General features: G+C 39.7%; 4 protein-coding genes across 5 annotated transcripts; 1 reads left to right on the top strand and 3 right to left on the bottom strand.

Annotated features, from left to right (window-relative positions):
* Positions 1-28,518: 28,518 nt before the first annotated feature.
* On the bottom strand, positions 28,519-39,043 carry LOC130930466 (transcription factor BTF3 homolog 4). 2 transcript variants are annotated; one of them, XM_057858439.1, is made up of 6 exons: positions 38,462-38,608; positions 38,308-38,370; positions 33,865-33,978; positions 33,572-33,773; positions 28,931-28,990; positions 28,519-28,849 (listed from the first exon to the last, which is right to left on the bottom strand). In XM_057858439.1, the coding sequence occupies exons 2-6, from the start codon at positions 38,359-38,361 to the stop codon at positions 28,803-28,805; spliced, it is 477 nt and encodes a 158-aa protein (XP_057714422.1). In that variant the 5' UTR covers positions 38,362-38,370; positions 38,462-38,608; the 3' UTR covers positions 28,519-28,802. The 2 variants fall into 2 exon arrangements, with proteins under 2 accessions (XP_057714422.1, XP_057714421.1); XM_057858438.1 differs by lacking the exon at positions 38,462-38,608 and adding an exon at positions 38,746-39,043 and having other exon boundaries at positions 28,522-28,849.
* Positions 39,044-39,332: 289 nt separating this feature from the next.
* Positions 39,333-44,676, top strand: txndc12 (thioredoxin domain containing 12 (endoplasmic reticulum)). The gene is made up of 7 exons (XM_057857777.1): positions 39,333-39,509; positions 39,938-39,998; positions 43,056-43,108; positions 43,184-43,257; positions 43,330-43,399; positions 43,468-43,551; positions 44,009-44,676. Exons 1-7 carry the CDS (start codon positions 39,410-39,412, stop codon positions 44,086-44,088), a joined length of 522 nt encoding a protein of 173 aa, XP_057713760.1. The 5' UTR covers positions 39,333-39,409; the 3' UTR covers positions 44,089-44,676.
* gipc2 (GIPC PDZ domain containing family, member 2) lies at positions 42,875-94,656 on the bottom strand. Its single transcript, XM_057857775.1, has 6 exons — positions 94,100-94,656; positions 55,642-55,827; positions 49,232-49,412; positions 48,045-48,157; positions 45,294-45,375; positions 42,875-45,178 (listed from the first exon to the last, which is right to left on the bottom strand). Exons 1-6 carry the CDS (start codon positions 94,397-94,399, stop codon positions 45,027-45,029), a joined length of 1,014 nt encoding a protein of 337 aa, XP_057713758.1. The 5' UTR covers positions 94,400-94,656; the 3' UTR covers positions 42,875-45,026.
* Positions 94,657-100,595: 5,939 nt separating this feature from the next.
* Positions 100,596-114,393, bottom strand: dnajb4 (DnaJ heat shock protein family (Hsp40) member B4). Its single transcript, XM_057857468.1, has 3 exons — positions 113,908-114,393; positions 108,230-108,825; positions 100,596-104,283 (listed from the first exon to the last, which is right to left on the bottom strand). Exons 1-3 carry the CDS (start codon positions 114,116-114,118, stop codon positions 104,053-104,055), a joined length of 1,038 nt encoding a protein of 345 aa, XP_057713451.1. The 5' UTR covers positions 114,119-114,393; the 3' UTR covers positions 100,596-104,052.
* Between the last annotated feature and the right edge of the window lie 2,561 nt (positions 114,394-116,954).

The raw sequence follows: 116,954 nt of genomic DNA, 5'->3' as shown, positions 1-116,954 counted from the left end.
GTGTTAAAGTCAAAGTTGTTTGAAATGTATACTTTCACAAAAAGCTCAATTTCTGTTTTCCATCAGAAATTGGAAAATTGCTCAAACTAAGCTATTTTCTAATGCTGATTTCTAAAGAATGGAAAAAGATATGAACTTACTTTTTTTCCTGATGAAAGAAGAGAGTCTAATCTTTCTTTTGGCTGGTTTCATGTTTATATAGCAATAGAACAGAATTTTCTGTGGGCTTTGCAAAATCAGTCAAAATCCTGTAGCGCCGTTGAAAATGGCTGGGAGTGAATGAGTTAAAGTGCGTATGACACCAAAAAGCATGTTTATTTCATATTTCACGCGGTGTTTTATGCTCCTGAATGAAATGGACCGGTTGGACGTGTGTGGAAGCGATCGTTTTATATATTTAGGGCCCGAGCACTAGGCGTGCGAAGGCCCTATTGTAATGCAAAGGATTATTATTATTATTAGGGCCCGAGCACTAGGCGTGCGAAGGCCCTATTGTAATGCAAAGGATTATTATTAGGGCCCGAGCACTAGACGTGCGAAGGCCCTATTGTAATGCAAAGGATTATTATTATTATTAGGGCCCGAGCACTAGACGTGCGAAGGCCCTATTGTAATGCAAAGGATTATTATTATTATTATTAGGGCCCGAGCACTAGACGTGCGAAGGCCCTATTGTTTTGCAAAGGATTATTTTTTTTTTTTTTATTTTTTTTTTTTTTCAGGGCAAATGAAAACGGCCAATTTGGAGGCCTGAACATGCACGAAAAGTCACCAAAATTTGCACATACGTCCGGAAAATTGTAAATTTCGATAATTTTGCAACGTTGCAAAAAAATATAACAAAATGGCTCAGTGGCGCCCCCTTGAAATTTTAAAATTGGCCTATAACATTAGGGTATGTCAGCGTAGAGCAATGAAATTTGGGGGGTCTATACCTTGTCCAAAACCGCTCCAAAAAAGCATTTACACGCATATTCCAAACCCAACAGGAAATCGGTTATTTTGGATCAAATATGAAATTTTTATCGATTCACAGGGTGCACATTTGAGACCTTTTCGCCGAGGGAGTTAGTTGGATCATCTTCAAAATTGGTGAGACTGTTCAGGAGACATATGAAATCTTAAGTTTTGAAAATGGTGCGTTTTCATTCACGGGTCTGACCTGGGCGTGGTGCCAAAGTCGACCATTTTTTCGGCAAAATGACAAATTCAGTAAATGACTAATAGTTCCTTGACACAACGTTCAATCTTTTTCATATTTGGCATGTATGTGTGGTATCCCACCCTTAACACGAGTGCATTGAAATATTACCCATTAGGTCTAGCGCCCCCTAGTGAGAACAGGAAATGCCTTTTTTTACGAGACAGGTTCCTCCTCCAAGGGAAAAAAATCTGTTGACCTCAAACCTGCATCAGGGGAGCCTTAAGACCTGTGTTCAGGTGCCTGATGAAAAATATTGAGGTTTCGTTGAGGCGGAGGGGTCCAAACAGGAAAGTGAAAATGAACGTCAACAATTTGTCACGCAAAAAACTTTGAACAGTAATAACTCGGCAGATATACAACATATGTGCGCCAAACTTTCCGTGTTTGTTGAGAGTCATACCCTGAAGGTTCTTGTAGGGGTCATTTGCATCAACTCTACAGTGCCAACTAGTGGCGACAGAAAGAAGTTTTAAAAAAGGCCTTTCCTATTGGGTTTTTTCAACATAGAGCAAGGAAATTTGGGGAGTAGATACCTTATGCAAAACTGCTCCAAAAAGTCTCTTGCACCCGTATTCCAAATCCAACAGGAAATCGGGTATTTTGGATCGAATGTGAAATTTTCATGGGTTCACAGTAGGAGTTTACATTTGGAGGCTTGAATATGCACAAAAACTCGTAAAAATTTGCACATACATGCGGCTTTGGATAACGTTCGATAATCTTGCAATGTTACGAAAAAATGTAACAAAATGCCTCAGTGGCGCCCCCTTGAATTTTTCAAAAAGGCGTTTCCTATTAGGTTTTTTTAACATAGAGTGATGAAATTTGGGGAGTCGATACCTTGTGCAAAACTGCTCCAAAAAGTCTCTTGCACCCGTATTCCAAATCCAACAGGAAATCCGGTATTTTGGATCGAATGTGAAATTTTTATCGGTTCACAGTAGGAGTTTACATTTGGAGGCTTGAACATGCACGAAAACTCACAAAAATTTGGACATACATGTGGCTTTGCATAACGTTCAATAATCTTGCAACGTTACGAAAACATGTAACAAAATGGCTCAGTGGCGCCCCCTTGAAATTTTCAAAAAGGCCTCTCCATTTAGGTTTTTTCAACGTAAAGGGATGAAATTCGGAGAGTCGATACCTTGTACAAAACTGCTCCAAAAAGTCTCTTGCATGCATATTCCAAACCCAACAGGAAATCGGGTATTTTGGATTGAATGTGAAATTTTTATCGATTTACAGTGTGCACATTTTACACCTTGGCACCTAGGGAATTAGTTTGATCATTCTCAAAATTGGCGAGACTGTTCATGAGGCATATGAAATCTTAAGTTATCAAAATGGTGTGTTTTCATTCACGGGCCTGACCTGGGCGGGGTGCCAAAGTCGGCCATTTTTTCGGCAAAATGACAAATTCAGTAAATGACTAATAGTTCCTTCACACAACGTTCCATCTTTTTCATATCTGGCATGTATGTGCGACATCCCACCCTTAACACGAGTGCATTGAAATATTACCCATTAGGCCTAGCGCCCCCTAGTGAGAACAGGAAATGCCTTTTTTTACGAGACAGGTTCCTCCTCCAAGGAAAAAAAATCTGTTGACCTCAAACCTGCATAAGGGAAGGCTTAAGACCTGTCTTCAGGTGCCTGATGAAAAATATTGAAGTTTCGTTGAAGCGGAGGGGTCCAAACAGGAAAGTGAAAATGACTGTCAACAATTTTTCTCTCCAAAAACTTTGAACAGTCATAACTCGGCAGATATACAACATATCTGCGCCAAACTTCCCGTGCTTGTTGAGAGTCATACCCTGAAGGGCCTTGTAGAGATCATTTGCATCAACCCTACAGCGCCAACTAGTGGCAATAGAAAGTCACTCGTTTTTCCAATACATGTCCAGTTCTTTTCAGGTTGGTCATTGTAATTTGAAGACCTATTGTAATACTTATTTACGGCCCATGTCCACGTGTCTCTGTCTGTTGCCGTGACGACCCTTTATCCGCCATTTAAAGGAAATATTTTTTTTCAAAGACTCAGGCAGCTTATATAGCCACAATATTTGGCACACTTCGTCGAATTGGCCCAGTTAGAAGATTAATTTTGGTTTTGAATAAGGGCTTGGCTGCACAGCTCAGTAGTGGCTCCTTTTTTGTAGTACTCTCTCCAATAGGGGTTTTTATCTCTTGGGTGTGGGAATGTAAATAGGCGACTTTCGAGCATGTTATGTTCTAATGAGATGATTAGAGAGGAGCATCTGCCACCACCCTGACCTGCACACAGTCCGAGTTGCGTGACGTCCGAGTTGCGCTAGATTGCGAGGGCCCGTTCAGTCCTGCTTGCAGGCCTAGTTATTATTATTATTCTTCTTTCTTCATGGCAAATGAAAATGGCCAATTTGGAGGCCTGAACATGCACGAAAAGTCACCAAAATTTGCACATACGTGCAGATTCGCGTAAATTTCGATAATCTTGCGTCGTTTTGAAAAAATGTCAAAAAATGGCTCAGTGGCGCCCCCTTGACCCTTAAAATTTTCAAAAAGGCCTCTCCTCTCAGGTTTTCAACGTAGAGCAATGAAATTTGGGGAGTAGATACCTTATGCCTAACTGTTCAAAAAAGCCTCTTGCACCCATATTCCAAATCCAACAGGAAATCGGGTATTTTGGATCGAATGTGAAATTTTTTCGGTTCACAGTTGGAGTTTACGTTTGGAGGCTTGAACATGCACGAAAACTCACCAAAATTTGCACATACATTCAACTTTGCGTAAATTTTGATAATCTACAAAAAAATTTAACAAAATGGCTCAGTGGCGCCCCCTTGAAATTTTCAAAAAGGCCTTTCCTATTAGGTTTTTTCAACGTAGAACGATGAAATTTGGCGAGTCGATACATTGTGCAAAACTGCTCCAAAAAGTCTCTTGCACCCATATTCCAAACCCAACAGGAAGCCGGAAATTTTGGATCAAATGTGAAATTTTATCGATTTACATTTGAGACCTTGTCGCTGAAGAAAATAGTTGGATCGTCTTCAAAATTGGCCAGACTATTCAGGAGACATATGAGATCTTAAGTTTTCAAAATGGTGTGTTTTCATTCAAGGGTCTGGCCTGGGCGTGGTCCCAAAGTCGGCCATTTTTGGGCAAAATACCAAATTCAGAAAATGATTAAAAACTCCGTGATACAACGTTCAATCTTTTTCATTTCTAGCATGTATATGAGATATCCCAGCCTGAACACGACTGCATTGAAATATTACCCATTAGGCCTGGCGCCCCCTAGTGGGAACAGGAAATGGCCTTCTTTACGAGACAGGCTCCTCCTCCAAGGGAAAAAAATCTATTGACCTCAAACCTGTTTCAGGGGAGCCTCAAGACATGTGTTCAGGTCCCTGATGAAAAATATTGAGGTTTCGTTGAAGCGGAGAGGTCCAAACTGGAAGTGAAAATGACCGTCAACAATTTGTCTCGCCAAAAATTTTGAACAGTCATAACTCGGCAGATATGCAACATATCTGCGCCAAACTTTCCGTGTTTGTTGAGAGTCATACCCTGAAGGTTCTTGTAGGGGTCATTTGCATCAACTCTACAGTGCCAACTAGTGGCGACAGAAAGAAGTTTTAAAAAAGGCCTTTCCTATTGGGTTTTTTCAACATAGAGCGAGGAAATTTGGGGAGTAGATACCTTATGCAAAACTGCTCCAAAAAGTCTCTTGCACCCGTATTCCAAATCCAACAGGAAATCGGGTATTTTGAATCGAATGTGAAATTTTTATCGGTTCACAGTAGGAGTTTACATTTGGAAGCTTCAACATGCACGAAAACTCACAAAAATTTGGACATAAATGCGGCTTTCCATAACGTTCAATAATCTTGCAACGTTACGAAAACATGTAACAAAATGGCTCAGTGGCGCCCCCTTGAAATTTTCAAAAAGGCCTCTCCATTTAGGTTTTTTCTACGTAGAGGGATGAAATTCGGTGAGTCGATACCTTGTACAAAACTGCTCCAAAAAGTCTCTTGCATGCGTATTCCAAACCCAACAGGAAATCGGGTATTTTGGTTTGAATGCGAATTTTTTATCGATTTACAGTGTGCACATTTTACACCTTGGCACCTAGGGAATTAGTTTGATCATTCTCAAAATTGGCGAGACTGTTCATGAGGCATATGAAATCTTAAGTTATCAAAATGGTGTGTTTTCATTCACGGGCCTGACCTGGGCGGGGTGCCAAAGTCGGCCATTTTTTCGGCAAAATGACAAATTCAGTAAATGACTAATAGTTCCTTCACACAACGTTCAATCTTTTTCATATCTGGCATGTATGTGCGACATCCCACCCTTAACACGAGTGCATTGAAATATTACCCATTAGGCCTAGCGCCCCCTAGTGAGAACAGGAAATGCCTTTTTTTACGAGACAGGTTCGTCCTCCAAGGAAAAAAAATCTGTTGACCTCAAACCTGCATAAGGGTAGCCTTAAGACCTGTCTTCAGGTGCCTGATGAAAAATATTGAAGTTTCGTTGAAGCGGAGGGGTCCAAACAGGAAAGTGAAAATGACTGTCAACAATTTTTCTCTCCAAAAACTTTGAACAGTCATAACTCGGCAGATATACAACATATCTGCGCCAAACTTCCCGTGCTTGTTGAGAGTCATGCCCTGAAGGGCCTTGTAGGGGTCATTTGCATCAACCCTACAGCGCCAACTAGTGGCAATAGAAAGTCACTCGTTTTTCCAATACATGTCCAGTTCTTTTCAGGTTGGTCATTGTAGTTTGAAGACCTATTGTAATACTTATTTACGGCCCATGTCCACGTGTCTCTGTCTGTTGCCGTGACAACCCTTTATTCGCCATTTAAAGGAAATATTTTTTTTCAAAGACTCAGGCAGCTTATATAGCCACAATATTTGGCACACTTGGTCGAATTGGCCCAGTTAGAAGATTAATTTTGGTTTTGAATAAGGGCTTGGCTGCACAGCTCAGTAGTGGCTCCTTTTTTGTAGTACTCTCTCCAATAGGGGTTTTTATCTCTTGGGTGTGGGAATGTAAATAGGCGACTTTCGAGCATGTTAGGTTCTAATGAGATGATGAGAGAGGAGGATCTGCCACCACCCTGACCTGCACACAGTCCGAGTTGCGTGACGTCCGAGTTGCGCTAGATTGCGAGGGCCCGTTCAGTCCTGCTTGCAGGCCTAGTTATTATTAGGGCCCGAGCACTAAGCGTGCGAAGGCCCTATTGTTTTGCAAAGGATTATTTTTTTTTTTATTTTTTTTTTTTTTTTTTTTTTTCAGGGCAAATGAAAACGGCCAATTTGGAGGCCTGAACATGCACGAAAAGTCACCAAAATTTGCACATACGTCCGGAAAATTGTAAATTTCGATAATTTTGCAACGTTGCAAAAAAATATAACAAAATGGCTCAGTGGCGCCCCCTTGAAATTTTAAAATTGGCCTATAACATTAGGGTCTGTCAGCGTAGAGCAATGAAATTTGGGGGGTCTATACCTTGTCCAAAACCGCTCCAAAAAAGCATTTACACGCATATTCCAAACCCAACAGGAAATCGGTTATTTTGGATCAAATATGAAATTTTTATCGATTTACAGGGTGCACATTTGAGACCTTTTCGCCGAGGGAGTTAGTTGGATCATCTTCAAAATTGGTGAGACTGTTCAGGAGACATATGAAATCTTAAGTTTTGAAAATGGTGCGTTTTCATTCACGGGTCTGACCTGGGCGTGGTGCCAAAGTCGACCATTTTTTCGGCAAAATGACAAATTCAGTAAATGACTTATAGTTCCTTGACACAACGTTCAATCTTTTTCATATTTGGCATGTATGTGTGGTATCCCACCCTTAACACGAGTGCATTGAAATATTACCCATTAGGTCTAGCGCCCCCTAGTGAGAACAGGAAATGCCTTTTTTTACGAGACAGGTTCCTCCTCCAAGGGAAAAAAATCTGTTGACCTCAAACCTGCATCAGGGGAGCCTTAAGACCTGTGTTCAGGTGCCTGATGAAAAATATTGAGGTTTCGTTGAGGCGGAGGGGTCCAAACAGGAAAGTGAAAATGAACGTCAACAATTTGTCACGCAAAAAACTTTGAACAGTCATAACTCGGCAGATATACAACATATCTGCGCCAAACTTCCCGTGTTTGTTGAGAGTCATACCCTGAAGGTTCTTGTAGGGGTCATTTGCATCAACTCTACAGTGCCAACTAGTGGCGACAGAAAGAAGTTTTAAAAAAGGCCTTTCCTATTGGGTTTTTTCAACATAGAGCAAGGAAATTTGGGGAGTAGATACCTTATGCAAAACTGATCCAAAAAGTCTCTTGCACCCATATTCCAAATCCAACAGGAAATCGGGTATTTTGGATCGAATGTGAAATTTTCATGGGTTCACAGTAGGAGTTTACATTTGGAGGCTTGAATATGCACAAAAACTTGTACAAATTTGCACATACATGCGGCTTTAGATAACGTTCGATAATCTTGCAATGTTACGAAAAAATGTAGCAAAATGCCTCAGTGGCGCCCCCTTGAATTTTTCAAAAAGGCGTTTCCTATTAGGTTTTTTTAACAGAGAGTGATGAAATTTGGGGAGTCGATACCTTGTGCAAAACTGCTCCAAAAAGTCTCTTGCACCCGTATTCCAAATCCAACAGGAAATCGGGTATTTTGGATCGAATGTGAAATTTTTATCGGTTCACAGTAGGAGTTTACATTTGGAGGCTTGAACATGCACGAAAACTCACAAAAATTTGGACATACATGTGGCTTTGCATAACGTTCAATAATCTTGCAACGTTACGAAAACATGTAACAAAATGGCTCAGTGGCGCCCCCTTGAAATTTTCAAAAAGGCCTCTCCATTTAGGTTTTTTCAACGTAGAGGGATGAAATTCGGAGAGTCGATACCTTGTACAAAACTGCTCCAAAAAGTCTCTTGCATGCATATTCCAAACCCAACAGGAAATCGGGTATTTTGGATTGAATGTGAAATTTTTATCGATTTACAGTGTGCACATTTTACACCTTGGCACCTAGGGAATTAGTTTGATCATTCTCAAAATTGGCGAGACTGTTCATGAGGCATATGAAATCTTAAGTTATCAAAATGGTGTGTTTTCATTCACGGGCCTGACCTGGGCGGGGTGCCAAAGTCGGCCATTTTTTCGGCAAAATGACAAATTCAGTAAATGACTAATAGTTCCTTCACACAACGTTCCATCTTTTTCATATCTGGCATGTATGTGCGACATCCCACCCTTAACACGAGTGCATTGAAATATTACCCATTAGGCCTAGCGCCCCCTAGTGAGAACAGGAAATGCCTTTTTTTACGAGACAGGTTCCTCCTCCAAGGAAAAAAAATCTGTTGACCTCAAACCTGCATAAGGGAAGGCTTAAGACCTGTCTTCAGGTGCCTGATGAAAAATATTGAAGTTTCGTTGAAGCGGAGGGGTCCAAACAGGAAAGTGAAAATGACTGTCAACAATTTTTCTCTCCAAAAACTTTGAACAGTCATAACTCGGCAGATATACAACATATCTGCGCCAAACTTCCCGTGCTTGTTGAGAGTCATACCCTGAAGGGCCTTGTAGAGATCATTTGCATCAACCCTACAGCGCCAACTAGTGGCAATAGAAAGTCACTCGTTTTTCCAATACATGTCCAGTTCTTTTCAGGTTGGTCATTGTAATTTGAAGACCTATTGTAATACTTATTTACAGCCCATGTCCACGTGTCTCTGTCTGTTGCCGTGACGACCCTTTATTCGCCATTTAAAGGAAATATTTTTTTTCAAAGACTCAGGCAGCTTATATAGCCACAATATTTGGCACACTTCGTCGAATTGGCCCAGTTAGAAGATTAATTTTGGTTTTGAATAAGGGCTTGGCTGCACAGCTCAGTAGTGGCTCCTTTTTTGTAGTACTCTCTCCAATAGGGGTTTTTATCTCTTGGGTGTGGGAATGTAAATAGGCGACTTTCGAGCATGTTATGTTCTAATGAGATGATTAGAGAGGAGCATCTGCCAACACCCTGACCTGCACACAGTCCGAGTTGCGTGACGTCCGAGTTGCGCTAGATTGCGAGGGCCCGTTCAGTCCTGCTTGCAGGCCTAGTTATTATTCTTCTTTCTTCATGGCAAATGAAAATGGCCAATTTGGAGGCCTGAACATGCACGAAAAGTCACCAAAATTTGCACATACGTGCAGATTCGCGTAAATTTCGATAATCTTGCGTCGTTTTGAAAAAATGTCAAAAAATGGCTCAGTGGCGCCCCCTTGACCCTTAAAATTTTCAAAAAGGCCTCTCCTCTCAGGTTTTCAACGTAGAGCAATGAAATTTGGGGAGTAGATACCTTATGCCTAACTGTTCAAAAAAGCCTCTTGCACCCATATTCCAAATCCAACAGGAAATCGGGTATTTTGGATCGAATGTGAAATTTTTTCGGTTCACAGTTGGAGTTTACGTTTGGAGGCTTGAACATGCACGAAAACTCACCAAAATTTGCACATACATTCAACTTTGCGTAAATTTTGATAATCTACAAAAAAATTTAACAAAATGGCTCAGTGGCGCCCCCTTGAAATTTTCAAAAAGGCCTCTCCTATTAGGTTTTTTCAACGTAGAACAATGAAATTTAGTGAGTCGATACATTGTACAAAACTGCTCCAAAAAGTCTCTTGCACCCATATTCCAAACCCAACAGGAAGCTGGAAATTTTGGGTCAAATGCGAAATTTTATCGATTTACATTTGAGACCTTGTCGCTGAAGGATAAAGTTGGATTGTCTTCAAAATTGGTCAGACTATTCAGGAGACCTATGAGATCTTAAGTTTTCAAAATGGTGTGTTTTCATTCAAGGGTCTGGCCTGGGCGTGGTCCCAAAGTCGGCCATTTTTAGGCAAAATACCAAATTCAGAAAATGATTAAAAACTCCGTGATCCAACGTTCAATCTTTTTCATTTTTAGCATGTTTATGAGATATCCCAGCCTGAACACGACTGCATTGAAATATTACCCATTAGGCCTGGCGCCCCTAGTGGAAACAGGAAATGGCCTTCTTTACGAGACAGGCTCCTCCTCCAAGGGAAAAAAATCTATTGACCTCAAACCTGTTTCAGGGGAGCCTCAAGACATGTGTTCAGGTGCCTGATGAAAAATATTGAGGTTTCGTTGAAGCGGAGAGGTCCAAACTGGAAGTGAAAATGACCGTCAACAATTTGTCTCGCCAAAAACTTTGAACAGTCATAACTCGGCAGATATGCAACATATCTGCGCCAAACTTTCCGTGTTTGTTGAGAGTCATACCCTGAAGGTTCTTGTAGGGGTCATTTGCATCAACTCTACAGTGCCAACTAGTGGCGACAGAAAGAAGTTTTAAAAAAGGCCTTTCCTGTTGGGTTTTTTCAACGTAGAGCAATGAAATTTGGGGAGTAGATACCTTATGCCTAACTGCTCAAAAAAGCCTCTTGCACCCATATTCCAAATCCAACAGAAAATCGGGTATTTTGGATCAAATGTGAAATTTCTGTCCATTTCTAGTACAGTTTACATTTGGAGGCCTGGACATGCACGAAAACTCACCAAATTTTGCACATACATGCGGCTTTGTGTGGATTTCGATAATCTTGCAACGTTACAAAAAAATGTAACAAAATGGCTCAGTGGCGCCCCCTTGAATTTTTCAAAAAGGCGTTTCCTATTAGGTTTTTTTAACGTAGAGCAATGAAATTTGGGGAGTCGATACCTTGTGCAAAACTGCTCCAAAAAGTCTCTTGCACCCATATTCCAAACCCAACAGGAAATCGGGTATTTTGGATCGAATGTGAAATTTTTATCAATTAACAGGGTGCACATTTGAGACCTTGTCACAGAGGGAATCAATTGGATCATCTTCAAAATTGGTTAGACAATTCAGGAGACCTATGAAATCTAAACTTTTCAAAATGGTGTGTTTTCATTCATGGGTCTGACCTGGGCGTGGTGCCAAAGTCGGCCATTTTTTCGGCAAAATGACAAATTCAGTAAAGGACTAATAGCTCCTTGAAACAACGTTCAATCTTTTTCATATCTGGCATGTATGTGCGGGATCCCACCCTGAACACGAGTGCATTGAAATATTACTCATTAGGCCTAGCGCCCCCTAGTGGGAACAGGAAATGCCTTTTTTACGAAACAGGCTCCTCCTCCAAGGAAAAAAAAATCTATTCACCTCAAACCTGCATCAGGGGAGCCTGAAGACATGTGTTCAGGTGCCTGATGAAAAATACTGAGGTTTGGTTGAAGCAGAAGGGTCCAACAGGAGAAGTAAAAATGACTGAAGCCATTTCGTCTCACCACAAGTTTTGAACAGTCATAACTTCTACAACATATCTGCGCCAAACATATCGTGCTTGTTGAGTCATAGTCTGAAGGGTCCTGTAGGGGTCATTTGCATCAACCCTACAGCGCCAACTAGTGGCAATAGAAAGTCACTCATTTTTTTAAATATATGTCCAGTTCTTTTCAGGTTGGTCATTGTAGTTTCAAGACCTTTTAAAATACTTATTTTACGGCCCATGTCCACATGTCTCTGTCTGTTGCTGTGATGACCCTTTATTCGCTCCTTTTTTGTAGTCCTCTGTCCAATAGGGGTTTTTATCTCTTAGGTGTGTGAATGTAAAGAGGCAACTTTCGTGCATGTTAGGTTCTAATGAGATGATTAGAGAGGACGATCTGCCACCACCCTGACCTGCACACTGTCCGAGTTGCATGACGTCCGAGTTGCGCTAGATTGCGAGGGCCCGTTCAGTCCTGCTTGCAGGCCTAGTTATTATTATTATTAGGGCCCGAGCACTAAGCGTGCGAAGGCCCTATTGTTTTGCAAAGGATTATTATTATTATTATTATTATTATTATTATTATTATTAGGGCCCGAGCACTAAGCGTGCGAAGGCCCTATTGTTTTGCAAAGGATTATTTTTTTTTTTATTTTTTTTTTTTTTTTTTTTTTTCAGGGCAAATGAAAACGGCCAATTTGGAGGCCTGAACATGCACGAAAAGTCACCAAAATTTGCACATACGTCCGGAAAATTGTAAATTTCGATAATTTTGCAACGTTGCAAAAAAATATAACAAAATGGCTCAGTGGCGCCCCCTTGAAATTTTAAAATTGGCCTATAACATTAGGGTCTGTCAGCGTAGAGCAATGAAATTTGGGGGGTCTATACCTTGTCCAAAACCGCTCCAAAAAAGCATTTACACGCATATTCCAAACCCAACAGGAAATCGGTTATTTTGGATCAAATATGAAATTTTTATCGATTTACAGGGTGCACATTTGAGACCTTTTCGCCGAGGGAGTTAGTTGGATCATCTTCAAAATTGGTGAGACTGTTCAGGAGACATATGAAATCTTAAGTTTTGAAAATGGTGCGTTTTCATTCACGGGTCTGACCTGGGCGTGGTGCCAAAGTCGACCATTTTTTCGGCAAAATGACAAATTCAGTAAATGACTTATAGTTCCTTGACACAACGTTCAATCTTTTTCATATTTGGCATGTATGTGTGGTATCCCACCCTTAACACGAGTGCATTGAAATATTACCCATTAGGTCTAGCGCCCCCTAGTGAGAACAGGAAATGCCTTTTTTTACGAGACAGGTTCCTCCTCCAAGGGAAAAAAATCTGTTGACCTCAAACCTGCATCAGGGGAGCCTTAAGACCTGTGTTCAGGTGCCTGATGAAAAATATTGAGGTTTTGTTGAGGCGGAGGGGTCCAAACAGGAAAGTGAAAATGAACGTCAACAATTTGTCACGCAAAAAACTTTGAACAGTCATAACTCGGCAGATATACAACATATCTGCGCCAAACTTCCCGTGTTTGTTGAGAGTCATACCCTGAAGGTTCTTGTAGGGGTCATTTGCATCAACTCTACAGTGCCAACTAGTGGCGACAGAAAGAAGTTTTAAAAAAGGCCTTTCCTATTGGGTTTTTTCAACATAGAGCAAGGAAATTTGGGGAGTAGATACCTTATGCAAAACTGCTCCAAAAAGTCTCTTGCACCCATTTTCCAAATCCAACAGGAAATCGGGTATTTTGGATCGAATGTGAAATTTTCATGGGTTCACAGTAGGAGTTTACATTTGGAGGCTTGAATATGCACAAAAACTCGTAAAAATTTGCACATACATGCGGCTTTAGATAACGTTCGATAATCTTGCAATGTTACGAAAAAATGTAGCAAAATGCCTCAGTGGCGCCCCCTTGAATTTTTCAAAAAGGCGTTTCCTATTAGGTTTTTTTGACAGAGAGTGATGAAATTTGGGGAGTCGATACCTTGTGCAAAACTGCTCCAAAAAGTCTCTTGCACCCGTATTCCAAATCCAACAGGAAATCGGGTATTTTGGATCGAATGTGAAATTTTTATCGGTTCACAGTAGGAGTTTACATTTGGAGGCTTGAACATGCACGAAAACTCACAAAAATTTGGACATACATGTGGCTTTGCATAACGTTCAATAATCTTGCAACGTTACGAAAACATGTAACAAAATGGCTCAGTGGCGCCCCCTTGAAATTTTCAAAAAGGCCTCTCCATTTAGGTTTTTTCAACGTAGAGGGATGAAATTCGGAGAGTCGATACCTTGTACAAAACTGCTCCAAAAAGTCTCTTGCATGCATATTCCAAACCCAACAGGAAATCGGGTATTTTGGATTGAATGTGAAATTTTTATCGATTTACAGTGTGCACATTTTACACCTTGGCACCTAGGGAATTAGTTTGATCATTCTCAAAATTGGCGAGACTGTTCATGAGGCATATGAAATCTTAAGTTATCAAAATGGTGTGTTTTCATTCACGGGCCTGACCTGGGCGGGGTGCCAAAGTCGGCCATTTTTTCGCCAAAACACCGAATTCGGAAAATGACTGATAACTCCCTCATACAACGTTCAATCTATTTTAAATCTGGCATGTGTGTGAGGTATACCAGCCTGAGCAGGACTGGATTGAAAATTTACCATTTGTGCTTGGCGCCTCCTAGTGGGAACAGGAAATGCCCTTTTTTTACGGGACACACTCCTCCTCTAAAGGGAAAAAATCAATCTACCTCAAAGCTGCATAAGGGAAGCCTTAAGACCTGTCTTCAGGTGCCTGATGAAAAATATTGAAGTTTCGTTGAAGCGGAGGGGTCCAAACAGGAAAGTGAAAATGACTGTCAACAATTTTTCTCTCCAAAAACTTTGAACAGTCATAACTCGGCAGATATACAACATATCTGCGCCAAACTTCCCGTGCTTGTTGAGAGTCATACCCTGAAGGGCCTTGTAGGGGTCATTTGCATCAAACCTACAGCGCCAACTAGTGGCGATAGAAAGTCACTCGTTTTTCCAATACATGTTCAGTTCTTTTCAGGTTGGTCATTGTAGTTTCAAGACCTATTAAAATACTTATTTACGGCCCATGTCCACGTGTCTCTGTCTGTTGCCGTGACGACCCTTTGTTCGCCATTTAAAGGAAATATTTTTTTTCAGAGACTCAGGCAGCTTATAGAGCCACAATATTTGGCACACTTGGTCGAATTGGCCCACTTAGAAGATTAATTTTGGGTTTTGAATAAGGGCTTGGCTACACAGCTCAGTAGTGGCTCCTTTTTTGTAGTACTCTCTCCAATAGGGGTTTTTGCTACTTTCGAGCATCTTAGGTTCTAATGAGATGATTAGAGAGGAGGATCTGCCACCACCCTGACCTGCACACAGTCCGAGTTGCGTGACGTCCGAGTTGCGCTAGATTGCGAGGGCCCGTTCAGTCCTGCTTGCAGGCCTAGTTATTATTATTATTATTCTTCTTTTTTCAGGGCAAATGAAAATGGCCAATTTGGAGGCCTGAACATGCACGAAAAGTCACCAAAATTTGCACAAACGTGCGGCTTTGCGTAAATTTCGATAATCTTGTGTCGTTTTGAAAAAATGTCAAAAAATGGCTCAGTGGCGCCCCCTTGACCCTTAAAATTTTCAAAAAGGCCTCTCCTCTCAGGTTTTCAACGTAGAGCAATGAAATTTGGGGAGTAGATACCTTATGCCTAACTGTTCAAAAAAGCCTCTTGCACCCATATTCCAAATCCAACAGGAAATCGGATATTTTGGATCAAATGTGAAATTTTTATCGGTTCACAGTTTGAGTTTACATTTGGAGGCCTGAACATGCACGAAAACTCACCAAAATTTGCACATACATGCAACTTTGCGTAAATTTTGATAATCTACAAAAAAATTTAACAAAATGGCTCAGTGGCGCCCCCTTGAAATTTTCAAAAAGGCCTTTCCTATTAGGTTTTTTCAACGTAGAACGATGAAATTTGGCGAGTCGATACATTGTGCAAAACTGCTCCAAAAAGTCTCTTGCACCCATATTCCAAACCCAACTGGAAGCCAGAAATTTTGGATCAAATGTGAAATTTTATCGATTTACATTTGAGACCTTGTCGCTGAAGAAAATAGTTGGATCGTCTTCAAAATTGGTCAGACTATTCAGGAGACATATGAGATCTTAAGTTTTCAAAATGGTGAGTTTTCACTCAAAGGTCTGACCTGGGCGTGGTCCCAAAGTTGGCCATTTTTGGGCAAAATACCAAATTCAGAAAATGATTAAAAACTCCGTGATACAACGTTCAATCTTTTTCATTTCTAGCATGTATATGAGATATCCCAGCCTGAACACGACTGCATTGAAATATTACCCATTAGGCCTGGCGCCCCCTAGTGGGAACAGGAAATGGCCTTCTTTACGAGACAGGCTCCTCCTCCAAGGGAAAAAAATCTATTGACCTCAAACCTGTTTCAGGGGAGCCTCAAGACATGTGTTCAGGTCCCTGATGAAAAATATTGAGGTTTCGTTGAAGCGGAGAGGTCCAAACTGGAAGTGAAAATGACCGTCAACAATTTGTCTCGCCAAAAATTTTGAACAGTCATAACTCGGCAGATATGCAACATATCTGCGCCAAACTTTCCGTGTTTGTTGAGAGTCATACCCTGAAGGTTCTTGTAGGGGTCATTTGCATCAACTCTACAGTGCCAACTAGTGGCGACAGAAAGAAGTTTTAAAAAAGGCCTTTCCTATTGGGTTTTTTCAACATAGAGCAAGGAAATTTGGGGAGTAGATACCTTATGCAAAACTGCTCCAAAAAGTCTCTTGCACCCATATTCCAAATCCAACAGGAAATCGGGTATTTTGGGTCGAATGTGAAATTTTCATGGGTTCACAGTAAGAGTTTACATTTGGAGGCTTGAATATGCATAAAAACTCACCAAAATTTGCACATACATGCGGCTTTGGATAACGTTCGATAATCTTGCAACGTTACGAAACAATTTAACAAAATGGCTCAGTGGCGCCCCCTTGAAATTTTCAAAAAGGCCTCTCCATTTAGGTTTTTCTAACATAGAGTGATGAAATTTGGAGAGTCAAAACTTTGTGCAAAACTGCTCCAAAAAGTCTCTTGCACACACATTCCAAATCCTACAGGAAATCGGGTATTTTGGATTGAATGTGAACTTTTTATCGATTTACAGTGTGCACATTTTACACCTTGGCACCTAGGGAATTAGTTTGATCATTCTCAAAATTGGTGAGACTGTTCATGAGGCATATGAAATCTTAAGTTATAAAAATGGTGTGTTTTCATTCACGGGCCTGACCTGGGCGGGGCGCCAAATTCTTCCATTTTTTCGCCAAAACACCGAATTTGGAAAATGACTGATAACTCCCTCATACAACGTTCAATCTATTTTAAATCTGGCATGTGTGTGAGGTATACCAGCCTGAGCAGGACTGGATTGAAAATTTACCATTTGTGCCTGGCGCCTCCTAGTGGGAACAGGAAATGCCCTTTTTTACGGGACACACTCCTCCTCTAAAGGGAAAAAATCAATCTACTTCAAACCTGCATAAGGGAAACCTTAAGACCTGTCTTCAGGTGCCTGATGAAAAATATTGAAGTTTCGTTGAAGCGGAGGGGTCCAAACAGGAAAGTGAAAATGACTGTCAACAATTTTTCTCTCCAAAAACTTTGAACAGTCATAACTCGGCAGATATACAAGATATCTGCGCCAAACTTCCCGTGCTTGTTGAGAGTCATACCCTGAAGGGCCTTGTAGGGGTCATTTGCATCAACCCGACAGCGCCAACTAGTGGCGATATAAAGTCACTCGTTTTTCCAAAACATGTCCAGTTCTTTTCATGTTGGTCATTGTAGTTTCAAGACCTATTAAAATACTTTTTTACGGCCCATGTCCACGTGTCTCTGTCTGTTGCCGTGACGACCCTTTGTTCGCCATTTAAAGGAAATATTTTTTTTCAGAGACTCAGGGAGCTTATAGAGCCACAATAGTTGGCACACTTGGTCGAATTGGCCCAGTTAGAAGATTAATTTAGGTTTTGAATAAGGGCTTGGCTGCACAGCTCAGTAGTGGCTCCTTTTTTGTAGTACTCTCTCCAATAGGGGTTTTTATCTCTTGGGTGTGGGAATGTAAATAGGCGACTTTCGAGCATGTTAGGTTCTAATGAGATGATTAGAGAGGAGGATCTGCCACCACCCTGACCTGCACACAGTCCGAGTTGCGTGACGTCCGAGTTGCGCTAGTTATTATTATTATTCTTCTTTTTTCAGGGCAAATGAAAATGGCCAATTTGGAGGCCTGAACATGCACGAAAAGTCACCAAAATTTGCACAAACGTGCGGCTTTGCGTAAATTTCGATAATCTTGTGTCGTTTTGAAAAAATGTCAAAAAATGGCTCAGTGGCGCCCCCTTGACCCTTAAAATTTTCAAAAAGGCCTCTCCTCTCAGGTTTTCAACGTATAGCAATGAAATTTGGGGAGTAGATACCTTATGCCTAACTGTTCAAAAAAGCCTCTTGCACCCATATTCCAAATCCAACAGGAAATCGGATATTTTGGATCAAATGTGAAATTTTTATCGGTTCACAGTTTGAGTTTACATTTGGAGGCCTGAACATGCACGAAAACTCACCAAAATTTGCACATACATGCAACTTTGCGTAAATTTTGATAATCTACAAAAAAATTTAACAAAATGGCTCAGTGGCGCCCCCTTGAAATTTTCAAAAAGGCCTTTCCTATTAGGTTTTTTCAACGTAGAACGATGAAATTTGGCAAGTCGATACATTGTGCAAAACTGCTCCAAAAAGTCTCTTGCACCCATATTCCAAACCCAACAGGAAGCCGGAAATTTTGGATCAAATGTGAAATTTTATCGATTTACATTTGAGACCTTGTCGCTGAAGAAAATAGTTGGATAGTCTTCAAAATTGGTCAGACTATTCAGGAGACATATGAGATCTTAAGTTTTCAAAATGGGGAATTTTCACTCAAGGGTCTGACCTGGGCGTGGTCCCAAAGTCGGCCATTTTTGGGCAAAATACCAAATTCAGAAAATGATTAAAAACTCCGTGATACAACGTTCAATCTTTTTCATTTCTAGCATGTATATGAGATATCCCAGCCTGAACACGACTGCATTGAAATATTACCCATTAGGCCTGGCGCCCCCTAGTGGGAACAGGAAATGGCCTTCTTTACGAGACAGGCTCCTCCTCCAAGGGAAAAAAATCTATTGACCTCAAACCTGTTTCAGGGGAGCCTCAAGACATGTGTTCAGGTCCCTGATGAAAAATATTGAGGTTTCGTTGAAGCGGAGAGGTCCAAACTGGAAGTGAAAATGACCGTCAACAATTTGTCTCGCCAAAAATTTTGAACAGTCATAACTCGGCAGATATGCAACATATCTGCGCCAAACTTTCCGTGTTTGTTGAGAGTCATACCCTGAAGGTTCTTGTAGGGGTCATTTGCATCAACTCTACAGTGCCAACTAGTGGCGACAGAAAGAAGTTTTAAAAAAGGCCTTTCCTATTGGGTTTTTTCAACATAGAGCAAGGAAATTTGGGGAGTAGATACCTTATGCAAAACTGCTCCAAAAAGTCTCTTGCACCCATATTCCAGATCCAACAGGAAATCGGGTATTTTGGATCGAATGTGAAATTTTCATGGGTTCACAGTAAGAGTTTACATTTGGAGGCTTGAATATGCATAAAAACTCACCAAAATTTGCACATACATGCGGCTTTGGATAACGTTCGATAATCTTGCAACGTTACGAAACAATTTAAGAAAATGGCTCAGTGGCGCCCCCTTGAAATTTTCAAAAAGGCCTCTCCATTTAGGTTTTTCTAACATAGAGTGATGAAATTTGGAGAGTCAAAACTTTGTGCAAAACTGCTCCAAAAAGTCTCTTGCACACACATTCCAAATCCTACAGGAAATCGGGTATTTTGGATTGAATGTGAACTTTTTATCGATTTACAGTGTGCACATTTTACACCTTGACACCTAGGGAATTAGTTTGATCATTCTCAAAATTGGCGAGACTGTTCATGAGGCATATGAAATCTTAAGTTATAAAAATGGTGTGTTTTCATTCACGGGCCTGACCTGGGCGGGGCGCCAAATTCTTCCATTTTTTCGCCAAAACACCAAATTCGGAAAATGACTGATAACACCCTCATACAATGTTAAATCTATTTTAAATCTGGCATGTGTGTGAGGTATACCAGCCTGAGCAGGACTGGATTGAAAATTTACCATTTGTGCCTGGCGCCTCCTAGTGGAAACAGGAAATGCCCTTTTTTACGGGACACACTCCTCCTCTAAAGGGAAAAAACCAATCTACCTCAAACCTGCATAAGGGAAGCCTTAAGACCTGTCTTCAGGTGCCTGATGAAAAATATTGAAGTTTCGTTGAAGCGGAGGGGTCCAAACAGGAAAGTGAAAATGACTGTCAACAATTTTTCTCTCCAAAAACTTTGAACAATCATAACTCGGCAGATATAGAACATATCTGCGCCAAACTTCCCGTGCTTGTTGAGAGTCATACCCTGAAGGAACTTGTAGGGGTCATTTGCATCAACCCTACAGCGCCAACTAGTGGCGATAGGAAGTCACTCGTTTTTCCAAAACATGTCCAGTTCTTTTCATGTTGGTCATTGTAGTTTCAAGACCTATTAAAATACTTTTTTACGGCCCATGTCCACGTGTCTCTGTCTGTTGCCGTGACGACCCTTTGTTCGCCATTTAAAGGAAATATTTTTTTTCAGAGACTCAGGCAGCTTATAGAGCCACAATATTTGGCACACTTGGTCGAATTGGCCAAGTTAGAAGATTAATTTTGGTTTTGAATAAGGGCTTGGCTGCACAGCTCAGTAGTGGCTCCTTTTTTGTAGTACTCTCTCCAATAGGGGTTTTTATCTCTTGGGTGTGGGAATGTAATTAGGCGACTTTCGAGCATGTTAGGTTCTAATGAGATGATTAGAGAGGAGGATCTGCCACCACCCTGACCTGCACACAGTCCGACTTGCGTGACGTCCGAGTTGCGCTAGATTGCGAGGGCCCGTTCAGTCCTGCTTGCAGGCCTAGTTATTATTCTTCTTTCTTCATGGCAAATGAAAATGGCCAATTTGGAGGCCTGAACATGCACGAAAAGTCACCAAAATTTGCACATACGTGCAGATTCGCGTAAATTTCGATAATCTTGCGTCGTTTTGAAAAAATGTCAAAAAATGGCTCAGTGGCGCCCCCTTGACCCTTAAAATTTTCAAAAAGGCCTCTCCTCTCAGGTTTTCAACGTAGAGCAATGAAATTTGGGGAGTAGATACCTTATGCCTAACTGCTCAAAAAAGCCTCTTGCACCCATATTCCAAATCCAACAGGAAATCGGTTATTTTGGATCGAATCTGAAATTTTTTCGGTTCACAGTTGGAGTTCACATTTGGAGGCCTGAACATGCACGAAAACTCACCAAAATGTGCACATATGTTCAACTTTGCGTAAATTTTGATAATCTTTGAAAAAAATTAACAAAAAGGCTCAGTGGCGCCCCCTTGAAATTTTCAAAAAGGCCTGTCCTATTAGGTTTTTTCAACGTAGAATGATGAAATTTGGTGAGTCGATACATTGTGTAAAACTGCTCCAAAAAGTCTCTTGCACCTATATTCCAAATCCAACAGGAAGTCGGAAATTTTGGATCAAATGCGAAATTTTATTGATTTACATTTGAGACCTTGTCGCTGAAGAAAATAGTTGGATCGTCTTCAAAATTGGTCAGACTATTCAGGAGACATATGAGATCTTAAGTTTTCAAAATGGTGAGTTTTCATCCAAGGGTCTGGCCTGGGCGTAGTCCCAAAGTTGGCCATTTTTAGGCAAAATACCAAATTCAGAAAATGATTAAAAACTCCGTGATACAACGTTCAATCTTTTTCATTTCTAGCATGTATATGAGATATCCCAGCCTGAACACGACTGCATTGAAATATTACTCATTAGGCCTGGCGCCCCCTAGTGGGAACAGGAAATGGCATTCTTTACGAGAGAGGATCCTCCTCCAAGGGAAAAAAATCTATTGACCTCAAACCTGTTTCAGGGGAGCCTCAAGACATGTGTTCAGGTGCCTGATGAAAAATATTTAGGTTTCGTTGAAGCGGAGAGGTCCAAACTGGAAGTGAAAATGACCGTCAACAATTTGTCTCGCCAAAAACTTTGAACAGTCATAACTCGGCAGATATGCAACATATCTGCGCCAAACTTTCCGTGTTTGTTGAGAGTCATACCCTGAAGGTTCTTGTAGGGGTCATTTGCATCAACTCTACAGTGCCAACTAGTGGCGACAGAAAGAAGTTTTAAAAAAGGCCTTTCCTATTGGTTTTTTTCAACATAGAGCGAGGAAATTTGGGGAGTAGATACCTTATGCAAAACTGCTCCAAAAAGTCTCTTGCACCCGTATTCCAAATCCAACAGGAAATCGGGTATTTTGGATCAAATGTGAAATTTTTATCGGTTCACAGTAGGAGTTTACATTTGGAGGCTTGAACATGCACGAAAACTCACAAAAATTTCGACATACATGCGGCTTTGCATAACGTTCAATAATCTTGCAACGTTACGAAAAAATGTAACAAAATGGCTCAGTGGCGCCCCCTTGAAATTTTCAAAAAGATCTCTCCATTTAGGTTTTTTCAACGTAGATGGATGAAATTCGGAGAGTCAATACCTTGTACAAAACTGCTCCAAAAAGTCTCTTGCATGCGTATTCCAAACCCAACAGGAAATCGGGTATTTTGGATTGAATGTGAATTTTTTATCGATTTACAGTGTGCACATTTTACACCTTGGCACCTAGGGAATTAGTTTGATCATTCTCAAAATTGGCGAGACTGTTCATGAGGCATATGAAATCTTAAGTTATCAAAATGGTGTGTTTTCATTCACGGGCCTGACCTGGGCGGGGTGCCAAAGTCGGCCATTTTTTCGCCAAAACACCGAATTCGGAAAATGACTGATAACTCCCTCATACAACGTTCAATCTATTTTAAATCTGCCATGTGTGTGAGGTATACCAGCCTGAGCACGACTGGATTGAAAATTTACCATTTGTGCCTGGCGCCTCCTAGTGGGAACAGGAAATGCCCTTTTTTACGGTGACACACTCCTCCTCCAAGGGAAAAAATTAATCGACCTCAAACCTGCATAAGGGAAGCCTTAAGACCTGTCTTCAGGTGCCTGATGAAAAATATTGAAGTTTCGTTGAAGCGGAGGGGTCCAAACAGGAAAGTGAAAATGACTGTCAATAATTTTTCTCTCCAAAAATTTTGAACAGTCATAACTCGGCAGATATACAACATATCTGCGGCAAACTTCCCGTGCTTGTTGAGAGTCATACCCTGAAGGGCCTTGTAGGGGTCATTTGCATCAAACCTACAGCGCCAACTAGTGGCAATAGAAAGTCACTCGTTTTTCCAATACATGTTCAGTTCTTTTCAGGTTGGTCATTGTAGTTTCAAGACCTATTAAAATACTTATTTACGGCCCATGTCCACGTGTCTCTGTCTGTTGCCGTGACGACCCTTTGTTCGCCATTTAAAGGAAATATTTTTTTTCAGAGACTCAGGCAGCTTATAGAGCCACAGTATTTGGCACACTTGGTCGAATTGGCCGAGTTAGAAGATTAATTTTGGGTTTTGAATAAGGGCTTGGCTGCACAGCTCAGTAGTGGCTCCTTTTTTGTAGTACTCTCTCCAATAGGGGTTTTTATCTCTTGGGTGTGGGAATGTAAATAGGCGACTTTCGAGCATGTTAGGTTCTAATGAGATAATTAGAGAGGAGGATCTGCCACCAGCCTGACCTGCACACAGTCCGAGTTGCGTGACGTCCGAGTTGCGCTAGATTGCGAGGGCCCGTTCAGTCCTGCTTGCAGGCCTAGTTATTATTATTATTCTTCTTTCTTCATGGCAAATGAAAATGGCCAATTTGGAGGCCTGAACATGCACGAAAAGTCACCAAAATTTGCACATACGTGCAGATTCGCGTAAAATTTGATAATCTAGCGTCGTTTTGAAAAAATTTCAAAAAATGGCTCAGTGGCGCCCCCTTGACCCTTAAAATTTTCAAAAAGGCCTCTCCTCTCAGGTTTTCAACGTAGAGCGATGAAATTTGGGGAGTAGATACCTTATGCCTAACTGTTCAAAAAAGCCTCTTGCACCCATATTCCAAATCCGACAGGAAATCGGATATTTTGGATCAAATGTGAAATTTTTTCGGTTCACAGTTGGAGTTTACGTTTGGAGGCCTGAACATGCACGAAAACTCACCAAAATTTGCACATACATGCAACTTTGCGTAAATTTTGATAATCTACAAAAAAATTTAACAAAATCGCTCAGTGGCGCCCCCTTGAAATTTTCAAAAAGGCCTGTCCTATTAGGTTTTTTCAACGTAGAATGATGAAATTTGGTGAGTCGATACATTGTGTAAAACTGCTCCAAAAAGTCTCTTGCACCCATATTCCAAACCCAACAGGAAGCCGGAAATTTTGGATCAAATGTGAAATTTTATCGATTTACATTTGAGACCTTGTCGCTGAAGAAAATAGTTGGATCGTCTTCAAAATTGGTCAGACTATTCAGGAGACATATGAGATCTTAAGTTTTCAAAATGGTGAGTTTTCACTCAAGGGTCTGACCTGGGCGTGGTCCCAAAGTCGGCCATTTTTGGGCAAAATACCAAATTCAGAATATGATTAAAAACTCGGTGATACAACGTTCAATCTTTTTCATTTCTAGCATGTATATGAGATATCCCAGCCTGAACACGACTGCATTGAAATATTACCCATTAGGCCTGGCGCCCCCTAGTGGAAACAGGAAATGGCCTTCTTTACGAGACAGGCTCCTCCTCCAAGGGAAAAAAATCTATTGACCTCAAACCTGTTTCAGGGGAGCCTCAAGACATGTGTTCAGGTCCCTGATGAAAAATATTGAGGTTTCGTTGAAGCGGAGAGGTCCAAACTGGAAGTGAAAATGACCGTCAACAATTTGTCTCGCCAAAAATTTTGAACAGTCATAACTCGGCAGATATGCAACATATCTGCGCCAAACTTTCCGTGTTTGTTGAGAGTCATACCCTGAAGGTTTTTGTAGGGGTCATTTGCATCAACTCTACAGTGCCCACTAGTGGCGACAGAAAGAAGTTTTAAAAAAGGCCTTTCCTATTGGGTTTTTTCAACATAGAGCAAGGAAATTTGGGGAGTAGATACCTTATGCAAAACTGCTCCAAAAAGTCTCTTGCACCCATATTCCAAATCCAACAGGAAATCGGGTATTTTGGCTCGAATGTGAAATTTTCATGGGTTCACAGTAAGAGTTTACATTTGGAGGCTTGAATATGCATAAAAACTCACCAAAATTTGCACATACATGCGGCTTTGGATAACGTTCGATAATCTTGCAACGTTACGAAACAATTTAACAAAATGGCTCAGTGGCGCCCCCTTGAAATTTTCAAAAAGGCCTCTCCATTTAGGTTTTTCTAACATAGAGTGATGAAATTTGGAGAGTCAAAACTTTGTGCAAAACTGCTCCAAAAAGTCTCTTGCACACACATTCCAAATCCTACAGGAAATCGGGTATTTTGGATTGAATGTGAACTTTTTATCGATTTACAGTGTGCACATTTTACACCTTGGCACCTAGGGAATTAGTTTGATCATTCTCAAAATTGGTGAGACTGTTCATGAGGCATATGAAATCTTAAGTTATAAAAATGGTGTGTTTTCATTCACGGGCCTGACCTGGGCGGGGCGCCAAATTCTTCCATTTTTTCGCCAAAACACCGAATTCGGAAAATGACTGATAACTCCCTCATACAACGTTCAATCTATTTTAAATCTGGCATGTGTGTGAGGTATACCAGCCTGAGCAGGACTGGATTGAAAATTTACCATTTGTGCCTGGCGCCTCCTAGTGGGAACAGGAAATGCCCTTTTTTATGGGACACACTCCTCCTCTAAAGGGAAAAAATCAATCTACCTCAAACCTGCATAAGGGAAACCTTAAGACCTGTGTTCAGGTGCCTGATGAAAAATATTGAAGTTTCGTTGAAGCGGAGGGGTCCAAACAGGAAAGTGAAAATGACTGTCAACAATTTTTCTCTCCAAAAACTTTGAACAGTCATAACTCGGCAGATATACAAGATATCTGCGCCAAACTTCCCGTGCTTGTTGAGAGTCATACCCTGAAGGGCCTTGTAGGGGTCATTTGCATCAACCCTACAGCGCCAACTAGTGGCGATAGAAAGTCACTCGTTTTTCCAAAACATGTCCAGTTCTTTTCATGTTGGTCATTGTAGTTTCAAGACCTATTAAAATACTTTTTTACGGCCCATGTCCACGTGTCTCTGTCTGTTGCCGTGACGACCCTTTGTTCGCCATTTAAAGGAAATATTTTTTTTCAGAGACTCAGGGAGCTTATGGAGCCACAATAGTTGGCACACTTGGTCGAATTGGCCCAGTTAGAAGATTAATTTTGGTTTTGAATAAGGGCTTGGCTGCACAGCTCAGTAGTGGCTCCTTTTTTGTAGTACTCTTTCCAATAGTGGTTTTTATCTCTTGGGTGTGGGAATGTAAATAGGCGACTTTCGAGCATGTTAGGTTCTAATGAGATGATTAGAGAGGAGGATCTGCCACCACCCTGACCTGCACACAGTCCGAGTTGCGTGACGTCCGAGTTGCGCTAGATTGCGAGGGCCCGTTCAGTCCTGCTTGCAGGCCTAGTCAATTTTTGAATCCCGTGCCATTAAAATGAGTGACTTCCGGCTTCAGTCTCGGGTTCAGGACGAATGCGAATGTGACGTCACACGGGTCAGCATTGCATTGCTTTATAGCATGCGGATGGACTGCGGATTCAGCTGATTTTGCAGATTAATTTGCTTATTTTTCGCATCACGCTAGGCAAACGGCTGCAGAAAATTGTTGCTGCATCAGAGAGGCGTGTGAGCTTTTTTGGGTTTTATAAGGTTCCCGTTCACCGCAGATATTGGCCAAAACAAGCCCTACTGCTGTGGGACCATTGGACTTACGAGGAAGTGAGTAAACATCGCATTTTGCATTATGTCAAATACGGGAATCATTTTAATACGTAAGTGGCTTGCATTTTGTGGCTGATTGTCCACCGAGAGTATCACTCGGCCGACGACCAGTGGCTTGTTTGCACCCCCTCCCCATACTTATTGCCCTCTTCGTGTGCCCGGTGTTCTGTCAAATTTTCAACCCCATCAGAAATTGCAACTTTGTGTTAAAAATGGCCGTGAGTTCGGCGATTACAAGGAAAACACTACAAACTTTCTTTAAATAAAGGACTATTTACTTACGTTTGATCATGGACCGACATGTAGAAAAGTTCTCCTCAGACACATCCTGCCATGTTAGCTGCACAACAACTGCACGCACCGTTTACGTCTTCGCCGTGTAGTAAAGCATTATTTTACGCCATATTCGTGTTTACCATGTGTCGAATCGTCTTAAAATATGATTCTAATTCACATAATATTGGTATTTAAGACTTTATCCTGTCGTATGCACTTCGAGTGCGATTAATCACATTGTTATACACACAATTCCAAAGTACAGTGGTACCTCTACATATGAAGTTAATTCGTTCCTTGACTTTGTAAGTCGAAATGGTCGTATGTAGAGCAGGATTTTCCCACAAGTATACATTACAATTTCATTAATTTTTTCCACAGCCCAAAAACCTACACTAATTTCTTAGTAAATGCTGCTGGCACTATTGCAAATAGCAATTACACAGAGCAAAACCAATAAATTATTAATAAAAATCATAATAATAATAGTAATGATAATGATACCTGTAATCAGGGCTGTCAAAAGACTTGCAGGGGACCGGGGACAAGAGACCATTATAGGGGGCCCCCCACCCCACCCCTGCCACCGGCTTGTCACGACAACATACATAGGCTACAATACAACTGAGAGTGCTATGCCTGCCTTGTTTCCAAAAAAAAAAAAAAAGGAAAACATATATTTCAAATATTTAATGTTAAAATTTTAAGTATATATTGAGTAGAACATAACATTTAATCAGACAATGATTTAAATAAAAAAAGAAATAAGTGAATGTAAAGTAAAATATAAATGGTCATTGAGGGGCCCCTATAGTGGGGAGAACAAGTATTTGATACACTGCCAATGGCAAACAAATCGGGTTCTAACGTAGGGGATGTGTTTTGCGTGGTTTACTTTCACTTTGTTCAGCTCCGGCGGACAGTAGGCATGTTGTGTTGCACAAGTTCTGAAATAAATGATTAAAAACCTGATATAGCTGGCTATTTTTTGGCAATAATATCTGTCACCTTAACTTAAAAAGACTGGCAAACAGAGGTCGGAGGAGGACCGTCGAAATCGTAGACATTCTCCGGCCGTATTGTTGAGCGAGTTCACGGACGGCACACTCATAATTTTCTATCATTTGCATCTTCATTTAAATGGTAAGCCTTACCTTTTTTCGCCACCTGCACTATGTTGATTTGTCTCACAAGAAAATCCGCGGTGCGTCCGTCTTGCGGGAAAACAAACTGCGGCGCTGTCATAAATTGTCGTATTTCGAGCATGTTGTCGGATATAGAAACAAATGGCGAGTCAAATTTTACATCGGATGTCAAAAAGATCGTGTGTTGAGGCGATCGTATGTCAAGGTTGGACGTATATCGCCGTCAATGGCGTTTTCTTTTTTACTGCCCGTAACCTATTTTTACACATGCATATCCGTTAAAATGTTGAAAAGTTCAATAAATCACTATACAGTTGGAAGAAGCTGCCTATTAATGTACAGTAATTGTACCTTCTCCCCTGGGAAATAAAAAGCAGAAAACAGCAATGTTCCCCTCAAAAGTTATATTAAATCTTTTCCAGCCACATTACGTAAAATCATTTTTTATTGCCATCCTCTCATAAAGCATCTCTTAAATACAAGCCATGTGGAAAGCACCTTTTTAAATCCGATAAGAGTCCTTTGGGTGCCGACTTGGGGATCCCGCATTCAAAACCACTTTTCACGGTGATGACAATGAGGATGCACTCCACCTGTAACAACCGTCTCCACGCACCAGGGAAGCCTCTGAACGAGCGAGCGTGCGACAGATTAAATAACAAAAAAGTTGGCAGCGAACGAGAGATCAGTTGGCTTCGTTCTTTGAGGCTTCATCAAAGTTCTCCACAAGATCTGCCAGAACAAAAACAAGAGAGTTCTCGTTTAGAAGCGATCAAAAGATTTACTGAGGAGTCTCCAGGGAGGGTTGCTTACCTGGGACTGCGTCGTCATCCTCCTCTGCAATTTCTTCCTTTACAGTTTTCATGTCCATCGCTGCAACCAAAACAAGGCATGTCACACAACAACACGTGCATTTTACAGACAACTAATCCAACTGGACAAATGATCGCAGTTTGAATGGAATGGATATGAGATTCGATTTAATGATCGAGATGGTAACTCGAGAAAAAAAAATTAGGTCGATTTCGGTGACCACAAGTCATTTTTGTTTCCAAAAACCTGTTAGCTTAATTCTAATATACAATTGAAGATGCCATCCAAACTCAAGGGCGTATGTTTGCATATCGACGGCAGGGACATAACACTACCAAATTTTCAGGATGCTCAAAGTGTCCCCACCAACTTTTTGTAATGGGTTCAGTTATATAAGTAATTTAGATTGTCTTCCCATATCTTGTAAGAATAGAACTGACCCTACTATTATTAAGTGAATTATTTTCATTATGTTCAGACTTACATTTAACCCTTTTCACCTGCTGAGTGTGCCAGTCAATTTTTTCCTCACTTAAAGACACGTTTGATTGGCTGATGAATTCAACCCCCCCCCCCCCGCCCCCCACACATACACACACACATTACATATTAGACATTGGGGATATTCAAAGTTTTTTTGGGCCAGCAGCAGCCACTGCAAGTAATGTAAAAAGATGTCAATGTTGTGGAGGTTGGGAACACACCAGTAATTTTGCTACAGAAAGTCCGACCTGCGTCAGAGTTAGCATAACATTAATATGTGTGAATTTGCTTACCTGCAGAACTTGAGTAGCAAGCTGCTTAGAGAGAAGTGTCTTCCTGCATGTGTTTTCTATAGTTAACATTAATTAAACTGCGAAAAATGTAGTGAACCGAAGTTTACCCCTTTCTCCCAATTTTCACTTTTATTTTATTTATGTGGTCTGAAAGCAGCCCAAAGGAGCTTTCATTTTTTTGTTGAGTTTGGCAGTGCTTGTGGACAAAAGCAGTCGTGTTTTACCTGAAGGAAGGCTCCATTTTAATTTATTTTTGTTATTCATTAAGAGTTTTTTTTTCCCAGTTATATATATATATTTTTTTTTTTCTGACAATGTTAAGTGGTGTCAATAAGACAAATGTTTATTTTTTGCATTCCTGGATATTTAAGAGATTATTAACAAGTTTGTGTTCATTGTGTAAGACAATTTAAATTATGTACAAATATTGCAATTTAAATTTACTAATAAATTCAGACATTTATTCTGGATGTTTTTCAAAATGTTTCTTTAGTAGTTTTTCAATCGAACGGTCCACCACCTGAACCAATACTGTACACATGAAAGTTCGTGTAAGTCAATACAGATTTATTTTGCATGAATCATTTAACATATCAATTAATTAGGTTCATACACGTGAGAAATGTAGCCCTGACCCCCTTTCACCCAATGTGTTTGGTCTTATTAATGTCGCGTCCCCTGAAAAAGTGTACATACAGGTTATCCTGTTATATTGTCCCTACCAATGTTAAGAACAAACCTACGCCCTTGTCCAAGCTAGACTGAAAATTAGCATTACATTGTGTGATTTAACTCTTAAAGCAATAAATATTCACAAATGCCTCAGGAAAATTCTTTGACAAGAAAAAGAACAACACTAACGCCAAAAAACAGGTTATTACTTCTATTGTCTGCGACTGTCAGTGTTTATCTGCGGCGCAACACTGCCACCATGTGACCAAGGTGCGCACGCAATCAGGACCAGGAAAATTTCAACAATCCAGGTTGTAGTTGTCATCCCTAAAGGAGCAGTTTACATTTCTTGCATTGGTGAATAAACTTTATAAATAAATGATTACATGTTCATATTTTTTTCCATTTATTGAATTTGTATGTCATATTACATGGTTTCCCTCATTGCTTTATAACAGAAGTGTCGCGTCAATAAGATGAGCATTTAAAATCAGTCCTTCCAGTTGAAGTGAACTGGACATCTATCGCTGTCAATGGCAGACAGAGTTCATTTGATGTACTACAGGTACTTACGGGTAACTTCCTGTAAATTTTGCATCATTTCCTGTTCATTTTTCGAGCATTTCCAAGTAGGGTTGCCACCTGTCCCTCAAAATAAGGAACGATCCATAATTGGGAATCAAATGTTGCGTTTCGTATTGAACTAATACGGAATATATATAGATAGATACATTTCTATGTATTTTAGGATTTTTGGGGATGTCCTTTTTTCTGACTGTACAGCTTTGGGTGCGTCCCGTATTTCCTATTACTGAAAGGTGGCAACCCTATTTCCAAGCTGCATCCTGACGATTTTGGGGCATTTTCAGGTTACTTCTGGTTAATTTGGAGTCATTTTCTTTTGGTTTTGGGTCACTTCCTGGGGAACTCATTGCCTGCCATTGACGTCCAATCCGTTTTGACTGGGAGGAGGCGAATGCGCGAATGTAACAGCGGACACAAAAGTGAGGAAAGTGCAGTTAAGTGCACACACTTGTTCACGCAAATCACAAATCCACAATTTTACGGCGCCGATGTCAAAATAAAAGTGTTTGATTCTGTATGTACAGTATGAATGAGCTACAAGGTGCCTGTCAGCCCCTGCTTCGTAAGCCTGGCGGGTCAACAGGCTACTCCTACCCTGCCAGGCTAAAACAGTGATAAAAAGAATGCATACAAAGTATACAGTAAATATACAGTATTATCCACATTCTAACGGCATCTGCTGATACGTTTGAAAGCGCAATTACGACATCTTATGGTCGGTATGGCAACAAACCTGTCCCAGCTCTCAGATTTGTATTGTATTTTTTGTCTGTTAAAACTATTTCAAAACTGTGCCTTTTTTTAAGACTAAATACGTGCGATAAGGGAAAAATCCTCTATCACGATATGGCTGATTTAAATCACGTTAGCAAAATGCCACGATTTAATAAAAAATACAACATATTATGACATAATATGACAGCATTCGCCCCCTCACTTCTCCCATTCTTATTTGCCACTTTTAGAGATGATTTTGAATCCTTTCCCAGCTTTATACAAATCAACAATCCTTGATCACAGGTCTTCAGACAGCTCTTTTGACCGAGCCATGATGCACATCAGACAATGCTTCTCATCAGCATAATTCTTACCAGATGTGTGTTTTATAGTGGGCAGAGCAGCTTTAAACCACTCATCAATGATTGGGCACACACCTGACTTAAATTGTTTGGCAAAACATGGTTTCAATTGCTCTTTAAGTCTCCTTAGGCGGAGGGTTCACTTACTTATTTCCCCCTTTCTGTCATTGTTTGCATGCAATCCTCATTAAAATATGAAAACCTATAAATGTTTGGATGGTTTTGGTTAAAGCAGACACTGTTTTTTTCATCTGTGTGATTTTGATAAAGATCAGATCACATTTGATGGGGATTTTATGCAGAAATGTAAGAAATTCCAAAAGGTTCAGATACATTTTCAGACCACTGTACAAGCACATTCATGTTATTCTTTGAAACCAATTTCCATTGAATTTTCAACATTGTTGACATCTTTGGCTTCAAGACCACTTGTCGGCACCATACAGCAAATGAACCACCGTGACGCTTTAACCCAATTGGCTACAAAGCAAAATATGTAAACAATATTGTAAAATGTAGCCTTCAAAATTCATGTTCTGTGATAATTATTTCTTCAGTTACTGTTCCAGATGTTTCATGACTTGCTTGTTATGTTAGTTTGTTATTATGTGATCATTTTAGTTTCGTTTTAAAACCATGACTTTGAATGACGTATGTTTGACTTGCTATTATTTTTGACTGTTTGTTTTAGGGATGTTCCCGATCCGATCACGTGATTGGAAATCGGGGAATTTTTTAGCGGATCGGAATCAGGTGAAAGGGATCGAGTTATTTATTTATTTATTGTGATACTCCCGGAAGAGGCGGAAGAGGAATTCCGTAACATGTTTGGAACCTTTGTTAAAAAACAAAAAAAAACAAAAACAAAAAAAACAAAAAAAAAAAACATTTTTTCCCCCCGGGATCGGATTGGGATTCGGTATCGGCAGATTCTCAAAATCAGGTGACCCAGACTCGGTGCAAAAATATGCGTTCGGGAGATCCCTAGTCTGTTATGAGGTGAATGCAACTTTCTGTATTTGTGAACACAATGTAAGTGCAATTTGAGTCATCACAGACTGATGTACTTGGATCATATACAGCACAGATCCACCACTAATTCATATTGATTAAACATTTCTGCTAGCCTAGCATGTTTGTTTGCAGACATCCAGAGGTCATTGTTAGCATAGTTTATATGCTATGCTTTCTTTGACCAGTAAGTGCATAAGGGCAGCAGGCCTGTCCATTTGCTTTCTACCCAACATATCGAGGTATAGGCAACATGCCATTTTATAACGTTTTGATGCTATATATTGTCATTTCATACATAACTACATTTAAGTATCATTAATAAGTGGCTTATAATAGCACATAAGTCAGAATTTCAAAATTCCTGTCAAATTTTTGATTTTCATGGATTCTTTCTTAAAAACATGCTGGGTCACTAGTGGGCTTCTTTACCACCAGGGTTTGCAACAACATTAATTTAAAATTAAATATTCCTAAGAACTGTGCATTGTGTGTGTTTGTTTTTTTAATATACATACTTTGTCGCGGGAATTGCTCGGCTAGCTTGCGCAGGCTGCTGAGGCTGTCGGCGCCCAACTGGCTGAGGATGCCGGGGAGCATCTCGGACAGCTGCTTGGTCTCAGCGTGGCCCGTGATGGCGAAGGTGTTGGCCGAAAGCGACGCCTGCACCTTGGGGTTGTTGAAGTGGATCACCGTGCCGTCATCTTTGATCATGTTCACCTACGGGACGAAATTGGTATAATAACGACGTCAATGGACAGAATGTAACATGAACTAATGAAGGATGAAAAAAATGCTTAAAATGCTTCACCTCCTCTATTCCAGCAATGTTGTTCACGGAGAGCTTCTTCAGAGAGCCTTGTAGCTTTTTGTCGTCGGCCGTTGCAGTTTTGTGAACCACCTTTTTCTTCCTGCGAGCTGTTCCCTTAGAAACAAGACTCAAAGTGAGCTACACATAGGCCTGTTGCGATAAAAATTTTTAGGAGGCGATATATCGTCTCATAAATTATTGCCGATATGCGATAATATTGTCAATTTTTAAACCAATTCCATCACTAATGTAGTGACAATACATCAATAAATCACCCATTCAAATGCAATAAACTGTTTTTCTTAAATAAAACAAACTATATTAGAAATCATAAATATTAAAATGCAAGGCATAATGAGTCATTTGAAAGCTAGCTAAGTGCAGAATATGAAATAGGTGAGAAAACCAATGCTATTTTTATTCTCTGCCAATTAGAGCCCATCAAAACTCTTTATATACATGTTGAACATGACGTGCCTTTATTTTTTAAATGTACACCGGAAGTTTGCTATGCCGCTAACTGTAAGCTTTACACTTAGTAGAAAAAAAAAAAGCAACTTGTTTTCTATTCTCGTCAGGCATGTGTTATCAGGAATAGATTTTTTCTTTTTTTTTCTTTTCCATTTTCTGTTGCATTATTTACCTTGAAACAGGATCTACCCAATTTCTCGTCAGGTTTCCTGTGTGTTTTAGTTTTCTTGCAATCAACACTTTTTACATTCTTATATTAATACCATTAAAAGGGACACTTTTTGATATATTTTCACCTAATACCAGTTTAACTTTTTCAGTCCTTTGCATAGTCAGTAATCAAAAAATAAACACTGATTAGTCAAATATCAAAATAATCATTTGGGCAGCCTTACATCTCACTGTATTCCGAGGTGGACTGGCCTTCAGGCGTACCAGGCACTACCTGGTGGGCCGACACACATTTTTAGGGCGGTGACACTGTTTAGTTTAAAAAAAAAAAAAAAAAAGTTTCTCAGATGTGGCACACACCCCATTCGTTGGGCCAATGTTTGTTCGTCCAATGAAGTACTGTATACATAGTGCTGTCAGGCAATTAAACATTTTCTAACTAATTAATAACAAGATTTGTAATCATCTAATCGAATTAATCGCATTTTAATGTAATATAAGGTCCTTTAAAAAAGACTGAATTCTAGAACATTAAAAAAACTAATGCATGGCCATTCAACTGAATACAGTAAGAAGAGAATACTTCAAATCCATTTATGTCATTGACAAAGTGAGATTTGATCACGTTCAAACTATGTGTTTACCAGGGCGTAAAGCAAACAGTCAAGGGGTTGAAATGTGGACAACAGCTGGCAGCCCGGAACTCACTCGCTCCCTCCCCTTCTCGCCATAAAGAGAACGCTGATGTCAGGGGGTTCAGAAAAACTATGGCTTGCGGGCTGTAAATATTGCTGTGCAGAAACTTTACATCTGCCGCCCAAACCTTTTGCTTTACTTTTTAGGAAAATAAAAAAACGGCATTGTTGTTGAGCGTTATCAAAGGCAGCGAGCAATTTTCAACATTTTATATTGGTCAATGTTTGGGTAAAAAAAACTGAATTGTATTGATTTGTGGAAAAATGACAGGTGTGTAGATTTCAGTCCGGTGTCAGCCATTTTTTTCGATGACATTGCTACTGAAAATCAAACATTAAAGGAAGAGAAATCACCTAGTGTAAATGAATTTCATGTGAAAGACAGTTGTGAATTTCTTAAGACTCGGTTCTTAGGATTTTTAGGTGATGTAAAGCACTTTGAATTAAAAGGCCGCAACAACTAATCAATTAAAATCGATTAATAAATTAGTTGCCGACGAATTTGATAATCGATTTTTAACGGCAGCTATGAGCAGTCTCGTTTGGGTCCTTGTTTGTGTGACATGAGGCTCCGCGCGCACCAGTATTAGAGCGAGAAAGAGTTCACTGCTACACTCAGGTAGGGCTGCTGAATCAATAATATTTATGCAAAAGATTGTTTTGAGTCGTGTGTGTTGTTAGATCCTGTGTGCGACCGTCAGAGGTAAGTAAATGAAGCCAATTGTATTGTTTGTATTCTTTGTTGATGAGACGTTACTACTTAGCACTAGTTAGCAATTATGCAAATCAGTGTCTTAAAGTGTCCGTTTGTATTGGAGAAGAATTTTAGCACTTGAGATATTTTTATATCGCAAATTGTCTCACTTCTTTTTATAAAGAAACCACAAACCCATTCCTTTAACAGCTTGATCTCCTTTGAGCACAAGATCCCATTCAAACTAAATTGCCATACAAGTGAGTGTGCTTTTAAATTAGCTTCAGATTGTATTTATGAACAACTGTTTGATAAAGAAGACTGATTCATTAGTCTGTCTCCTCCTTATTCGATTTTGTTGTTTAGCTTGCTTAAAGAAAATAAGTGAGTCTTTGACACAATTTATATCAACGCTTTGACCACAAGAAAAAAAAAATTCAATCTGTATCACTTTTTTTTTTTTTTTGAATGAACAGGACTTTTGTCTTATTTGTGTACTGAGAAATTCTTTTTCTGTTTCACACTCAGAAGATTTATGTACTGTAAACAGTACAGATGTAGACTACAGTTAAGTCAGGAAGCTGTAATAAAGTATTATTTTTGAAGGAAATAGTCACCCATTTTGTCATCGTTACCTACAGTATGCCTGGAACAACAAGTTAAATTGTGAATGGAATTGAAAAAAGTAATATTAGTACAATTTGGTGCTGCAACGATTAATAGATCAAATTGAGTAATTCGATTGGAAAAAAGATTTGAATTATATTTTGCTGCTTTGAGTATTCGTTTAATTAAAGTAGCGTTGTAATGGTGCGTTTTGAAAGTGTTTGCATTCAGTTTTATTAATTTGGGTGGATACTGCCCTCTGGTGGCAACAGTGAATATGACATAACTCATTTTACATGGCTGAATCTAGCGGCTCCCTGTTAAGACCAACATAAGCTAAGTTTTTGTTTGAGCTAATGTTTACAGGTATATTTAGCCTTTTTTGTGGGAATATATGTTTGAACCATTTCTTAAGAGCAGTGTAAAAAAAAAAAAGTTAGCATTTTATCGTATTTTAGCTTTTACTATGTAAGTTAGCCAATTGTTCTTTTGTTGTAATTAGATCCTCATTTATTTATTTATTTTAATACCATTTGAGGCTCACCTCAGGTATTTTAATTTTTTTATGTTCCTTATCCTAATACAAGATTATTCAAACTAACGAGTTCATTGATTGATCGACTACTAAAATAATCAATAGCTGCAGCCCTCATCCGATTAATCATTTATTTAATCATCCGATAAATCGATGACAGAAATACTTGTTTATACATATATTTATGCAGTTATATCGAACAATTCAACACAAAGTCATTTGTGTTGAATTTTTCTATACAAATAAATTTGCCTCGCCTTGCCTAAAATCAAATAAATTAAATTAAAAAATTGACTAGCAACTAACATCGACACACAATTTAGCTGGACTGGACCGACTAAAATGGTCGCTCTATGCCAGTGGTTCTTATCCTTGCTAAAGGTACCAAACCCCACGAGTTTCACATGTTCATTAACCGAACCCTTTGGAATTATAAAAATCTTTTTTTTTTTTTTTTCAAATTCAAAATCAATATATCTAAGCTAGCATGCTAAAGCCCAAATGAATTCCCATTCAAATTTTTTCTCATTTAGTCAGCATGTTTTTTAAAAAAGGTCAAAATGCATGATGATATGTTTACGCCTGCAGCATCATCAGACCACTAAACCAAGACTGGACCAATGTGCATATCTTAGAATTTTTCAGTCAAATTTGGTGGACATTGACCATGCAGTTTCTGTCACGTTTACATTTCAAATGACTACAAATTTAATGAAACACCCTGCACAAAATGACAGCTAAATTTGTACACAGCCATTATGTTAAGAAAATACATACTAGTATGATTCTTCTAACAAATCCAAAAAACTGAATTCACAACAAATATTTTTTTCCTTTTGATTTGCTTTTCCCCATTGAAAAATGAAATTAAACCCTTTCTATTTCAGTTTTCATATTGACATTCTTATTCTATCGCATCCTTGCCTCATGTACTATTTTCATAGCATAAAATATGAGGCAAATGTTTTTTTTTTTTTTTTATGTCAACGCAGTCACTCATACCAAGTGAGAGTAAACCTTCCACTGAGCAAACCAGCTTCTCCTCCCATCAGATAGAGGACTAGCAGTAGAAAGAATTGGAATAAATCCTGTAAATTAGGGACTAAAAATAGGGCCCTGTGTCTCTTAACCTTCACCGAACCCCTGGGGTTCGATCGAACCCAGGTTTAGAACCACAGCTCTATGCTATATTAATTTAAAAAATTTTTTAAACACAGTTCTTTGCATTTCACAAAGCCAAGACTTTACAAAGTAATATAAAAGGATCCTACTTTTCCACCTATCCGGACTTGTGCTTGGAGTTTGGCGAGCTTCTCTTGATTCATCTTGCTGTTCTGTGTGCCAAAAAAACAAACAAACAAAAAAAAATCAAAACCAAGAATATTACACACCTCCCAAAGTGTACAAAATAAACATTGTTCTCACTTATGTGTTGAATCAGACCCTCTGAATACGACAGAACTAAACAGTTTTCTTAAGGCTACATTTAAATTTACCGTTTCAATTAGTTGGGCTCAGTATAAATCATGACACATTATTAAGCAGGTGTTACAAATTGTACACATTGTTCAAAAGCTACCGTGGCTAATAATAGCCGAGCGTGAGGCTAACTATGAAAGATGACAGCCGCGCGATTAAACAATGCTATTTTGGTGATTTAAACTACACAGCGGCGTGAAATAAAATTGTAAATCAAATAATGCGTTTACCTTTAGGAAAAACAGACAGATTATAACGGTGTTTAGACTGGAGCTTCAGCGGATGCCTCCTTCTCGTTCTCAGGCTCGTGGATAGCAAAGCTGTTCGTTAAACGTATGCAATACTTCCGTTTGTCCTTTCCGAATAAACGTCAACAATATTTTTCAGAGGTCGGTAATGTGTCAGACACCTATATAAACAACACCATTCTTGTTTGACTTTGTATTGGATAGCGCTGGAAATATTTCAAGGCCTGAATGACTCATTTCAATAATTTCATACTTATAAAATTGGATTTTATGTTCACCGCCGGTGTGAGGACAGCGTTTTGTTGTTTACCTTGATGACACGGAGCAGCGCACCGGAACACGCGGTCGAGTAGAAGTCACGTGACCTCAGGCTGAGCAAAATACTGTATTAAACTTTAAAAGACATCGATACATCTTCTTGGGTGAAGCTATTATTTATCATTTGTATACGTTTGTGCTTTATCATGAATAATGAGGAAAAAAACATGCGCATAATCAACGAACTATACGCTGTAAAAAGTGAGCGCATCCTATGTACTTTTATTGTGAAACGTACACCGTTGGACATCCGGGTTAGACGCAAGTCGCTCTTCCAGCAGTGTAGTGTACGAGTCGATCAAGGCCAGTTTGCCATCAAGAAAGCGAGATGCAGACTGTTTTATTCAACGCCGTTTTGTTTACGACTTTTTACGCTTTGCTAACCTTTTCGTGGGTTCAACATGTCGTTGGCGTGTCGAGCGGCAGAGGTGGGTTAATGGTCGAACATTGCTAGCTTGTCCACTTTTCCCAATCATTCCAATGTTTTGAGCTCATTCAGGACATCCGGGTTCGTCTTACATTCCCAAAATTCCAAACAACAAATCCATTTTAAGTCACTGGAGTATCAAAATTTAACTTGGTTTGACGTATTTTATCTAGATGATGGTTGTGTTGGTTTTGAGCAAATTACCGAGATTTATCTTTTAATTTTATGATATCTGGGTGAATATCAATGATAACAGCCACACATTTCCCGATCAAGGGTTTTCAACTTAACACCGATTTTTGCGAAAGAACCATTTTTACTTATTTATATACCCAATCCACTTAAACTGAGACCATCACTGTTCAAATGGATCGGACGTCTATCACCGCCAATTCAAGCCAATGAGTTAAGTGACTCTTGCTTTTGTAGGGTTTGGCGACAACATCCACTGGAGGTCGCTGGAAGATGGAAAGAACGAGGCAGCTGCCAGGTGAGCTGGATTAAAAGTGCCTATGACAGCAAAAACCATGTTTATTTCGTATTTCACGCGGTATTTAATATAAAATGGACCGCTTGGAGGTGTGTGCAAGCGATCCTTTTATTTAATCAATTTTTTAAATCGCGCGCCATGAAAATGAGTGACTTCCGGCTCCAACCTCGGGTTGTGGACGAATGTGAATGTGACGTCACCCGGGTCAGCATCTCATAATGCAGCATTGCTTTATAGCATGCATATGGGCTGCGGATTCAGCTTATTTTGCGGATTAATTAGTTTATTTTTCGCATCACGCATGCCAAATGTGCTGCAGGGTTTTGTTACTGCACCAGGGCGAGGCATTTGAGCCTTTTTGGGTTTCAAAATGTTCCCGTTCACCCCGAGATTGGCCAAAACAAGTCCGACAACTGTGGGACCATGAGAATTAAGAGGAAGTGAGTTAACATCGTGTTTTGTATTTCGTCAAATACTGGGATTATGGCACGTTTTAATAGGGAGGTGGCTTGCATTTTGTGGCTGACAATGCTCCTTGTCCACCAAAAATGCCACTCTGCCAACGACCGGCCCCCTCGGTCCTCTTCGTGTACCTGCCGGGAGAATGCTATACTCTGCTTATGCTCATAAACCCCCCCCCCCCCCCCCCCCCCCGCTCTCGTTTGCGGTTCCTTCGCATGCCTGCCGGGAGAACGGCATCTGTCTAAGCTCGTGAAGCCCCCCGCTCTTATTTGTGGTTGGCTAGATCGTCCAGACTTCCGGCCCTCTTCGCAAGCCCAGCAATAGACCCTACTCACCTACGTCACAAAATGACATGTCGCTGTATCCGGCCGCCATATTGTCCGTATTTTTTAGACTTATTCTCATTGTTTTCAATTAGTCGTGCAAGTTATAGAGCAATTCATGGAAGCCCCGGTGTTATCTGACGCTGTAAACTCATTGGATGCGTTGCTTAAAAGCCGTTATGTGGAAAAGCTTCAGTTTATCCATTCACCAGATCCATATTTGATGCCCAAAATGATTTTTTTCGACCCGCTGTCTTCGCCGTCTTTGCCTGACATCTGCTAGCTACCCTGATATTTACAACTATCTTGTCCACACAAAATCAGCCTATTCTCACGAAAGTTTGAAAAACTTTAAGAGCTTGGAGACCTATATATACTTCGTTGCTGGTTGGGTAAAACAGGTCCTCGTCCACGAAAATTCGGCAGGAATCTATCGTGTGATCAGGAAGGTGAGTTATGAAATTTTCAATTCAAAATCTTTTGTTCTTGCTAACATCCACTGTCAAGTCTAATGTATTTCATGTCATTTGTCAATGGAGCTAGGGCTTTTAATGTTTATATGGTTTAGCGATAGCACTCTCACTACATACATATATAATATGTAATAAATATGAAGTGCGATAGCACTACTCCAGATTGTCCCTAGTTGAATTTATTTTTTGGCTTTTGACCTCAATAGTGAAATTGTAAATTAATTGTATGACAACTGTCTGATTATCCCCTTATAATTAATTATATATTTTCGGGTAGTTCATTCACAACGTCTGGGTGTATGTTGTCGGCGATTAGCCTAGCAATGATCTTAATTGTGGTTGTCAGCCCAAAACCCTCTAAATATATATTAAATGTATCTTACCAGATATAAAATGACTACTACATAATCTGTGGTAGTCGTTTGGAGCCCAGTTTTCTCGTCGAAGTGCAGCAGTCAATCTCGGTCTCCTCTCCGGGTCTCTCCGTCTATCTTCTCTGTTTTTGCAACCGACCGCCACACACGACTTCACCATTTTGATTATTAATGTTAACGAGCAGAAAAACACGCCATAATAGGAGGAATTTACGAAGCGCTAATGCATTAACATGACGAGTATACGGACAACATGGCGTGGGGGCGTGGCTGTGACGTCACGTGAGTAGGGTCGATAGACCACTGTCTTCGGGTTGGGCTCGAGCAGCCACGCGCTCCTCCGACATCGGCCGGTTTGCCCGGCGGTCATTCTCCAGCTGCTTCCCCCTCAACGAGCATTCCTGCCCACAGCAGGGGAATGACGAGTTTGCTCGCCGCCGATCGGTGAAGGCTGTCCGGTCAACCCCGCCGCCGTGTGACATGATACGGGGTGGTTTTGTGTGCTTTTTGTTTTCGAAAGGCGTGAATAAGACTTGGAAACGCAGCTCAGTTTGGGTTAGCATGTCGGGTAGCTGTCACGCCTCCTGCTTTGTTTTACGCTCTTTCCTCCGTCTCTGAAGCCAGCACAGGGAAATGACAAAAGCCGGACTAACGACGATGGCATAAAATACCGTTGGGGAGGTGCAAGAAGTCAACAGTTTTGAACATAATGCCGTAATTTTGCCCTGTTGTACTGAATAAATGAAATTTTAATATTAATTATTCCATTTAGCACAAGACTGTTATTTAGCAATTGGGGGAAAATACTTGGATAAAAAGAATATCCTGTAAAAATGTTGGAGTAGAGATTGAAACAATGATATTTTGCTGCTCTGTGTCGCATTTTCCTCATTCTGAATAATTCCCTCTCAATGGGCTGAATTGTAAATCAGCTGAAATTGTGACCCTGCCGATGTCATCCTGTAGCTGGGGACGCTACAGCGCTATAATGACAGGCGTGGCTAAACATCAGATTAAAAGACTAATTTCTCATAATCTGCACTTTGCCAAATTGTTGTACAGTATATAGTCGAATCGTCTCAAAATATGATTCTAATTCACATAAAAATGCTTTTTAAGATTTTTTAAGCTGTCGCAGGCACTTTAACATGTTCCGTAATACCGTTATTGACACAGCAGCACCTAATGTTCAATCACTTAACAATTAACAACAAACAACTTTAGAATGTGACGCCAACAGCAGTGTTCATCCCACCCCCAAACGTTTTTCAAAGCCTATAGTCACACGGCACCCACATTTGTACAAAAAGCCTTAACCTTATGGAAATTACTGTATTTCATCATCTGTCCAAATGTTATTCCAAAGCCACAGCTGATAACAAAAAGTCCAATTTCACTAAACTTGTGTTTATACATGGTGGCTAGTGGTCTGCCTCTCATGGTCATCATCCACAAGACTTGGTGCGGAGCCTGTAAAGGTAAATGGGTGAACGACGCAGACGCGGCACATGTGTGATGTAGAAGCTAACAGTTTTGTTTGGACTCTTTATCAGCCTTAAAGCCCAAATTTGCAGAATCCAAGGAAATCGCAGAACTTGCCCACAACTTTGTGATGGTCAACCTGGAAGTGAGAACCAGTCAGTAAATATTCCACTGCAGGTACATTGTTGTTCACACTCATTTCCATTGCTGGCGAAAGGACGAAGAGGAACCAAAGGATGGGGACTTCACCCCCGACGGAGGCTACATCCCGCGCATCCTATTCCTAGGTGTGCTGACACAATGCCGATCCTTCACTGCCAAATGATCGGTAAATAACCAGTTGAAATTCTCACAGATCCCAGTGGTAAAGTCCGCCCTGAAATCACCAACAAAAACGGCAATCCCAACTACAAGTATTTTTACAGTAATGCCGAACAAGGTAAGAACTGCATTTAATAGCTGATCATTTGGTTGCTTCCCAACTTTTATTAAGCCAATTGACAAAATTCACATTCGAAAATCCTCACGCCACATTACCGTACAAAATCGTTACCAAGAAATCAGATTCTCTTGAAATTTAGTGGTGGTGTCCCACAAGGCTCTAAACACAGTCCACAAAAGTTTTTGAAAATTGGTTCCAAAAAAATCTCACGCTTGCTGTCATACATATCTAAATATTTTCCTCTTTACACTATTAGTAAAAACATTTTTACCAAAAAAATGTATAACTTTTGCACTAATGTAGATGGTTATTCTAAATGTACATAAATATATTTTATCAAGATGGCTAACTCAAAAGACATTGAAGTTCAATAGCTGCTCCATTTTAGGCCTTCACATCATACACATCAAAATCTGCTTTATAGGTCTTTTCATAGTTATATTTGCCTCCTTAGTTGTGTCAGGGATGAAGGAGGCGCAGGAGAAGCTAACAGGCGATGCCTTCAAGAGCACTCACGCGGGAGACGAGCTGTGAGGAGGCAAGCATCAGGGCTGCAAGGGCTACATCACCTCCGAACGACGCTGCCATAGCCAGAAGACTACTTGTCACATACTGTACAATAATGGATGTAAAGTCAATCAAGTGCCAAAATTGACGCACAACTTTCCATCAGGGTTTCCCACACTGAGGCTCCAAAACGGGTCGGTTTTTATCAAGACGCCAATTATGAAAAAGCTGTCAACTTTTATAAAACGCGCATAGAGTAGGCACATAACCACGTAGAACTGTTTCAGCGCCGTTGACAAGGCCAATTGTCTGACTGTTTTCATCTTTTCTGCTATGAGTTTAAATGAATCATGAGTAGACGTCAATGGCAGCCAATGTGTTAGTGCTATAATCTTTAGTGTTCGTTTCTGTAAAGTATATGTCGGGAAACCTTTCTGTAGACTACATGCATCGTCACCCTTAAAGCCACGGCAATTAGTTTCTGCTAATGTTGAAGACACCACGTGCTTCCAAAGATGATTTCTTGCCAATGTGAGTTTATTTGTTGTTTGCTCATTTTATCCTGTTATTTTTGCCTCCTTTTTTACCCTGTAAATAAAGGTTTCTTGTAGTGAGTGCTATGTGTGCTAATTGTTTTGCTGATGGTTTTAATTATCCAATGTGGAGTCGGTGACTTCGCTGTGATTGACTGATTGTATCGCAGCAAATTGAGTTAGTCAACTTTACGTCATATATAGCCCATAAACCAAAAAAAGAGAAATAAACGGCTGCTAAAATTAAAGCTGGCAAATCAGAAAAAAAGTGTATATATTATAAAACTAATTAAAAATGTATTTAAAAAATGATGCCTGTCACGTTTAGCATTCAGGCAGGAGGAGTGTCCCATGCACTTTGCCAAAGCATCACCCAGTGACGACAAGCCTCAAGTTTTTGTAGGAGGAGGACTGGCAGGTAGGGTCGTTGATCTAGAACCTCCCCTGCTTGGCGTCTCCGATAGCCCCCCACACATCAAAGACGAACTCATCCGGGAAGGCGAAGTCCCCGAGCGTCTCGTCCAGTGCCATGGCGAACTCATCCGGGTTCTTTTTGTCGCGGCCCACCTCTACCATGGTTGCCGCTGGATGGAAATTTTCATGAAAAGATAAAAATTTCACTTGGTGTAATATATTGTAAAACCAATCTGACAAAGTTTACTAAATTCCATTGAATATGATCAGATGGTGGACACTCACCAAGTTCAGTGTCTCTGATTCCCATGTAGCTCTCCAGAAGATCATCCACCTTTTTCACTGCTTTCTCCTCAAACTCTGTCGGCTGGACAACACACACACAAATTACATTTATGTACCTAAATATTCACATTTCATTCATATGAAATTGCACATATTTGTTGACGCACTTTGTTTATTCATTTTTATGTAATTAGGTGAAACCATACATATTCATTATTTGCTGTTCTGCTCCAGTCCAGGTTTTTCTGTCCACATTTGAACTTGCCTCCTCAAGGATATGATAAGGGGGACATTGGAATGTATTGTTTACACGTTGCATGATTACATGGTTCAGCCTTTTGAGGCTGGCATGAACTCATTTATTTGCATAGGAACAATCGTTGATTTTGTCAACGGTGACGATAACGAAAATATTTTGTTAACGAACAATTATGTCATTACGCCACGAAATGATAGCGAGCTAAAAACGTGCCTTTGAAGATTAAGACATAACGAGACGAATGGCAGTTTTCGTCTTGACGAGATGAGAATGAGATGAAAATGGAATAGTTTCCTTCATACAGTGGGGTAAATAAGTATTTAGTCAACCACTAATTGTGCAAGTTCTCCCACTTGAAAATATTAGAGAGGCCTGTAATTGTCAACATGAGTAAACCTCAACCGTGAGAGACAGAATGTGTGTGTGTGGGGGGGGGACAGAAAATCACATTGTTTGATTTTTAAAGAATTTATTTGCAAATCATGGTGGAAAATAAGTATTTGGTCAATAGCAAAAGTTCATCTAAATACTTTGTTATGTGCCCTTTGTTGGCAATAACGGAGGCCAAACGTTTTTTGTAACTCTTCACAAGGTTTTCACACACTGTTGCTGGTATTTTGGTCCATTCCTCCATGCAGATCTCCTCTAGAGCAGTGTTTTGGGGCTGTCGTTGGGCAAAACGGACTTTCAACTCCCTCCACAGATTTTCTATGGGGTTGATATCTGGAGACTGGCTAGGCCACTCCAGGACCTTGAAATGCTTCTTATGAAGCCACCCCTTTGTTGCCCTGGCTGTGTGTTTGGGATCACTTGCCACGTTTACATGGAGCCAAATATTCCAATTACAATCGGAATATTGGTTCAAACCGAATAAATGTGTTCCATATAAACACCTCATTCGGAATGAACAGGCCCAAAACGAATGGAATTTCTTTCCGATTCACAGGGGTGGAATATTCCTTTTCCCAAACCGATTAGAAGTAAAATTATATCATGTAAACGGGGAATGGGAATGGTGTCTGGTTGCGTTCTTTCTGCACATGCTCCGTACTGACGTGGTGACGTCACTTGGTGACGTAAGTAACGTCACTTGCAACATGGCTTCCAAGCACACGCACAGCGCACCCACACAACTTTTTAAATGAACGGCGTATCATTCGGAAGTTTTGTTTCCACTCGAAAAGTTAAAACAGCAGCTGATCTGACGATCGATCTCCATGTTTTGCAACGTGACGCTTTGTTTTGATTAATCTGCGCATGTCAGACGGCAGTTGTCAAACGTCCTTTCGGAATAAAGGCAGTCACATGTAAACGCTGGATCGGAATAGATGAAGTGACATGTAAACAGCTGATCTGAAATTTCCATTCGGAATGATTTGAATCGGTATGAATAAAAGTCAGCATGTAAACGTGGCTATTGTCATGCTGAAAGACCCAGCCAGCCACGTCTCGTTTTCAATGCCCTTGCTGATGGAAGGAGATTTTCTCTCAAAATCTCTCGATACATGGCCCCATTCATTCTTTCCTTTAAACAGATCAGTCGTCCTGGTCTCTTTGCAGAAAAACAGCCACAAGGCATGACGTTTCCACCCCCGCTTCACAGTGGGTATGGTGTTCTTCGGATGCAATTCAGTATTCTTTCTCCTCCAAACAAGAGAACCTGTGTTTCTACCAAAAAGTTCTATTTTGGTTTCATCTGAGCATAACACATTCTCCCAGTCCTCTCTCAGTAGTCCCAGCTCTCTGTAGGTCATTCACTAGGTCAGCCGTGTGGTTCTGGGATTTTTGCTCACCGTTCTTGTTATCATTTTGACGCCATGGGGTGAGATCTTGCATGGAGCCCCAGATCAAGGGAGATTATCAGTGGTCTTGTATGTCTTCTATTTTCTAATAATCTCTCCCACAGTTGATTTCTTTACACCAAGCGTTTTACCTATTGCAGATTCAGTCTTCCCAGCCTGGTGCAGGTCTACAATTTTGTCTCTGGTGTCCTTCGACAGCTCTTTGGTCTTGGCCATAGTGGAGTTTGAAGTGTGACTGACTGAGGTGGTGGACAGGTGTCTTTTATACCGATAATCTTCATCCGACATCTTTGACAGCCAGAAATCTTGCTTGTTTGTAGGTGACCAAATACTTATTTTCCACTCTAATTTGGAAATAAATTCTTTAAAAATCAAACAATGTGATTTTCTTTTTTCTTCTTCCACATTCTGTCTCTCATGGTTGAGGTTTACCCATGTTGAAAACTACAGGCCTCTCTAATCTTTTCAAGGAGGATAACTTGCACAATTGGTGGTTGACTAAATACTTATTTGCCCCACTGTATGTTCAAAATGTGTGTGTTTTTTTTGTTTTTTGTTTTCCCCTACACAATAAAATAACGAAGTGAATATCCACCAAGACTGGTGATTCCATAATTTTTCCAGGAATTGCAATAATTCCCCATAATTGATCACTTTTAGCATCAAATTACAGCACGTTGCAGTACTTGCCTCCTCTTCTACCGTCGCCGGGCCTTTGGCGCGAAGTCTCAGCGTTGCCTTTCCGTTGCCAATCTTGTTGTCACCACTGGGCTTGGCGCCCTTCGACCTTGGCTCCAGCATTTCTGGATGTGGACAAATAAATTACATTTTTCTCAATTAAAATTCTTACAGGTGTTGAAAGCACCAAAAATTTGTGTGAAAAACACCTCTACATCATGTACAGTGCTGCTCGAAAGTTTGTGAACCCCACAGCGATGGTCAGATTTTTTGTAAAAAAAACTAAAATAACCTTATTAAATGTTAAGTTATACCCAAATCCACAATACTGACATTCCAAATAATGGACTGAAACAAAAGAAATAGTTATATTGTCATTCTTTATTTAACAAAAGTGGTTGATTTAAGAAAAACTCAGATATCATGTGTGCAAAAGTATGTGAACCCCTTCAGTTAATAGGATATTGCGCCTCCTTTTGCAGAGATTACCTCAACCAAACGGTTTCTGTAGTGACTAATCAGCCTCTCACATCTACTTTGGGGGATTTTTGCCCATTCTTCCTTGCAGAACGCAGTCAGTTGAGAGAGGTTTGATGGGCGTCTGGCATGAACTGCTCGCTTCAGGTCCCGCCACAGCATTTCAATGGGATTTAGGTCAGGACTTTGACTGGGCCAGTCCAGAACACGAATCTTCTTCTTTTTCAGCCATTCCTTGGTTGTATTGCTGGAATGCTTTGGATCATTATCATGTTGCATGATCCACCTTCTGCCAAGCTTTAACTTCAAAACAGATGGCGTCAGGTTATGTTCTAGGATTTGACAATATTCCTCAGAATTCATGATTCCCTGGACTATGTGGAGTTGTCCAGGTCCTGAGGATGAAAAGCAAGCCCAGATCTTGACATTCCCACCTCCATGCTTCACTGTTGGGAGAAGGTTCTTTTGGTGGTATGCAGTGTTGACTTTTCGCCAGACATGGCGGTTTTGGTTGTGACCAAACAGTTCAATTTTGCACCTACATCAGTTGATGAAAACTCTTTTTAATTTAGTCTCGACAACACAACTGTTAAAAAAACAAAAAAAACTACTGAATTGATTGATTAGGAAATCAGGTTGAAATAATAGAAAATTCCAAAATGTTGAGGGGGTTCACAAACTTTTGAGCAGCACTGTATATGTGTGATTGATCGGCGACTCACCAAAGGCCTTCATGGGCTCCACCAGCTTGAGGGTGAAGGTCTCATTCGTGGGCAGCTCCTTGAGCATGCGGGCCACCTCATAGTGGCGCGTACCCACGATGTTGCGGCCATTGATGCACTCGATGTGGTCTCCCACGCAGATCACCTTCACCTTGTCCACCACGCTGCCTTCTTTGATGCGCTGAAACACATGTAAAATAGCACACAAATTACACAAACATACACAAAACTGTAATGTACTGCTGCCCGAATGTTAGTAGAGTAGCAGAAAAATCTGACTCAAGTATGAGTAGCATTACTTCAAAATATTACTCAAGTAAAAGTAATCATCCCTGAAAATCACTCAAGTACAAGTCAAGAAGTATTCGGTAAAAAGTATTTTTTGCGGTGCATTAACGATACCATGTGATTGTTGAAAAGGCCGCAGTATATACATAGGACCTCCGACTGCAAGCTTGTGTGTGGTCATGTGACTGCATTGTTACGTCTGATTGGCATAATGCAGGTGATTATTGTTGCGACGTCTCATTGGTGAAACTGTTAGAACCAATGTGCTGGCAAAAATAGGGGTAACGTTACTTTAAAATAATAATACTAAAGTAAAATTAAAAGTCATCACTCAACAAAATTTACTCAAGTACAAGTGAAAAAGTATTCAGAGAAAAAAATACTCAAGTAATGATTAACATTGTGATGAAATGCTTAAAATGTTTGATTTAAAAAAAATTTTTTTTTTTTAAACAATTTCAATATTTTTTTCCTCAGTACAACGCCATTCATATGAACTGTTATTATTAAACTGGACTATAACCTATTACATGACAATGTTAGGGCCGACAATTACACACAAAACTAGGGTTGTGACAAAATATCGAAATGGTGATATATCGTGATACTTTGTATCCCAAAAGGTTATCGATATGCTCCAGCCAAGAATCAAGATATTGTTTTAAAAAAGTGTCAATGTCTAAAAAATTTTTAAAAATGAACCAAAAAGTTGCTACCAAAATCTTCCATCATAATAGTGTCTCAGTTAAATCTGAAGCTGCATTGACGGTGCTCAACGCCCCATTCCATTTACACTGGGAACGTTCGTTCATTTGAAACCAGAGCATTCACAATCATTCTGTCCGATTTTCAGGGCATAGGTCACTTGCTGTTCATTTTAGGGAATTTACGGGTAATTTCCAGTTGAGTTTGAGTCACTGCCTATTCATTTGGGTATTTTATGGGTCACCTCCTGTTTATTTTGAGTTACAGAACTGGAAGTGACCCATAAAATACCCCAAAATCAACAGGAAGTAACTGAAAATCAACAGGTAAATGACATTAAATGGCCAAAAATTACCTCATTGCCTGGCATTGGCTGCGACTGATGACCATAGACGTTCAATCCGTTTGAAGTGGGAGGGATGCCACCCTCCCAAATCAAATGAATTGGACGTCTACTAGTGATAAACTCATTCCAATTCACAGCAGAAGCTTGTTTTTCTGTTTATTAGTTGTTTGTAGAATATCCTAGAATGATTACCTGACCAATGTATCGATAATCGTTGTATCGCCATATCGTCAGATCATCGTTGCTTTGTATCGCCAATCGTATCGTATCGTGAGGTACCAAGAGGTTACCATTCCTACACAAAACATTACATTTGGACCACAAAAACCTACAGAAATGAAAACATCGTTCGTCCAAAGAGCAAGAGTGCCCTCTAGTGGATTTCCTACCATAAAATTAAAACAATCATACCTCCTGTCTTCCGTGGTCTTTTGGTGCTAAATAAAAACAGAGGTCAAAAACCACACATTCGGGTAATGTTGACTAATTCAAATATTTTGATTACTACAAAGCTTAAAGACGCAATGTGACTGAATAGGCTGACTTGATCATAGGACTTCCAACTGCAAGTTTGTGTGTGTCGTCAAATCTAATCTGCAAAATAAAGAGGAAAAATGTAACGACACTCATGTAGCCCAAAGTAGCAAAGTAAGAGTAGAATTACTTCTTCACATATCTACTCATGTAAATGTATGGGGGGTAAAACTACTATTAGGAGTACATTCTCTAAAAGTTACTCAAGTAAATGTAACGATTACTACCCACCTCTGCTGCTGCCTTTATCGGGTTCAGTGTGAAATGTAATATTTATATTAATGTAACAATTAATAAGAAACTGGGCAGTTGTGCCTTGATTTACAAATTGAACTCTTCACTGTCAATGCGTGTTATTCAGTATGAATGGATTTAAAATGTCATATCTGTTCAAGCTCCCCATAACATTTCAATAATATTGTCATGTGATTTTTAAATCATAAAAATAGTGTTCAAGACGTACTATACTTAATAAAGGCATATAGTATAAAGACACGTAGTTCAACTCAATGTAAATAATTAAAGAGTTTGTGCATCAAGTTTGAGTCATTGTGCAGCTTCTTCTGGTGTGCGCGCGCATTCGCCAGCAGAGGGGAGTATAATAAACAATACGTGCAGAATGTAAACCTCGGAGTAGTCATAGTTGGGAATTTTTAACATTTTTGGGTAATATTGTTTTTAGTTTTAGATGGGAAAAATCTTTTTTTTTTTTTTTTTTTTTTTTTTTGCTGTGTTTAATAGTCAATACAAAAAAAAATAATTTCATCGTTCTGTTCAGGATGTGGTCGTCAGTGAGAAATGACTGGTCTTCTCTGGTATGTGTGGAATGGGTCAGGGGTCCCAATATTTTTGTTCATAACACTGCTAATAAATTCCACCTGACCTACACTGTAAATCTTTAAACCCATCTAATCCCCACTTTACTGTAAAGTGCTCACTTATCTGGCTCACATACTTTCCACGCTTTTTAAAAGTATAAAATAAATTATCGTTATTTCACAACCTTATTAGTTGTGTCGGTAGTGTTGTACTGTGGGCATACAGTGATAATCCTTCCCGGTACAGGTCTTACAAGATAGTCGCTGTCATGTGAAAGCAACATGTTGACTCAGTAGGGTGGCCTTTAGTCCTCCTAGTTCAAATGGATTGGACGTCTATCACCATTAAGTGTAACAAATGAGTTAAAAACTTAGTAATGTGCTATTTTACCTCAACATATAAGTTGTCACCTCAACTTGTGAAAAGGGGGAATTGGTGTAGTTAATTCAATTGTTGTTGCAGTGTTGTTTTTGGTAGCCTTTCAATTTTTGTCTTAGTCTTTTGGACGAAATATTTATTTGTCTTTGTCATATTTTAGTCATTTCAAAATGTGTTAGTCTTTGTTTAGTTTTCGTCGACGAAAACTCAAAATTTGTCTGTAAAAATTCGAACTTTCCAGTCAAAAAATTAAGGTTTCCAACAATTTGAATGAATGAATGAATGAACATTGACAGATGAGCACATGTTGTAGCGTCTACAAGGACAATGCCAACTTGAGGGTTTTCCGATGGCTTTATTTGCAATTGGAAATACGGAGCACTACTACTGTCAGCCATAGCCGATGCCAACAAAACAAAAACAATACAACGACAGTTTAATACGCCACAGTTAATGCTAACGTGAATGCTATGCTAATGCTACGAGGTAAATTTACTGTGTGATGATCACTCCGCGTAGAACTTGCCAAGAAAAGAAAACAAGTGTTACCATGTTTCAAAACAAGCAAGCCTAGAGCGCAGCCTGGCTTGAAGAACATCATTGTTTATACATCTTTGGTCATGAATGAGTTAACCACCAGTCACCGGTGACAGTCAGGGTGGTTGGCGCAGGACAACCGAACACTGCTACGATGCAGGGTAACTTACACATACAATAATAAAATGTCACACTGTGTGGACATGTGACGGAAACTATGGCGGATTTTCGCCTCTTTGTTGTCTCGACAGAAGAAAACTGGCATTGGTTTCATTATGTTTCGATCTCTCGAGACACGTTTTTTAGTTCGTTAACTCACCTGCTCCCAAAAACATATAAACATGCTCTATTTTTAATTGTTTCAGTGTCCCAAAGACGTATTTATATGTCTTCAAGGTTTTTTTTCATAAAAAGACCTCTCTGGGTTCTGATTCAACTTAGCTCCAAAGCAGAAGAACCCCTGGGCAGAACAACCGGAAGGACGCCCGGGATGCCATGCACTGGACGAACGAGCAGAATGACCCGGACCACCAGTGCAGCGGAGGATGCCGTTGAGTCCGTGCTGCTCGCCGAGCAGAGACAGGCAGCGATGAGGGAAAAGTTTACCCTGGCTGTTACCGCCACAACAGCGTCATCTCTCAGTTAGATATGTGTAAATAAATTGTTACTTTGCTATCAAAAGCTCTATTTGTCTTGTTGTTTATGTTATTTTGTAAAAGAAAACCTTATTCAGATGTTTGGGATGTAACTAAAGCAAAAATTAGCTGTGTTAAAGGGATCCTCTATTTTTAAGACAAGTAATTCTTAAAACATAAATGTTAGTATGAGTTATAATAATTTGATATTAAAACCCCTCTTTATGTTTTTGTTTTGATAAAGTTTGTAAAATTATGTTAAGTGATAGGTCGCCATTCTTGTTACGTCGCAGTGCGTGACGTCACTGGCCCCGAATGCCGAAATTCCAGCTTGTCACTCGTTAGCTTTCCCAACATGTCGTCAGTTCTACCCTTCCTATTTGAACCAGATCTGAAAAGTGAAGAGCAGGACAGCACTGTCGGTCGTTCACAAGACGAGTTTCAGGGAAAAATGCGTGCAGCAAATACCTGATAAGACAAAAGTTGGGCAAAACTGGTGATGCGAGAGAGTCCAGTTGGTAACTCCGGTTGGGAGCGAGAGTGCATGCTGTTGGGATTCGGGAACTCCGGTTTTATTAGCAGATATTCAAGGTAAGCATATTGCATTTTCAAACGTTTTCCCAATATAATTATGTAGATTGTTAGCATCTAGAGCTGTCGTGCGCTTTACATACAGTACAGGCCAAAGAGCACACCTTGTGTAATCCAGGTCTTGTACATTGTAACGCATGGTAGCTAGGATACGTGTATAAAAGTACCAGAAAGGGGAGAAGCTTCCACTTATGCACATTTATTCACAAAAAATAATATTTCCACCTTGACCACTCTTCACTCGGGAGCTCAGCAGTACGCAAACACGCATTCCCTGACGAACTCCAACATTGTTGTAAGGTCCACGTCAGAGTCACTGTCGTCACTGTAGCGTGCCATAGTGCTTTAATTATTTAGTATGATTTGGGGAAAACTCCCACAAAGAATAGTCAACAAAAAAGATAGCAATACTAATCCAAATCCGCATTTTTTACTCACTCGAAGACCAGGAATTAGACCGATCCCATGGCAATAGCGCAGCCGCGATTAGGCCGTCGATTCCACAAAATAGACTGATCCGAAAAGCCGCTGTGGGACCGACGAATAAAAATAAATGGACAGATCCAAAACCATCATTGCAGACGCGATGGGACCCTTACTTGACTGAGGATCCAGGAAAAATGTTCGGGCGCCAGTTGTAACGCGTGGTGGGTAGGATGCATGCATACAGGGACCAAAAAGGGGGAGAAGCTTCCACTTATGCACATTTATTCACTAAAAATAATAATTCCACCTTGACCACTCACTTCACTCCCCTTTTTTCCATTTGACTGGAAATTGCATCCAAAAGCAGCACGTCGTGGCATTTTACTTCGCGAGTTTAGGCAGCAATAAGCAATTGTTGAACACGCTACACATTTTGAAAGATACCAATTACGTCATCACTGCGAGCCCGCAAACCATGGCACCAACTAACGGTCAAAATATGGACTAAATATTATAAAATATTGCCATTGATTTAACATTTTATGTGTTTCTAACAACGTGTTTTAGTACAAGAGAACAATTGTGGTTTATTAAAGCCTACATGTATTTAAATCAGAGGATCACTTTAAACTTTCAAATGTCGAAAGTAGACATCTGAGAGCAATTGTTGGCTGTTAATGTACATCAAAAATGAAGACATTGATTGCCTAAAAATGGTTCAATATTAGGTGAAATGTGTTGTTTTCTCATGTAGATTTATAATTTCTCTTTACAAAAAACAATGTTTTATCTGATTACTCGACTAATCGATAGAATTTTCTGAAGAATACTCGATTATTAAAATATTCGATAGCTGCAGCAGTGTCACAGTGTCATGCTGTTTTCAAACATTTTATTTTTTATATGCCGCTTTAACATGGTGTTTTTTCCATACATCTTTTCCATAAAGATTGGGAACTGTGATTTGTATTTTTGCTTGTATTCATTTCCATGCAAATTTAGTTTGCACACTTGAGCCATAAATGTTCTGCTTTGTGGAGCTGCACTTTGCAAGAGGAATGACAAAATAAAAATCCTGTGAACGGTTTTTCGATCAGCTCATCGGCTGCCGTTTGCAGTAGCGTCCCCCTGCTGCTAAAGTGCAGTTTTACCTTGATGAAGGCGAACCCCGCGCCGTTATCTGTGATGGTGAGGCCCAGCGCGTCCTCAGACTTTAACACCTTAACCTCTTTCTTGATGCCTCGGACGTGGGCGAAGATGAAATCCTCCAGGCCGATCTGACCGCCAAGTAACTTGTCCATGTCGATCTTGTGTGTGTTGAGGGTACAGAAGAGAATCTGGAAGGCAAAAACGAAAAATGCGAGAATCAGTCTGGATCATACAAACGGCAGAAGGCGTGTTAATCACTGATGGCCCTGAGTGTCATCAAAATAAGAAAAAGACGAATGACCTTCACACTTTACAGGGCTCATCAGTGTGATCAGCAGAAACACTAAGCTGATTTCACAGCACTTTAAACAGATGGAAACCCAGCTAGTGGTCCGACTGCCGTCACTCATTTGTTGCACTTCACCATCTTTGTCTGAGCTCCATAATCAGAGGATACAACAACATTAGGTAGGCCTATGTAATTGAACACAACAGCATTGTGGGAATGCCTCAGCGCAAACTCATCTTTGTCACAGGCCACATCATAGTTGAATCGTTTAGAGAAAAATGGCCCAAAACCACTTTTTTGAACCTCCTATCACATTCACTACAGAACAACTTGGGGTGTAACGGTACACACGTACCTTGGTATGGGGGTCACGGTTCGGTACAACAGGAAAAACAAAAACGCTTTTTTATCACAAGATTTGAAAGTAAGGTTTGTTTGCTTTTACTGAAACTGAAAAGCAGTACTTATTAGGGCTGCAGCTATCGATTATTTAGGTAATCGATTAATGAATTAGTAAGTTCCAATAATCGGATTACAAACATTTAAAGTGCCTGTGACACGAAAAAGCATGTTTATTTCATAATACACGCGGTATTTTATGCTCCTGAATGAAATTGACCGCTTGGATGTGTGTGGAAGCCATCGCTATATTTATTTAGTTTTTTGAATCCCGCGCCATGAAAATGAGTGACTTCCGGCAACAGTCTCGAGTTGAGAACGAGGGCGCTGTGACGTGTACGGAGGAAGGAGTCCTCTTCACTATACAGTCGTACTGTTGTATGAGGACTAAGTTGTAAGTAAGCTGATTTTGCGGATTAATACATTTATTTTTTGCATTACGCCAGCCAAACGGCTGCAGAAAAATCTTGCTGTAGGAAGGAGAGGTGTGTGCGCCTTTTTGGGGTTTCAAAAGGTTCCCATTCACCGGTGGATATTGGCCAAAACAAGCCCTACTACTGTGGGACCATGGGACTTACAAGGAAGTGAGTAAACATCGTGTTTTGTATTATGTCAAATACTGGGATCATTTTAATATGTAGATGGCTTGCATTTTGTGACATGCTCCTTGTCCCCTCGGGCGACGACCGGCGGCTTGCCGCACATCACCCCACCGGGAGAGCACTACTAGTATACTCGGCTATATTCCCCTCTTCATTCAAGTGCCCGGTGTTCTGTCAAATTTTCCGACCGATCAGAAATAGCAACTTTGAGTTAAAAATAGCCGCGAAAACAGCGATTACAAAGTAAACAGTACACACTTTCTTTAAATAAAGGACTACTCACGTTTGATCATAGATTGGCATGTCATTGGCATTGTCTGGCAGTGGTCATTGTCCAGCTGCTTCCCCTGCGAGCTCCCCTGTCCGTAGTAGCTAGGAACTAGCTGTAAATTGCTCTCCGCCGATCGGCAAACCTCCCGGCGAAGACAATCGACAACCCAGTCGTAATGTGAAATGTTCTGGGCTAGTTATGTGTGATTTTCCGCTTCGAAGACTTTGAAACATCACTAGGTTCGGGTTAGCATGTCGGCTAGCTCTCACGCCTCTTGGTTTATTTACATTCTCCGAAGCCGGGGAAGGGAAATGACATAAACCCGATTTATGTGGCATAAAATATCGTTTGGGAGGTGCGACAGTAAAGGTGAAGTCGACAGTTTTGACCATTATGGAGTAATTTTGCCATGTCGTCTTGAATAAATAGATTTTTATTATTTCATATTCCATTTAGCACAAGACTTATTTGTCATGACCATGCCATTTATTTAGCTATTGGGGGAAAATACTTGGATAAGAAATAATACCCTATAAAAATATTGGAGTGGAGAGACTGAAACAATGACATTTTGCGGCTCTCTTCGGCACGTTTTCCTCGTTCTGAAAAATCCCCCCTCAACGGGCTGACTGGTCCTTCTCAAGCCATTTATTTAGCTATTGTGGAAAAATACTTGGATAAAAAGAATATCCTGTAAAAATATTGGAGTAGAGAGACTGAAACAATGACATTTTGCAGCTCTCTTCGTCACGTTTTCCTCGTTCTGAATATCCCCCTCAATGGGCTGACTGGTCCTTCTCAAGCCATTTATTTAGCTATTGGGGGAAATACTTCGATAAAAAAAATATCCTGTAAAAATATTGGAGGAGAGAAACTGAAACAATGACATTTTGCGGCTCTCTTCGTCGCGTTTTCCTCGTTGTGAATAATTCCCCCTCAATGGGCTGCATACTAAATCAGATGAAATCGTGACTCCGCTGAAGTCATCCACCTGTTGGAGACGCTAGAGCCCTATAATGGTAGGCGTGGCTAACCGGCAGATTAAAAGATTAATTTCTCATCACCTGCGCTTTGCTAAATTGTTGTACATAGTTGAATCGTCTCAAAATATGATTCTAATTCACATGATAATCCAGTTTAGGACTTTTTTTCTCGTGTCGTGCGCACTTTAATGCATTGCAGAATAAATTGTAGGATATGTAAGACAAATAAACAGGTGTTTATGCTTAAAAATAAAATTATATTTATTTTGGCTTGCTAAGATTACACTTTCAAAAGAGCATTAAATGTGATTTAAAAAAAAATTCCCGAGTGTTTCTGCAAACAATAAAGAATTGCACTTTCATTTCACAATAGCAATAAATGCATTTAAAATGAAATTAAAATACCAGAGCTTAGCTTCAAACAATATACAACACAATAAATGAGGATCTAAGTACAGCAAAAGAAAAAATTACTTGCGTGGCAAAAGTCGGCTAGCTTAAATGCAAAATACAGTGGGGTAAATAAGTATTTAGTCAACCACCAATTGTGCAAGATCTCCTACTTGAAAAGATTAGAGAGGCCAGTAATTGTCAACATGGGTAAACCTCAACCATGAGAGACAGAATGTGGAAAAAAAAAAAAAAAAAAAAAAAAGAAAATCACATTGTTTGATTTTTAAAGAATTTCTTTCCAAATTAGAGTGGAAAATAGGCATTTGGTCACCTACAAACAAGCAAGATTTCTCGCTGTCAAAAAGGTCTAACTTCTTCTAACGAGGTTTAACGAGGCTCCACTCGTTACCTGTATTAATGGCACCTGTTTTAACTCATTATCGGTATAAAAGACACCTGTCCACAATCTCAGTCAGTCACACTCCAAACTCCACTATGGCCAAGACCAAAGACCTGTCGAAGGACACCAGAGACAAAACTGTAGACCTGCACCAGATTGGGAAGACTGAATCTGCAATAGGTAAAACGCTTGGTGTAAAGAAATCAACTTTGGGAGCAATTATTAGAAAATGGAAGACATACAAGACCACTGATAATCTCCCTCGATCTGGGGCTCCATGCAAGATCTCACCCCGTGGCATCAAAATGATAACAAGAATGGTGAGCAAAAATCCCAGAACCACACGGGGGACCTAGTGAATGACCTACAGAGAGCTGGGACCACAGTAACAAATGCTACTATCAGTAACACAATGCGCCGCCAGGGACTCAAATCCTGCACTGCCAGACGTGTCCCCCTGCTGAAGAAAGTACACGTCCAGACCCGTCTGCGGTTCGCTAGAGAGCATTTGGATGATCCAGAAGAGGACTGGGAGAAGGTGTTATGGTCAGATGAAACCAAAATAGAACTTTTTGGTAGAAACACAGGTTCTCGTGTTTGGAGGAGAAAGAATACTGAATTGCATCTGTAGAACACCATACCCACCGTGAAGCATGGGGGTTCAAACATCATGCTTGGGGGCTGTTTTTCTGCAAAGGGACCAGGACGACTGATCTGTGTAAAGGAAAGAATGAATGGGGCCATGTATCGAGAGATTTTGAGTGAAAATCTCCTTCCATCAGCAAGGGTATTGAAGATGAGACGTGGCTGGGTCTTGCAGCATGACAATGATCCCAAACACACAGCCAGGGCAACAAAGGAGTGGCTTCGTAAGAAGCATTTCAAGGTCCTGGAGTGGCCTAGCCAGTCTCCAGATCTCAACCCCATGGAAAATCTGTGGAGGGAGTTGAAAGTCCGTGTTGCCCAACGACAGCCCCAAAACATCACTGCTCTAGAGGAGATCTGCATGGAGGTATGGGCCAAAATATAGCAACAGTGTGTGAAAAGCTTGTGAAGAGTTACAGAAAACGTTTGGCCTCCGTTATTGCCAACAAAGTATTTAGATGAACTTTTGGTATTGACAAAATACTTATTTTCCACCATGATTTGCAAATAAATTCTTTAAAAATCAAACAATGTGATTATCTGTTTTTTTTTTCCACATTATGTTTCTCATGGTTGAGGTTTACGCATGTTGACAATTAAAAAGGCCTCTCTAATATTTTCAAGTGGGAGAACTTGCACAATTAGTGGTTGACTTCAAGTGTCTGTGTGCAGCTTTTATAATAGACTTAATTTATTTTCCTCTCAAAATCACTCAAAATATAGCCATTAATATCTGAACCCCTGGCAACAAAAGTGAGTAAACCCCTTAGAAACTAAGTCCATCCCTAAATGTCCAATTTGAGTACTGCTTTCATTTTCCCTCCAAAATGTCATGTGACTCGTTACAGGACTGCTGTCAGCATTGCTGCAGAGATTGAAGAGGCGGGGGGTCAGCCTGTTAATGCCCAGACCATACTCTACACTCTGCACTCTACATCAAATGGGGTGCATGGCTGTCACCCCAGGAGGAAGCCTCTTCTGAAGACGAAACACAAGAAAGCCCGCAAACAGTTTGCTGAAGACATGTCAACAAAGCACATGGATTACTGGAACCATGTCCTATGGTCTGATGACACGGGCGGGCTTTCTTTTGTATCAAGTGGCACTTTTTAACTTTTACAGTACTTCATTACATTTTACAGCACGTATCTGTACTGTTTACTCCACTACTTTTTAATTGTCGCCCGAGTTAAACGTTACTTTAGCTTAGTTTTTCTTCCTCATTGTGAATTGATAGTTTCTTTTTTATGCCTCCGGCGCATCTATAAGCCCCGCACAACACTGTATGCCGTAATTGAGCACCAGGGGCAGCAACACGAGTGCAAGCAAGATTAGGCAGATGAACAAGATATTAACCAATAAAAGCTAACAGTGAGAGCAGCACACCTTCAGATGGCTGCTGCACACTCTTGTCCAGTAGGTGGGAGTATGCACCTAATAGTAGTTTGCAAACCACCATTTGACAAAATGTTTTAAGTTAAGTTTTTTTAAACTTCTTTTTACAGTACGATTTTATTATTTGTTATTACCATTCTGCACAGTTTGAAATAAAATTGAGCAGTTTTGCTTGTAAAGTAAATTTCAATAGGATTGTTGTACTTTTACTTGAGTATTTTTTTCCTCGATGCTTGAACTTTTCTTTGAGTATTTTTTTTTTTTTTGCCCCTTACCTGTACTTGAGTAAAAAAAAAAAAGCGAGTGCTTCTTTCACCGCTGGCCATAGTGGACCGACCCAAAAACCATCATCACAATTGTGGCGCCATTACAGCAGTATGAAAAAGTATCTGAACATTTAGGAATTTCTCACAATTCTGCATAAAATCACCATCAAATGTGATCTAATCTTTGTCAAAACCACACAGATAAAAAAAAAACAGGGTCTGCTTTAACTAAAACCATCCAAACATTTAAATGTTCTTAATATTTTAATAAGGATAGCATGCAAACAATGACAGAAGGGGGAAAAATAAGTAAGTGAACCCTCTGCCTAAAAGACTGAAAGAGCAATTGAAACCAATTTTTACCAAACAATTTAAGTTTGGTGTGTGCCCAATCACTGATGAGTGGTTTAAAGCTGCACTTCTCACAGTGGTTTTGTCGAGGAAAATGGGCCAAAATTAGTCCTGATCGATGTGCCAGACTGATCTGCAGCTGCAGGAAGCGTCTGGTTCGAAGTTATTGCTGCCAGGGGGGGGGCGGCAAAATATTAAATGTGATGGTTCACTTCTTTATTCATCCCCCTTCTGTCATTGTTTGCATACTATCCTTATTAAAATATGAAAACCTATAAATGTTTGGGTGGTTTTAGTTAAAGCAGACACTTTTTTCATCAATGTGATTTTGACAAAGATCATATCACATTTGATGGTGATTTTATGCAGAAATGTGAGAAATTTCAAAAGGTTCAGATACTTTTTCACACCACTGTACATATCTGTCAGATTACTTTAAATTGTAAACATTTTCACTTTGGATTCAGAGGACTGGACTGTGAATGCTGACGTTTCAGTGTCGCTGACAATGCTGGACGTCCATTTTGACTGGGAGTGAATGATAGCTGCCAACTTTTCCCAGTCAAAACGGATTGAACGTCTAGCGCACCAATGGCAGCCAATGAGTTATGAGAATGTTGTCGCTGAGGCAGAAATCTTATCTTGTGCAAGAACTGAATCATGTTTATTCCTAGTGTGCCACTCAGACCTTGTTTTCGGCTCAGCTCTCACAGTTACACGCATACGCACAATAACCAACATGCGTTGCCATGGATAACCGGGCTATAATAGAATAGGGGCAACAAGAGGTGAAGAGGGAGGGATGCAAGGGTCGACTTTTATTCCGACATCAGCCCCAAACGCTGCCACCCATCCCCCCTTCTCAGGAGGTACACAAGCAAGTGCACGCCCACAGCCCGTTACCAAGGCGGCCTTCAGCTTTAAGCAGCTTCTCCGCGCCCCAGGCTGCTCGCAGCACTGCTCCCCTCCCTGCTGTGCACTTCACGCTGCTGGCTGGCGCTAGCTAGTTTCTACCCCCTCGGATCCAACTCACCACACCTCCCACGGTCTCAAGAACAACATGGATGAAGGGACTTAATATAAGAGTTTAACATTGCCACACAGTGCAGTGGAACCACTATTTTGACATGATCCAGTATCATTCATTACTGTATACTATAATTTCAGAAAAAAATACAACACACTTTCACAGCAGAAAAAGGAGAACAACCACATATGTCAAAACAGTATTATGGCAGTTAATCAGCTCGTGGTTCTTAATAAAGGTCAACCGATATATGGGGCCAATGTTTGTCATAAAAGCTACAGCAATGAAGGACATTTACCAAAGCAATCTTAAAGTAGCAGAATGTTCCGATGACTCAGTCATTTTTTCATCAACAGTTTGAGCTCCCTAATATTTACAGTAAAATATCTAATCATGTCTAAAACCATGATATTACACATTATGGTTATGTTCACCTACGGTAGGGAAGTAGGCATATGTAAACATAACATATAGTAGCAACTATTGACAATATCAAAAAAGGCCAAACAATATTACCTTGTGCCATCTTTTGTCTTGCCTTCTTTGTGGTGCATTATGGGTCAGAAAACTGTATAATGAAATAATACTAACTTAAATTTAAAGTCGGGGTGCACGATATCCCTTTTTTTCAAACCGATACCGATATCTATAACTTCCTGCTCCTCAAGGTCGATACCGATACGATAACCGATGATATATATTTAATTTTTCAATGTATATTCACCTGAGTTTTTGAACACCCACAGGTAAAAAATACTAGTGGTTGATTCAGCATAGATTTGCCTTTGAAAGGATCTGAATTTTCATGATGACAAGAACGTTATTATAATGGGAAAAAAAAAAAAACAAAAGACAAGAACAGTTTTGCTTTCAAATAAAGTGTCCATATTATTTTTTTTCAAATAAATATAATTTGAGTCAATCACAGTCAATCAATCAGTCAATATCATTGGCGATTAGGGGTGCAACGGTTCAGTTAGCCCACGGTTCGGTTTGAACCTCGGTTTTGGGATCACGGTTTCAGTTCGGTTTCGGTTTGCTTTTTGCATTTAAAAAAAAAATTTTTTTTTCTGCCTTTATTTTGCTTTTAAGAAAATGAAATAAACACGTAAAATGTAAAAATGTTCGACTGTTAAAATGCCTCTTAGCTCTTTGGCTAGTTTAGTGACTGACTACTGAAATACACACACAGTAGTAAAAAAAGTTACTTGGCAAAGTAACTGGTGTTACCTTTTAATGTTTTTTTTCTCTTTTTTTTTTCAAAAAAACAACTACAAAAAAAACCCATAGTAACCTTTGCTATGTTTGGAGGTCATTTAATGTTCTGAATCAACCGTTAAAGTTGATAAAATTGCTCACGTTTTTGCATTAGTTCCTTCTGTCTACTTTTGACGTGAAAATTTTAAAACTGTTTCATCATTTAAAGATAGACTCAAGTCAAGATTTTGCCGATTTAGGAGTATTTTAGATAAAAAGTTACTTAGGTTCACTAGGAAGGTTCACTACAACACAGCCTTTCTGAGAGGTTTACTGCTCTAAAATGGCGGTTGTTTACTAACGCTACCGAGTCTGTCATTTCGCATGTAGTTCTATATGCATGAGATATCTAGGCGTAGGTATTGGAGCCACCTAGCCTAGCATCGCGTTTGCTACAGCATCACAACAAACACTCTTCCCTCTCCGTGCCTCTGACTTTTCTCGTGTCATTCAACCAACGTATTAACAAACAGCTTTTCATGGATGCATTGCAGTAATGAATGTATGACTGTAAAATCAGTTTAAAAACATACAAAATATTTTTTAGGAACAAATGGTGGATTGAGCCACATAATATAAAGAACCATCTTTAAACTAAAAAAAAAACAATCATGTTTTCGTAACTACATCCCTAAAATCTTCAAAGACTAGATTAGGTTAGATTTGTGAGAATCACCCATATGCACTTTTTTCAAGATCAGCCATCGGCCAATATATAGCGGATATAATATAAGAAGTGATGTAAGCTGTTTGGATGCTGATTTTTCTTATAAACGTCAATCGATATGTTCCCCGGCTAATATATTAGGCCGATATATGGACATTGTTCAAGATCGCCAAAGATCAGTCAATACAATAGGATCCCTGTTACTGCTAACTGTTTGGTTGACAATTTGTCTGAAAAAGGTCAACCCACATATTGGCTGGCTGAGATATCTGGCCGATAGATCGACTTTTTCCAACATCGGGCGATATCAGCTTATATACTGTATATAGCTAATGTCTATTCAATATAATAGAATAAAGGAATAATAGAATAATCTTTGATGGCAGCCAATGAGTTAATACTGAAAAAGAATACATTTTGAAAAGTCTTCTTCTTTTTTTTTTTTTTTTTTTTTCTTTCTGATCCTCGGAAAATTATGTGACACCCACAGTATTTCTTTAATGCAGTCAATGTTCTTTGTGTGTTCCTGCACAACTGCTTATGGTGACGAACAGCAGGTGCTGAGTCCAGCAGTTTCTGCTTTTAAAAATGAAATCACAGTCATTACATCGAGGCAGTGCAATCATTAACCCTGCCATGTGAATGTGTGATGTTTCACAGAAGTGATAACAGAGTGGCATTTTAACGGGAGCTCAATAAACTCACCTTTAAAGCCCGCCTGCACAAACATATAGACTAACAAGTACTAATTGTATTCAAGATGGTGTGACAAGCACAATATTACAGTCTTAAAATGAAATGTAAAAGGACCGGAGGTGGGTAGAGTAGCCAAAAAATGTACTCATGTAAGAGAAGTGTTACTACAAAATAATGTTTCGCAAGTAAAATAAAAAAAAAAAACAAAAACAAAAAAAAAAACAACTAATAAATACTCAAGTGAAAAATATTCAGTGAAAAGAATATTCAAGTAATGAGTAACATTGTTAGTAACTGCCTACAAAGTCAGTTTTTAAAAAAAAATAAATAAAATAAACAATAGTATTCTTTTTTCTCAGTCCAGCATCATGTAGACCATTTTAGGACCAAAAAAAAAAAAAAAAAAATCATAAAATTCCAACTAAAAAAATCTAAATGAAACATCACCTGTCCAAAGAGCATGAGTGCCCTCTATTGGACAAACATTTCCATCCATGAAATTAAAACAATCATATCTCTGGTTTTCTGTGGTCTATTGGTACCAAATAAAAACTGGCAGAGAGTTTGAAATCCGCGCTTTCGGGTAAATCACCCTTTTGGCGGACTCATCTGTTTATCATAATGGGGGAGGTTCCGATGGTGCACTGCCAAACTCACAGGATGAAGCCACTATTATTAGTGGTCTTGTCTGTTGATCATAATGGCAGAGGCTGCTAATGCTGTAGTATCATGTGTCAATCTCACAGCAGGAACCGAACAAACGCCTTGTATGAGTGCCCATTTGTATGTACAAAGCCCATGAGTCATGTTTGCCTTGCTGCAAAACAATGTCTCGAGGGCCTGAAAATGAAACAACGTGTATTTTTTTCATTATTATTTTTTAACAAATACTTTTTAAAACCCATCAAATACCCTGAATCCGCAAAACGTGAAAAGCGACGTCGCAAGTGATCAATGTATCTTAATTTTTACAGCGCTTTAAAGACACCACGTTATTGGACAGGCCGACGTGATCATAGGACTTCCAACAGCAAGCTTCTGTGTGTTCAAATCTAATAAATAGAATAAAGAAGAAAAATAACGTTTTCCAAAGTAGCGGAGAAAGGGTGGCGTTTCTTCTTTACAGATCCACTCAAGTATGGTGTGGTAAAACTACTCTTTGAAGTACATTTTTCTCAAAAGGTTTAATGGAGTAAATGTAAAGCGTTACTACCCACCTCTGAAAAGGACAGAGTTCTCAGGGCAAGTACACTTCCTCATTCACTTATTATAGCACCACACAATACCCTCAACTAACAACCCGAACAAATAAGGGCAGTAATTTCACACTCATGCCTGTAACAAATGAGATTGTGGCACCTAATCTGTTGGATTAGAAAGTCTTGTTACACCGACACAAGGTAAACATGGCTGTGCAGGCCACGCATTCAAATTGCAGGCAAATGCCAGCCACGCCTAAACCTCCCTAATAAGCACAGACTTTGACCAGAAGGAGAGCTCACTCTGTTTCTATCCATATCAGCAAATTCAGCAAGATGAGGTCATGGATGTTGCCATTTTGAACACCAGTTTTAAAGATAGTGTGACCAGTTCGGTCATGCAACACAACTTCTCAGCGACTTCTCTGTTGCAACGTAACCATGCGAACACCCGGCATTAAAACATTTATGAAAGCGACAACGTGGATGTTTATGGAGGGAGGAGGCCCAAAGTAGAGTTGCTTCCCCAGGGAACTGTGGGATGGCCCCGGCCATTGCCTGGCACAGGTTATCTGCTCAAATTCGAGGCAGTGCCCACACAACCGGACCTCAGGGACTTCCTGTCACGGCCAACAGCAACAGATGACGACGCTATACTCTGTCTAATTGTGCCTGTCTTGTCTTTTGACAGGACAAAATTGTATAAGGCAATATAAATATATATATATACAATTTTTGACCCCTACTATGTGCTTCCAAATAGCAAATATTTTTCTGTGATTGCCTTAGCTTATGGAAATGCAAAATCTAGTGCTACGTTCAGCCGCGTTTTTGTCTTGTTACGCAATGCATTTGCATAAAAAGTCAATGTGGAATGGCCCATGGAAGGCCGTCAAGTGCAACGGACTATGGCTAGGTTCATACTAGGGATGTCCCGATCCAGGTTTTTGCACTTCCGATCCGATACCGATATTGTTTTGCACTTCCGATCCGATACTGGCCGATACCGATACCGACCTTTCTGAGCATGTGTTAAAGTTTAAAGTTATTTAGCCTCCTTACTTAGTTGTCAGACTCATGTTGAAAAAGGTTTTAGTACTCTTGATAACAACTAGCCAGCTGAATTAGGTGAGTTTGAATAACACACAACGGTTGGTAACAAGAAACTGACCTGTTTATTCAGTGACAAACACAAAACATTATAAATAACAAACAGAAATGGCATAGTCAGTCAGTAAAACGTGCAAATAATATTGTAAACTGTCTTAAAAAAGCAAAACACACCAACAACCTCAGTGGAAAATCCCACAAATCCCCCAAGCTATTAGATGCTTTTAATGTTTATGCATTAGTTACAAAAATTGTATAAAAAGCCTCTCAGGTTTAAATAAACGACTATTTCAGTATCAAGTTAACATTTTAAAACAGTAAATAAAATACTAAGTCCCCATTCTGTATCAGCAGCTTTAAATTACATTCAATTCATTTAATTTTGCGAATCAACTGTTAAAGTTGTTAAAATTGCTCCCGTTATTCCATAATTTCCCTTCTGTCTACTTTCGACGTGAAAGTTTTAAAACTGTTTTGAAGATAGATTCAAGTCAAGATTTTGCCGATTTAGGAGTATTTTAGATAAAAAGTTAATTAGGTTCGCTTGGAAGGTTCACAACAGCCTACTAGTGAAGTCTTCTGCTTTAAGATGGCGGCTGTTTACTAACGCATTTGGTTTTCAATACTTCAATGTTGCTAACGCAGTCGAGTCTGTCATGTAGCATCTCGTTCAATATACATATGATATCTATTATCTCCAGTAAAACGACGTTGACGTAGTTCGTAGCGGCTATCAGCAGCAGTCAGGTATTCTTGTGTTTTTTATCCAGCGGCATAAGTTGAGCTAAAGCCGTGAGTTGAGCATTGGCATTACCCGGATCTAAGACAAGTTATGTTTACTTTCGGGACGCAATGTGGTCAGTTTCTCATTGCGTCCCGCTTTACTTGACATATTTCAATAATCGGAATTTGGATGTTTGTGATTCGTTCTCGAATCTTCCACGGCCGAATCGCGTGTTGGATGGTGCGTCTTTACTCACGTGAGATAATGGCTTGTCATCCAGAATGAATTCTTCGGCAATGACTCCTGTTATTCCCTGGGCTTTGGGACTGTCGAGTGCCAGTTTGTCACGGATAGCAAAAGTTTCTGCCAGTGTTAGTTGCCTAGGACCTTTCTTTTTGTCTTCGGTTTTCTTAAAATACTCCTCATATTGTTTGTGGTGGTATTTCGCTAAATGCTTGATTAGGTTGGTTGTAGTAAAACTTCATACAGCTTTACCTCTACGCTTGCCTTTATTGTCGCATATGTTGCTCCCTGCCTCTTCGTCTTTGTCGTCCTTTAAGGTGAAATGATCCCACACAGCTGACATTTTTACCGATAAAGTCTCTCGGTAAATTGGGAGACGGTATTGTAAATGTAGTGTATTGAAGGTGTGCCATAAAATGCGGACCGGATTTTAGGGAAACCGAAGCAAAAACTGGAATGGATTATGTAAACCGGTGCGCTGGAAAACCCGGACCGGACTTCGAAAAAAAACTGGATCAGAAGTCTGGATCGGAATTTTCCCCGTGTTCCGATCCGATACCAATGCGCATTTTTTTGCCCATATCGGCGTCCGATCCGATCCAAATATCGGATCGGGACATCTCTAGTTCATACTTCCCGGTTTTTCACTTATAGTGGCGGGTTCTGGTCCCCATTAACTGCAAAAATCTAGGATTCACTGTATCACCAAAGAAAAGTCTTAAAATTACAAAATCAATGTCATAATATTACAAAATCGACGCATTGCTATTACGAGAATTAAGTCATACATTGAAATATTACAAAAATAAAATCATAACATTACAAGATTAGATTACATTACATGATCCGGAAGTTCAGTTTCGCGCACTTTTGGCGATGTAAGGTCTGGATCAATACAAAACTGCTTTTGACACAATATTAGGAGATTGAAGTACTGTATTGGCCCGAATATAAGACGGCCGTGATTATAAGACGACCCCATCTTTTTCAAGACTCAAGTTTGAAAAAAGACTTTTTAAACACCAAATTAGTTTTTATACAGAAAATAATTACAGTACATCCAAAACAAATGATTATAACAATATATTTGAGAGAAAAAGCATGTTATTTTGCCTCATTCAAATCTTAATATCTGAACATTTAAATATGGCAACTAAAGTGCAATCACATTCGTAAATGAATGGCTTCTGGTTTTTGAAATGTAAATAAACCAATCTATCGTGATAAAATAACAAAATTGCAATAACTGCATTAATAATTCAAGTGAAGTCTATCTGTAACTGTAGTCTTGAAAGAAATCTGAATAAGGAAAAACATTGCAATAAAATAATGCACACTGGTTAAACTTGAGAGTAGCTGAGATCTGTTATTACAGAACATCGCTTCAATGATATCTGCCGCCATCTAGCGTCATTAATGGGGAGAGTAGCTGAGAGCTATCATGACAGAACATCGCTTCAATGATATCTGGCGCCATCTAGCGTCGTAAATGGGTATAATGTCTAGACCGCGAATATAAGACGACCCCCTCTTTTTCAGTCTTATTTCAATGCAAAAAACACAGTCTTATATTCGGGCCAATACGGTAATATTACGAGAAAAAAATGACAAGATTACAGGGTGAATAACAGGGTCCAAGGTCGTAGAGGTCATAAAATAAATTCTGTGATAACTAACACTTAACTAACACTAAGAAAGGGATTATTATCAGACTTGTTCATACTTTGTATGTATGACAGAAAACAGTATCTCTTGCTTCATTAAACCAATTCAAAACTTTAAAAAGAACTGCTTCACGTTACCGTCTTACTACCGTCCCTTGACAGGCACCTTGTAGCTCATTCAAACAGTACATACAAAATCATCACTTTTATTTTGACGTAGGTGCTGTAAAAGTAAAACCGTAGATTTGTCTGATGCAGTGCGTGCATTACTGCACTTGGCTGACTTTTGTGTCCACGGTTACCGTCATTCATTCGCCCCCTCTCGGTCAAAATGAATTGGACCTGTCAATGGCAGCCAATGGGTTAACAAGGAAGTGACCCAAAACAACCAGGAAGGGACTCAAAATCAACAGAAAGTAAAGTGGAAATTCCCTCAAATCAAGAGGAAGCAGTCCCGAAATGCCCGAAAAATCAACAACAACAACAGGAAAATGATACAAAATTTAAAGAAAATAACCCTTAAGTACCTTAACATTACATGGAAGTGACGCAAAAGTAACTCATTGCCAACTATTGACAACGATAGACTTCCAATTCACTTACACTGGAAGTACTGTTAATCTTCCAGTGCCATTGACAGTGATCCCATTTTGACTGGAAGAGGGTGAATGAATTTATGTTCAATGTTCAACGAATGAACATCTTCCTGACTTTACTGAAGTCTACATCTGTACTGTTTTAAGTACATAAAACTTGTTAAAGTTTTTAATAGAGGTTCTGAGAATAAAATATAAAAATAATTTCTCAGTACACAAATCAGACAAAAGTCCTGTTCATTCAAATAAAATAAAAAAAGGGGCCGTTGATTGAATTATTTTCTTGTAGGCAAAGCGCTTATAAAAATTGTGTCAATGACTCACTTATTTTCCTTCACCAAACTAAACACTGAAATCAAGTAAGGAGGAGGCAGACTGTAATGAATCAGTTTTCTGTATCAAACAGTTGATCATAAATACAATCCAAATCCAATTTCACAGCACTCTCTTGTATGACAATTTACAGTATGAATGGGATTTTGCGTTGAAAGGAAACTGTTGTATGAATGGGTTTCTGTTTGTGGTTTCTTTATTAAAAAAAAAAAAAAAAAAGACAACAATACTATCTAACAATAACTCAAGTGCTAATATGCTTCCCCAAAACAATACAAACGGGCACTTAAGACACTGATTTGCATCACCGCTAACTATCTTAGCGTTCCTTGCTAAGTAGTAACGTCTCACCAACAAAGAATACAAACAATACAATTGGCTTCGTTTAATCACCTCTGACGGAGGCACACTGGATCTAACAACACAAAATACAATCTACAGCTTGACACTTCGTATTATTATTGATTCAGCAACCAAACCTGAGTGTAGCAGTGAACTCCCTATCTCTTTCTCTAATCACTGGCGTGCTCGCAGCCTCACATTCGGCACAAACAAGGACCCATACGGGACTGCTCATAGCTGCCAGCAAAAATCGATTATAAAATTCGTTGCCAACTAATTTATTAATCCATTTAATCAATTAGTTGTGATAATTATTAGATGGTTATTAAATATTTGATTTTAACAATGAGTGCTTACAATAAAGTTGTTGATGATTGATTGCTATGAAAAAATGTTCAGTGATTGATTGCAATAAAGAGACGTTTTAGTGATTGATTGATTGATTGATTGATTGATTGATTGATTGATTGATTGATTGATTGATTGATTGATTGATAGAAAATATAGGTAGAATTCATGGACATGTTTTGCTCTTAATAAAACCGCCTTGTCATTCTGACGGGTTTAAATCACTCTTCGTTCTACAGATCAACCTTAAGGACAGGCCGCAGACATTAAGAAATCAAACTCGCTTTTTTGAGAAACCAACCAACCAACCAACCATATTGCAACATAAAATGTTTTGACACACACGTATCTAAATCCACCCACATGCACACACATAGTCAAACAAGTTCAAGGGGTGTCGCCAGTTTGCATCCCCAATTCCCTTTTATAGCAAGACACCCATCTGTTTCTAGGTCCAACCCAAATACAAAGAAAAGTCACAGGAGGGGTAGGTTTAGAACGATCTTGGAAACTGTATTAACTAGTCGAGTATTGTATTGTAGAGTTCGCTCCCGTTCTCAAGTTTCAAAAAAAGCTGAGTGCCCCCTCTCCTCATTGTGGGTAATTTTATAAATGTCATCCTGAGGATTCATATTTGAACTTGACCTTAATTGGTCCTTTGAGCCGGATTGCGAAATACCTGGAGTTCCCAGAGGCAGAGTCGACATCCAGTCAAGTCAGTGTACTGCCTCGGTTTGCAAGGTAGTGGCTTCACCCCCAAGTCTGGGGGCCGAGGGTTCACGCAAAGCCAAAGGACTGGAGGCATGTCAAGGTAGGAAATTCACTCACCCAAATGTATGAGTGATACAATTTAGCACGGTTGACTAAATTTAAGAGCGACTTTGTCTTGTACGCACTTATACTCCATAAAGACAGAGTAGTCTATAAAACTGTGAATAATGTGAAAGACGCACTTAAAGGGATGAAACATAGTATTTTGAAACTTGAAACATAGAAAGTTTAAATACTTCATGTGCATCTCTGAGTGCACGGTTGTCCGGGAAACAGTAAAAACCTTGAGAATACTAGTCCCTAGCAAGTAAAACGATAGAGCATTAGTCTATAAGACTGAATCAGGGCGGCGGTGTCCTACGCGTGTTTAAACTCCGCATTATTGTAGCCATAAGTATAATATATCATATCTAACCTAATAATAATAAATAATGTAAAAACATTAACGTTGTGTGAATGAGATTTGTGTGTGTGAAAGGAGACTGATGAATGCACGACCAAATGCTACTTCAATAGACACATTTAATGACACACACGGTGATGGAAACAATGGAAACATGAACGACAGCCCCACCACAAGCACTCTCAGTACTAACACACCCGCCATGCCAAAACAACACCCTAAGAAACACGTAGTCGTCCAAAACGCCAGGTATCACGAAGAAACAAACATTTTAAATCTTGTACCGAAGTAGACTCTGGTCAAATTAGAAACACAATGATTTATCTTCCAGAAAACAATAATACCACCCTCTTTATGCCGTGTAGCTCTTTAGGTCATGATCGCCATCGTACTGGCTACATTCGGTTTTAAATTTATTAAGACACTAACCATACTCGCAGTGGACAAAGTCATGGTCAACAATCCACCTGGTATATGACGGTTAAAAGTAGGGGATGATGGAAGACATTGGTGGCAGAGGATGTGACCAATGGACTGACTGGACCTCTGACACCTGTGCCAAATCCATTCGTCCCCAAATAAAGTTAACTCTTTTAGCCCCAGGAATTCAGCTAAAAATTACAGTGGTATGAAAAAGTATCTGAACCTTTTGGAATTTCTCACATTTCTGCATAAAATCACCGTCAAATGTGATCGGATCTTTGTCAAAATTGCACAGATTAAAAAACAGTGTCTGCTTTAATATAATTATAGGTTCTCATATTTTAATGAGTATATTATGCAAACACTGACAGAAGGGGGAACTAAGTGAACCATCACATTTACCTCTGTGGAGTGTCCAAGTGTCTTTTTGCGTACATTAAACGAACAACAATGTTTTTTTTTTAGACAGCAGTGGCTTCCTCCGTGGAGTCCTCCCATGAACAACATTCTTGGCCATAGTTTTACATATAGCTGATGTATGCAGAGATATTGGACTGTGTCTGTGAGTTTTGTAAGTCTTTAGCAGACACTCTAAGTTTTTTTTTTTTACCTCTCTGAGTATTCTGCGCTGAACTCTTGGCATCATCTTTGATGGACGGCCACTACTTGGGAGAGAAGCAACAGTGCTCTCTCCATTTGTAGACAACTTCTCTGACTGTTGATTGATGAACATCCAGACTTTTAGTGATAGTTTTGTATCCTTTCCCAGCTTTATACAAATCAACAATCCTACCGAAAATGAACCGAACCGTGACTTCAAAACCGAGATACGTACCGAACCGAGATTTTTGTGTACCGTTACAACCCTAGTATTTGGTAACATTTTATTTGACAGCAGTGTCATAAGACTGTCATAAGAGCATCATAGTTATGACATGACACTATCATGGGCATGACTGAATGCTTATGACAGATGTCATTAAATGTCATCCAAGCAATTTACAGTGGTATGAAAAAGTATCTGAACTACGGCTGCAGCTATCGAATATTTTAGTAATAGAGTAATCCACTGAAAATTCTATCGATTAATCGAGTAATCGGATAAAACATTTTTTTTTTTTAGGTAAAGAGCAATTATAAATATACAGTGGGGCAAATAAGTATTTAGTCAACCACTAATTGTGCAAGTTCTCCCACTTAAAAATATTAGAGAGGCCTGTAATTGTCAACATGGGTGAACCTCAACTATGAGGACAGAATGTGGAAAAAAAAAACAGAAAACCACATTGTTTGATTTTTAAAGAACTTATTTGCAAATCATGGTGGAAAATAAGTATTTGGTCAATACCCAAAGTTCATCTCAATACTTTGTTATGTATCCTTCCTTGGCAATAACGGAGGCCAAACATTTTCTGTAACTCTTCACAAGCTTTTCACACATTGTTGCTGGTATTTTGGCCCATTCCTCCATGCAGATCTCCTCTAGAGCAGTTATGTTTTGGGGCTGTCGTTGGGCAACACAGACTTTCAACTCCCTCCGCAGATTTTCTATTGGGTTGAGACCTGGAGACTGGCTAGGCCACTCCAGGACCTTGAAATGCTTCTTACGGAGCCACTCCTTTGTTTTCCTGACTGTGTGTTTGGGATCATTGTCATGCTGAAAGACCCAGCCACGTCTCATCTTCAATGCCCTTCCTGATGGAAGGAGATTTTCACCCAAAATCTCTCAATACATGGCCCCATTCATTCCTTCCTTTACACAGATCAGTGTTCCTGGTCCCTTTGCAGAAAAACAGCCCCAAAGCATGATGTTTCCACCCCCATGCTTCACAGTGGGTATAACGCAATTCAGTATTCTTTTTCCTCAAAACAAGAGAACCTGTGTTTCTACCAAAAAGTTCTATTTTGGTTTCATCTCACCATAACACATTCTCCCAGTCTTCTTATGGATCATCCAAATGCTCTCTAGCGAACCGCAGACGGGCCTGGACATGTACTTTCTTCAACAGGGGGACACATCTGGCAGTGCAGGATTTGAGTCTCTGGCGGCGCATTGTGTTACTGAGAATAGCCTTTGTTACTGTGGTCCCAGCTCTCTGTAGGTCATTCACTTGGTCCCCCCGTGTGGTTCTGGGATTTTTGCTCCCTGTTCTTGTTATCATTTTGACGCCACGAGTGAGAAGGGAGTTAAAAGTCTGTGTTGCCCAACGACAGCCCCAAAACATCACTGCTCTCGAGGAGATCTGCAAGGAGGAATGGGCCAAAATACCAGCAACAGTGTGTGAAAAGCCTGTGAGGGGTTACAGAAAACGTTTGGCCACCGTTATTGCCAACAAATGGTACATAACAAAGTATTGAGATGAACTTTTGGTATAGGCCAAATACTTATTTTCCACCATGATTTGCAAATAAATTCTTCAAAAATCAAATGAAGTGATTTTCTGGGTTTTTTTCCACATTCTGTCTCTCATGGTTGAGGTCTACCCATGTTGACGTTTATAGGCCTCTCTAATATTTTCAAGTGGGAGAACTTGCACAATTAGTGGTTGACTAAATACTTACTTGCCCTACTATACATGAGAAAAAAAGATATTTAATCCAATATTGAACTATTTTCAGTCAATCAATGTCTTTATTTCCGATGTACATTGTTGAAAACAGCCAACAATTGCATCTCAGATGTGACTAGAAAAAAAATTCACTGCTTTCAGTCAAAAAACTTATAGATCTTATTAAAAAAAACAACAACATATTTATTACCTAAAAATGTAATTACGCTTGATAACACACATCACTTGAAAGCTTTGTTTTTCCCACGTGTTTCAATTGAATTTCCATTTGTGTCAAGCTATTTTTAAGTTCTAGTTAAGTTTTAAGTTAGTCTAAACTGTAAGTACTGATAGGATTTTGAGTTTTTGCAGTGTTCAAAACATACAGTATGTATAATACCTGCTTATGTATAATACCTGCTGTATTGGAGCACATTAGGGACCATTGCTACTTGGTGTTTTATTCAGCAATGACCACTGAGCTAAAACTGATAGCTAGCTTTATTATGTTTTAATTTTACACCCTCATCATTCTATAGCGCTGTGTTTTTACAGATTAAATAAAGCCTGTATGTAAGACACGTTAGCCAGTGGTCGTAATCAATAGAAACCTAGCCCTTTCGAAGGGCTAAAGTTACGTGAGCGAGTGACAGTAACGTTATATTTATTAGCGCTGAGTAGTCTACTGCTTAAAGATGGCGGCTGTTTACTAACGCTGCCCAGACGGCCGAGTCTGTCATTTCGCATCTAGTTCTAAATGCATGCGATATCTATGAGACGCATCGGACACTACCTGGTACCACACTAGCATCATGCGGGCAGAGTTTTTAGCAACGTTGGCGTAGTGTGTAGCGGCTGTTGGCTGCAGTATGTTTTTTTATTTTTTTATTGCTTCTTCCTCTACGCATGTCCCGCGTTAAAAGTAGTCCGGGCAAAACGTGATGCTTAGAGCTGGCAAAATTAAACGATTCCTCGAGGTGAATAAAATTACTCGGATCAGTTTTTAAACTCGAGTTACTCGAGTTGCTCGAGTATTCGTTTCAGCTCTAATCTGAACCTTTTGGAATTTCTCACATTTCTCCATAAAATGTAAGGGTGGGAATCTTATGATACCTCATGATACGATACAATTTGCAATAGAAGCTCACGATAACGATGATCTCACGATATGGCGATACAACGATTGTCGATATATTTGTCAAATCAATCTATGATATTCTACTAACAACTAATAAACAGGAAAAACAAGTGAACATCATTCTGCTGTGCTTTTATCACTAGTAGACGTCCAATCCATTTGAACTGGGAGTGTGGCAGGGAATTAACCCCTCCCACTTCAAACGGGCCCCTCCCACTTTTATGGCCATCAATGGCACCCAATGCCAGGCAACGAGGTAATTTTGGGCCATTTCAGGTCATTATCTGTTGATTTTCAGTCACTTCCTATTGATTTTGGGGCATTTCGGTGTCACTTCCTGTTGATTTTGGGGCATTTAATGGGTCACTTCCTGTTGGTTTTGGTTTACAGAACAGCAAGTGACCAGGGAATCTCCCAAATGAATAGGCACTGACTCAAACTCAACAGAAAGCAACTTGTAAATACACTAAAATGAGCATAAAGTTACTTGTAAATGCCCTGAAAATCAGAAAGAGTGACTGAATGCTCTGGTTTCGATTGAACAAATGTCTTAATGGACTGGGCGTCGAGCACCAAATGGCAGCCATAGAGTTAACTGAGACACTATTATGGTGGAAGATTTTGGTAGCAACTTGTTTGTTCCTTTTTTTTTTTTTTTTTTAAACATTGACACCTTTTTAAAACTATATCTCTATTCTTGGCATGAGCATATCGATAACCTTTTGGGATACAAAGTATCAGGATATATCACCATTTCAATATTTTGTCACACCCCTAATAAAATCACCATCAAATGTGATCTGATCTTTGTCAAAATCACACAGATGAAAAAACGGCGTCTGCGTTAACTAAAACCACCCAAACATTTATAGGTTTTCATATTTTAATGAGGATAGCATGCAAACAATGACAGAAATGGGAAAATAAGTGAACCATCACATTTAATATTTTGTGCCCCCTCCCTTTGGCAGCAATAACTTCAACCAGACGCTCCCGGTAGCGGCAGATCAGTCTGGAACATCGATCAGGACTGATCTTGGCCCATTCTTCTCTACAAAACTGCTGTAGTTCGCCCATTCTTCTCTACAAAACTGCTGTAGTTCAGTCAGATTCCTGGGATGTCTGGCATGAATCGCTGTCTTTAGGTCATGCCACAGCATCTGAATGGGGTTCAAGTCTGGACTTTGACTTGGCCACTCCAGAACGTGTATTTTGTTCTTCTGAAACCATTCTGAAGTTGATATACTTCTGTGTTTTGAATCATTGTCTTGTTGCAGCAATCATCCTCTTTTTAGCTCCAACTGTCTGACAAACGTCCTCAGGTTTTCCTGCAAAACATCCTGATAAACTTTTGAATTCATTCTTCCATTAATGATTGCAAGTTGCCCAGGCCCCGAGGTAGCAAAACAGCCCCAAATCATGAGCTGTTCCATTTTTCCTTTAAACATGACGTTGTGTGTTACTCCCAAACAATCCAACTTTGGTTTCATCAGTCCACAAAATATTTTGCCAAAACTTCTGTGGAGTGTCCAAGTGCATTTTTGCGAACATTAAACGAGCAACAATGTTTTTTAGACAGCAGTGGCTTCCTCCGTGGAGTGCTCCATGAACACCAGTCTTGGCCATTGTGTTACACTTAGTTGATGTGTGCACAGAGATATTGGACTGTGCCAGTGATTTCTGAAAGCCTTTGGCAGATACTCTAGGATTCTTTTTTACCTCTCTTGAGTATTCGGCGCTGAACTCTTGCCGTCATCTTTGGTGGATGGCAGCTCCTTGGGAGAGAAGCAACAGTGCCAAACTCTCCATTTGTGGACAACTTCTCTGACTGTCGATTGATGAACATCCAGACTTTTAGATGGTTTTGTATTCTTTCCCAGCTTCATACAAATCAACAATCCTTGATTGCAGTCTTCAGACAGCTCTTTTGACCGAGCCATGGTGCACATCAGACAACGCTTCTCATCAAAACATTTCTTACCAGATGTGTGTTTTATAGCAGTAGGCAGGGCAGCTTTAAACCACTCATCAATGATTGGGCGCACACCTGACTTCAAATGTTTGGTAAAAAATCGTTTCAATTGCTCTTTAAGTCTCGTTAAGCAGTGGGTTCATTTACTTATTTCCCCCCCTTCTGTCATTGTTTGCATGCTATCCTCATTAAAATATGACAACCTATAAATGTTTGGGTGGTTACACTGTATTTTCATTTTTGTGATTTTGACAAAGATCAGATCACATTTGATGGTGAAATAAGAGAAATTCCAAAAGGTTCAGATACTTTTTCATACCACTGTATGTTACTAACTCCATTTATGTCCATCTTGGATATTTTACATCCATCCAAAAGTGAGATAATTTGTCGGATAACATTAATGACATCTGTTATAAGCATTCATTAATGCTCGGGATAAAATCATGTCATAATTATGATTGTCTAATAACAGTCTTATCGCGCCACTGTCAGTGAGTGTTACCAAATACAATAACTAGCAATTAATGAAACAACTGGAACATTAAAGAGCATACGACACGAGAAAAAGTCTTAAATGGCATTATTATGTGAATTAGAATCATATTTTGAGACGATTCGACTATATACAACAATTTAGCAAAGCACAGATGACGAGAAATTAGTCTTTTAATCTGCTGGTTAGCCACGCCTAACATTATAGGGCTTTAGCGTCCCCAACAGGTGGATGACATCAGCGGTAGACTGCGCTCATCGGTTTTACTATTCAGCCCATTGAAGGGGAATTATTCAGAGCGAGGAAAACGCGACGAAGAGAGCCGCAAAATGTCATTGTTTCAGTCTCTCTACTCCATTATTTTTACAGGAAATTCTTTTTATCCAAGTATTTTTCCCCAATAGCTATATAAATGGCTTGAGAAGGACCAGTCAGCCCGTCGAGGGGGAACTATTCACAACGAGGAAAACGCGACGAAGAGAGCGGCAAAATGTCATTGTTTCTGTCTCTTTACTTCAATATTTTTACAGGATATTCTTTTTATCCAAGTATTTTCCCCAATTGCTAAATAAATGGCATGGTCATGACAAATAACAGTCTTGTGCTGAATGGAATATGAAATAATAAAAATGCATTTATTCAGGACGACATGGCAAAATTACTCCATAATGGTCAAAACTGTCGACTTCACCTTTACTGTCGCATCTCCCGAACGATATTTTATGACACCTAAATCGGACATATGTCATTTCCCTTCCCCGGCTTCGGAGAATGTAAACAAACCAGAAGGCGTGACAGCTAGCCGACATGCTAACCCAAACCGAGTGATGTTTCAAAGTCTTCGAAGCGGAAAATCACACATAACTAGCCTGGATTATTTGACATGACGACCCGGTTGTCGATTGTCTTCGCGGATCGGCAAACCGCCCAGCGGAGAGCAATTTATAGTTCGTTCCCCGGAGGAGGGTGGCTGGAGTTGTTGTGCAGCTAACGTGCTGCTGCTAATGAGCATTAGGAGAGCTTTTTACAATACCTATCAATGATCAAACGTAAGTAGTCCTTTATTTAAAGGAAGTTTGTAGTGTTTACTTTGTAATCGCTGTATTCGTATTTGACATAATACAAAACAAGATGTTTATTCACTTCCTCGTAAGTCCAATGGTCCCACAGTAAATATCCACGGTGAATGGGAACCTTTTGAAACTCCAAAAAGGCGCATACGCCTCTCCCTCATTCAGAATGATTTTTCTGCAGCCGTTTGGCTGGCGTGATGCGAAAAATAAACGTATTAATCCGCAAAATCAGCTGAATCCTTCGTCCTCATACAAAACAGTACACTGTAGCGTGAAGAGGACGTCTTCTACCGTACACGTCACAGCCCCCTCCTCCTCAATGCAAGACCGAAGCCGGAAATCACTCATTTTCATGGCGCGGGATTCAAAAAACTAAATACAAATAGCGATTGCTTCCACACACAACCAAGCAGTCCATATCATTCAGGGGCATAAAATACCGCGTGTATTATGAAATAAACATGCTTTTTCGTGTCACATGCACTTTAACTGAAGAAATAAATAGCACTGAACCTGAATTTTAATTGTTATTTACATCTGGAGCGCTGCAATGCATGCTCGGAGGCATGTTGGACAACAACAGTGTTGACAGCAGGTAGCAGCAGAGGTTGACTGTCTCCCCAAGGGAGCAGTGATGGCCAAATGAAGTCTTATGAAGCAATGAAGCTTTGCAGCCAAGTGATTCACATGGGCAGTTTACATGGCGACTCTGCGACACGAAGACGCAATGACTGAGTACCGGAATGGCCTCGCGTGCATATGGTGTCGGCGAAGACGGAAGGTAAAGACGCAAATCTCCGAATCCTGCCTCCAAAGTGGATCGATTTGATTTGGGGGGGGGGGGGGTTGCAGCGCATTCATACGAATGGAAACCCCCTTCGCTTCGAGAACGTATGCACTCGCACATGCACATTAAAAACAGCAAGTGGCGGAATGTCGGCTTTAATTTAGTGTTTTAATAATATTTTTTAAATTTAAATATGTTAAATGTTTCCATTTGTTGTGCCTTTTGGAGCAGAAGAAAAATGCCTTTGCTTGGAGTGGGCGGGCATGTTTTCTTCCGGGCTGAGGAGCTTGTTGGGGTCAAAGTGCATCATTCACTGTCACCTTGTAAATCTGCACTGCCCCCTAGGGCCTGGCATGAATACTACATCGTTTTCATGCGGAATTGCGACATTGTTCGAATGGTGACGCAACCATATAAATGCAAATGTTAAATTTTTCGTATTCTCGGAGAGTCACTATGTAAACGGCCAAAAGCTTCATGGTGGTTCATTTGGCCTTATGACAGCCATATGATGCCTCTGTCAAATAAAGTGTTACCAGTTAATATCTTTTGGTGTACTGTAAATATTCCATGATACAGTGATGACAGCTGCAGCTTATGGTCCAGTGCTACTTATCTAGTCACAAATGCCGTTTATGTGACACCTTTAGTGGGTGGCGGCTTATAGTCAGGTGCACCTTATAGTGCGAAATTTCCGGTCATTTTACAAATGTCATCCTGAGGATTTGTATTTGAACTTGACAAGTTGTTGCAGCCTTATGCCAGGGTAAAAACAACAGTCTCATAGTCAAAATTGACTGAACATCAAGCGCCATCAATGGCAGACAGTGAGTTTACTTGGCCAAAAATGAACTAGTCTGGCCCACATAAGATCTAATTGCCATAAATGTGGCCGCGAACAAAAATGACTTTGACATGAATCTACATGAAGCTTGATTTGAAAAGAATTGTTCAATGATTCATCAACTATCAGGTCCCAAATGAAAAAATGAAGATGAATTAAAAACACTGTGCTTAGCTTTCAGCAGGTTTTTGAGTTCTTATGACACCAGCATGAAAAATCCAGACATCCCCCACATTATCAGTGTCTATCTCAACAACATTTCAGCAGGGCAAGATGAAGCAAGAAACTCAGAACTGGACAACAACGGGAACATTGGAGTGAGTGTTGCTGACAAACAGCACCAACAGCGCTAGAAATGGGCTTCGTCTAGCTCCTTCACAAGGCGCCAGACAGATTTTTTTAAGCGTTTCTCGGCTTTGAATCTCAACAGCCAGCATGCACGGTCGCACAAAAGCCGCCTGTGCATTCACACTTTGAAAAGACGAGACTATAAGAAGGGGGAGGACAGAGTGCCAGCTTTTGTTTTGGATGCCAAGGCTGTCTCGTCTCAGTAGATAGTGTAGCAGGAGACTAAATTTTGAACCTTATGAGCACTATTTTAACTCATTGGCGGCCATTGATGTAGGGGACCAACCCAGGCAGAGCGTTGAGTTGGCTTTCACTGTGATAAACTCAAACACGACTGCGTTCTTATGCCGGATTTAGGTGGAAACAGGACGAAGGTTTTACCGCATACAAGCAGACATGAGTGTCTAAAGTAGGGATGGGAATTGATACGATTTTTACGATTACGATTCCATTATCGATATTGCTTAACGATTCGATTCTTTATCGATTCTCTTATCGATTCTAATTTCGGGAAAAAGAAGAACAAACATTTTGATTGGCATCAAGTTTGTTTAATCAGAAGTCACAACCTTACAAACTCACAACGAGGTCAAAAGAGGCCCAAAGCCTCAATGTTAACTGTGGCAATAAGTGGCAAATGCACAAGAATGTGTAACATTTTACTGAAACATTTTTCTAATAGAAATAAAAAATATTGCTATATTTTGGCATATAGGTCGTTGTTCTGCCTTTGGCAATGTCCCCAAACTTTTTCCTGTGAGGGCCAAATAACTTTTCCTTTCTCTGATGAGAGGCCGGGGTCAGTTTGTAACAGAAAAAGTGTGACGATTGCAGGAGTGCGAAATGTAAAAAAAATATTGTTTTTCAGAAAGCCACAATCAAATAACCCTCTGTGGATTCTTCACGGAACAAAAGTAAATAAAATAAAAATAATAATATAATATAATAATAATAAATAATAATAGCACTATTAATTAAATAGATAATAACCAAATAACCCTCTCTGAGTTATTCACTGAAAAAGGCCAGGAAATAAATAACACTACTGAGGGAGAAAAAAACGAAAAAAAATTCAAAATGCTCTCTGGAATTGTTCAGGGGGCCGGACCAAATATGGAGCCGCGGGCCGTAGTTTGGGGACCCCTGTTTTTATTTACCAGTATATTGAAATGCATGCCTTTTAGTTTTTATGGCGCTTTCACGCTCAAATGGTGGCGCCCTTGCGCTTCCTCACGCGAAGAAGAGCGCGAAGAAGAAGAAATGCCGCATCCAAGCCAGTGAGCGAGTTAGTGAGAAAGGGAAACACTGCCACGAGCCTACGTTCTTTGTTAATGTTTGTAAAATATCCACAGAGCCAACGCCTGTATGTATCATCTTCTGTGTTGTTGTTGTGTGTTTCCACTCGCGATCGGACACTTAAATCCAGTTGTGTAGTGGTTTAAACGATGTGCTAATGCTAGCGAACGCATGCTAACTGTTTGTTATGACTGTGTTAGCAGCTAATCATCGCTGATTTACGTTGATGCGAACCTGTTTGTTATTGGGGACGAAATTGATTTGTTTCATTTCTATTTTTAGTTTCAAGTGATGGTTGAATAAAGTCAGCAAATTATACCAACGTCTTCTGCATCGTCATTTGGGAGTTTGGCTAGCTGTATAGCCAGGACTGAGCCTTAGCGTCTCGGTGAAGACAGTGCAGTCTATTCCCTCCCGATGCAGTTATTCCCATCTCGCAATGACTGCAAGTCGCTTTGTTGTAATTTTTCCTCGTGAAGTGAAGACACACTTTGTTATGTTTACGGCGGCAACGCTCGTGCTAAACTATCGTAACCTTTCATTTTCACCCTTTTTCCTGGTGAAGTGTAGCCAAACTTTGGAGCGAGTGGTTCTTGGCGCCATGCTAGTTTGATGCGTCTGGACAACAAGACACGTCACGACGCAATATGCGTCTTTAGGGATCGTTAAAGGGATCGTTCAGGCTTTTTCATTGTGATGTCGAGGCCTCGAAACACTCGTAACCGGTTCTGAATTGGAATCGGATTTCGATTCCCATCCCTAGTCTTAAGAGTGATTTGGTCAAGGATTAAATAGGACCATGCATATAATTCGAAATGTTGTGGGGGAAAAAAAAAAATCAATGGATAAAATTAGTGTAATTTTGGCTTGAAATATTTACGTAAAATGAATTATAACTGCCCGTTTTTTGCTTTTTACCAAGAATCTAGACTGTTTTGCATTCAGATCTATAGAAATTCCGCAATTTAAGCATTTATTTACAAGAATGTTCAACTTAAAAAGCTCTTTGTTTTGTGAAGGCCGCCATGTTGGATTTTGTAACCCTACACATGACATTTAAGTTGCTATTTCTGGCAAAAACTGTTATGATATGTTAAATATTGCTATTGATCTTGAAAACAGGTGATTATCTCTGCCTTTTGTGATTTTTGTGCATCTGGCGTAAAATCTGAGAATTTTATCGCCATTTTAAGTTTTGTTGTATTTATATAAAAAATATTAATCAGGATTTTATTATGGAACAACTTTTGAATTTTTTGGTGCCGCTGCTCATGGAGACTCATATATGCCTTAGGGAGGTGCCTGTTTTGGTTTTAGGTCGCTAGTGGCTTTGGTTTTGAAAATATTTGAATTTTAGGTTTTTGAAAATAGGCCCCCTACGGATCGGCCCGAGCCCCCTGTCCCATCAACTGATAGTAAAGTCTATGGTCTTCAGATTAAAATGATGATCGGATGCACCGTTTTCATGGACACTAAAAATATTAGGGCAAGTTCATGCATCAGAACTTCAGTTGGAACAAATTATTGAACATGTGCAGATTGATGCTACCTTTATGTAGTGTCGTAATTATGATAAATAGGTTAGAAACAAAGTTTCTTTAAGAATAATTATTGTCAATTTGCAAATTTTTGGGCCCCATCATATACTGTACACATTTATAAAAAAAAAAATCTTTTTTTTTTTGACCAAACGTTCACTAAAATGTTCATTTACCAACAAAAACTTACTGAATGAATTCTCTTCTTGGTGTTGATGAATGAATAGGTCTAAAATTCAGTTCTCCAGACGACTCCTAACTGGGGGCATTTCACCCTTAAAATTTGACACAAATATTTTTTTCATTTACTTGCACCTGTACAAGTAAGACTTTTGCAGATTTTTATTTTTTTTATTTTTTTAACATTATTATTCTTGAATTTTTTTGTGGCTGACAAATTTCTACTCCAAACTTAAGCCTAAGTGTTGGCGGCAAGGTGTAAATAAGTTGCTAAAGCATTGCATTTATCTGTGATATAGTAAAAATAAGTGGAAATGAAAATATTGCCAGGGTTCCTCCAGCTCAGGGAAAGTTAAATTCAAGACTTATCAATGTTGTTTGTGACGGGGGCGGGGACAACAGGACGTCAAATAGTGTGATCTAGTCGATGCTAAACGTCACACCTAATCAATCGTATGACATCAAGCAAGTGGAGCCACATAAACAGAGTATTGAGAAGTGATATCACTGGATTTATCTGTTTTATTCTTACCACAAAACAAAAAAACCTAACCCTAACCCAAACAGACCTGCAAAGTCAAGATTCTTGCAAAATCTTGCAAAAACGTACGAAATCGGTGTCATATTGCTCTCAAAAATCTTAGATGGGACGAGTTTTAAAAATATAATGGTATCTCGACATACAATCGCTTCGACACACAATCTTTTCGACATCCAACGTAAAATTTGACTCGCCATTTGTTTATACATCCATCGACACCTCTACATGCGAAGTTATTTCGTTCAAGGACCTTGTTTGTAAGTCGAAATGGTCATATGTTGAGCAGGATTTTCCCATAAGAATACATTAAAATTCCATTAATTCATTCCACAGCCCGAAAACCTACACTAAAACCTTTATAAATACTGCTGGTACTATTGCTAATAGCATTTACACAGAGCAAAACAAATATGAATATGAATTATGAATAAAAATAGTAATAATAATATAATAATAGTAATAATAATAATAATACCTGTAATAATGTAACGTATCAGGTTCTAATGTGGCGTATATTGCGTGCTGTGCCTGAACGCACCGCGTGGCTGACGTGAAAGAGAGAGAGAGGACCTTTTTACTTTCACGTTTCATGTTCAGCTGCGGCGAACAGTAGGCATGTTGTGTTGCACAAGTTCTGAAATAAATGATTAAAAACCTGGCATAGCTGTCAATTTTGCGACATTTCAAAAATAATAATCGTCACCTTAACTTATAAAGACTGGCGAACGGAGGTCAGAGGAGGACAGTCGAATCGTAAAGATTCTATGGCTGTATTGTCGAGCCAGTTCACGGATGTGCATACCACGCTCATATTTTTCAATAGTAAGTCTCACCTTTTTCCTTTTTTCACCACCTGCACTAACATTCTGGGAACCCATGTTGACTTCCCCAACCAGAAAATCCGCCATTCACCTGTATTGCGGGAAAACAAAGAAGCTGCGGCGCGGTCATAAATCGTAGTATTTCAAGCATGTTTTCGGATATAGAAACAAATGGCAAGTCAGATTTTATATCGGATGTCGAAAAGATTGTGGGTCGAGGCGATCGTATGTCGAGGTACCAGTGTACTTTGGGTGTCAAATTTGCCTCTTGTAGGACGTTTCGCCGGTGTTCTGTCAAATTTTGCAATCCATCAGAAATTGCAACTTTGCGGTACGGCGCATGCACGTAATGTTAAAAATGGCCGCGTATGCAGTGGTTCCAAAGTAAACACTACAAACTTTCTTTAAAGAAAGGAATATTTACTTACATTTGATCATGAACGGACATGTAGAAAAGTTTTCCTCAGACACATACTGCCATGTTGGTGCACACAACAACTGCACGCCACTCTCTCACTATTAACGTTTTCGCTATGTCGTTAAGCATTAATTTACGCTATTTTCGTGTTGCACATATAAGTTTATGATGTAACTTGTTTATTTAGCACATTTGGATACCATTGAGAGTCCAACTGAATGTAAAACAGGGCTTATTCACCGCCACAAAAGCTTTGGGAGCAAAATATCTAGAGCTGAAACGAATACTCGAGCAACTCGAGTAACTCGAGTTTAAAAACTGATCCGAGTAATTTTATTCACCTCGAAGAATTGTTTAATTTCGCTCTGAGCATTACGTTTTGCCTGGACTACTATTTAATGCGGGACAACGCGCTGATGTCGCATGCGTAGAGGAAGAAGCAATTAAAAAAAAATACCCTACTGCAGCCGACAGCCGCTACAAACTACACCGACGGTGCTAAAAACTAGCCCGCATGATGCTACGCAGCGTATGCTACGGTGGTAGCAGGTAGCGGCTCAATCGTCTCATGGATATCATGTGTATGTTGAACTAGATGCGAAATGACAGCGTCAGCGGCGTTAGTAAACAGCCGCCATCTTAAAGCAGTAGACCTCTCAGCGCTAATAAATATGATTAACAATACTGTCACTCGCTCATGTAACGTTAGCCCTGCGGAGCGCTAGGTTTCTATTAATTTTGACCACTGTCGATGCGTGGCTAACGTGTCTTACATACAGGCTTTGATTAATCTGTGAAAACATAGCGCTGTAGAGTGGTGAGGGTGTAAAATAAAAACTTAATGCTAACTGTCAATTTTAGCTCAGTAGACATTGCTAGATAAAACACCAAGTAGCACTGGTCCCTAATGTGCTCCAATACAGCAGGTATCATACTGTAACGTTGACAAAGAGTCACCCGCCTCGTTAGGTTGCAATTAGAGCTGTCCCGACTAGTCGACGTAGTCGACATCATCGATGACGTAAATCCGACGACGAGCACAACATTCCGTTGACGGTTAATGAAGGGTTAAAAAATATATATATGCGTGGAAAGTTCAGAATGTTGGACGCTTGGTATGCGAGCGGGGAAAGCGGCACAAAGCCAAAAAAAGCGCACTAGAGAGTCCAAAACATTGACTTATTTTTAAAGAAACAAAGGAGGGTACACTGTTGTGTTCTGTCTCTTCAATGCCAAGCTTGGCTGAACGTTGGCCATGAATGATAACGACAGGAGATTGTAAGTCCATCTAACTAACTAATGACATGTATTATTAAAGTTGCTAAGCCTGTCGCGATATGCAATGAGTCCATTTATCGCATGGTAAATAAAAATGAGGGCGGTCATTTTCACGGCTGCCTTTTATTGCTGCGCGCGCGTGCGTGCGTCCATTTGTGCGTGCGTGCTGATGGCATATGAGACTCCAGTTCTTTTCTCTCATCAACACGCTGTAGAATTAAAGTTCAGACATACAAAATAAGAAAAAACATCTATATTAAACACATGTTCAACATATGTTAACATTGCTACATTGAGGTGAATGGAGAAAAAAGACGACCCATTTTAGCCGGCTATAAAACAGGCAGCCTTCTCCAAAACTTGCAGTTAAAAGGTGACACTTCAAACATGAAAAATCGCTGGTTAACAGCATTTGCAAAAGGAAAAAAATCTATTACTGACACCACATGCAATCACAAAAAGTGCTTTTTTGCGGGGTGTAAAGCTTAAATTAGCGGTTTAGCGAACGTACTTCCGGTGAGCATTTCAAAATAAAAGAATGTCATGTTTGTCATATAAATAACGATTTCTGGAGTTAATCCCACATACTTCAGATTCTACTCTAAGAATACCTTTAAAATAACACACTTTATGAAAAGTCTGATTGGCAATGAATAATTATTATAATACTATTATATATAGTACTACAGTATACTATAATATTAATGCTAGGTATTTCTTTAAGAATTGTTTTGAATCATGTTGGAAAGGAGAAGTCAGTGTTCTGAATCTGTTTACATTCCATTCTTTTGCACAAGTTAATTCTATCAGCATTTGAAGTCATTGTTTATTTGTGATTTATTATTGTTATTTATCTGTTTATTTGTACTTCAATAAAGAATTTAAGTGTTCCAAAATGTTTTTGTGAATTGATAAGCGTCAACAAAAATTTCATTGCTAAATTAGTAAAAAAAAAAAAATAATAATTTTTTTTTTTTAATTTTAAGATTAGTCGACTAATCGTAAAAATAGTCGGCTGACTAATCGAGAGAAAATTAGTCGTTTGGGACAGCCCTAGTTGCAATTATTCATTTTTTGGGAACTTGTGGAACAACCAATACACGACTGCTGACGCACGCACGCTCACCTGCCAGAAGGACAACAACAACAGGAAGGCACGTTTCTTGCTCTCCCGCACCTCCCTCACCTCGGCACGTAATGCGGTGCATTCAGGAACGCATGCAAATATCCCTGCCATATTATAACCTGATATGTTACAATACATTGATTTTGAACGCTGCAAACACTCAAAATCCTATCAGGACTTACAGTTTACATTAACTTAAAACTTAACTAGAATTAAAAAATAGCTTGACACAAATGGAAATGCAATTGAAACACATGGGAAAAACATTTAAGTGACGTGTGTTATCAAGCGTAATGGCATTTTTAGGTAAGAGAGGTATATATATGTTTTTATAAGATTTAAATGTTTTTTGAGTGAAAGCAGTGAATTAGTCTTTTTTTTTTATTCTCGTCACATCTGAGATGCAATTGTTGGCTGTTTTCAACAATGTACATCGAAAATAAAGACATTGATTGACTGAAAGTGGTTCAATATTCGATGAAATGTCTTTTCTCATGTATATTTATAATTGCTCTTTACCTAAAAAAAATGTTTTATCCGATTACTCGATTAATCGACAGAATTTTCAGTCGATTACTCGGTTACTAAAATATTCGATAGCTGCAGCCCTAAAAATATCATGAGTTGGATATCGTGCATCGATGGGAACCGGGACTAACGCTCTGATGCTCCCGGAACCGTTCGAATTTTAAAATTTCGATTCCATGTTTCGGTGCCCTGACCGCCGATCGGAAAAATAGCTGCCGAACACCACGAAGAAGAAGCCACATGAAGTGTGTGTTTGTGCATTGCAACTTCATTTTCAATCATGGACACTGCAGTGGCGCTCAAAACTTAGGCTCAACTTCACAAAACTAAATTACCAGTCAGTTCAGTGCAAAATTTACAACACAGCTATATAATGCAAAGGTGGCTGCACAACCAATATGATTAAACACCTCCGACTTGATGGAATACAAGTGCCGAGTCGTGCATTGCTCAGTGCCTCGTATTTGACACGCTGTGGCGGTCCTCTAACCAGTCAGAACCAGGTAAGTAAAAACAATAAATTACGTCAGTCTTCTGATGCCCCCACGACCCGACCCCGGATTAAGTGATAGATAATGGATAGATGGATTGAATAGTATGAGAATAAATCGTATTATTACATCTGGCTAATGTAGCTATTAGAGCAGGGCGGTAAACCGAAAATTTACCGTCACCGAAATTCTTAACGATGACCGACGTAATTTTGACCATGTCGGTAAATTCGGTAAATTAATAAAACAAGAAAATATAGGCTTTTCATCCCGCTTTGATTATGTGTTGTTCGTCTATGTTCATTCCCCTTTAAGAAAGCAGTGATTGTGCTTACGTAGGGAGTCACGTGATCATCAGGAAGCCAATCAAACAAACGCCCGGTAAGCTAACGCTAGCAGCTAACGCTACAAGCAAAACGTGATGGAGTGTGGCTTAAGGGAGGTTCACCAAACTTTCAACCGACATTTAGTTGACTCTTGGTGGCATCCAGACGGGCTTTCACCCGCTGTCCTCCTTTGTTCTCACGATTTCCGGAGATGGTGCTTTCAGTGCTTTCTACTGGTAGCCAGGCTAACGCTAGCTAGCGGCTAACGCTACAAATGAACGTTATGGAGTCGGATAGCGGCTCTAACCTTGTCGAAACGGCTGAACTTAATGAGTGGATTGGGCACGGACTGCATCTAGCAATTACTATGTGGCGTTATTTTGTATCTGTCTGTGTGTGATTCCTCTGATAGCTTTTGTGATGGTAAACCATTCAGCATAAAGTACAATCCAATGGCGAAACTTATAATGACCGAGAAATGGCCCCAGCTATTTTTATTGTACGTGCATTTATTAAAAAATGCACTGGGGGGAAAAAAACCCTTAAACCATAAAGTAAACACTTGTATTTAATAATTATGTCACAGCAGCCATTAACAATAAGTTGTCTTTTTGAAGTGTATTGTTCAAGCTGCAAGTCATTTGTGTTACAATTACATGTTTGCACAGGCATATTGATTTTGACAATGTACATTGTTCAAGTCATACACGCTGTTACAAATGTTCATACTTGAATTCTTATTGCTTACAATACATTTTTATAAACTTAATGTTTAGACTGCATGTACAATTGTTAAATACAGTACAGTGGTACCTCTACATACGAAGTTAATCCGTTCCAGGACCTTGTTTGTAAGTCGAAATGGTCGTATGTCGAGCAGGATTTTCCCATAGGAATACATTATAATTCCATTAATTCGTTCCACAGCCCAAAAACCTGCACTAAATCCTTAAAAAATACTGCTGGTACTATTACAAATGGCAATTACATATAGCAAAACAAATAAATAATAAATAAAAATCGGATTAATAATATAATAATAATAATAATTCCTGTAATAGTGTAACGAAACGGGTTCTAATAAGGCGGACGTTTTTTTCTGTACTTGAAGGCACCGCGGCGCTGACGTGACAAAGAGGGAGGGGAGCGGGTGAGAATTTACTTTCGCTTTCAATGCTTTCTTGAGAACATCGTCAATTGCGGCAGACAGCAGGCGTTTTGTGTTGAATAAGTTGTGAAAGAAATGATGAAAACGTGGCGAAGCTGGCGATTTCTCTGGAGATGTTACCACAATAAGAATTGTCAGCTTAACTTATAAAGACTGGCGAACGATGGTCGGAGGAGGACCGTGGAGATGTATTGTTGAGCCATTTCACCCCACGCTCATATTTTTTGTCATTTGCATCTTCATTTAGAAGGTAAGCGTCAACTTTTTCCTTGTTTCACCACCTGTACCAACCTTTTCTGAAACCTGTGTTGATTTGTCACACAAGAAAATCCGCCGTGCATTCGTCTGCGGTGCTGCCATTGTCGTCGTATTTCGAGCATGTCGTCGGATGTAGAAACAAATGGCGAGTCAAATTTTACGTCGGATGTCGAAAAGTTCGTGTGTCGAAGCGATCGTATGTAGAGGTACCGCTGTATATCAAATTGAATGCTGGTAAATAAATCAACAAGAAATAGTTAATCTGTATTTCATGCATTGATTCAGATTTTCAAATTATATAACAGTCCGCTTGGGCGAATTTATCGTCATTTATCGTTATCGAGATAAATCTGCTCAATTTATCGTGATACATGTTTAAGGCCATATCGCCCAGCCCTAGTAGCTATATAAGCAGCTACGTACTTTACGTAGCGCGTTGCCGCCTCTGTTAAAATCAACAGTATTAAAATCGTTTGTTTTAGATTCAGTTTACCTCATCTACATCAAATTATAATCAATAGAAGAATTTATACTTATGCTTCATCATAGCTCCCAGCTAATGTACATATATATATAAAGTGTGTAGCGGCTCACAGCTACCTTACCCCTACGTAATATTTGCGACTTTTTCTTGCTTTCTTCTATTTATGTGTTCAAGCATCTACACCCAGTGAACGTGTGTTCTCCACTCTGTCACGCTTAGTACCTGAGATGACAGATATGGTCATTTTCCTCTAAAAAACTTTGTTTTTATACTGTACCCGCTGCTAATCTGGACCGGATTTGACAAGTTCTTGTTTGTTTGTTTGATGTTCTGCACCACGTTAGCCCATTAGTGGGAGCTCAATAACATGTAAAAATGCCTACAGAATAAGACACTCTAAAACACAGGCAAAAGAATATGTGTAAATGTTTGCTACACTGGTGTAGCAAGCACCTTTTGGCAGAACACTTTTTTTCATACTCTCCTGACGTCTCATCACGTCTTTCCTGTTCATTTTGCTTTCGCTGCTCGTCTTGTGGAATATTGACAGTGCTGTCATGCTCATTAATGTTCCTCTCAGGTTCAAATTAAAAGGGTTGAACAGATAACATGTTTACGTTGCTACAACCATACTCTGGAAGCCTCTGGAAGCCCGACAGCGTAACCATGTGACGTCACTGCCCTGGGACGTCAACAACAGCGGTGACCTTCTAGTTAAACGAATTTTACAAATTGTATAGAAACGAAAACATCAAGAGGGGTTTCAATATCAAATTATTTTAACTCATAATAACATTTATCTTTTAAGAACTACAAATCTTTCTATCCGTGGATACTTGTAACATGTTTTGGGAGTTGTGCATGTATATTGGAATCTAAACAAGATCATGTAAACTTTTCATATCCACTTTGAGTACAAAAAGTCCATTTCCAAACTGAAGTTGGAATTTAGTTAGTCGACCCCTTACAGTTAGTTGTGATGGTGGTGGGTGGGCGTTCTAACCTCTGGTGGGTTGATGTTAAAGGCATCAGCAATCTTGGCGTACAGCTCCTTGACGTTGGAGAAGCCTTCGATCCTCCCGGTTGGGCTCCCGTGAGCCAGCTGCGTGTGGAAGACCAACTTCGGCCGCAGGTTGGCGGGCGGCGGGGGCAACCCTCCGGCGCCGTTCCCCAGCAACTTGTTGCCGCCGGCGCCGAGCAGAGAGCCCGTTGCACCTGCGTGGTGGCCGCCGCCGACCTCCTCGTTGTCCACCAGGTGCTCCTTGGTCGACTTGTTTTTCTTCCTCCACGGGCCCAGCGGCATTTTTCTGCGTCTCGGTTAGCTCGTCGAAACGCTAAAACATTTGAACCTGTTTAAATCTCGTTTTTGACTTCCGTGTTTCCGTCTGGCTTGACTTGTTTTCCTCCGGAGATACTTTTCCGTCGCTCACCTGGTCGCGACTCGCTCCGAAACGACGAGTTTTACGGGGAAAGGGCAGTGACAAACAAGCAACAGGTAGCCGGGGATCAAGTGTGAGAGAGGAGGTAACCTGCAGCCTGCTTGGCTAACAATAGCTGCTCTATGCGCGCCTTGGCGGGGCGCAGGCGTACTGGGAGCGGCGGCGGCATCACCGGTGCACCTGTGCACCCCAGCGGTCACTTCATTAGGTACACGCGCTACCTGCCACAATTCATATTTCATTTTTTTCCTCCATGCAAAATTGTCTTAAGGAGTCATATTATCAATATTATGTCATGAAAATCACTTTTTGATACATATGTTATTATTACAGTATTATTACATTAAAACATTATCGTAATTTTCGCACTATAAGCCGCTACTTTTTCCCCCCTCATTTTGAATCCTGCGGCTTATTTGTTGATGCATTTGGGTTCATAGGTAACATTATATTTGACACCGCCGTCATAAGACCAGGGGCGCTGCCAGGGATTTTGGGCCCCATGAAAAGATATCACTTTGGGCCCCAGTGCCGGGACACACACACACATTTAGAGTATCAACTACGTAATTTCCTGTTGGGAATAATTCATACCTTCAAATATTACGCAATAATTACCTGACTCCGTTTTAGTGTTATATAAGTTTTACCTTATCACCAAACACTCTTCCAACAATTACGCGTATTCGTTCTGAAAAGAAAGGCGTCAGGAAGCCGGCATTTTCACACACGAGTGGATTTATTCCTAACACGGAAATCTAATACAGCACTCGGGGCACAGGTCCCTCTCAGTACAGTCTCGTACTCCCCTGTGTCTATCAGGAGAAGCACACACCCTGTGTTGCCCAAGAATGATTCAAATTACACAATATGCAAATACATGTTCCTAGCGACTATTGATTGGCTATGTGATACCTGCAGTTATTCTTAGCTTGCTCTGATTGGTTTAAATTCCCCTGCAGGATGGCGGGGTCTTCTCTCTTTATCTCCGGGGGGTCCCTCTCAGTGGGGGTCAGCCGGGTTGTTTTCCCGCCTTTTGAAACAAAAGGGAGCGTCTGCCCCCCCCCCCTTTCCTATGGTTGACTGTGGGCTTGTTCTGCAAGTCCTGTAATTGCGCCTTCGCACACATCTGTTATTTCCTGACACTTGTATGAATGTCTCTGCCATTACATTTGACTGTTGATTAAAGTAATGCATGGTAAAACACTGTTTTCTCTTATTTTGAAATTACTTTACCTTCATCGTAATTTCCTGCATTCTGGTGAATCTTTATACACTAATTTGTGCATTTTCTGCATTAATTTAAGATGAAAATATATTTATGTAAACATACAGCGTATAGAGCAGGGGGGTCCAAACTTTTTGCAAAGGGGGCCAGATTTGGTGTGGTAAAAATGTGGGGGGCCGACCTTGGCTGACGTCCTTTACGTAGAACAATATATTTAAGCAAATTTTAGCAAGCCATTCTGTGTGTCACATTTGCTTTATAATTTTTTTAAATTAAAAATTTTCAACAATCTCGCAACTAGCCTTTTTGGCGATTCTCTTATCGACTCTCGGGCTCTTGCAAAATACTTCAAGTTGCTTCAATTTCTCGCTGTGTATCTTCCCTGTAATCTTGTCGTACATGACAGCGTGCCTTGTTTGGTAATATCTAGAGATGCACGATAATATCGGTCACCGATAATTATCGGCCGATAATGGCAATTATGACGTCACACAGATAATCCAGATAAAACAAAATTCAACCGATAATGCAATCCGATAATTATATACTTGATTTAGCCTCCAAATGTGCGCAATCAACAGTTTTGTCCAATTCTGCTAGTTTTAAGGGGGTGTTTTAGTGTAGTAATGTGATATATGTTAGGAATGGCTTACTTTTAAAGGCATTTTTGTGCAACTTGGGTGTTTACTCTCTTAAGTAATTGCTGCCAAAAGCTTACCATTACACAATGTCATTGTCATTGCTTAGATGTTGGAATTTACTACTTGTTCACATTTGATGTGGAAAAAAATAGCACTAAATTACATTTTTGCACAGTAACATTTGATCTTTGTATACTTTAACATTTTACATACATATTTGAATAGAATTATCGGTGTGACATTATCGGTTATCGGGTGGAAGGGGCAGGAAAGTATCGGTTATCGATATCGGTTTAAAAATGTATTATCGTGCATCACTAGTAATATCGCCTCACATTGAACTCTCTAAAAACAGCAACTGTCTCTTTGCAAATGAGGCAGACACAAATGTTGCGTATTTTAGTGAAAAAATTGTCCAATTTCCACCTATCCTTGAAGCGTTGGCCATCGCAGTCAACTTTCTTTTTTGTTGTTGTTGATTGTCGCCATTTTAGAAAATTGGAAGTCAAAGGTCACACGGGGTAATGTTGCTTAGAGTACTGTTGCCTTTTAGTGGGTAAATGAGGAGCAGCAATGAGTGTCTAAGCTACTTCATTTTCTGGTAGCAGTACTGCTGACCAATTTATTAAGTCTGTGTGCGGGCCAGACGTTATTGATCTGATGACAGAGGCTGGGGGCCAGATAGAATTTGACTACGGGCCGCATTTGGCCCCGGGCCGCACTTTGGACATGTCTGGTATAGAGCAATAATGAATATACTGATACAGTATCATCTATAAGAAATGTACTGAAGGCCATCTTTTACAATCTAAATATATTTTTATTAGAAATATTCTCAAAGCAAATACCATAATGAATGACTTAGAATAAATGTTTTGTTTGAACTTAACTATACTACAGTCAAGGGCGTAGGTTTGCAGAGGGACGGTTGGGACAAAACAATACCAACTTTTCAGGATGGTTAAATTGTCCCCACCAACTTTTAAGCAACCTTATTTGTGTTATGTAATGACTTCAGTTATATAAGTTATTTATATTGTCTTCCCATATGTTTTGATTGTTGTAATTGACCCCACCATTATTAAGTGAATTATTTTTATTATGTTTAGATTTACATGTACATCTTTTTACTTGCTGAATGTGCCGGTCCATTTTTTCCTCCTGAAAACACATTTGATCGGCTGATGATTTAACCCTCACACACACCCACATTAGATATTATAGATATGAGAAGTTTTTTTTTCAGCCAGCAGCAGCCACTGTTAGAAATGTAAAAAAGCATAATTGTTTTGGAAGTGGGGAACACACCATTAATTTTGCTACTGTAGATCCACCCTGCATCAGTGTTAGCATAACATTAAACTGTGAACTTGCTAACCTGCAAAACTCAAGTAGGAAGCTGCTTCAAGAGAAATGTCCTTCTCTTTGTGTTTTCTACTGTTAAAAATTAAATAAACTGTGAGAAATGTAGTAACCTCTGCTGGCAACTATGGAACTAGAAAAACATTAGCAAGAAGCTGCTTAGAGAGGGAGGGGTGCTGCATAACCTCGTACGTAGCTCACACAACACAACATCCACACAACAAACATAATTAATTATGTACATTTTTTAAAAAGTATTTTGGGGGGGGGGGGGGCGAGCTACCCACACTAGCTTTGTGATTGACTGGTCGATCATGATCGTCATGAGCACCACTGATTTAGTATATAAATTAATTAGTTTCATATTGGTGAGAAATGTAGCCCTGACCCCCGCTCACCCAATCTGTTTGGTATTATTAATGTCCCATCCTGAGCAAAAAGTGTACATGCAGGTTATGCTGTAATATCATCCCTACCAATGTTGAGACCAAACCTACGCCCTTGACTACAGTATACATTACAGTATACAACTGTTTTAGTATGACGAGATTGCTCAGGATTTGCCTGTTCTACTGATTAAATGTAAGCTAAAAGTGGAGCAAACACTAGCTAGCAAACAATTACAGTAATTCATTATGGTGTAGGCTTAGCCTCATCTGGAAACTCGCGATCTCCACTATAGGCTACAGCTCCGAAGCGAGGTCCCTTGTTGACAAACTAAATTCAATTGATGACGAACTTCAATAAATTCTTGACAAACTGGATTCAAGCAGATTTTAAAAAAGAAAATTTCCACACCAACTTTCAACATCTGTTGGATACCAAAAAATGATTTGGAATTCATGTTTTTGAATAGGTGCATGTCTCTCATTGAGGCCGGGAAAATCCCGTATTTCTTATACAGAGTGAGCTGGGACCTGGGAAGATAATAGGTTAATTTTCAGCACTACACTGACACAAGACACTAACCTTCCTTTGTGAAGTACTTTGTCACATCCTGTTGGCCTGTTCTATCCATCTCCTGTTTTGCTTTCTTTTCTTTCCTCTTTTGAAAACCCGATTTTGTTTTGATAACATTTCTGCACTACGATTCGAGTCATTGACTGGTGTAAGTGCGCACCGCTGCTCGCGTTCTGATCAAAGGAAGGGCGGACCAAACCATTTTTAGAAAATCGGGGGGTTTTGGGGGTAGGGGGGGGGTGGCTGGCAATACATATGCTCTCTGGGTGTTTACTTTTTGCCAAAAACAAAACCCTTTGTTTTATTCCTATTAAAATTATAATGATAAATATTTAAATTTGCAAACGATTAACTAATGTTCTAATTTTCTTTGTGGGCCCCCATCAGGGAATGGGCCCTTAGAATCAGTCTCACTTTTCATGCCTATACGGCGCCCCTGCATAAGACTGCTGTAAGACCGTCATAATTGTGACAGGCCACTATCATGGGCTTTAAAAAGTGCATATAACACCAAAAAGCATGTTTATTTCATATTTCACACGGTCTTTTATGCTCCTGAATGAAATGAACCGCTTGGATGTGTGTGAGCTTGGATGAAGCGATCGTCTAATATATTCAATTCTCGAATTTCGCGCCATGAAAATGAGTGACTTCCGGCTTCAGTCTCGGGTTTAGGACGAATGCGAATGTGACGTCACCCGGGTCAGCATTTCACAATACAGCATGCAGAGAGACTGCGGATTCAGCTGATTTTGCAGATTAATTCATTCATTTTTAGCATCAAGCCAGCCAAACGGCTGCAGAAAATTGTTGCTGCACCAGGGAGAGGCGTGTGAGCCTTTTTGGGTTTCAAAAGGTTCCCGTTCACTGCGGCTATTGGCCAGAACAAGCCCTACTACTGTGGGACCGCTGGACTTACAAAGAAGTGAGTAAACATCGTATTTTGAATTATGTGAAATACTGGGATCATGGCACATGTTTTACGATGGAGGTGGCTTGCATTATGTGGCTGATTGTCCACCGAGAATATCACTCGGCCGACGACTGGCAGCTTGTTTGCACACCACCCTCTATACTCGGCTTATCGCCCTCTTTGTGTGCCCGGTGTTCTGTCAAATTTTCATCCCCATCAGAAATTGCAACTTTGTGTTAAAAACGGCCGTGAATTCAGCGATTACATAGTCAACAATACAAACTTTCTTGAAATAAAGGACTATTTACTTTTACGTTTGATCATGGACCAACATGTAGAAAAGTTCTCCTCAGACACATCCCGCCATGTTAGCTGCACAACAACTGCACGCCGCTCTCTGTTTACGTCTTCGCCATGTAGTAAAGCATTATTTTACGCCATATTTGTGTTGATCATGTGGCAGCTACGTGCTCCTCCGACGTCGGACGGTTTGTCGGGCAGTAGCCGCCAGGAGCTTCCCCGGCGAGCTCCCCTGTCCGTGGCAGGGGAACGAGCTGTAACTTGCTCGCCGCCGGGCGGGTTGCCGATCGGCGAAGACAATCAACAATCCCACCACCATGTGTTATGATCCGGGCTAGTTTTTTGTGATTTTTCGCTTCGAAATTGAAAATAAGACTTTGAGACGTCACTCGGTTCGGGTGAGCATGCCGGCTTGGTTTGTTTACATTTTCCGAAACCGGGGGCAGGGAAATGACAAATCCTGACTAACTACGGTGGCATAAAATATTGTTCGGGAGATGAAGTGAACAGTTTTGACCATTTTGAGCGCCTTGAAAGGTGGAAAAGCGCTATATAAGTGTAACACATAACACCATTATGGAGTAATTTTGCCATGTCTTTTTGAATAAATGCATTTTTATTATTTCATATTCCATTTAGCACAAGACTGTTATTTGTCATGACCATACCATCTATTTGGCAATTGGGGAAAAATACTACTAAAAAGAATATCATGTAAAAATATTGGAATGGAGAGACTGAAACAATGACATTTTGCGGCTCTCTTCGTTGCATTTTCCTCGTTCTGAAAAATTCCCCATCAATGCACTGAATTCTAAATCAAATGAAACCATGACCCTGCCAACGTCATCCTCCTGTTGGGGACGCTAAAGCCCTATAATGGTAGGCGTGGCTAAATTGCGGATCGAAAGACTAATTTGTCGTCATCTGCGCTTTGCCAAATTGTTGTATATAGTTGAAGCGTCTCAAAATAAGATTCTAATTCACATAATAATGCTATTAAAGACTTTTTTTTATCCTGTCGTACACACAGATGTCCTTAAGTATCATCCAGCAAATTACAGTGTATCACAAAAGTGAGTACACCCCTCACATTTCTGCAGATATTTAAGTACATCTTTTCATGGGACAACACTGACAAAATGACACTTTGACACAATGAAAAGTAGTCTGTGTGCAGCTTACATAATAGAGTTAATTTACTTTCCCCTCAAAATACCTTAATTCAAAATATAGCCAATAATATCTAAACCCCTGGCAACAAAAGTGAGTACACCCCTTAGAAACTACGAACATCCCTAAATGTCCAAATTGAGTACTGCTTGTCATTTTCCCTCTAAAATGTCATGTGACTTGTTACAGGAGTGCTGTCAGCATTGCTGCAGAGATTAAAGAGGTAGGGGGTCGGGCCTGTTAGTGCTCAGACCATACGCCACACTATACATCAAATTGGAGTGCATGGCTGTCACCCAAGGAGGAAGCCTCATCTGAAGACGGTACACAAGAAAGCCCGCCCGTCTCATCCAACCATAGGACATGGTTCCAGTAATCCATGTGTTTTGTTGACATGTCTTTAGCAAACTTTGCGGGCTTTCTTGTGTACCCTCTTCAGAAGAGGCTTGTTTTATTATAGATGTATTTATATATATAAACATTTATTTGATTTTACGATATCTTCCACATCGTACACATAGCAAAATTAAAAGTAAGAACTTTCTTTCTCTGGTTCATGTCTGTATTCATTTGCTAGAAAAAAATTGTGTCTGATAGCTAGCAACCCTCCCAGTCCAAATGGATTGAATTTCATGTCACTTGGTGAAACTGGTGTACATTTCGCCATTCATTCATCAGACTGTGTGTGTGTTGGTGTAAAAATACATATTGATAGAAAATGTACTTTAGCTAAAAACAAATGAGGCCTTTCTGTCTCCACATTGATGCAGTGAGCCCGCTGAGAGCTCACTCCCCCAATTTGAGTGATGTTGAGAGATGTAGCATCCCCTGCTGGGTAGATATAAGGTGTTGGCAGCTGGAAAGCAACAGCTGAGAGCTGCTTGCCTTGACAGTGTGCAAGGAGTCATGAAATCTGGAGACTATCAAAATGTTTTTGGCCGCAATGTAGGATGTAGTGTCAGAAAACTGGGTCTGTGTCAGCGGTCATGGGTGATCCAACAGGTCAATGACCCAAAACATACCTCAAATAGCACCAAGAAATGGTTGGAGAGAAAGCGATGGAGAATTCTGAGGTGGCCATAGATGTGTCCGTATCCTAATCCCTTTAAACACCTATGATGGAAAGATCTCAAACTGGCTGTTGCAAGAAGGTACCCTTCAAATCTGAGAGACCTGGAACAGTTTGCTAAAGAAGAGTGGTCCGAAATTCCATCTGAGAGGTGCATGAAACTTGTTGATGGATAGAAAGTGATAGCTTTCTGTTATTTCTTCTAAATATTGAGTTGAGGGTGCCAACAATTTTTTTCAGTCCCTTTTTTGCATTCTGTGTAAAATTATGTAAATTATGCTTTTCTCTTCAGTGTTTTTGTGTTTTTCCAATCCAAATCCAAAAATTAAACACATTTATACTGAAAACATTTGTAATTGTGTTAATGTCTGGAAAAATTCCAGGAGTGCCAATAATTTCGTCCATGACTCTATAAAAATTCACTTTTTTTCCCCAAAGTATTTTAATAAATGGTTTTCAAGTACTTCAAATGTAATAATTACGATAGGTTTTAAACATGTTACTGTCCCACCGAATTATTTTTAAACAAGAATAAAGTAGAAAAAGCTTGTCTTTATCAAATGCTTCACTGAGTAAGTCTACCCAAATTCGCTCAAGCTACTCTCACTTACACACAATGAGTTGTCACAGCAACTGTTTAACAAGTTAAGATGATTGACGCATGCGACGCTTTGAAGCTTCAGCTTCCAAGCATCTGTGGCAAGATCAAACATTAAACATCGTGAACTTTAATAAGCAACTCCAGTGCACTGCATGACCAACAAAGAGCAGCAGGAGGGAGAGTGAGACTATGTGATTGGCTCGGGACAGCTCATCTGTATTTATTTTAGGGCTGCAGCTATCGATTATTTTAGTAGTCGATTAATCGATGAACTAGTTAGTTCGAATAATCGAGTAATCGGATAAGGAACATGAAAAATTATAATACCTGCGCTGAGCCTCAAATGGTATTAAACATAAATAAATGAGGACCTGTGTACAACAAAAGAACAATTGGCTAACTTACACAACAAAAGTCCGCTAGCTTAAATGCTATAAAATGCTAACTTTTTTCCCCAATGCTCCTAAAAAACTCATATTCCCACAAAAAAAAATTAAAAAACGGCTAAATATACATATAAACTAAATTACGAATACATTAAAAAATATTAGCCCAAACAAAAACTTAGCTTACGTTGGTCTTAACTTGGAGCAGTTGGATCCAGCATTGTGAAATGAGGCAGACCAGAGGGCAATGTATCCACCCTAATCAATAAACTAAATGTAAACACTTTCAAAATAAACCATTACAAGGCCACTTTGATTAAAGAATACTATAGGCAACAAAATTGAATTCGAATATTTTTTTCCTAATCGAATACTCGAGTTAATCGATTAATCGTTGCAGCACTAATTTATTTATATATTTATTTTTTCATTGGAAAAAAATCCAAGCGCAAAAGTTTGAAGCGTGAAGTAGCGAGGAATCGCTGTACGTTTCTTTGTAAACTAGGTCGAAATGCCTTTGAGTGTTGAATGTTGTTGACTCCCATTTTAGCTGCTTGGCAAAAACGCGATTCTCCCCCAAATGGTGATATCACATAACATGGAACCATTGGCTAAATTCTTTCGATCATATTGAAACATTTATTTTAAAATACAAGCACATGTATTTCAAACTTGGGGCTCATTTGGCACATGTCACGGGACATTTATGGCACAATTTAAAGCGAGGGATTAGCGGGTAGAGAGGCCCGTCAAGATAAAAGGTCCAGTCTTCCATCCACTTTGCTGCATGCTCGGGATTTATAAAAAGAGGCAAAAATAAAAAGCAAAAGGTCAAAAATAGAAATTGCACATTAATCCTGGCATTTGTGAGCTGTGGGTCATCACTAAGTGGGTAAATGACGCTTCAGGACATCCTTGGCGTTGCCGGGCAACGTTTCCGGAAAGTTCACATCAAATTCCACCACGAGGTCTCCTCTCTGCTCGGGGTTTTTGGGGAAGGGCAGGCCCTGGCCCGCCACAGTCTTCCTCATGCCTGGCTTCACCACATCGGTGATCTTCATGTTGCACGTGTTGCCGTCAATGGTTGACACGGTCACCGAGCATCCGCACAATGACTGTGGAGAGAAAAACTGAAAAAGTTAGGGCCTTGCGTGTCAGGGAAAATACCTCTAAGGTAGTTTCCTGTCCTTCTCAATGAGCATAGTACTGATGCACTTAGTGTTCGTAATGTGTCTCATCAGCATTGACAAATAGCACCTGCACCTCCGTACGCCCACTCGTGAACACGATGCTACCATGTATTTTATTTTTTACCATTCCTCCTACTCGCTGCACGGATAAGAATCTCGGTCTCTCTCTCTCTAGATGTGATTCATTCAGAGCAGTCGAAACAAATATTTAAACAGCGTTTAATCACACTCCGTCTTTCCCATGGTGACATTTTCCCGCACATAAAGTTATTATTAGCGCTGCCGCTCATCGTTCAGGTCGAGTGACAAATTTCCACCAGGGCATATATCCGCCTGCGCGTTTCACGCAGAACCCAGCAAAGACGGGATATTGCTGTAACCGTCGATACATTCCAGGGAGAAAAAAAATGGATGCGCCACAAAATACTTGATAAATAATAGGATTATGTTAGCATCATAGCCCAGATCTTAATCCCATTGAGATGCTGTGTGGTGACTTAAAATGGGCTGTGCATGCAAGAAACCCCTCAAACACCTCACAGCTGAGGGGCAAACTTTCTTCAGATCGATGTCAAAGACTGATAGATAGCTACAAAAATGTTTCTCACTAAAGTTATTGCAGCAAAAGGGGGTAACACTAGCTATTAGGTGGTAAGGTGTCCTAACTTTTTCCTCAGTTAAAATATGACGGAAAACACTGACAAGGCTGAAAAAGCCGTTTCTGCTCTTGCACCCCTCTTTAAAATAAAGTGCTGTATTTTAAGCCAAAAGAACTGTTGTGTTTGATAGAACAATATGTTTATATGCTGTAATAGCAGATTCATGGCTCAATAAGCCCCCGAACTATTTTTAATTTGTGCATTTTAGTCGCGCAACCACTTTGTTTCAATCCAGCTATAAAAAGAAGGTAAGTAATTATATTTATTATTCGAAATGTCTCTCATTTTTAGCTTACAATCATTAATTGATGACTAATATTTAGTTTAAATTAAAAAATTATTCACTCCCATATTTTAAACTTTTGAACAAATTACGTCACAATGAAAAAAAACGGCGTCTGTAAAAAAGGCACGGATATTTACCTCATAACTATCGATTAATTGTATTTTTTGTTACTGTCGCATTTTCCCCGATATGTTAGATGATAAATAATTGATCCAAATTTTAAAAAATTTGAAAAAAAAAAACCTTTAAAATGGCAAATATATGAAAAAGAACATCTCAACCACTCCTTGATGTCTGTGATTTCTGCATCTCAACCCTTGTTCCCTTGTTATATTACCATGTTTCACCCATAAAATCCCCCCAAAATCCAGCTGTGGCCATTCACATCTGTGTCTTGATACTCAGTAATACATGCAACATGGAGTTTTTGGATCGAAACAAGGTAAGTACGCGATAATATCTCCTTAAAATCATGGCATCTTTAATTCTGCTCTCTCGTACTCTCGCCTCCAGTTTGGGTTTTAATGTTTAAAAAAAAATGTTGTTTTTTTAAATGCCCTCCTGTTCAAAATTTTTCACCCCCCAGAAAATAGAGATTTTACAGCTTTCCAATGATGTATCACACATGCATATAGGACAATTTAGAAATTTGGTCAAATTGGGGGTCTCAGAGCGGAACTTCAAGTCACCTGACTGTTTTCCGCCAAATGCATTTTTGTTGATATATTTGGTTTACAAGTATAACAATGTAAATTTTGGTTGTTTACCTGCAATTAAATCACTTTCTTTTCCAGAGATAAAGAAAAAAAAGATCAGACATTGAAATGTGAATATTTCTTCATAAAAAACTAAATATCTAACTGGGTGTCCTAATTTTTTCACGACTGTAGTTGTTATTATGTATATAAGTTGTTACTAACTAAAAGTACAGTAAATGAGTAATGAATCTAGCAAGTTTGACTAGTTTCAGTCATATTTTTATCAAAAATTGGTTCAAAAATTTGCCCCAACAATCTCCCATATTGTGATGAGACGTATATGGGGGTCAACCTAAAATACCTACTTTTTTAACCACAAACTGGGTGCCACCTATCTGCCAGAATGACCTATACAGTGTATCACAAAAGTGAGTACACGCCTCGCATTTCTGCAGATATTTAAGTATATCTTCATGGGACAACACTGACAAAATGACACTTTGACACAATGAAAAGTAGTCTGTGTGCAGCTTTTAGTATACAGTTAATTTATTTTCCCCTCAAAATAACTCAAAATATAGCCATTAATTTCTAAACCCCTGGCAACAAAAGTGAGTACACCGCATAGAAACTACGTACATCCCTAAATGTCCAAATTGAGTACTGCTTGTCATTTTCCCTCAAAAACGTCATGTGACTTGTGACAGGAGTGCTGTCAGCATTGCTTCAGAGATTGAAGAGGTGTGGGGTCAGCCTGTTAGTGCTCAGACCATACGCCGCACTCTACATCAAATTGGTGTGCATGGCTTTCACCCCAGGAGGAAGCCTCTTCTGAAGACGGTACACAAGAAAGCCCGCCCGTCTCATCAGACCAAAGGACACAGGTGTCAAACCGATTCCAGTGGGTGCAGGTTTGCTTTCCAACCAATGAAGAGGACACCTTTTCACCAATTAGATCTTTTAAATGTGTAATCTGTTAAACTTTGTCAGGTGCTGCTTGTTTCAGCAGGAAGTTCATTGGTTAAACTCTCTGCGCGTTATCGGTTGGAACAAAATCCAGCACCCACTAGCCCCTTTCTGGAATCGGTTTGACACCTGTGCCATAGGACATGGTTCCAGTAATCCATGTGCTTTGTTGACATGTCTTCAGCAAACTATTTGCGGGCTTTCTTGTGTACCCTCTTCAGAAGAGGCTTTCTCCTAGGGCAGGGGTGGGCAAACCGGTCCTCGGGGGCCGCAGTGGGTCCTGGTCTTTGTTCCAACTGATTCAGCACAGACAGTTTAACCAATGAGGTTTCAGTGGAAACAAGAAGCACCTGACGGCAATCAACTGATTGCACTTGTACGAAACCAGATTGGTGAAAGGCTGTCCTCATGATGGGTATGAACAAAAAAAACCGCACCCACTGCGGGCCTTTGTGGAATAGTTTGCCCACCCCTGTCCTAGGGTGACAGCCATGCAAACCAATTTGATGTAGAGTGCGGCGTGTGGTCTGCACACTAACAGGCTGACCCCCCCACCATCTTAAATCTCTGCAGCAATGCTGACAGCACTCCTGTAACGAACGAGTCACACGACATTTTGGAGGGAAAATGACAAGCAGTACTAATTTGGACATTTAGGGATGTACGTAGTTTCTAGGGGGTGTACTCACTTTTGTTGCCAGGGGTTTAGATATTAATGGCTTTATTTTGAGGGGAAAATAAATAAACTCTATTATATAAGCTGCACACAGACTACTTTTCATTGTGTCAAAGTATCATTTTGTTAGTGTTGTGTCATGAAAAGATATAGTTAAATATCTGCAGAAATGCGAGGGGTGTACTCACTTTTGTGATACACTGTATCTGCCGGAGCGACTTATATACGAGTCTATACGGTATGTGTTTCTAACATGCTCAGCCGTAAAAATGATTCTGATTCTATAAAAGAGGAAATACCAGATATTTGGTCATGATTCTTTTTGTGTATTGGTACTAAACTTTGAGGATAAAAACAAATCAAGATTTTGGTACTTTGTCTCGGTATCAGTTAATTTGAGATTGGGATTTGACGTGCAATAAATACAAAAACGGGGATTGTTGCTGTTCTTTGTGATAGGTCACTAATCAAGGTATTGAAATTTTGTTCTACAGTTAAGTAATAGTGATCTAGAGATGACACATGTGTCAATACTGTGCTGTTTTCTCCCACGGTCAGTCAGTTTAAACCTAAAAGTGCCTCTCACCTGCCGTAAGCTGACCCGGACTGGATAAACAATGTTGGAACCCTCCCGTCTGAAGTGCGGATGCGGCTTGTCCTTGATGACAAACACAATGTCCGCCGGGATGGTATTAGGCGACTCGTCACCCTCGCGAGGGAAGGTAATCTTGGTGCCCTCCTTCCAGCCTCGCTTGATCTCAATAGCGAGGATCTTGTCCTCCGTGCGCATGGTCCTGCCGTCGGGATTCATACGTTTGCGGGAGATCTTCATCCGCTTGGTGCAGCCGTGAAAGACCTCCTCCAGGGAGACCCTAAGCTCGTGGACGATGGCCGGGTCCTGCTTGCGGCGCTGCTGCTGTTGCTGCTGCCCTCCCGGTCCGCAGTGTGCGTCCCGGGGGAATCCGTTCAGGTTGAAGCTAGTGAAAGAGCCGAAGGGGTCGTTTCCGTCCACTTCCATGTCTTCATCATCACGCCCGTTTCCCGCCTTGCGCCCGAAGAACATCTCGAAGGGGTTGGCGCCGCCGAAGAAGGTGGCAAAGGTGGCGTGGGGGTCTCCGTGGAAGGTGTATGTGAAGTTGTTGGCTTGGCCGTCGCCAGGTGGGCCACTTCCTCCCTTGAGACCTGAAGGATCCGACAAATCAGACGAACTAGCATCAAACTCCAGATGGATTTGCATTTTTGAGGCGTCGTTCACCGTTGCTTATTTTGTATCAATATAATTTCCATTATCCCTTTATAGGGCGCTCATTGTTATATAGGCTTCCATTGCAGCACAAGAAGTACAATCTATTTTGAGCACATTTACTCCATTACATTTACTTGAGTAACTTTTTGAGAAAAATGTACTTCTAAGAATAGTTTTACTAAAGCTTTACTTTTTAGTTTGACTTGAGTAGATTTATGAAAAAGAAACACTACTCTTAGGCTAGGTTCATACTACAGGTCTTAATGCATGAATCCGATTTTTTCGTGTTTTTCCGACTCGAGTCAGGTATTAACTTGACGGTCTGAAGGGGACAAGTCGCATAGAAGTGGACCCTTTCAAATCCGATCTGAGTCACTTTCGTATGTGGTTCAAATCCGATCTGGGCCACATTTTTTCAGAAATTTTTTCGGTGTGAACTGTCAAGACTCCCAAATCGGAATTCATGCAGCAATTACGTCAGCAAAGAGCAAGAGGCACGGAGGACGGCAGCCATGCAGGCATTAGCGCCTAGCTTGAACTCTGCTTTTAAGCACGAAGTGGGCTTGACCACAGTCATTAAAAAAATGAAGAAAAGATTAAGCCTAACAATTTTCGATTTTCATTCTGTGCGCCGAATGAGCAATATTTCATAATTGCACACATGGTCGAGTCGGGGCAAATTGACGCACCCACGTCACTTCACGCACACACGTCAAGGCTCGTGTGTGCGTGTATGCGTTCTATAAGTCCATATAAACTTTGAATATAAGACTAAACGGGGATAATTAATGTCTGTTATTTGTGTCCTCTTTTTGGAAATCAAAATCTGATCACTCTGGAATGACATACAGCTAGCATGTGTAATTTGTTTTGATGCTTCTGCGCATGTGGGTCTCTTTGCTGAGCGCATCTCGGACTGCGAATTAGTGCGCATGTGTGATACCTGAACGGTCTCAATGGACAAAGGCAGTCTGAACGGGCACGCTAAAAAAAAAAACAGATATGGCAAAAAATAGGATTTGTGCATTAAGACCTGTAGTATAAATATGAACCTAGCCTTAGTCCGCTACTTTGGGCTACACTAGTCGTTATATTTACCAACAATGGCTCTACCAGTTTCACCAATGAGGCGTCACAACAATAATCACATGACTCCATTACACCAATCAGACGCAAGCTTGCTGCTCTTTGATCACGCAAGTCTTTTCAATCAAGCGTCTTTAAAGCACCGTAACAAATGAAGTATTTGACATAGAGCGCTGCCCTCATCTTGAATCGATATCGCAGATTTAAAACTCTCCCAGACTTTACTTGGCACTGATTGACCACGGAAAACTGGAGATATGATCCTTTAAATTTCATAATAGTAACTATGAAGGAACTACAGTATTCACTACTCAAACTAGAAACTATTTTCTCCACTAGAGGGCAGGGCACTCATGCGCTTTGGACGAACAATGCTTCATTGCTGTTTTTTTTCTCTCTTTAATTTAATGATTTTTTGTTTTTTGTTTTTTATTTCTTTGGCTAAATGTGGTTATATAATGGTTTATTGTACAGTGTCATTATAACAACAGTTCGTATAATTTGTGCTGAGACAAAAAAATACCATTGTTTAAAAATGAGCTGTTACTCAAAATGTTACTCATTACTTGAGCATAGACTTCATAATTGTATTGACGGGTGACATCCGTCAGCCACTGCACAACGCCTTCAAGTAGGGGGCCGTCCTACAGTCCACTTCAGTTATTCGCAGTCGGTCGTAGTTAGTCACCGCATTCAGCGATCCAACGCCAGATTTAGATTTAAAAAGTACAAAGGCTGTACCGCATAAAAACAGGAAGGATTGTCTCAGGATTGATTTGTTCAATGATTCAAGGTAATTATATTTTTCACACCATGCATGCATTTTGAAACGTTGTGAAAAAAATCAATGGGAGAAATTAACCGCAACGGAAGAGCATCATTCTTCGACATTTTTACATAAAATAAATGCTAACTGCCCGGTTTTTCGCTCTTTTAACAAAAAATTGAGACTGTTTTACATTCATATCTATAAAGAATTCGTGGATTTAAGCATTTATTCATGAGAATTTTCAACGTAAAAAGCTCTTTGTTGTGATAAGGGGGCTGCCACAATGGCTAACAGACTAGCATCATTCTTTGACATATTTACATAAAATAAATGCAAACTGCCCGGTTTTTAACTCTTTTAACAAAGAATCGAGACTGTTTCACGTTCATATCTATAAAGAATTCAGGGATTTATGCATTTTTTCAGAAAAATTTTCACTGGAAAAGCTGTTTACATATGGCACCCGCCACATTGACTAACAGACTAACATCGTACTTCGACATATTTACATAAAATAAATGCTAACTTAACGTCCATATCTATAAAGAATTCAGGGATTTAGGCATTCATTCAATAGAAATTTCACCGGAAAAGCGGTTTACATATGGCGGCCGCCACATTGACTGACAGACTAGCATCGTACATCGACATATTTACGTGAAATAAATGTTAACTGCACGTTTTTTTTTTTTTGCCTTTAACCAAGTATCAAGACTGTTTTACGTCCATATTTATAAAGAATTCAGGGATTTAAGCATTTATTAACAATAATTTTCACTGGAAAAGCTCTGTTTATATATGGCGGCCCCCACATTGACTGACGGACTAGCATCGTACGTCGACATATTTACGTAAAATAAATGCTAACGTCACATTTTTTTGCTTTTAACCAAGAATCGAGACTGTTTTGCATCCCTGTCTATAAAGAATTCAGGGATTTAAGCATTTATTCACAAGAATTTACAACAAAATAAAGCTGTTTGTCTGTGATTTCACTCGGTCAGCTTTGACTGCCACGCCAACAATGCAGGCCCCCTATTAATCGGCCCCGCGCCCCGTGTCCCGTCAATATCATTATGAAGTCTATGACTTGAGTATTCTTTTCACCGGATACTTTTTTACCTGTATTTGAGTACATTTTTTGGATGACTACTTTTACTTGAGAAATATTACTGTATTTTGAAGAAATGCTACTCTGACTTGGGTAAAATTTTTGGCTACTCTACCCACCTCTGCTGATAGTTTTAAACCAGAGGTTCTTGACCTGGGTTCGATCGACCCCAGGGGCTCGGTTAGTAAGTTTAAGGGATTCGGCGAAGGGACCTATTTTCGTACATTGGCTAAATCCACCAATTTACAGGCTATATTCAATTTCTTTCAATTGCTAGCCCTCTATCTAATGAGATGAGAAACTGGTTTGCTTAGTGGAAGGTCGACTCGCACAAGGTATGAGGAAGTACAACAGCAGTCAGCCTGGATTCAAATTCTGACATATTTTAAAACATACTTTCAAAATGGGACAAAATCTGAAGAAGAATTCGCTCAGTTATTAGCTTTATAGCTTAAGTTTAGAATAAGGTTTACAATTTTTTAATTCCTTTTTTTTATCCAATTCTGAAGAGTTCCGTGAATGCACATGTGAAATTCGTAGGGTTCGGTAAAATTTACTTTGGTTATACTGTATTTGTCTGAAATGTACACTGTCAGACGTCCCAGTCTAAATGTATTGTCGTCAACCGCCATAAATAAGTAAAAACTGATCGACAAATATACAGTGGCGCCACCAGGGGGTGGCCACGGCCACCCTTATAAATTGGTTGGCCACCCCACTGGCCACCCCGCTTGCCAGTAAATCGTTAAATTGTTGTAGCATCAGTTATGCATTTCATCCCAAATGAAGGCATTTATTTTGTTTTGTTAAATGTAGGGCTGTCAAATTTATCGCGTTAACGGGCGGTAATTTTTAAAAAAAAATTAATCAAGTGAAAATATTTATCGCAATTAACGCATTCGCGGCACGACTCATTCACGCATTGCCACAAACAGCCTACAATGGCGTCGTTTTATTTATATACAGAGATAAGAGGCAGTGTCAAGTGAGTGGAGTAGATACAAGCATTCATTGGGGCCTAGCTTTTAATTGGTAAAAGCTTTGTCATCTCTCCCACAGCAAGTATAAATATTGACGTGGGGAAGAATGACAGGAGTTGATCTCTATTTCTTAACACCCTGTAGTACACAACGCAGAGAAGATATAGCATTTGCAGCCACCAAACACAGTCATGGTTGCACCACTTCCCATCATGCATTTGGGCAAAACAGTTAAGTCGCTACAGTATCATTTACTGAAAACTCAACAAATACACTAGATGGCAATATTTAGTCACAATATACAAACTCACATTTATCATTTAAGAATTACAAGTCTTTCTACCTGTGGATCCCTTTCACAGAAATAATGTTAATAATGTTAATGCCATCTGGTGGATTTATTGTTATAATAAACAAATACAGTACTTATGTACAGTATGTTGAATGTATATATCCGTCTTATCTTTCCATTCCAACAATAATTTACAGAAATATATGGCATATTTTCGAGATGGTTTGAATTGCGATTAATTACGATTAATTAATTTTTAAGCTGTGATTAACTCAATTAAAAATTTTAATCGTTTGACAGCCCTAGTCAAATGTACACCTTATGCCTAATATATACATAACACAATAAAACAGAATTGTTGTGGAACTCAAAATGTTGACTGGACAGTTATGGACTATGCACATTAAATCATTAGTAATATCAAATATTACACAATACACCAAAGTATATCAGTAGCTGTGTCCTTAAGCCTTTCTGATAGTTTCCCCCTGACCTTTTTACTGCAGTAATATAATGAAAACCTGAAATTATGGCTTTTAGTTTTGGCCACCCCAAGATTTTAAGTGACCCCATCTGGCCACCCCTATGAAAAATTTCTGGAGGCGCCACTGCAAATATGACAAAGTATTTCGTGCTATGATATATAAATTTGACTCATGTAAATTGGGTGAACTGTGGGAAAGCCAAATAATAAATAATTTTATCAACATCCCCCTTATTATTTAACAATATAATATGTCAGTATCGATACCGAACATCACAGAATTTTGCCAGTGTTACCTTCTTCTCCATGTTGGTCATAAATGTCCCTTTTTTTGGGGTCGCTGAGGACCTCGTAAGCCTCCGCGATCTCCTTGAATTTCTCCTCGGCTGCCGCGGACTTGTTTTTATCCGGATGCCATTTCAATGCCTGCTTTTTGTACGCTTTCTTAATATCCTCCTCGGTGGCTCCTTTACTGATGCCCAGCGTTTTATAGTAATCTTTGCCCATTTTCCCCCCGTTGGTCCCGAAGCCTTAATGGTGATGAAAAAAGAGCAGAGGGAGGAAAAAACGGAGCCGATTCTGTTCGCGGGGCTCGACTAGCGTTCACCGAAATGGTGATTCATTATCCGTGGAGGCTAATTTGCTTCTACTGCTGCTCCCGTTGTTGTTATTATTATTTATTCCTTCGTGGTTAGTGCCGGGTGACCCTTTAAATAGACTGGCATCTTCCTCCCTCTGTGGCTTTCATCGTCAAGCTAGACGCACGTAATCGGCTACTTCCACTTCCGGGTTCTGTATAAAGCGGCAAAGAGTAAATTCGTGACGTGGAGGTTATGCTGGGGGAATTTTACTGTATAAAATTAATCGAAAGCGTCCTAAATTATGATATTTTAAATTGCGGTCTTTTTCTTATAGCATGTCATTTTTATTTTTAACTACTAGGGGGTGTCCACGCCAACCCAATTGTTTTGATTCCCCCAAAAAATGTTAGCATTTTTCCTTTTTATAGCCTATTAATTACATAAAAAAACATAATTGTTGCCGAACTCAAAATTTGACCTGTATTCTTATTTTTCTGCATAGACTTCATAATGATATTGACGGGACACAGTCCGCGGGGCCGATTAATAGGGGGCCTGCATTGTTAGCGTGGCCGTCAAAGCTGAACGAGTGGAATCACAGACAAAGAGCTTTTTTCGTTGAAAATTCTTATGAATAAATGCTTAAATCCCTGATATCTTTATATATATGGACGGAAAACAGTCTCCATTCTTGGTCAAAAGCAAAAAAAAAACATACAGTTAGAATTTATTTTACATAAATATGTCGAAGTACGATGCTAGTCTGTCAGTCAATGTGACCGCCACCATATGTAAACAGAGCTTTTCAGGCGAAAATTCTTGTGAATAAATGCTTTGATCCTTGAATTCTTAAAATATATGGACGTAAAACAGTCTCGATTCTTGGTTAAAAGCCCCCCCAAAAAAAGGTGTACCATGATATGAAAACGTCAATGTTTCAAAACTGCAAAAATTTTCATACCGTCTATAAGGTATTAGCTATTTTTTATGTCGCAAAAATGCATGGAGAAATCCCTCGCTTGCACTTACAAGGCTCAACCCTCCCTAACCGATTGTTGCTCAGTGTCAGTGAGTCAGCTGTGGTACACGATGGCTGGAGGAGGTGAAACCCCTGAACTTTTTCCCCCATTGAAGACAATTAAATCACTGGTATGGGAATACTTTGGCTACAGAAAAGTTAAAAGATGGCCGCGGCTTGGAGGAAGAGGGCCAACCGACGTGTAAAACATGTTTGCGGAGGGTGGCTGCCGAGGAGGCAATACCTCCAATATGATTTCGAATTCATACAAAATTAAAGGTTAGTAAACAGTGTCATGAACATTTCCCACCAGCTGCGAAAGTTACCTCCAGTGTGTTTAATGTGTCTAGTGGTGGTAAAATGTACAAAATTAAAGGTTAGTTAACACTATCATGAACATTTCCCACCAGCTGCGAGAGTTAACTCCAGTGTGTTTAGTGTGTCTAGTGGTGGTAAAATGTAGCAGAGAAAGGGAGCGTGTATACAATACATAAGCGAGGTGGAGGTGCCCGAAAAGTGTTATTGCATGTAATTGACATTCCTATATATTTAAAAGTTGTAAAGCATGAAAAAAAAAAACAACAAAAATGAATTAAATGATCATTTGCTTTGCATATTACCCCCCCCCCCCCAAAAAAAAAAAAAAAAAAATAGGGGAGGTTTTCTTTGATTGAAATTTTTTTATTTTTTTGATTGAAGTAACTTTTTGGGGGATTGAATGATTGAGACACAAATGTCCTACCCATGATATGGTCCAAACAAAAAAAGGATTGCTAAAATTAAAGAAAACCTTTTTAATGAAAAAGTAAGTGTCCAAATGCAGATTTTTGTGTCTCGAATATTTTTTCGCATTCAAGAACTTTTTTTCTGTGATTGAAATTTTTGATTGAAGTGATTTTTCTTTTGAAAATATATTTTTTTGTGTGAAAAACGTATTTTTTGATTGAATATTAAAGACACAGATAAATGTCCTAGCTAAAATGATGCCCAAACACAAAACATTACTTCAATCAAAAAAATTGCTTCAGTCAAAAAAAAATCAAATAAAAATAGTTTTCAAATGCATTTTTTTAGTTTTAAGTTTATTTTTGCTTTCAAACAAAATTTTTTTGATTGAAGTGACTTTTTTTAAAATTGAAAATATATATTTTGATTGAAGCAACCTTTTTTTTGATTGAAGCAACGTTTTTTTTTTTGATCGAATAATGAAGACTCAAATCTACCTCGATATGGCTCCGCCCAGCGGATACAATTTTTGACTGAGGTAACTACATTGGCACGACACCGGCGGGCGTACCATAGTCAATAGATGATGATCTTGGCCAAAAGTATAGCTGTCCTGCCAGCAGGCTGATTTAGAATTCCCCTCAAGAACGATGGGAAACAAAATAACGCTAATTTTCAACGTATTATTATAAATATTCTTGTTAGTTAATTTTATTGCTGACACTGTGTTTCGGGGTCATCAACATGCTGTGCCCCCCTTGCCCCAAAATTCAAACTCCGCCTATGGTACAATGTAAATATAATACGAGTCAAACACCCATGTTTTATATGGAAAATAATTCAATTATTTTTGCTCTGATGGTAATAATGTTGAGCTGTATCTGTGGGTTTAGGCGCACCCAAAGTAAACATCAATACATTATGTAGTCTATGGCTCACCTAAAGGACTGTATTTTAATATTATTTAGAATATTTAGTTGTTGTTTTTTTTAACATTATACTAATGTTTCAATTTGCT

Source organism: Corythoichthys intestinalis, chromosome 14, assembly GCF_030265065.1.
Source record: "Corythoichthys intestinalis isolate RoL2023-P3 chromosome 14, ASM3026506v1, whole genome shotgun sequence".
NCBI lineage: Eukaryota > Metazoa > Chordata > Actinopteri > Syngnathiformes > Syngnathidae > Corythoichthys > Corythoichthys intestinalis.
This window is presented reverse-complemented; position numbering and strand designations above follow the sequence as displayed.

Bases quoted from the DNA above. Each gene is read 5' to 3' on its own strand.
- txndc12 (XM_057857777.1), top strand. From the start codon at position 39,410: ATGCAGACTGTTTTATTCAACGCCGTTTTGTTTACGACTTTTTACGCT. The intron at 39,999-43,055 runs GTGAGCTGGATT...CATGGTGGCTAG, and splicing joins AAGAACGAGGCAGCTGCCAG to TGGTCTGCCTCTCATGGTCA. The intron at 43,109-43,183 runs GTAAATGGGTGA...ACTCTTTATCAG, and splicing joins TTGGTGCGGAGCCTGTAAAG to CCTTAAAGCCCAAATTTGCA.
- gipc2 (XM_057857775.1), bottom strand. From the start codon at position 94,399: ATGCCGCTGGGCCCGTGGAGGAAGAAAAACAAGTCGACCAAGGAGCAC. The intron at 55,828-94,099 runs GTTAGAACGCCC...TTTGCCTTCCAG, and splicing joins TTAACATCAACCCACCAGAG to ATTCTCTTCTGTACCCTCAA. The intron at 45,179-45,293 runs GTGAGTGTCCAC...ATTTCCATCCAG, and splicing joins AATCAGAGACACTGAACTTG to CGGCAACCATGGTAGAGGTG.
- LOC130930466 (XM_057858438.1), bottom strand. From the start codon at position 38,361: ATGAATCAAGAGAAGCTCGCCAAACTCCAAGCACAAGTCCGGATAGGT. The intron at 28,991-33,571 runs GTATGTATATTA...TTTTGGTTGCAG, and splicing joins CGAGCAATTCCCGCGACAAA to CGATGGACATGAAAACTGTA. The intron at 28,850-28,930 runs GTAAGCAACCCT...TTGTTCTGGCAG, and splicing joins GGATGACGACGCAGTCCCAG to ATCTTGTGGAGAACTTTGAT.
- dnajb4 (XM_057857468.1), bottom strand. From the start codon at position 114,118: ATGGGCAAAGATTACTATAAAACGCTGGGCATCAGTAAAGGAGCCACC. The intron at 108,826-113,907 runs GTAACACTGGCA...CGGATCCTTCAG, and splicing joins TGACCAACATGGAGAAGAAG to GTCTCAAGGGAGGAAGTGGC. The intron at 104,284-108,229 runs GTGAGAGGCACT...TTCTCTCCACAG, and splicing joins TCCGGGTCAGCTTACGGCAG to TCATTGTGCGGATGCTCGGT.